We start from the raw sequence: 137,495 nt of genomic DNA on the forward strand, positions 1-137,495 counted from the left end.
CCAGTTAATGCTGGAAATACAGGGATATGGGAATATGCTAGCTTCGCAATGCTACATTTTCACTGAATTGTGCTGCTGCTGGCCTGTCATCCAACACTACCTAGCGGAACACCACCAATTTCCATTTATGTAGCGCCTTTAATGTAACAAACTGTCCCAAGGTACAGCACAAGAGCATTATAAAGCCAAATACGACACTGAACCAGCTAAGGAGATATTCAGGCAGATGGTGGTTATAGCAGTAGGTTTTAACTGGCATCTTAACGGAGGAAAAGGGATGGAGAGGTTTAAGGAGGGAATTCCAGAGTTTGGGGGGGGAGCCCAGGCAGTTGAAGACACGGCTGCCAATGGGGGGGGTGAAAATTGGGGATGCAGAATTAGATTGCAGAATTTCAGAAGACCCTGAAATAATAATGCTGCGCCCAAGTTGCAGAGGTGGGGGTGGGGGGGGTATGTTGCTGAGGCAGGTCACCAAGTTAAGCTGCCACTTTTTGCTCTGGAGCCAGGGCAGATCACTTTGGGGGTATTGAGCGCAGACAAAGCCCCTCTCAGGCATGTCCAGCTGCAACACCTGCTGTCCAAATACTGCAACTTGCACCGACAGCAGGGTGGCTGTTTCACAACAACTGCAACTGGCTCAACGCAAACCCAGATCAGGGCATCCAGTGGGGCATTAATACTGCTGGGCTGGGCAGGGCTGGGCTGGGCAGGGGAGGGGAGGGGAGGGGAGGGCAGGGGAGGGGAGGGGAGGGGAGGGCAGGGGAGGGGAGGGGAGGGGAGGGCAGGGGAGGGGAGGGGAGGGGAGGGGAGGGGTGGGGAGGGGAGGGGAGGGGAGGGGAGGGGTGGGGAGGGGAGGGGAGGGGTGGGGAGGGGAGGGGAGGGGTGGGGAGGGGAGGGGAGGGCAGGGGTGGGGAGGGGAGGGCAGGGCAGGGGTGGGGAGGGGAGGGGAGGGGAGGGGAGGGGTGGGGAGGGGAGGGGAGGGGTGGGGAGGGGTGGGGAGGGGAGGGGAGGGGAGGGCAGGGGTGGGGAGGGCAGGGCAGGGGTGGGGAGGGGAGGGGAGGGGTGGGGAGGGGAGGGCAGGGCAGGGCAGGGCAGGGGTGGGGAGGGCAGGGCAGGGGTGGGGAGGGCAGGGCAGGGGTGGGGAGGGCAGGGCAGGGGTGGGGAGGGGAGGGGAGGGGAGGGGAGGGGAGGGGAGGGGAGGGGAGGGGAGGGGAGGGGAGGGCAGGGGAGGGGAGGGGAGGGCAGGGGTGGGGAGGGCAGGGCAGGGGTGGGGAGGGGAGGGGAGGGGTGGGGAGGGGTGGGGAGGGGAGGGGAGGGGAGGGGTGGGGAGGGGAGGGCAGGGCAGGGCAGGGGAGGGCAGGGCAGGGCAGGGGAGGGCAGGGGAGGGGAGGGGAGGGGAGGGGAGGGCAGGGCAGGGGAGGGGAGGGCAGGGCAAGGGAGGGGAGGGCAGGGGAGGGCAGGGCTGGGCTGGGCTGGGCTAGGGAGGGGAGGGCAGGGCAGGGCAGGGGAGGGGAGGGGAGGGCAGGGCTGGGCTGGGCTGGGCAGGGGAGGGGAGGGGAGGGGAGGGGAGGGCAGGGGGAGGGCAGGGGAGGGCAGGGGAGGGCAGGGGAGGGCAGGGGAGGGCAGGGGAGGGCAGGGGAGGGGAGGGCTGGGCTGGGCAGGGGAGGGGAGGGCAGGGGAGGGCAGGGCAGGGGAGGGGAGGGCAGGGCAGGGCAGGGCAGGGGAGGGCAGGGGAGGGGAGGGCAGGGGAGGGGAGGGAGGGCAGGGCAGGGCAGGGCAGGGGAGGGGAGGGGAGGGCAGGGCAGGGCAGGGGAGGGCAGGGGAGGGCAGGGGAGGGCAGGGGAGGGCAGGGGAGGGCAGGGGAGGGCAGGGGAGGGCAGGGCAGGGGAGGGGAGGGCAGGGCAGGGGAGGGGAGGGCAGGGGAGGGGAGGGCAGGGGAGGGCAGGGCAGGGCAGGGCAGGGCAGGGCAGGGCAGGGGCAGGGCAGGGGCAGGGCAGGGCAGGGCAGGGCAGGGCAGGGAGGGCAGGGCAGGGGAGGGGAGGGCAGGGCAGGGCAGGGCAGGGGAGGGGAGGGCAGGGGAGGGGAGGGGAGGGGAGGGCAGGGCAGGGGAGGGCAGGGCAGGGGAGGGCAGGGGAGGGGAGGGCAGGGCAGGGCAGGGCAGGGGAGGGCAGGGGAGGGGAGGGCAGGGCAGGGGAGGGCAGGGGAGGGGAGGGCAGGGGAGGGGAGGGCAGGGCTGGGGAGGGGAGGGGAGGGGAGGGGAGGGCAGGGGAGGGGAGGGGAGGGCTGGGCTGGGGAGGGGAGGGGAGGGCAGGGGGACCTGGCTCTGATCTCTCTGGCTCCAGGTTTACACCAGGAGTGAAGGGGATGCTGCAGGAGGAGTCAGGCACAATTCCACCTTGTTACTGGGAGAGGGGCCAACAGGCTGGCGGGTGGGGGGTGTGTGCCTGTCACTGGCAGAGGGCAAGCACTAGGCCCCGAGGCCTGGGGCTGGAGTTAGGCCCGCGCCCCGAGCCTGCTACTCACCCCCTCCGCCTCGGCCAGGTTGAGCTGCGAGGAGGCCGAGGCCAGGCTCCGGGTCTCGGGCGACTCCGCCATCCTCCTCCCGCCGCCGCCGGATCCGGGCCGCCCGCTGCTGCACAGGCGCCGCCCCCGGCCCGGCGCAATCCCCGCCCAGAGCCGGCCCTCACCATGGCAACCGCACCGCCCCCCTCTCCCCCTCGGCCTGACGGGCAGCCGCCGCGGCCAATCAGCGGCCGCGCTGGCGGAGAGGGCGGGGCCGAGGGGCCTGGGGGGCGGGGCCTCCCCGGGGAGGTGATTGACAGCTTCACACACAGCAAAGCTGCAATGGGACTGTGCAGAGTGAGAGTTTTCCCCTGCCCAGTGGCACATCAGGCACACAGAGCACAGCTTTATTTAGATAAAAACAAAAAGTTACTGCGGATGCTGGAAATCCAAAACAAAAACAGAATTACCTGGAAAAACTCAGCAGGTCTGGCAGCATCGGTGGAGAAGAAAACAGTTGACGTTTCGAGTCCTCACGACCCTTGGGCAGAACTGAAGTATAGTATTTCACCCCTCTCCTAACTATACTTCAGTTCTGCCAAAGGGTCATGAGGACTCGAAACGTCAACTGTTTTCTTCTCCACCGATGCTGCCAGACCTGCTGAGTTTTTCCAGGTAATTCTGTTTTTGCACAGTTTTATTTCCCTGCAACAGGTCACCAGAGACTCCACCTTGAGGGCGCCACTCCGCACCACAGCAGGAGACCCTGCCACTCTCACCGCCTGCCATCAGGGTCGTGAGAAACTGCTCCCCCTCAAGGGAACACCAAGAACCAGAGGGCACCGATTCAAAATTATCGGCAAAAGGAGTAGATGTGATGTGAGGAAAGTTTCATTCTGCCCCGGTGGGGGGGTGGTTGGTTGGTTGGAGTCTGGAGCCAACTCCCTGAGAGGGTGGTGGAGGCAGGTTCAGCCCAGGTATTCAAAAGGGAATTGGATTGCCACCTGAAAAGAGAGAGAATGCGCAAGGTTACGGGGATAAGGCAGGGGAGTGGGACTAGGTGGAATGCTCTCTCAGAGAGCCAGTGCAGACTCGATCGGCCGAATAGCCTCCTTCTGCTCTGTAAAGATACTGCGATCAGGCAAACTGCAAGGATTTACAGGTTGATAATCAAGCCGTTTGGCCACATTATAAAGGCACCTTCCTCGTCCATCAAGTCCTGGGTTGGGACTCAAACCCAGAGCACCTGGCTCAGAGATAGGGACACTACCCACTGCACCACAAGAACTCCAGCAGGGCTGCCTAACACGTGTGCAAAGAGGAATAGATGCATGGACAGTGGTGATGGATTAACAAGGATTAGCATTAATATGTTACCTTTAAATTAGAATTGACATTTAACTTTCTTATTTAGATAACACATAATGAAGTTGACTAATAACATTGGAAACTTGCTCAAAATGAACTTATATGTAATAAAACCTCATTGCCCAGTAACGCTCAGTCAGCTCTCTCAGTGACCGCTGCAAACTCTGTGACAGACTTCAGTTGCCATATTTGCTGGACCAGATAATGCACCTACTTTGCTGGAAAAAGTTTACCAAAAATTGTCGTACGTCGTCTGATCTAATGATTACCCTGTCACATATCGTTAGCACGTGTTTCGGAATTACGCGCAGTGATGACGATACCAGTAGTTGGTCATGGGGTGATTTTGTAAAGTCTGATGGGATTTGGTGGGTACAAAAGAAGTAAAGCTTTTCTTGTACTGTCGGATTCAAACTGGGAGTGGTAAGGTGTGTGTAGTAATTATAGTTTTGGGAAATGTAAGATTGTAGCTTTAAGGTTAATCATGTGTTGTAAGATCACATGACCTGTGTAAATCAATGGTTGCAGCATTGTAGGGAACCTCTACGGGGGAGTTCTCCATTAGTTATGGAGTTTGATGCACACGTGTAATTGCTGCTGCCGTCTAGTAAATAAAGTTAAATGTTTCTACTAAGAAAAGTGATCTGAAGATCAGCTTTATAACAAACTGGTGATGAGGATAATTCAGATTCGATGCTGTACCTCACCCAGCAATTGTGAGTATCTAAGTTCATTAAAAATAAAAGAAGATGTACTCATCCAAAATGCTACTGTTTGACAGAATTGATCCCTTTGAGCCAGCCACAGATGATTGGTCTCAATATATTGAACATTTTGCACTCTTCTTTCAAGCCAATGAAATCAAGGGGGAGGAAAAGAGGAGAGCGATTCTCCTGAGTATTTGTGGGGAAAAAAACCTACAGTTCAATTTGAAGCTTGATGGTCCCCAGTGCCTCAGATTCAAAGACTTTCAGTGAATTAGTAGACCTTGTTAAAAGACATTTTCAACCCAAGCCCTCAGTCACAATGAGAGGTTCAGGTTCAAATCACGGAATAGAGTCCTGGGGGGAGACCATTGTTATCGACATGGGGAAATTAAAACAACTAACGGAATATTGTGATTTTGGTGAAACCCTGAATGACATGCTCAGAGTTCGTTTAGTATGTGGTGCGCAGGAAGACGGTATACAGCGAAGATTGCTGGCTGAAGTGAATCCTGATTTTAAGAAAGCGTTGGAAATAGTGCTGGTGATAGAAAGCTCTGTAAGGGATTCACAAGTGATTCAAGGTGCACGAAATGGTGCTGTTTGCCTAATCGGGTTGGAACAGTCAGCCAAAAGTGGCACAAAAAGTCAGGACTCCGCCGCGAAGCAGGAAACAGTCCCTGCTAACCGAAAATTTAGAGGAAGCAGCTTAGCAGCAAATTCGAAAACTAATTTCCATCGACGTGGAAACAATCATACTCCTAATGATTGGCAATTGAAAAAGTAGAATGTTATTTTTGTCACAGAAGTGGGCACATAATGAGAAAGTGCAAAGTGAAAGTTAAACTGACCTCCAAACAACAAACAATGTCCAAGGAAGTCTAACGTGTAGAAGAGCCAGAAACAGCCAAATCTGATATTTATTCCTTATTCAACATTAAAGTTGGGAAGACAAAGTCAATTATTGTTACAGTGCAAGTGAATGGTAAACCCTTAAAAATGGAAGTAGACATGTGTGCTTCTACCACTGTAGTAGGAGAACACGCTTTCAGATATTTAAATAAAGGTGATCAACAATTAAATTTGGAACAAACTTCTGCCAAGTTGAAAACATACACAGTCCAAGAAATCCAGATAAAAGATATCACCAGGGTAACTGTTCATTATAGACACCAATCAGCACATCTACCCATGATGGTGGTAGAAGGCAGAGGACCAAGCCTTCTAGGTCGAAATTGGTTGAGAGAAATTAACCTTGATCGGCCAGTGAGATTTCAGAAGGAAGCAGGAAGAGTTCCTGAGTTGGAAAAGGAACAAGGCAAGGTACTTCAGAAAGAGCCTGGAGATTCGAAGGACCGCAACTGGATGAAAAAGGAGTATGTAGCCATTCAGCAACCTGAAGAAATGAAGACTGTTTTAAACAATGACATGGAAAAACAGCAGAAGAAACTCAAGGAAACTCTGCTGAATGACAGAATTCAAGATGAAGTGAGTGAGCTTTGCAAAGAAAAGGAAAACCTGTTGAAAGATCTCCACACACGACAAGGATCCCTCAGGTCAAAGTTTGTGCCTCTGAACAATTACGAAGAGAAACAGGAAGATCATAACGTCACTCTGAACAAATTGAAGAACCAGTTGGCAAAGAAGATGCAGCAATGTTCAAGGTTCCAGGAGGAAGCCAACAGGTACAGGAAGAGACAGAGGAGCTGAAGAATCAGCTGAATGAAGCTAAGGAGACTTTAAAAACAAAAGTCGTAGAACTTTCCAAGATGTGAGTGGATAATGAAGTTCTGGGTAGCTCAACTACTGAACTAAGACAAGTTGAGATGCCATCTGAGAGAAGTCTGGTCGACAGTGAAGTCAAAAAGAAGACCGAGACTAAATTCTATGGTAGAAAGAAGAAGACATGTAGGAAGAGGATGCAGGGTTACTGATAAGGCACTGATTTTTTAAAAAATCATACTGTGTTGGATTCAGCTCAAAACTACCCAGCAACATGCTGCCAATGCTGAGAATACAATGGCACAACAACAAATAACCAGAATTACCATACACAAACACTGGTCAATCACAAGTCAATCCAGCGATACAAGTACCAGTTCGCACCATCTGCTTACCCAAGAGTTCTGAAAATGCCTCTATCTTTTTACCAAGGCACCGCCTTCGGACAAGACTGAGCCTGATACTTCCCAGTTTGGAGGGGGAGGTGGAGAAAAGTCAAGGGAACCAAAAAGCGACTCATGATTTGCATAGACATGAACAACAATTTGCTGTTGGTGAAGCAGTGTGTGTAAGGAATTTTGGTGAAGGACCGAAGTGGTTACCTGGTAAAGTGAGCTCTGTGACTGGACCATTGTCATACCATGTGGAAGTGGAGGGCCGGATCACCGTAGGAATGTGGGTCATTTAAGAAAAAGAGAAATACCCCAACAAAGTGATGTCCCACATGTGAACATTGATGTCCTCGGCTCAACCATCTTCAGTTGCTTCATCAATGACCTTCCTTCCGCCATAAGGTCAGAAGTGGGGATGTTCACTGATGATTGCACAATGTTCAGCACCATTCACAACTCCTCAGACACCAAAGCAGTCCATATCCAAATGCAGCAAGATGATATCCAGGCTTGGGCTGACAAGTGGCAAGTAACATTCACACCACAAAAGTGCCAGGCAATGACCATCTCCAACAAGAGAGAATCTAACCATCACTCCTTGATGTTCAATGGGCATTACCATCACTGAATCCCCCACCATCAACATCCTGGGAGTTACCATTGACCAGAAACTGAACTGGACTAGCCATATAAATACTGTGACTACAAGAGCAGGTCAAAGGCTAGGAATCTTGTGATGAGTAACTCACCTCCTGACTCCCCAAAGCCTGTCCACCATCTACAAGGCATAAGTCAGGAGTGTGATGGAATACTCTCCACTTGCCTGGATGAGTGCAGCCCCCACAACACTGAAGAAGCTGGACACCATCCAGGACAAAGTAGCCCACTAGATTGGCACCACATCCACAAACATTCACTCCCTCCACCACCGACGCACAGTAGCAGCAATGTGTACCATCTACAAGATGCACTGCAGCAACTCACCAAGGCTCCTTAGACAGCACCTTCTAAACCCACGACCACTACCATCTAGAAGGACAAGGGCAGCAGATGGTTGGGAACACAACCACCTGAAAATTCCCCTCCAAGCCACACACCATCTTGGCTTGGAAATGTACCACCGTTCCTTCACTGTTGCTGGGCCAAAATCCTGGTACTCCCTCCCTATAAGCACTGTGGGTGTACCTACACCACATGGACTGCAGCGGTTCAAGGAGGTAGCTCACCACCACCTTCTCAAGGGCAATTAGGGTAATAAATGCTGGCCCAGTCAGCGAAGCCCACATCCCATGAATGAATAAAAAATAATCATTACTGAACCTGTGGTTCCTGTTGAAGTTACTCAACCAAGGATAGACATGCCCGATGTCTCTGTCAGAGTCGAAGACACTGACCTGCCTGTGCCTAATGAGTTACCTGATGTTAATGCGGTTCCAGAGAATGTGCTTCCCACAAAAGAATCTGAAGTTATGGAGCTGCGTTGTTCTACATGGATAAGGAAACCACCTGAAAGACTGATGTTGCAATTTCACGACCTTTGTAAATATTGTAATGCCATGAGATAATTATCCTTGTAAATACAAAATATACAGAAACGTAAAAGGGGGAGGAATGTAGTAATTATAGTTTTGGGAAACATAGGACTGTAGCTTTAAGGTTAATCCTGTGTTGTAAGATCAAATGATCTGTGTAAACCAATGTATTAGCAGCATGGGGAACCTCTACAGGGGAATTTGTCTTCAGTTATGGAGTTTGATGCACACGTGTAGCTGCTGCTGCTGTCTTGTAAATAAAGTTAAAAGTCTCCACTAAGAAAAGTTGCCTGAACATTAATTATAACAATGTGCCAAAGAGCATAGAAATAGGGTAGCTGAAAGACATTTGTCCTCCTCCAAGTGAGAAAATAATACAGTGATGGAAGAAACAAGGGGAAGAACAAGTGAAAATCGAAAAGAGCAAACAGATTTTCCATTGGCATGCTGCAAAACAGCCATAGCTGGAAGAAGAGGTGAAAAATTGTATAATAGACCACAGGAAAATGGAATTTCTGTATCTACCAAACCGATTAATGATTAAGCAAGAAAAGTAACTGTTATGATCCAAGCTGAGGTTACTACTGGACAAAACAAAATAAAAACAGAATTACCTGGAAAAACTCAGCAAGTCTGGCAGCATCGGCGGAGAAGAAATCAGTCAACGTTTCGAGCCCTCATGGCCATGAGGGCTCGAAACGTTGACTGATTTCTTCTCCGCCGATGCTGCCAGACTTGCTGAGTTTTTCCAGGTAATTCTGTTTTTATTTTGTTTTGGATTTCCAGCATCCGCAGTAGCTTTTAGCTTTTTGTTTTTACTACTGGACAAGCCTGATCCCAGGGTGGAACCCAGTTTGATGGATCCTAACTTTTATTTGTTTGTGTAGATATGTGGAGAGTGGCTACTGAACAGAGTCACAGGAGTCAGCTGATGAACTTTTAACAAAAGAATAAAACATTTATTCAGCAAGAAAAGATGAACTATACTACAATACTCCTTCACCCACAATCATACCTTTACAGATGTATACAGATTTGTAAGGATAACAGAAGTCACAAAAGCTATCTTATACTCTAATGTTCACAGTAAGTACACAGTCCATGTAAACCTATGGCACCCTGTGGTCAGACACACTACACTCTGAAACCAAATGACAGATGCCACCTCAGCCAGATGCTATGGATCTCTCCTCAACTCCCTCCCAGACACTTGTCACACAGTGAACCAACCAGTCTCACTGAATTCCGTCCTTCACACGAGGGTTTCCAATCTCCACTCTCCAAGAACTCGCCTTGGAATCTTCTCCCAAACCAACGCTTTCTCTGAGATGCCTTCCACAAGGGCTCATTTCCAGGGTTTCGAACTCTCCTTCTGATGTTCCTCTTCCCTGGGTCACTACATGCATTCAAGCTTTTTTCCACGCACTCTCTCTCACCGACTCAGCCAAAACAGTACATCACTGCTTCACATGCCCATAGCAAAGAATTACAGTCCTTCAGTTGTCACTTTGAAGCTTCTTGCTTCTTGCAAGCTGTTCTCACTTTAAATCTGAAGCTTGGAGCCTTTCTCTCTGCCCCTCACTCTTAACTTCACTTAACAGGACCTTTTCCCAAGTTCCTGTCCTTCCTTTGACTACAAGGTCTCCTTTGGGCTTTCCCCGCTCCCACTCTCCTGGATTTTTTGGGTTTTCTTCACTTGGAACTTTTTTGGTTTTTTTTGGAAATCTGCAGTTCCCTCTCCCAGTGTCCAGTGTCTCTGGGGTCCTGGCTTCAACTGAACTTAAAACTGTGGTGTGTGTCTGTGGGAGGAAACTGCCTATCTGCCTCCCCAACAGCACTATTCTTTCTACTCTTGTGTGTTTACTTTTACGCTATAGGAGTCATAAACTTCTCATTAGAAATGCAAACAGCCTTTTAAAGTGAAACTAAAACTCCATTTGACCTTTCTTAACACACAGATACAGAAATACAAATCGAACTTACACTTCAAAGCTGAAACTCATTCCTAACACCCACAAATACAAAAAATAACTTACTTAAGCTATCTTTATTTCCTAACAGTAACAGCAGGAAGCAACATTACTGATTTTAGCAGCACAATATCACAGTGCTACAGGCTTATAAAAAGGCATAGGCTCAGCCTGTAAACGATAACCAAGGTAACACAGAAGGTGTCAGCTGAATATGAAACAAGGGTATTTGAATTTCACAGATTTGTAATTAATGCAAGGAAAAAAAACTGTGTTTTGCATTTGGCCAAATAGGCAATACAGATGAAGTTCCCCTAACTTTTTATATTCCATTGAACAAGGCTTTGGGCATTAAAGGCACTTGTGTGAATTGCAATAATTGTATGTTGAAGCAGAATGAGTCTGAAGCTAGCCTGTGCCTTAAACCAGGTTTATTTCCAACACAGTAAAGTCACAGACTCTCCCAGTTCCTCCGAGACACCCAGAGTGATCTGGTTTACATACTCTTGCACTGATTCCCTAATCCTTCCCCAATTAGGGACAGCTATACCCGAAGCATGTATTCCATAGCAGCACCATTTCAACATTAATAACTTGAACCATCCCAACAAAAATGCTAAAACAAAAGCAAGATGCTCTGAAATAAAAACCGAAAATGCTGAAAATAATCGAAGGGTCAGGCACCATCTACCAATTAAAAACTTTTGGGTCTGAGAGGACCCACTAGACTGTTTGTTTTGGTGTGTTGTTCTGATGCCGTGACTGCTCCTTAAGAGAAACATGGCGCCAAAGGTTGAAATTCCAGACAGAATTCTTGCTCATGTTCATCCTAAGGGATGTATCAACGAAGGGGTGAAATGGTGACTGGACAAAGTGTGCTCAAAGCACCCAGTTGACCTTCTACGGAAATCGACCGCCAATAGTGTGTGACCAGTCCTGGCACATATAATTGAGACCTCAAAAGCGATGGCAGAATCTAAGTCGTGTGGCCCCAGGCCGTCTTACAAGCCAATTGCGGCCTCTGGATATTCCGATGAACAAGCCATTTAAAGTATTCGTGCTCGAGGTGCGGGTCAAATGGATGGAAGCTGCAAAATAAGGCTTGACACCAGAAGGTCAAATGGAGTGACCCAGCATTTTGCAGGTGGGTGAGTGGGTGAGAAATGTTGTGGCAAGTAGTGAAACACAAAACAATTGGGAAGTAATTCAAGAAATGTGACATCTGCAATGCCCTGGAAGGAGACCATATACCACTTGAAGTGACAGTTTACATAACACCAGTGACCCTGAGTGTGAGGAGCAATACTTTGTAAGACGTCATGTTGTTTTTGTTCGTAACTTTAAATGGAAATATTAGATACCCAGATGCACTGAAATATTTCTTTCCCTCGATATTTATCTTTAAAATCCTGGGGCGTCTTATAGTTCAACCAATAGGGTTATTTCATTTTGGATGGATAGGATTCTGTACCAATGCTGCTGAAGGTGAGACAAATTCCCTGGTGACCCAGTTTGAATCAGCATCTTCAGGACAGATGGGCGATGTTAGAAAAATTAAAAACTGGGTGCTCCACTCCAGCTAGGTTGTGTGCTGTACCCGGCAGAACATTTATAAGGATTCAGTTGCAAAAATATTAAAGACCCCCCCTACATTTCGCCAGGTATTTCTGTGCGTGCCACATATTATAGACAGAATGCAATGCCATGGAGATTTGGCACAGGGGCAGAGGATGCACACAGCGTTTCACTGGCTGACCAGCCCAGCCACACATGCCAGAAAACCAAGGCAACCAGCACAGTTTACACTTCCGCCTGTGACTGCATCACTTATCCTGGGATCCCGGGACGGAGCTGGACTCGAACCCACCGCCGCCGCCGCCGCTGCTGCTGCTGCTGACACTGCGGCTCTTAAACCAACCGCTGGCAAACACCGGGAACCACTGCACCGCCACCTCCAGACAACCAGGTACTGGAAACAAACCCCGGGAAACAGCCGCCTCCAGGCGGTTCCAAAACAGTGTGTACTCACCCACTCACTCCTAACTCACCCACTAACTCACTCCTAACTCACTCACTCACTCACTCCTAACTCACTCACTCCTAACTCACTCATTCACTCACTCCTAACTCACTCACTCACTCCTAACTCACCCACTCACTCACTCCTAACTCACCCACTCACTCACTCACTCCTAACTCACTCACTCCCTCACTCACTCCTAACTCACCCACTCACTCCTAACTCACCCACTCACTCACTCCTAAATCACTCACTCACTCACTCCTCACTCACTCACTCCTAACTCACTCACTCACTCACTCACTCATAACTCACTCACTCACTCCTAACTCACCCACTCACTCACTCCTAACTCAGCCACTCACTCACTCACTCCTAACTCACTCACTCACTCACTCCTAACTCCTAACTCACTCACTCACTCCTCACTCACTCACTCCTAACTCACTCACTCACCCACTCCTAACTCACTCACTAACTCACTCACTCCTAACTCACTCACTCCTAACTCACTCACTCACTCACTCCTAACTCACTCACTCCTAACTCACTCACTCCTAACTCACTCACTCACTCACTTCTAACTCACTCACTCACCTGGTGTCCTTTACCTGGTCACAGCTCACAGCCCCCACACTAACACTGCTCACAGCCCCCACACTAACACAGCCCCCACACTAACACAGCTCCCACACTAACACTGCTCACAGCCCCCACACTAACACAGCCCCCACACTAACACTGCTCACAGCCCCCACACTAACACAGCCCCCACACTAACACAGCCCCCACACTAACACAGCCCCCACACTAACACTGCTCACAGCCCCCACACTAACACAGCCCCCACACTAACACAGCTCACAGCCCCCACACTAACACAGCCCCCACACTAACACAGCTCACATACTAACACAGCTCACAGCCCCCACACTAACACAGCTCACAGCCCCCACACTAACACAGCCCCCACACTAACACAGCTCACAGCCCCCACACTAACACAGCCCCCACACTAACACAGCTCACAGCCCCCACACTAACACAGCCCCCATACTAACACAGCTCACAGCCCCCACACTAACACAGCTCATAGCCCCCACACTAACACAGCCCCCACACTAACACAGCTCACAGCCCCCACACTAACACAGCCCCCACATTAACACAGCTCACAGCCCCCACACTAACACAGCCCCCACACTAACACAGCTCACAGCCCCCACACTAACACAGCTCACAGCCCCCACACTAACACAGCCCCCACACTAACACAGCTCACAGCCCCCACACTAACACAGCCCCCACACTAACACAGCTCACAGCCCCCACACTAACACAGCCCCCACACTAACACAGCTCACAGCCCCCACACTAACACAGCTCACAGCCCCCACACTAACACAGCCCCCACACTAACACAGCTCACAGCCCCCACACTAACACAGCCCCCACACTAACACAGCCCCCACACTAACACAGCTCACAGACCCCACACTATCACAGCCCCCACACTAACACAGCTCACAGCCCCCACACTAACACAGCTCGCAGCCCCCACACTAACACAGCCCCCACACTAACACAGCTCACAGCCCCCACACTAACACAGCCCCCACACTAACACAGCCCCCACACTAACACAGCTCACAGCCCCCACACTAACACAGCCCCCACACTAACACAGCTCACAGCCCCCACACTAACACAGCTCATAGCCCCCACACTAACACAGCCCATAGCCCCCACACTAACACAGCCCCCCACACTAACACAGCTCACAGCCCCCACACTAACACAGCCCCCACACTAACACAGCTCACAGCCCCCACACTAACACAGCCCCCACACTAACACAGCTCACAGCCCCCACACTAACACAGCTCACAGCCCCCACACTAACACAGCCCCCACACTAACACAGCTCACAGCCCCCACACTAACACAGCCCCCACACTAACACAGCTCACAGCCCCCACACTAACACCGCTCACAGCCCCCACACTAACACAGCCCCCACACTAACACAGCTCACAGCCCCCACACTAACACAGCCCCCACACTAACACATCCCCCACACTAACACAGCTCACAGCCCCCACACTAACACAGCCCCCACACTAACACAGCTCACAGCCCCCACACTAACACAGCCCCCACACTAACACAGCTCACAGCCCCCACACTAACACAGCTCACAGCCCCCACACTAACACCGCTCACAGTCCCCACACTAACACAGCCCCCACACTAACACAGCTCACAGCCCCCACACTAACACAGCCCCCACACTAACACAGCTCACACACTAACACAACCCCCACACTAACACAGCCCCCACACTAACACAGCCCCCACACGAACACAGCTCACAGCCCCCACACTAACACAGCCCCCACACTAACACAGCCCCCACACTAACACAGCCCCCACACTAACACAGCTCACAGCCCCCACAATAACACAGCTCCCACACTAACACAGCTCACACACTAACACAGCCCCCACACTAACACAGCTCACAGCCCCCACACTAACACAGTCCCCACACTAACACAGCCCCCACACTAACACAGCTCACAGCCCCCACACTAACACAGCCCCCACACTAACACAGCTCACAGCCCCCACACTAACACAGCTCACAGCCCCCACACTAACACAGCTCGCAGCCCCCACACTAACACAGCCCCCACACTAACACAGCTCACAGCCCCCACACTAACACAGCCCCCACACTAACACAGCCCCCACACTAACACAGCCCCCACACTAACACAGCTCACAGCCCCCACACTAACACAGCCCCCACACTAACACAGCTCACAGCCCCCACACTAACACAGCTCATAGCCCCCACACTAACACAGCCCCCACACTAACACAGTTCACAGCCCCCACACTAACACAGCCCCCACACTAACACAGCTCACAGCCCCCACACTAACACAGCCCCCACACTAACACAGCTCACAGCCCCCACACTAACACAGCTCACAGCCCCCACACTAACACAGCCCCCACACTAACACAGCTCACAGCCCCCACACTAACACAGCCCCCATACTAACACAGCTCACAGCCCCCACACTAACACCGCTCACAGCCCCCACACTAACACAGCCCCCACACTAACACAGCTCACAGCCCCCACACTAACACAGCCCCCACACTAACACATCCCCCACACTAACACAGCTCACAGCCCCCACACTAACACAGCCCCCACACTAACACAGCTCACAGCCCCCACACTAACACAGCCCCCACACTAACACAGCTCACAGCCCCCACACTAACACAGCTCACAGCCCCCACACTAACACCGCTCACAGTCCCCACACTAACACAGCCCCCACACTAACACAGCTCACAGCCCCCACACTAACACAGCCCCCACACTAACACAGCTCACACACTAACACAACCCCCACACTAACACAGCCCCCACACTAACACAGCCCCCACACGAACACAGCTCACAGCCCCCACACTAACACAGCCCCCACACTAACACAGCCCCCACACTAACACAGCTCACAGCCCCCACACTAACACAGCTCCCACACTAACACAGCTCACACACTAACACAGCCCCCACACTAACACAGCTCACAGCCCCCACACTAACACAGTCCCCACACTAACACAGCCCCCACACTAACACAGCTCACAGCCCCCACACTAACACAGCTCACAGCCCCCACACTAACACAGCCCCCACACTAACACAGCTCACAGCCCCCACACTAACACAGCCCCCACACTAACACAGCTCACAGCCCCCACACTAACACCGCTCACAGCCCCCACACTAACACAGCCCCCACACTAACACAGCTCACAGCCCCCACACTAACACAACCCCCACACTAACACAGCTCACACACTAACACAGCCCCCACACTAACACAGCCCCCACACTAACACAGCTCGCAGCCCCCACACTAACACAGCCCCCACACTAACACTGCTCACAGCCCCCACACTAACACAGCTCACAGCCCCCACACTAACACCGCTCACAGCCCCCACACTAACACAACCCCCACACTAACACAGCTCACACACTAACACAGCCCCCACACTAACACAGCCCCCACACTAACACAGCTCGCAGCCCCCACACTAACACAGCCCCCACACTAACACAGCTCGCAGCCCCCACACTAACACAGCCCCCACACTAACACAGCTCACACACTAACACAGCTCGCAGCCCCCACACTAACACAGCCCCCACACTAACACAGCTCACACACTAACACAACCCCCACACTAACACAGCCCCCACACTAACACAGCCCCCACACGAACACAGCTCACAGCCCCCACACTAAGACAGCCCCCACACTAACACAGCCCCCACACTAACACAGCTCACAGCCCCCACACTAACACAGCCCCCACACTAACACAGCTCACAGCCCCCACACTAACACAGCCCCCACACTAACACAGCTCACAGCCCCCACACTAACACAGCCCCCACACTAACACAGCTCACAGCCCCCACACTAACACAGCCCCCACACTAACACAGCTCACAGCCCCCACACTAACACAGCCCCCACACTAACACAGCTCGCAGCCCCCACACTAACACAGCTCGCAGCCCCCACACTAACACAGCCCCCACACTAACACAGCCCCCACACTAACACAGCTCACAGCCCCCACACTAACACAGCCCCCACACTAACACAGCCCCACACTAACACAGCCCCCACACTAACACAGCCCCCACACTAACACAGCCCCCACACTAACACAGCTCACAGCCCCCACACTAACACAGCCCCCACACTAACACAGCCCCCACACTAACACAGCTCGCAGCCCCCACACTAACACAGCCCCCACACTAACACAGCCCCACACTAACACAGCTCACACACTAACACAGCCCCCACACTAACACAGCTCACACACTAACACAGCTCACACACTAACACAGCTCGCAGCCCCCACACTAACACAGCCCCCGCACTAACACAGCGCCCACACTAACACAGCCCCCACACTAACACAGCTCACAGCCCCCACACTAACACAGCTCACACACTAACACAGCTCACACACTAACACAGCTCACAGCCCCCACACTAACACAGCCCCCACACTAACACAGCTCACAGCCCCCACACTAACACAGCCCCCACACTAACACAGCTCACAGCCGCCACACTAACACCGCTCGCAGCCCCCACACTAACACAGCTCGCAGCCCCCACACTAACACAGCCCCCACACTAACACAGCCCCCACACTAACACAGCTCACAGCCCCCACACTAACACAGCCCCCACACTAACACAGCCCCACACTAACACAGCCCCCACACTAACACAGCCCCCACACTAACACAGCTCACAGCCCCCACACTAACACAGCCCCCACACTAACACAGCTCACAGCCCCCACACTAACACAGCTCACACACTAACACAGCCCCCACACTAACACAGCCCCACACTAACACAGCCCCCACACTAACACAGCCCCCACACTAACACAGCTCACAGCCCCCACACTAACACAGCCCCCACACTAACACAGCTCACAGCCCCCACACTAACACAGCTCACACACTAACACAGCTCACACACTAACACAGTTCGCAACCCCCACACTAACACAGCCCCCACACTAACACAGCCCCCACACTAACACAGCTCACAGCCCCCACACTAACACAGCTCACACACTAACACAGCCCCCACACTAACACAGCTCACAGCCCCCACACTAACACAGCTCACACACTAACACAGCCCCCACACTAACACAGCCCCACACTAACACAGCCCCCACACTAACACAGCCCCCACACTAACACAGCTCACAGCCCCCACACTAACACAGCCCCCACACTAACACAGCTCACAGCCCCCACACTAACACAGCTCACACACTAACACAGCTCACACACTAACACAGTTCGCAACCCCCACACTAACACAGCCCCCACACTAACACAGCCCCCACACTAACACAGCTCACAGCCCCCACACTAACACAGCTCACACACTAACACAGCTCACACACTAACACAGCTCACAGCCCCCACACTAACACAGCCCCCACACTAACACAGCTCACAGCCCCCACACTAACACAGCTCACACACTAACACAGCTCAAACACTAACACAGCTCGCAGCCCCCACACTAACACAGCTCGCAGCCCCCACACTAACACAGCCCCCACACTAACACAGCCCCCACACTAACACAGCCCCCACACTAACACAGCTCACAGCCCCCACACTAACACAGCCCCCACACTAACACAGCTCACACACTAACACAGCTCACAGCCTCCACACTAACACAGCCCCCACACTAACACAGCTCACAGCCCCCACACTAACACAGCCCCCACACTAACACAGCCCCCACACTAGCACAGCCCCCACACTAACACAGCTCACAGCCCCCACACTAACACAGCCCCCACACTAACACAGCTCACAGCCCCCACACTAACACAGCTCACACACTAACACAGCCCCCACACTAACACAGCCCCACACTAACACAGCCCCCACACTAACACAGCCCCCACACTAACACAGCTCACAGCCCCCACACTAACACAGCCCCCACACTAACACAGCTCACAGCCCCCACACTAACACAGCTCACACACTAACACAGCTCACACACTAACACAGTTCGCAGCCCCCACACTAACACAGCCCCCACACTAACACAGCCCCCACACTAACACAGCTCACAGCCCCCACACTAACACAGCTCACACACTAACACAGCTCACACACTAACACAGCTCACAGCCCCCACACTAACACAGCCCCCACACTAACACAGCTCACAGCCCCCACACTAACACAGCTCACACACTAACACAGCTCAAACACTAACACAGCTCGCAGCCCCCACACTAACACAGCTCGCAGCCCCCACACTAACACAGCCCCCACACTAACACAGCCCCCACACTAACACAGCCCCCACACTAACACAGCTCACAGCCCCCACACTAACACAGCCCCCACACTAACACAGCTCACACACTAACACAACTCACAGCCCCCACACTAACACAGCCCCCACACTAACACAGCTCACAGCCCCCACACTAACACAGCTCCCACACTAACACAGCCCCCACACTAACACAGCCCCCACACTAACAGGGCCATGACTGTCTTTATTGTTTAGGGACCAATTGTTGGGATTATAAAGCCGGTCAGTTTGCAAATCCAATTTTATTTGGTTGGAATTTTTATCCCAGCTTATCATAGTTCCATGTGATAATGGAAAAGAGGTGGCAGAAGGGGTATTTCTGCAATAAGTATTATAATTTACTAATAACGTGAATTGAAACCGCTGTCTGTGTGTGTGTGTGTGTGTGTGTGTGTGTGTGTGCTAGTGACGGTGTTTCAGTTTACCAGCTCATGTCCTTAAGGGATGGGTTTGGTACCTAGTTTCACCAAAGGAAAACTCTAATGTAACATTAATGGGAGCATTCAAAGAATTTGAGATACTATTAACATGACTCCTCAGCAGTATCCTGGACCAATTTCTCACAACTCTGCTAAAATCCTGAGATCTCAGCTGCACTGCTGTGAAGGGGTTGTTAGCCCACATCAAGCATGCCCTGGGGGGGGGAGATGCGGGGTTAGGGGGGGTGGGGCCAGGTATCACTCCAGAGTGGTAGGTAAGCGGGGTCTCTCTGGGGTCAGATTGGCTCCAAAATGGCACAATTGAATGGAGAGTCTAAAATTGAGTCAGCCCTCCGTGGGAATCTTGGTAACTGAGCCAGACTGGTCTATAGGAAAAAGCAAAATACTGCGGATGCTGGAAATCTGAAACAAAGACAGAAAGTGCTGGAAAAACGCAGCAGGTCTGGCAGCACCTGTGGCGTGAGAAACAGGGTTAACGTTTCGAGTCGGAGTGACTCTTTGTCAGAACTGCAGGGCTGAGAACTGAGCAGCCAGGCTTGCTGATTGCTGAGTAGATCTGTCACTGTGTTAGGATCTTCTTCCCCATTATCACTGGCTCACCTTCGATTTCAGTTTCCTAAGCAGGACATTACTGGACAAGCAACAAGAAACTTACTCACGTCACATGCTTGTGACCTCGATGATTTTTGCTGGTTAAATTCCAACAGTAAATCCTACAGGAACTTTCAGAACTTAGAGCCCTGATTATCACTGAGACACCCCTGAGTTCTCACTGCGATTAAATAAGACGGGTATGTTCTTACAGAGATCAAGTATGTACCATTGTGATGATGGGGGTCCTCAGTGGATTCCCCTCCCATCCACCCCGCTTACTGCTTCATTCCAAGTGACCGTGTTGATGATGGTTGCTGGACTGCAGGAAATGGCAGATAGTGACCCTGGCCTCCAGTGGAAGGAGAATGCCATGTAGAGGCCTCCACTCCTGTCATTCTGGCCCCCCCACATACCTCCTGACGTAAGCTGAGGTTTATCGGGGTGCCAATGTGCCAAGCTTTGGATTTCTGTGCTTGCACAGGAACAGGGGAGCGAGCACACCCTGAGTGGGGCACAGCCAGAGTGGGTATTCGGAATTTGCTGCAAAGCGGGAATTGAACTGGTAAGTCTTTCTCTTTAATTTCTCTTTAATTTTTGTAAGTTCTGTAGTCTAGTTAAAAGGTTGGGAAGGTAGTTGACTCAGCTGACTGTGCGACAGTTAACTGTCGATTACCTGAAGCCTGATTAGGGCCTGAATAGGGGTTAATCACTATTTGAAGCTTAACTAGTGGTGAGTCAACTCATCTCTATTTAAGAAAGGGACTATCTAGAAGCACGCTATAGTGTGCTTGCACAGGAACATCGCTAGAGTGTTGAATGAATACTTCACATCCATCTTCACCCAAGAGAATGAGGATGAAGGTATGGAACTCGGGGGAAGAGACTGCGAGGTTCTTGAGCAAATTGATATAGGGAGTGACAAGGTATTGGAGGTGTTGGCAGGCTCAAAAGTGGACAAATCTCCAGGTCTGGATGATTTGTGTCCCAGACTGCTGAGTGAGGCAAGGGAGGAGATCGCAGGGGCTCTGACCCAATATTTTAATTCCTCTCTGGCCACGGGGGAGGTGCCAGAGAACTGGAGAACAGCGAATGTGGTTCTGCTATTTAAGAAGGGTTGTAGAGATGAGCCAGGGATCTATAGGCCAGTGAGTCTCACGTCAGTGGTAGAGAAACTATTGGAGATAATTCTGAAGGAGAGAATCTATCTCCACTTGGAGAGGCAAGGTTTGATCAGGGATAGTCAAAATGGCTTTGTCAGAAGGACGTCATGTCTAACAAATTTGATTGAATTTTTTGAGGAGGTGACCATGTGTGTAGATGAGGGTAGTGCAGTTGAGGTAGTTTATATGGATTTCAGCAAAGTCTTTGACAAGGTCAGATTTATAAAGAAGGCAAAGGCACATGGGACACAGGGTAATCTGATAAGGTGGATTCAAAATTGGCTTACTTGTAGGAGACAGAGGGTGATGACAGAAGGATGCTTTAGTGACTGGAAGCCAGTGTCCAGTGGCGTACCACAGGGATCTGTGCTGGGTCCCCTATTATTTGTCATTTATATAAACGACATAGATGAGCATGTGGGGGGTAGGATTAGTAAGTTTGTGGATGACAGAAAGATTGGCTGGGTGGTTAACAGGAAGATATAGACGGGATGGTCAAATGGGCAGATAAGTGGCAGATGGAATTTAACCCTGAAAAGTGTGAGGTGATACACTTTGGAAGGAGTAATTTGACAAGGAAGTATTCAATGAACGGCATGACACTAGGAAGTTCTGAGGAACAAAGGGACCTTGGCATGTGTGTCCATAGATCTCTGAAGGCAGAGGGGCATGTTAGTGGGTGGTGAAAAAGGCATATGGGACACTTGCCTTTATCAATCGAGGCATAGATTACAAAAGTAGGGAGGTCATGTTGGAGTTGTATAGAACCTTGGTGAGGCCACAGCTGGAGTACTGTGTGCAGTTCTAGTCGCCACATTATAGGAAGGATGTGATTGCACTGGAGGGGGTACAGAGGAGATTCACCAGGATGTTGCCTGGGATGAAACATTTAAGTTATGAAGAGAGGTTGGATAGACTCGGGTTGTTTTCATTGGAGCAGAGAAGACCGAGGGGCGACCTGATCGAGGTGTACAAGATTATGAGGGGCACGGACAGGGTGGATAGGGAGCAACTGTTCCCCTTAGTTGAAGGGTCAGTCACGAGGGGACATAAGTTCAAGATGAGGGGCAGGAGGTTTAGGGGAGATGTGAGGAAAAACATTTTTACCCAGAGGGTGGTGAGGGTCTGGAATGCGCTGCCTGGGAGGGTGGTGGAGGCAGGTTGCTTCACATCCTTTAAAAAGTACCTGGATGAGCACTTGGCACGTCATAACCTTCAAGGCTATGGGCCAAGTGCTGGTAAATAGGATTAGGCAGGTAGGTCAGGTGTTTCTCACGTGTCGGTGCAGACTCGATGGGCCGAAGGGCCTCTTCTGCACTGTGTGATTCTGTGAACTTTCAGAACTCAGAGCCCTGATTGTCACTGAGACACCCCTGAGTTCTCACTGCGATTAAATAAGACGGGTATGTTCTTACAGAGATAAAGTATGTACCATTGTGATGATGGGGGTCCTCAGTGGATTCCCCTCCCATCCACCCCACTTACTGCTGCATTCCAAGTGACCGTGTTGATGATGGTTGCTGGACTGCAGGAAATGGCAGATAGTGACCCTGGCCTCCAGTGGAAGGAGAATGCCATGTAGAGGCCTCCACCCCCGACATTCTGGCCCCCACATACCTCCTGATGTAAGCTGAGGTTTATCGGGGTGCCAATGTGCCAAGCTTTGGATTTCTGCCACTGGCAGCCTCTTAAGGCACTGCCACAGCACTCCCAAATCTTTGTATCAGGTAATGATCAACTCTCTCTCGTCAACTAGCCTCCAGTGTTAACAGAAAATGAAATATTTACACTGTTCCTCTCTCCCTATGGCAACTGGTAGTGCTGGGACAAGTCAAGGGCATATTACCCTCGAAAAAAATCAGAACCTTTATATTAAAATTAGTGCTTTCTGATTCATTCAATGAATTTTTATTTAATTTCACAATTGATATAAATTTAATGTTAAAGAAATTATAAAAAAAAGGTAAGATTTTGATTCATCCATTTTTCAAAATACTGACCAGCCCACAATTTCTCCAAAAACTATCTCAACAGTCACCTTCCCTTTCACAGAGACCCTTGTTATGTTTCCCCCCTTTATAGAACTAATCTACTACGCTCATCATCAGCTTAACTCTCAGACGCAATTCGTGTGGCACTACCACTGTGCTAAATAGGATCGATTTCGAACAGATCTAGCAACTCAAGATTAGGCATCCATGAGGCGCTGTGGGCCATCAGCAGCAGCAGAATTGTACTCGAACACAATCTGTAACCTCATGTCCGGCATATCCCCCACTCTACCATTACCATCAAGCCAGGGGATCAACCCTGGTTCAATGAAGAGTGTAGGAGGGCATGCCAGGAGCAGCACCAGGCATACCTAAACATGAGGTGTCAACTCAGGTGTCTCACTCCAATACGCTCCCGACAGGGTTTCCCGCATCATCGCTGTGTGTTGTGTCCTTCACAATCTGGCAATGCAAAGAGGTGACCCTCTGTCAGAGGGTGACCTGGAGGAGGATGAGAGCTCATCGGAGGATGAAGATTTGGAGGCCCAGGTACCTCAGGAGGCTGTTGAGGGTCAGTATGAGCGCGATCACCCCATGGAGGAAGGAAGGCGTGGGAGATGTACCCATGATACGTTAATCACTGACAGGTTCCAGGAAGAGTAAAGTTAAGTGAGGGAATATGGTCACATCTCTCCTCGCCCTCAATGCCATTTACTTTCACCTCAGGGGATGTCCACCCACTTGCAGCAAGAACGAGTCCCACATTCACACTTGCGCACTCTGACCTCATGAATCATCAGGCCATGAACTTTGCTTTGGTCCATGGGGCCCTGTGAGTGAGCTCACTCTGGGAACTGAGAGTCCACTTAGGAACAAGAGCGATGGGGGAGAAGACTTGAAGCCTTCACCGCCATCTAATGATGTAAACACTGCTGTGACTGAGAGGTGGACATGCCTGGGGATCTCCTCCTCCCGTGTGTGTCTTTTCTTCTGTCACTACCACTGAGGAGACACAGATGCTGCTAGATTATCAATGCTGATGAGCTGCCCTCACTCAATGGTGTTCCTGAAGGAAGAAGGATTAGAAACACTTAAATCACACATTTCCAATAAAGATTTAAACACATCTCCCTGACATCACACAAGGGGAGCAGACACTAGTTCAACTGAGGTTGACATCACAGGAATGTGAATCTCACAGTGGGACACTATCACCGAGTGGGAGGAAGGCTAAACCTCGAAATAAGAGGATTCCAAAGTACAAAATCACAACGCCTTCAGTTGACAGGAACATTCACATAACCATCGAATATATTCACAAAAGTGCAACTTACATGTCCGATACACCTGTGACCCAAAAGAGACATCAGTTTGTCTTAACTTTCCTAACTCTAGCGCCTGGTGCAGCCCCGACACCCACAGCAGAGGTGGGGGCAGCTGCTGACTGCAGGGTCCTGATGTCTGTGGTGACCTTGGTGGACGTCCTCTGGTGGCCCGAGGCCTGGAGGGCTCCGGCCTGATAAGGGTCACCTGCTCAGGGGCTGAAGTGCCCTCGGTGGCCTGAGAAGCTGGAGTGGATGGGGTCACAGGCAGAGGGCGCTGTGAGCAGCTGCTCACCCTCAGAGTGTCCTGAGGGGAGACCCCCGGGGGGGTCCGGCTGATGCTCATCCTCCCTGTGGGTGCCCGAGGGCCCCACCCTGACTCCTCCAGGAGGTGGTGCCCCCGGAGGGTGGTCAAGGTGCCTCGTCCCCCTGTCGCCTATATCCTGATGGTGCCACCAGGGTGTGTGGCCATGGAGCTCAGGACCGAGCACAAATCCAGCAAGGCCTGCTGGACCAAGGTCTCCATGGTGATCACCAACCTTCCCATGGTGACCTCGAGACACTCGCATGTCGGAGCCACGACATCAGACAGGACGCGGACGGACTCCTCCATCGTTCACTCTGGTCTGCTGAGTGACTGTCGAATCTCTGCCTGATGTTCCACCGCCTGTCGTTGTATCTCCAGCTGCTTCCCGAGGCTCAGACTCGGACCGAGTGGGTAGCTGGTCTCCAGCAGCCCTCCGAGTGCCGGAGACCTGGGCTGTCCCTGCCTCCGACTGTTGCTGGGACGTGTCAGTGAGGCGTTCCCCAGAAAGTGGGCCCGAGCCTAATCTACAGCTGTGCCTCACCGACGTGTGTGTCTCTGAGGGTGTGTGTGAGCACCGGGATGGTTCTCCCAGAGCTTCCTCCTCGGGTAAAGTCTGGGGGCTCGAGCTGGTGGTGCTGGACTGGCTTAGGGGCCTTGATGTGCTGGTGCCTAGAAAATAGAAAAGAGAGTTTCAGTCACTGAGCGTGAGCTGGATCAGACTGCCCATGACTCACTGTCAATGTCAGGATTTGATGAAGTGATGGAGCTGTGATCCATACTGGGTTGGGTGGGAGAGGCCGATCTCCCCTTCCCCACAGGAGCGATCCCTGTCCTCCCCCAGCCAGCTCGATTGCAGCCTCCTCAAGCTCAGCGAGGGTGATGATGTCGGCCGTCCCTCCCCCAGTCTGCACACACTCGTGCCTGTTGTGTGCCAGCTTGGCCTGTATGAAGGAGAAAGGCAGGTGATGAGACAGGATGGAGCAGAGGTTGGGTGAGATGTGTGTCCCCTGTGTGTGGTGAGCCCTCCCCAGAGGAGCCAGAGGGTGGAGTGTGAGCAACATGATGGATGGGATGGTGGTGATGTGAAAGTCTCGGTGAGAGAATGAGTGTTGATATGTGTCTCCCCGGTAATGGTTGTGTGAGATCCCTGAAGAGAGGAGCCGTTTGAGTCCGTGATGCCATGATGAGGGTTTGATATTGGAGGGAGTTGAAGGATGACTTACCCTGGCGGAGCAGGTGAGATCATTCACTCTCTTCCTGCACTGGGTGGCATTTCGGGTGTGGGTGCCGGTCACGCTGACCTGCTCTGCGATGCCACCCCAGGCTGAAGAGGTGAGGCTGCTGTGCTTCCTGCAGCCATCCCTGGGATAGATCACACGTCTTGGTGCCCGCACCCTTCTGATCGAGGTCTGAAGGGCCTGGTGGGTGAAGCGGGGTTCTGCCTTCTTCAGGCCCCTGGCCTTCCACTTCTGGCTGCCACAGGTGGGCTGGAGAGAGAGTGACTTTAAGTGTTAGATTGGCCTTTAAATATGGCGCCCGGACCCTCGAATCCACCAGCTGACGGCGGGCGGACAAATCAGCTCCCGACCTGCCAGGTGTATCGGACCGATGGGCGTCTTTGCATAATTAATGACCCTCCAAGCGCAGAATCAGGCCCGAGTTCCCGCCATTCCAGACAATGGGGTGGGCCCACCAGCGCACTTAGTCTCATGAAGGGAAAATTCCACCCATTGAGTGGGCAAGAACATGGCAGATGGAATATAATTGGAAAAATGTGAACTTATCCATTTTGGTAGGAGGAACAGATGTGCAAAGTATTTTTTAAACAGTAAGAGATTAGAAAGTGTAGATGTACAAAGGGATCTGGGTGTCCTCATCAATAAGTCACTGAAAGCTAACAAGGCTGGTGCAGCAGGCGATTAGGAAGCTAATGGTATGTTAGCCTTTATCACAAGAGGATTGAGTACAAGAGTAGCAAAGTCTTGCTTCGATTGTATAGAAACTTGGTTAGACCGCACCTGGAATACTGTGTGCAGTTTTGGTCCCCTTATCTTAGGGAAGGATATTATTGCCTTAGAGGGAGGCTCACCAGACTTGTTCCCAAGGTGGTAGGACTATCTTATGAAGAGAGATTGGGCAAACTTGGCCTATATTCTCTAGAGTTTCGAAGAATGAGAGGTCATCTCATTGAAATCTACAAAATACTTAAAGGAATAGACAGGGTATACACAGGTAAGATGTTTCCCCTGGTTGGGGAATCTAGAACCAGGGGACACAATTTCAAAATAAGGGGGAAACCTCTTAGGACTGAGATGAGGAGAAATTTCTTCAATCAGAGGGTTGTGAACCTTTGGGATTCTCCACCCCAGAGGCTGTGGAAGCTCAGTTATTGAGTATGTTTAAAGCAGAGATTGACAGATCTCTAAATACCAGTGATATTAAAGGATGTGGGGTTAGTGCGGGGAAGAAGGATTTGAAGTGGATGATCAGCCATGATTGTATTGAATGGTGGAACAGGCTCGATGGGCTGAATGGCCTACTCCTGTTTCTATGTTCCTATGTTCAAACTCAGCATCAATGTGTTGCTTCCATTTTGTACACTGGTCATCCTTAATACCATACATTGCTAACTGAGTGCCAACTCATGTGCGGTAATGGGAAATGTTATTGATTCCAGCTCATAAACGACTTGCTTCATTCAGGTCAAAATCATTTCGATCAGCATCCTTCAGAGTAAATTTTCAGAGTTCCCATTTCCAACAAAATTAATAAGCGGAAAGGGAATCAACTGGCTGTTGAAAGATCTCGTTGAGCCAGAACTTGATTATGGGTGAAGAATCCCCAGCAATTTACCCTCGATAGCAGGCACAGTGACGATTTTCATCCCAACTGTGTGAACCGGAATCAACCCTGGTACCAGAGAGAAAATGACACAGGCCTAACTCATTGTGCCACCTTGTCCTCCAACTACCAAATTTTAAGGTAGCTCATCTATAAACATCAGAATTCCTCCTAGTTGCCCAAATTAAATTGGAGATATTTGTCATACTGGAGTAGATGGACAAAGCTAGACTTTAGCATCTCAGCTCAGCGAGCAGTGAGGCCAGATATGATATAAGGACAAAAGGTGCTGGAAATACTCAGCAGGTCAGCAGCATCTGCGGAGAGAAACAGAGTTAATGTTTCAGGTCCTTGACCTTTCAACAGAACCATTAGCCAGACATGAAACTGCTCCGGTTCAAGATGAGTATAAAGAGGCCATGGAGATAGATTGAATCTGGCTAATGTGATTTTCACTTTGTTTTCTAATCAGGAGAGGGGAACATGGCCGGGAAGAAGAAGGAAATAATACTACAGGTAGGCCTCAAAAAGGGAAAAAACAGATCGAAAGGTTCCGTTTTATTTATTACGCATTTTTATCAACAGCTTCATAGATTGTAAAACTGTTCCCAGTTACGTTTATGACGCGTTTCCATCCAAAGAATGATGGATTTTTCAAGCAATGTGAGTTCGGTACATCCCTTCCAGTTGGATGTGAAGATGGTAATGCAAGGCTGGGGTTGGGAGGGGAGTCATTTTAACCCTCGATGAAAGACGTGTTGGGGGGAAGGTGTGAAGGTAAGAATCATTCAATTCTCTAACCCAACCTTAACCCACTGTGTTTAGGTGCAAGTAACCTGGGAGAGACGCAGGTGTGGTGGGCAGAGGTCCAGGCTCAGGCAATATGGGTTCAAACCCCAGCACAGCTGGTGGTGGAATTTAAATTCAGTAACATCTGGAATATAAAGCTGGTCTCGGTATGATGAACATGACAGATATTGTTGGCTGTTGAAAATCCCATGTGGTTCACGAATCCCCTGTGGGGAAGGAAATCTGCCATCCTTACCTGGTCTGAAGGTTGACTGTTATAGCTGCCCCTCTGAAATGGCTGAGCAAGCCACTCAGTTCAAGGGCAATTAGAAATGGGCAACAAATGCTGGCCTTGCCAGCGACGCCCACATCCCATGAAATAATATTTAAAAGAGATTTCACTAGCACATGACAATGCTTCACTTTTCAAATGGCTTCAATAGGGATTTGAATCTAACGCTTCGAGCATGGGTTTCCTGGAGTTCGGGGAACTTGCCAGTGAAATGGAGGCAAGATTAAGCGCTACCCCATGAGGGTGTTTAAAATTGAGATCACTGGATCTCAATAAAAGCTCCTCAGTTCCCTCTGGTAAATGTTTTGTCGAGTTCTTGTGTCAGCATAGACACTTTTGAGAAGTTTGGAGGCTTTCAAATGGACAACATCAGGATGGGGCCTGCCATGGATGTTTTCGATAGGCCTCCTTGTCCTATGTCCTATTGGCCAATCACCATCCCGGCAACAATGCCGTACTGTGATGGTTTCTGCAGGGGCACAAGAGAGATGTGCAGAAAGCACACCCTGAGAACATGGATATGGAGAAGAGCTGAGAGAGGAGCAGCAAAGCGGTGAGGGTCACAGGAGAGGCTGCACGGACAAAGGCTCACCTTCCTTAACGTATCGGAGGATCATTACTTCCATAGGCTCAGGTTAACATGCGGGTGGTCACAGATATCTGCAGCCTCCATCAAGATGAGCTCCTCCCTGCAGAACCCAGTGGCCACACTTTACCCTTTGCCTCAGTTTCTTTGCCTCTGGCTGCTTCCAGTGGACCACCAGAGACACCGCGAGAGCCTCACCGTAAGCTGCTGGCAAATGGACCCTGCAGGTGGAGGGTGGATTGTTTCCCGGGGCGATGATTAACGTGACCTTCCCCTGTGACGGCAATGGCCAGAATGAGCAGGAACTCTCTGTCTGGCTTCTCACAGGTCCGAGGTACCATCAATTACACATAATGGCAATCCAAGGATCACCTCCCCAGCTCCCCCCCAACCCATCAGGAGCTTTCATCAGCCATGGGGGGTTTTATTCCGTCAGTGTAGAACTGCTGGGCAACCACAAAAAGATGTTCATGTAAGTGCCCTGGCAGCTGTTATATCCTTTAGCCCAACCTTGCTGAGATTTTAATGACCAGGAAAATATCTTAAGGGCTGGTTGTTTGGACATAAGGGACTGCAAACTTGGCTCATGACACTTGTGATGAAGCTGCCAATGAGGCCAATGGGCACGCCAGTCAGAGTCACATGACCACCGCAGTGTTTTACCTGCTCCCGGCAATGACAGGTTCTCACTCTGCATCATCCCAAATCCACTGCATTCATTATCCATTCCTGGAAATGCACCATTTCCATGGCGGGTAGGCTCTCATTCACCATCACCTCGCCGCTTCATCACGCCAGATGCCATATTTTAAGTGCAGCCACGCGCATCTCCCAGTGCATCCAGCCCACAACTGCTGCATGGAAGACATGGCCCCAATAGGCAGCAACTCCTGCAATCTGGCTTGGGAGGCGGTGGCAGTGATGGTCAGTGCCAACACCCTGCAGAGGAGGACAGCCACCCAGTGCCACAAAAGGATGAATGATCTCCTCCATTCCCCAGGGTAAGTCACTCTTCTCATCGCTCTCAACTCACACCCTCACAAACCCATCACACACCCACAGGGCCCTCACTCACTGACAGTTTAAGGGACATCAGTATTCACTCTCTCACACTCACTGTCACTGTCCTCATCCTGTCCATGGGACCACTCACCAGCCACACAGGTCAGGCATGCTTATCATCGGGCCCAGCAGGCATCCTAATGCACTCTCTCCATCTCTATCCATGCAGGACAAACTGGCACACAACAACATGAGAGGTCACAGGCTGGTGGAGGAATGCCTGAAATCAAGGTCCTCACAGATTGTAAAACAGAGCCATCCAGCTGGCCGGCGATGACCGGGACCGGTCCTGTGCTGACGGTGAGGTCGGCGCTGCTCTACCAAGTGAGGATCCAGCAGTGCAACATCCATCAGACAACCAGGCTGTGAGTGATGTGTCCTGTTTCACAGGCCACTGCCCTGCACTAATTATCTCCCCTTGCTTTCACAGGCACATCTGGGAAACATCCGACAGAGTCCATGACCCAGGGCCTCCAGTCAGGCCCCAAAGAAACCTCTGAAGAGGAATCTGGAGGCACCCTCCCTGAAGTCCCATCACAGCGTCACCCACACCCTCCACCAGCGCAGAGACACACACCTCGGTGGGACCCAGCTTTAGAGTAGCCTCGGGATCACAGTCTGGTGAGCACATCGCACTGTCTGACCCACAGCAGGCGGTGACAGGGACTTCCCAGGTCCCCGGCACTCGGAGGAGCTGCTGGAGGCCAGAACGTTGCTGAGTCTGAGTCAGATGAGGAGCCTCTGGACTCGGTCATGTCACAGTTGCTGGAGCTGTAAAGACAAGCTCGGGAAAATCAGGAAGGGATGTCCGCTGCACTCCTCAGATTGCAAGGCACGATGGAGGAGTCCGTCCATCTTCAGGCTGAGGTGATAGCGCCGGCATTGCCAACGCACCGAGGTCAACACTGGCAGGATGGCGGCCGCCATGGAGACCTTGGTCCAGGATGTCGCTCCTGCCCTGCTGCACGGGCTCAACTCCATCACTGACACCATAGTTGGCCTCCAACAGTCTGTACGCGAGAGGGGTGCGGAGCAGCTCGATCTCACTCCAGCTATCCCTCACGCTCATGGAGTCAGCCAGGGTCCCTCGGGCACCCATAGGGAGGAGGGTCAGCAGGTGCACACCCCGGGCCCATCTACCCAGGTGACTCCGGGAGTGTCCGGCCCATCCGAATCCCCTCTTCCTGTGACCCCAGCAGCTCCAGCTCCACAGGCCGAGGAGGATGTCACTGCCACACAGCAGGACCCCGAAAGCAGGCCGGGGTCCTCCAGGTCTCGGCCCTCCAGAGGACGCCCGCCAGTGTCATCACAGACAGGGTGTCACAGTCAGCAGGCTGCCTCCACCTCCACTGTGGATGTCCGGGGAGCACCAAGGCAGGGTCAGGAAAGTTAAGATGATGTAACTCTTTTAAGCCAATGACAATTAACAAAATCAGGGACAAATTGAAAAGCAGCCCATTAAAGGGAAACTGCAAAAACAAGGACAAAATTTAAAGGAAACTTGCAAACATTAAATCAAAATATGAGTAGAGGCGTTGATAAAACACCCCAGTCCCCGCAGTGCCCACCGGGCACGGAGGCCTCGACGGTGCCGACAGACACCGTGTGCTCCCTCTCCAGGGACACAGGGTCATCTTCAGCCCCCACCGAACCAAACTTCCAACACCCACCTCTGACGTTATTTCAAAAAGACCTTGCCTCCTGGCCTCTGTCTCTCTCACTCTCTCTCTCTCTCTCTCTCTGTCTCTCTCTCTCTCTCTCACTCTTCTCTCTCTCTCTCTCCTCCGAAGCCCCAGGCCCCAGGCCCCTGCAGCCCCGGCAAAAACCAGTGGTAAGGTCAGGCCTGCTTGTAGTGTTCCCTGGGTAGCAGCAAAACAGGCAAATGATGCCCCGAGGTGCCTGAGGCAAAAAGCAGGAAGCAGCAAAATCTCAGCAACAACTCCTGGCTCCTTTCAGCTACAACAGCACCCAGCACACAACTACCACAGCAGCAGCAGCAGCGAGCTGTACCTGTGTCAGTCAGGAAGATGGAGTTCACACAGCCTGGCCACGGGTGTTAATCACTTGTACATAATGTTCACTATTGTCAATAAACTCTCAAAAATGTCTCCCTGCCTATGGCTCCTTGTTCTGATGAGCAGTGTTTGTGTCACTCAGATGTGAAACCTTTCTACACAAGATAAAGGCAGGTGTCTCAGTCCAGGGCCTCTTCCCTGTGTCTGTGCAGCCTTCAGACCACAGTGATGGTCCGGCCTCACACTCCCTGGACACATTACTGATACCTGCACCTCGATGGTGCTGGTCATTGCTGCCAGAATGTAGTGGGCAGGTGTCACAGAGTTCCCTCATTCTCTCTCTGTGCTCTCAGCACCTTTAAGGTGGGGCTGGCCCCCATCACACCAGCATCTGTAACCAGTGATGCTGTGCACCAGCTACTGAAGGGCTGAGGTGCTGAAGGCGGACAAGGGATCAGATGCGTCTAAAGTTTCATGGCTGTGTCTCTATCTGACCCTGATCACAGAGCACAAGTGAGCTGCCCTCGGCCAGACAGGAGTCAGACATTCTCAGAGGCTGTGTGAAGATCTATGGAGCGTCCTCACTGCATGTTGTCATCATCCTCCTGTGATCGAGTGACTATTAGAGCCTCCCCTGCGTCTCCATGACAGGAGCATTCTCACAGAGGGTATTCGCGCTGCCATAAGCCAGACTGGAGTCAAACATTCACAGATGCAATGTGAGGATCTATGGTGAATCCTCAATGTATGTTGTCATCATTCTCCACAAATCTAACAGCTATGAGGGACTCCCGAGCATGCCTGCCTCAATTGGCCAGTGTGAGGGCCTCATCCCCGTCATCGTTACCTCATCTTCAGCATCCCAATGGTCTGCTCCACCAAGTTGCGAGTTGCTGCATGAACCTCATTATAGCGTCGCTCTGCTGCAGCCTGAGGCCACTACACGGGTATCATCAGCCTCGGCCTCTGTGGGTGGCCGTTGTACCCGAGGAGCCAACCCTGCAGCCTCTGTGGACCCTGGAAGACTCCAGGGAGTTTTGACTGACTGAGGATCTAGGCATCGTGCACACTCCCTGGAAACCGTGCGCACACCTGCAGGATGTGTATACCAGCTACACATTCAGTGAGTGGAACCCCTTGTGGTTGATGCAGTTGCCCGCTTGTTGCCACTGAGACCTGGGCGCCACATGAGTGCAGTAGATGGCACCCTGTACCTGTGGGAAACCCGAGATCTGGGTAGATCCAATGGCTCTTGCATCCTGGCTGTCTTGGTCCTGGGCGAAATGCACAAAGTTGTGTTGCCCTCGTGAAGATGGCATCCGTGACCTCATGGATACATTTGTGGGTGGTGGATTGTGAGATCCCACAGAGGTCACCTGTGGAGCCCTGGAAGGAGCGACTGGTGTAGAAATCGAGCGCAGGGGTCACTTTCACAGCCAGTGGCAGTGGATGCCCTCCATGTCCCTGTGGCTCCAAATCCTGCAGCAGCTGGGGCAGATGTGACTGACCAGTTCCCTGGACGTGCTCAGTCTTCAGCAACACTGGATCTCCGTCATCTGCAGGAATGAAAGACGGTGTCTGTAGACCCTGGGTCTAGCTCAGCGCTGACCAGTGACAGCTCATTGTGGCTCTTCAGCAGCATGTGCTGAACCTTCTTCCAGAGGGTGCTGCTCCTCCCTCTGCACAGCCAGGAGAATCGGTCACTCTCTCCACCGTCATCTCCACTCTCTGTAAGCCATGAGGCATACAGCTAATTCACCAGGCTCCATGATCACCCCTCCTGCAGGGTGAAAGAGAGAGACACGTGGGTTAGTTTGGATGCACTAAGAACCTCTCTTGGTTAAGTCTGAAGGTCCCTTAACACATCCCTTACCACTTGGATGGTCAGAATTTAGTGTGTTCTAAGGCTGCCCAAAACCCCACCCACCTCTGCCCCACTCCACCTGACCGATTGGCAGCAGCTTTGCCCACTGGACTGCAGGCTGTGCTCTCAGCTCAGGCACAGGCATTCTCCTAACCCACACTGCAAGGTTGCACTGTTACCATGGGAGAGACAGGTCCAAACTGGGATGGTGACGTTGCAAAGGGGCTGTGAGCACCACCACCAGTGACTGCCCCATGGGGAGCTTCAGCAAGGAGATTGTAAAACATGATCAGTCGGCCAACTGTTCTACAGTCCACTAAAATGCTCATTAGTTTGCAGTCTGGGCCCGAGGGGTGAAAAGCTCTGGAGCGTTTGGTGACACTTTGATGCCTCTGTGTTGCTCGAGTGAGCAGATAAGCTAGAGGCCCGACTCCAAACATATCAATGTGGCTGCACCTGAACTGTCTCAGCTGCAGAGGAATGGTCACTTTATACAGGTTTCCCTGATGTGTGGCTGCTTCCCTCACCCACCCCCCCACCAACCCCCCCACATGTGCTTGTGCACCACCTTCAACCACAGGGCATCCTTTGTCCCCACCCCCAAATTCACCTCAGCCGCAGGGCAGCCCTTGCACCCACCCCACAACGTGCCTGAACCTTGAAGTCTAACAGGCGACCTGGGCGAGCGCTGTGTAATGTTGCTGTGGGATCACCTCCGCGTTCCCCTCAAAGCGCAGCTCGCCAAATGCACACCGCAATACGCTGTCGTGAGACACGTTGGCGTGATGTGGGGGGGCTGGTGGTGGAGGTGGGGGGGGGATGATGATTCCGGTGGGCTGGCCTGATAATGATAAGCTGATGTATGACAATGAGGGTCCCAGCGTCCAATGGCGGGAAACACGGACCAGCATCGAGGGGCTGAGCGGACGATCGCAAACTGGTTTCATGTCGCCATGAAACTGATTTTTGGCCCCCTCGCCATATTGTCTGCTCACACCGACGGGCACTCCCGACGCCGGCGTGCAGGGAAAATCCGGCCCATTGTCTCAGTCGGACCCATCGACTCTGCCAACAAGATCGACTTCTCAAATGCAAATGGTGCAGAGAGTCCCAGGCAGAGGGTCAACCATCTGACTTGTCTTTGTTCAGCAGAAAGGTCCAGTTCAAAAATAAGAAATAGTCGTGAGGATAAAGTTTTTAAATACATACAGGGTTGGGCTTGTGTTCCGTGATGCAGAACCCAACGTGTACTTCCTCAAGCTTGTTTACTGTGGGTTCACTTCCGATGAGACTGCCTGTGCTGACCACTGCTGAGCCCACAATGCTGGCACTCCTTCAGCACGTTTACATGCACTAACAGCAAGTGAGAATGTTTCCCGAGCATTGTCTCTGCATCAAGCACGTTGAAAAAGGACCCAGGTGAAACCCATTGCTATATTGTGAATTGGTTAATCATTAAAATTGTGATGGGATCACTGGAAGTGTGCCCACTGTCCTGTCACCCAGGCATCGTGGATTTACAGAAAGCACCTTAAGACTCTGTTTGGAGTTAGTGCCACTCGGGGTAAATTGCATTTACCATCAGCAGCCAAGTAAGTGAACAGGTTTAAGATTTATTCCAACCTGTGAACACATAGGGCTGAATTTCCACCCCCCACATTGTGGGGGAAGTTGATGAGCGGGCGCGTGTGGACGCGCTTCCGATCGGCGCCCCCGATTGGGACCGTGCCACCATTTTACATAGGGAGGGCCAATTAAGGCCCGCCCAGCGTGATGTCCGGCGGGAAGCGCCATGCGCTCCCTGTGCGGGCGATTCCCCAAAAGCGAGAGTGCGCTCTTTCACGCATGCGCACGACAGAGCGCACATCTCCCTGCGGCTAAGTGCAGCCTCAGGGAGATCGGCTCTACTGTATAAAATATTAAAAATAGAAAAAAAATTTCCCTCATGTGTCCCCCTCATGTGACAATGTCACACGAGATGGGACATGTTCATAATTTCCAAAACAACTTTATTAAAATTTTTAAAACCCTACATGAAACATCAACCCGCCGCTGGATGAGGTTTCATGTTTTCTCTATTCCCCACCGGGGCTCCTGGCCAGGGCTCCTGGCCGACCTTAAGGTTGGACGGGCAGGTCCTTTAATTGTATAAATGATCCTGTTAATGGCCTCAATTGGCCACTGACAGGTCGGCGGGCGCGCAGCTGATTTCGCTGTCCGCCCGCCTTCCTGAAAATTTAAATGGGGCGGGATGACATCGGGAGTTCCGCCCGACATCATCCCCGTGATTTTACACATCGGCGAGCGGGCCCCGGCCCCTGCTCCCCGACGGGGAAATTCAGCCCATAAAGCGGTTTGATTTCTCTTAGGTTTAGTGCACTGGTTAACAGGTTCATGTGAGTTTCCGTCTACAATTTGAGCACTGCTGTTAACCCAGCTTAGTTTAGATGGGTTAAAACAGACCGCACTAAAATAGCACAAACAGAAATTTATGGGAACGTGTTTACTGGGGCACAAGTGAACCCAAACCCACTGAACAGGCTGACCCACCATCAGTAAATATTCCTTTTAAAACGTCAAACTGCTGGTGATTCATGTTCGCATGTCAGACATATTTTCTGCGTATTTTGTTTTTTATATGTCCTTGTTTAGACAGAGAGTGCTAATGACGTCAGGAAGGGCAGAATGAATGAGTTACTGTGTTCTGTGAACGTGTGGGAGATGAATGAACCTGGAATGTGAAGATGCTGAGGCAGCTCTGCCCAATGACTGTATCCCCGCTGATGCTAACCCTGCTCCCGCACACTGCCAGGATAGACATTATCCCAGAAGCGGCACCCTAACAATCACTTAACGTTCGTAGCAAAATACTAAACATAAAACCAGTCAGGGATATTTACAATCAGTGGAAAGATTGTAATTGGTGTGGAGGAACTGTGGAGCATGGCAGAACAAGGAAAACTTTGTAAAATAAAAGAGCAGTTATAAAGATAAACAAAATACTTAAAACGGTGGTAAAAGCAAAATACTGCGGATGCTGGAAATCTGAAACAAATGCTGGAAAAACTCAGCAGGTCTGACAGCGTCTTGTGGAGAGAGAAACAGAGTTAACGTTTCGAGTCCGTATGACTCTTCTTCAGAGCTGAAGAGAAAAGCTCTGAAGAAGAGTCATTTGGACTCGAAACGTTAACTCTGTTTCAGTCTCCGCAGGTGCTGCTGAGTTTTTCCAACACCTTCTGTTTTTGTTACTTAAACCGGTGGGTCTTTCTGGGAGGGAGATTTTGGTGATTAAGAAAGAGTGGGACCAGAGAAGGAAAAAGACCATATCCGACACCTCCAAGTCCTTCACGTTTAATGGTGTATTCTAAAGAACAGTGACTATTATATCGGCAACTGAGGCAGATATTTTACACACAGCAAGATCCCACAGACAGCAGTCATCGTAAATACACCTGCGTATCATTATAAGGTTATGTGTTAGGCCTAGGCTGAATGAGGCGTGACATTCCGGAAACTGAGAGGAGAGCTGTTTTGTTCTGGAGTTTGCTGTGGATGAGCCTCAGACAGAGGGTCAACCATCTGACTTCTCTTTGCTCAGCAGGCCAAGTTCGGTTTAAAAATAAGAAACAGTAATAAGGATCGAGTTTAGAGAATGAGCGGTGAGCCTTTTTTTTTTGGGGAGAATGTTGGTTATGGGATAGTTGAATTTGATTGTCGATATCCACCTGGAATAGGACCGTAATTTCATCTCTCATTCGAGGCAATGAATGAGTTAGCTGATGGTGCTGGGGATTCACCAATGTCATTGTAGACCATGTCCTGAAATACTGGAGTAGGATTTAAACCCCCAACCTTCAAGCTGAAAGATGTTGAAGCCAACACCAGCTGTCACAGGTAATAGTTCCTGCTCCGATTTCCTCCTCAAGTTGTTTTATGTATTTTTCCCCTAACTAGGGAGGTGTATCCTATTAATGGGGAAATTAATTTTGGAATGAATTATCCTGACTTTTGACCTGTACAATAACCCCAAGCACACTCAACAGTTGCTGTTGTGTTTTCTGTGCAGACTGCCATTCTGACCCAGGAGCAATGGGATGTGACGTTGGCCGTCACTGGACTGACTGGTAAGAAACTCATCAAAACTAAACGCAGCCAATTCCACCTCGAGGCAGAAAACAATTTCAAGCGAAAGGGCAGGAATGAAATCCCGCGGTGCAATATTAATAATGAGCACATTATATCAGTTGAATGACATTCCTGTGCCCACTATTTTAACAGAAGTATTTGGAATAGACAGGTTAACACCTTTATTGAAATAGAAAGGATGCGGCTCTGAATATATTATCGTATTTAATTCTAATTCTGCACCATAAGATTCTAACCTGCATCTGACAAGGGTTAAGCCCATCATAAATTACCAGAAAGGTGGCGTTCATCAGCCTGGCTTTCCATCTGCCTAGGGCAACAGTAATTCGACCACGTGCACTTGTGTTGTGTCCTAACGCACAAAAAATCTGCAGACGTGCCGGAGGTGGGGTAAAACTGGACACCGGGCGACAGGCAAAGGTTAGAAGGGAAGGAGCTGGGTTTGAAAGTGTGTCTCCAAGCCGGAGGGGAAAGTGGAAAAGTGGAGGAATTTAAAAAGGGAGTTCCAGAGCTTGAGGCGAAGGCAGCTGCAGGTCCAGCTGCTGTAAAAGGGGCAGGAGAGAGCCCATTGTGGAGTCTCACTTAGATCCCAAACCGTACTCTGGACAAACAGAAATGAGTGACTCAATGCCAAGCAATGTATGAAAACAACAATCTTTATTAGACAAATATTAAACAATTATTAATGATTAAAAGATAATGAAAGAAAGATAACTATTAAAAAGGAAGAAAGAAAAACATTTATTAAAATAAAGGATAAAGGCAATTTTACAGAAATACATACTACACATACTATATTACAAATACACACTATACATACTATATTACAAATACACACTATACATACTATATTACAAATACACACTACACATACTATATTACAAATACACACTATACATACTATATTACAAATACACACTACACATACTATATTACAAATACACACTATACATACTATATTACAAATACACACTACACATACTATATTACAAATACACACTATACATACTATATTACAAATACACACTATACATACTATATTACAAATACACACTACACATACTATATTATAAATACACACTATATATACTATATTACAAATACACACTACACATACTATATTACAAATACACACTACACATACTATATTACAAATACACACTATACATACTATATTACAAATACACACTACACATACTATATTACAAATACACACTACACATACTATATTACAAATACACACTATACATACTATATTACAAATACACACTATACATACTATATTACAAATACACACTATACATACTATATTACAAATACACACTATATATACTATATTACAAATACACACTATACATACTATATTACAAATACACACTATACATACTATATTACAAATACACACTATATATACTATATTACAAATACACACTATATACTATATTACAAATACACACTATACATACTATATTACAAATACACACTATACATACTATATTACAAATACACACTATATATACTATATTACAAATACACACTATACATACTATATTACAAATACACACTATACATACTATATTACAAATACACACTATATATACTATATTACAAATGGTGACCGCACACTGGTCTGTTCAAGACATTTTTCCAAAATGGGGAAATTCCCCATGGGTCTTACATCACTGAGTCTCCGAATAACTTTGCACAGGTGGGTACTCCGGTCAGTCACTCTGTCGATGGTTCTTCCTCTCATGGTTGACTAATCCACTTCAGCTGGACCCCGCATGTTAGACGCTGTGCTCCTTTAAGTCCAGTTCCTGGCTCCATTCTGGCCTTTCGAGTCTTCTATGCAGACTTCCTCAAAATAAGGGTCTGGAGAACAGGAGTCCTTATCAATCCTCCTCACAGGCACTGCAAGGCTTTGCAGACTTTGCAATATTCAAGTTGTTTATGCATCTTTTGATGGTGCCTCCCACCTGCCAGCAATCAGGTTGTAGGTCCATCAATCAAACTCCGTCTCCTGACTCCACACCACTTTTGGCCACCCTACATGCAAGGCTATTCATTGCCCTGGCCTATAGTTTAAGGACCATTGAATGCAGTAAGAAAAAGGACTTCTGATTAAGAAAATACAGCTTTATTTCAGTAAGTCTAGCTGGAAAAGGGAAAACAAAGGTGTAAATGAAATATCAGCTGTGAACGGCCAGAATGAAAAACAAGGTCTTGTTAAAACACGTCTACAGTTAATAACGACTGATTCCTATTGATTAATTGTTTGACTTAATCAAAGTCTACAGAGTAACTTTAAATATTCAATGCAGGCTTAATACAGGTTCTCTTAATATCAAGAACAAAGCAGAAATAAAATGCAAAAATTACTGGCTGCAGGCCTCAGGCCTAAACTGCCAATGGCAGGATGGAGTCTGGAGTGGGGGAGGAGGGGGTGGGATTACTGAAGGAGATTACAGAAATAGAGGGAGGTGAAGCTATGGAAGGATTTAAACTGAAGGATGGCACTGTAAATTTGAGGTGTTAGTAGATTGGAAGTTAATGAAGGTCATTGAAGCCAAAGGCAATGGTTTAGAAGGGCTTGGTGCAGGGCAGATATAAGCAGCAAAATTTTGGATGAACTATCGTGGACAGAAAGGATGGCTTGGGAAGTCAACCAGGAGAACATGTGAATGATTAAATCTGGAGGTGAGGTGAGCGTGGATGAGGATTTTCAGCGGTAGGTGGGATGGAAAGAAGGCAATGTTGTGGAGGTGGAAATAAGTGTTTGTGATGGTGAATCTATGGAGTCATCAGCACAGCTAGAATAGGGTGTTAAGGGTGCAAACAGTCTAATTCAGCCAGAAACAATGGTTGGGGAAGGGGATTGAACGCGGCATTGAAAGGAACAAAGATTGTGGCGGGCGGGCCAAAGACAATGGCTTCAATCTTCCCGAATATTTAGCTGGAGGGAATGTTAGGTCACCCGAGATTGGATGCCAGAGAAACATTCTAACAGCACAGAGACTGAGGGCTGTTTCTTTGCTGATGCCATCTTTACACAGAAACATGGATATGGGGCATTATTTCTGTGTACATACGCCCAGAAACTCCCATAAAGAGAGTGTAAGAGCAAAGAGCCGCTAGATTCAAGCAGGGTTAGACATAAGAGCTTGATGTGCAGATAATTACATTGCGCCTAAATTTTCGTGACCTTTTACACCCACCTATCGATCCATTCACCCAAGCACACTGGAGCTCATTATAATGGTTCTGTCCCTGGGGTGAAGAGTTGTGCCCTTGAATTTCCTGCAATTATCTTGGTTCAAAAAGAGGTGTAAAATTAAGCCAAGAGTTTTTCTGGTGTTTTACTGTAATTTTTGTTAAGTGGCTCTTAAAGAAGCTGACCTTCACTGTGACCTGCTCGATATTATCTGTTACTTGAATAATTTTTTTTATACGGCTTCATTGTAAATCTCATTAAAATTGAAAAGCTTCCACAATTGCACATTCTTAAGCACATTCTACTCAACGTGCGGAATGAGAGCTAGCCTGTAACTATAAGTTCCATACTTGAAGAAGGAATATATGGTGCGAGTTCAGCACTTTCCATGCGTCTCCGTTGTTTATGCTCTTTAACACTTGCTTACATCAAATTTTACATTCCAACGTACGCAAATGAGATTGGCAGGAAATTTAAGAGGAAATTGATATTGCTAAAATGGGCGTATGAGTGGGAGTACTTCCCGGTTTAACTTTGCAATCAGGCCCCCTCCACAGGACATTCCACTCCATGTTTTGTAACTGGCGCTATTTTTGTACGAATGCTGGCTTTGCTTGTACCAGATTCCCCTGGGCACTGTTTTTAATATAGGCATTAGCCCGTTTGTTTTAGATAGCGTAACACCTGCATTTAAAGGCTTACAGACCAAGTTAGTACAAACAGGGTAATTATCCCCCACACAAGAACAGTGCCAGCAATTACTGAAAGGAACAGTTCATTCCCAACATAAACAGTGGCCGCTGGTGATTTAGTGGTGCTCTCCATTGCCACATTGGAGTGGGTCACTACATAGGATTGATATTAGAGCAGCATCTGAAAAGCCTGGCTGATACAAATGAAAGCAGCGGTGATGTACGATGGGCAGCTGATCTGATACCACTTGCCTTCAGAGGCCAGTGCAATGCAAGTTCAAAGCTAAAAACAACACTTACATTTCCCTTCTGAAACTCTGCCGGCCATCTTTCTTTAAAGCCTCCAAAGTAAAGCCAGTTTAAGTTGATATTGGCAACAGATACACGTCACTCATTTTGTTCAAAGTTTCCCTTGCTGTAATGAGAGAGCAAGTCATGGCATTTTGTGGAATCTCCTCACTTCAATAAATAACAAAGAATTTCTACCAGTACCGGCGAGCACCAATATAGAAAGCCTCAGGTCACAGTGGCTGCTGCACCGATACTGCAAAGCGAACACAGCTCCTGCCCCCACAGCCCACCTTCGAAATAGCCCCAAACTCTCATTTATAAGCTACAACCTCACCAAATGAGGTGAGTAAATTAACGTGCCTGGAAATGAGAAGTTACAGAAAAATGAAGAAATGCGACAATAGACAGGAATCAAATGGCGGGAGGCCTGGGATCCCCTCCATGGTCCCGGAATTCCGGTTTGATGATAACGTGCGCCCTGGAGGTCACAATGGCCACCGGGCAAGGCCCTGGGTGATGGCACCTGTGGAACTGTCCCCAGCTTCAAGAGCGGAGAGGAACCAGGCTAGGTGACCGTAGGCTAGCGATCAGGATACCAGAGCAATAGTCCAGAGGCTCATGAGCTACAATTCCACCACCGACTGGCAACTTGTGATTTGGCACCAGAAACTGATCAGGAAAGCTATTTGATTATTGTGAGAAAAAAAAACTAATTGATTCACTGATGTCCCTCAGTGAACCTCCAACCACAACTTGTATTTACGCAGCATCCTTAATGTCGTGAAGCATCCTGAGGCCCTTCACAGGAGTGTAGAGCTGACCTGGAGCCACGGAGGGAGATATGAGGTTAGACGAGCAAAATCTTGGTCAGAGAGGCAGGTTTTAAGGAACATCTTAGAACCATAGAAAAGTTACAGCACAGAAGGAGGCCATTCGGCCCATCTTGTCCATGCCAGCCCGAGGACACCCAGGTGCTCTTTCTAATCCCACCTTCCTGCACCCGGCCCATAGCCCTGCAGCTTACAGCACTTAAGGTGCAGATCCAGGTACTTTTTAAAAGAGTTTAGAGTTTCTGCCTCTACCACCAACTTGGGCAGCGAATTCCAGACACCAACTACCCTCTGCATAAAAAAGTTCTTCCTCATGTCCCCCCTAAACCTTCTGCCACTTATCTTGAATCTATGTCCCCTGGTTCTAGAATTCTCCACCAAGGGAAACAATTTTATCCTGTCCACTCTATCTATTCCCCTCATAATTTTGTACACCTCAATCAAGTCACCTCTCAGCCTTCTTTGTTCTAAGGAAAATAACCCCAACCTATCCAATCTCTCCTCGTAGCTACATTTTTCTAACCCTGGCAACATTCTTGTAAACCTCCTCCGCACTCTCTCCAGAGCTATTACGTCCTTCCTGTAATATGGTGACCAGAACTGCACACAATACTCCAGTTGTGGCCTCACCAGTGTTTTATACAATTCCAACATTCTATCCTTACTTTTATATTCTATACCTCTGCCAATGAAGGAGAGTATTCCATAAGCCTTCTTAAAGGAGGATGGAGAGGTGGCGAGGTTTAGGGAGAGAATTCCAGAGCTTGGGACCTAGGCCGCTGAAGGCACGGCCGCCAACAGTGGAGCGATTAACATCAAGGGTGCGCAGAATTCCAGAATTAGAGGAGCGCAGAGATCTCAGGAGGTTATAGGGCTGGAGGAGGTTACAGAAATAGAGAGGGCGGGGGGAGGGGGGCATTTGAAAGCAAGATTCGGAATTTTAAATTGAAATGCTGCTCAGCTGGGAGGCTATGTAGGTCGGTGAGCGCAGGGTGTGATGGGCGAATGGAATTGGTGCATAGTAAGGTATGAGCAGCAGGGTTTTGGATGAGTCTACAGAGGGTAGAATATAAAAGACCAGCCAGGAGGGCATTGGATTAGAGGAACACACAGGCGTGGATGAGGATGTCAGTGGGAAATGAGATGAAACAGGGGTGGCTCTGGGCTGCCCTACATATGACCCCTGTTTAACACTATATGGTTGGCTCTTAATGGCTGGGGATGTCCAATAAGTGTTGTCTTTCCCATATCTCAGTAATAAAAGGAAAATATTGAGAAGACAATGAAAGGATAACTGACTCCCCCCAACACCTGGTGATGGACCCCAATTATCAATGGAGAAACTCAGAACGGCACCGATTGCGTTGATAATATCACACCCCTGTGCGATCTCTCTCGAATGCGATTGGACCCCATTCCAGAGAGTTTGCGCTCACATGCGGTTCCGTTATCTCTTTGGCAGTGGTGGACGTGTACCAGGCCTGGTGTGGTCCCTGCAAGGCAGTCATCAGCTTGTTTCGGAAGATTAAAAACGAGCTGGCGGACGATCGCTTGCATTTTGCGGTGGTAAGGCATTCCTTTTCTTGCACGGAGTTTTGGAGCGGCGGTTGTCACCATTCTGGTCATAATTCCTCAGTGAAATAAGCCCCCTTCTCCATGAAGGAACCACGGGCAAAGGCTTTGTCTGAGAGAGAGCTGCACAGGGACGTCAGTGCTGCCACTCCGCATGAATACTTTGCAACTCAAAGTTACGCTGCGGCTGAAGCAACTCTTCCACTCCCACCCTGACCATGGTGGAGCCAGTTTAAGTGTTGGCGATTATGGTGGTCCTCTTCCTGCCAACTGTGATTGGATGTGTTGCTGGAGGTATGATCACATGACTTGCTCCCACACTGCCGCCATTGGTCGGCCAACACGTCCATCCATGTGACGCACGGCCTTCCTCTGCCAATCGGAAAGCAAAAAGACTCATTACCCAATTAGATGATGCTTGACTGTCAGCCCAACAGCCTTTTATTTCCATTTTCAATATTTTGATATCTGGTAGAGAGAAATGGTGAAACGTCCCGGTGATTTTTCTCCAGGGTAGCACACAGCAGCGTCCTGGAGGCTGACCTTCAGCCCCTGGGGACTCCAGGCCAACCCTGGAGGGTTGGCACCCCCACCAGCCTGGCAAATTATAGAAAGCTGATAGCCAACTGCCCACTGGCTCCAGCTGTGGGACACGGGTCAGTCGCATGAAAAAGGAACGTGATTATATGAGGAAGCTGAAGGAATGTGCTTTCTGGAGCATTTATCATGTTGCTGCTTTGACACAATTCTTTCCCCCAGGCTGAAGCGGACCTTGTTGAACCACTGCAGAAATACAGAGGAAGATGTGAACCCACCTTCCTCTTCTACGGAGTGAGTTAATATTGAAGCAAAAAAAACCCCACATGCTTTACTTGTTTATATTATAGTCCTGCCTCTTCCCCCAGCCCCACTTGATCTCCCCCTCTCACTCTTGTTCAGTGATGGGTTCCATATTTGCTGACACCCCTTCTGATATCTTGCCCAATCGCGCCATGAGTATCAATGGGCGAAGTGACCCCCCCGGTGGGCCGTGGGTGGGGGGAACGGAACAGCCCTCATAAAATCTGAGCCCGAAACCAGACTCTCCAAGAGTTTGAAATCTCTGTGTGGATGCTGGTTAATGGGTTCCCCTCCGATTCGAGCAGGCAGCCTGCCCACACACTGGGCAATGGCCCCACCATTTGGCTGGCGGCATGTGGTAATACGAAGGGATGCCCTCACAGGGGTAAATCAAAGGGGCGGGCAGCCTGTTTGCTTTCAGTCCCGCTTGTCGGTAAGATGCTCCAGCGGCAGATTCGCATTAGGGAGACAACCTGACCCAGCTTCCCGCAATTTTACTGGCCCCACCACCCCCCCCACCCCCGCCGCCTCACCTTGCCTCCTGGACGCCGGTAAAATTCAGCACCTTAACCCCCTTTGGTCTCTCTCCACAGTTGCTGCCTGACCTGCTGAGTATTTCCTGTTCTTATTTCAGATTTCCAGCACCCACAGTGTTTTTGATCTTGTATTAATATTTCCCCGGGTCATGACTCCACGCTACAATTGACAGATTGCCTCACTTCATTACTTTTGGACGTCCACTCGAAATGTCAACGGCCACTAAATATTTTGACTATTGATCAACCGTGAAGATTATTTTGTGGTTTAACCCTTTCATTAAAAAAATAATGTCCTCGTCGCCGGTTTGAACGTCACTCTGTCTTTGTTTGCAGGGGGGCCAGTTGGTTGCTGTTGTGAGGGGAGCAAATGCCCCACTGCTCCAGAAGAGCATCCTTGAACAGTTGGGAGCTGAAAAGAGGGTCCTCGAGGAGGGAGCTGAGCGCAAAGTGGTGAGATCATTACTGGGGAAGGAGATAAGAATATATTGCTGGAAATAGAGACCCCCTTGCTGAAGCTTTTCACCTTGCACCCTTCTGGACAAATGCAAGAATTCAAAATTTCAAACTATCACAACAATTTATACTACAGGAGACTCTGGCAACACCTCAGCCCGTCAAGAGTCGAGTTGCCAACCAATCAGAGCCCTTCTCTCCTCTACATGACAGTCCATCTCATCACCATGAAATTCTTAATTCAGCTCCTGTTTTCTCTTTAACTCCCTCGTGTGCCCACGAATGGGCACAGAATCCACTTCTGGAGTGATACCGATTAATGTGGGCCAATGGGTTACCTCCCAGCAGTGAAGGTTTACGAGCGTTTAACAAGTCAGCCAGTTAAGGCCGTAGACCGGGATTTCCCGGCCCCATCGTGGCAGCACACGCCACAAGGAGGTCCAGCGGTCCGGCCAAAACTCCGCTGGCTTTCAGAGGGGCGGGCGGTGGGCGGTGGGCAGTGGACGGGGCCAGAGAATCCCACCCAGCATTTATTTTTTTGGTTTTTAGGTCAAAGATGAAGGCTTGGCAGAAGAGGAGGAGGAGGAGGTGATGGTGTTGGAAGACAATGAAGAGGAGATTGTGGGTAAGCAATGAAATCTTGAATGAAAACACCACAACAAGGTGACCCTGATTTCGGAAGCAGTTAGCGTCTGGAAATTTACAATGATGGATTGAAATCAAGGCCCCGAGGTCATTCTTTCATTCAGACGGGGATAAAACTCCCTCTTTCAGTTCGTCATAACGCGCTTCACCTTCAACAAATGACTTAATTACTCCCAACCATTGCAAGTCTGAAAGCGGCAGCTCAAGGTGTTTGAGAGCAGCCCACAGGCGAACGTCTGGTTTTCTATACTCTCTTATTTCTGTCTTTCCACTGTCTACTTCTGCAGTGGAAGAGCTAAGCTGGAGGGAGGGGGAGATGACAGGTTAGTGCACCGCTTGCTGCAGCACTCAGCACACACACAACTGAAAGTCCCAGCTTCAGTCCATGGCCTGTGCTGACGTATTTGATGTTAAACCAGGGCCGGTCCTGGGATTGATGCAATTGGTCACAATCCCCCTGAGCTAGAGAGCGAAAAGATCATCTTAGTTTTCGGGTCCGCCTCTGGAAAGTACGCAGGTGATGAAGTCGGGTGATGATGGCATCAGCTCAATTTTGATATGCCTGCCAGTCTGCTGATACTCCCTGGGTATCCACAGGGTGAGGTGCCAGCCAGCCGGCTGATACTCCCTGGGTATCCACAGGGTGAGGCACCAACCAGCCGGCTGATACTCCCTGGGTATCCACAGGGTGAGGCACCAACCAGCCGGCTGATACTCCCTGGGTATCCACAGGGTGAGGTGCCAGCCAGTCTGCTGATACTCCCTGGGTATCCACAGGGTGAGGTGCCAGCCGGTCTGCTGATACTCCCTGGGTATCCACAGGGTGAGGTGCCAGCCGGTCTGCTGATACTCCCTGGGTATCCACAGGGTGAGGTGCCAGCCAGCCGGCTGATACTCCCTGGGTATCCACAGGGTGAGGTGCCAGCCAGCCGGCTGATACTCCCTGGGTATCCACAGGGTGAGGTGCCAGCCAGCTGGCTGATACTCCCTGGGTATCCACAGGGTGAGGTGCCAGCCAGTCTGCTGATACTCCCTGGGTATCCACAGGGTGAGGTGCCAACCAGTCTGCTGATACTCCCTGGGTATCCACAGGGTGAGGTGCTGGGCCCACTGTTGATATTGGGTGGAACTGGTAACATTTCAATAACACCTTTTACAACCTCAGGACATCCCTAGGCGCTTGCAGCCAATCAGGCACTTCTGAGGAGTTATCATGTAGGAATCCCGGCAGCCAATTTATCCACAGGAAGCTCCTGCAAACAGCAACACGATGATGACCAGATAATCGTTCTTTGTGATGTTGGCTGAGGGATAAATATCGGGAGTACACTGGGGAAACGCTCCTGTTCTTCTTTGAAATAGTGCCATGGGATCTTGGACATCCACCCGAAAGGGTCTCGGTTGAACATTTCTCATGTCCGGCACCACCTTCAGCACTGTGCTGGGAATGTCAGCCGCCATTCTGTGCTCGCGTCTATGCAGTGGGACTTGAACCAAAGCCTCTCCAACTCAGAAACACGAGTGCTTCCCACTCAAGCACAGCCAGCACCCACAGAGAGCAAGGAACGGAAGGAAGGAGAACTGCCAAAAATGTAAACCGCTTTAGTTCATGGTGGTTGTACAGGTCCAGAATAAGAGAGCCAGTGATGCTTGGAATCTGTACTCTGTCAAACTAAAAGTTCCTGGCCAACTGAGTTCTGTGGTCTTTACATTGGATAGAAAAGCCCTTGAACTTTACTCCAAAAAGTGACTTGCAAAAAAGTGGTGATGAGGGGAAATTTCTTCACGGAGTTTTGTAGACCTTTGGAATTCTCTAGCCCGGAAGGTCTTTGGATACTCAGCCAAAGAGGATATTCAAGACTGAGATCAACTGATCTTTGAAACTCCTGCAGAATTTGGGGATAGGGCAGGAAGTGGAATTCGGCTCAAAGAACCACCATGATTGTCATGGACGGTAGAGCAGGCTCAAGGGGCTGAATACCCTCGATCTTATTTTCTTATTAGTTGCATTTGTGAATTACCTCATCTGTTTTACTTTAATACAGTTACTGCCCACAAGTCTTACACAGTAGCAATCATCAAACCTGATGCTGTGGCTCATGGGAAAGCAGATGAAATAATAATGAAGGTGAGAAGCAGAACTTGGAACTGTTCGCGATGAAAAGGTTTTGTTTCAACCTATTGAGAATTAGTATTTATGGAATGACATTTTAGCTTTGAATTTTAATTTCAGTTTGATTGTGGGTCCGGGCATCCCTGAATATAAAACTGCTAGCGATGCACAGGTTTAAAGTAAGCCTTGGTTACTAATGACAAGCATTTTCAATTTTGGCGAGCAGAAATTGAGTGCTTCAATTTTTCCTTTGGTATGAAGCGATACATTTTGGTAGGAAGAATGAGGGGAGGTAATTTAAAATGGAGGGTACAGTTCCAAAGGGAGCGCAGGAACAGAGAGAGCTGGGGTGCCAATCACTGAAAGTGGCAGCGCAAGTTGAGAAAGTGGTTCATAAAGCAGACAGGATCCTGGGTTTTGTCAAACCGGGCATCAAGTACAAAAGCAAGGAAGTTATGATAAGTCTGTACAAAACACCGGTTCGGTCTCAGCTAGAGTATTGCATCCAATCCTGAGTGCCACACTTTAGGAAGTTAGTGAAGGCATTGGAGAGGGTGCGGAAAAGATTCACAAGGATGTTTCCAGGGATGAGAGACTTCAGTTAAGAGGATATATTGAAGATGTTGGGGTCATTCTCCTGATAGAGGGAAGGCTGAGCGGAGATTTGATAGAGGTATTCAAAACTGTGAGGGGTCTGGACAGAGTAGATAGAAAGAAATTGTTGCCATTGGTGGAAGGGTCAAAAACCAGATTTAAGATGAATAGAACCAAAAAAGACACGAGCATAAATTTCGTTACACAGCGGGTGGTTAGAATGTGGAATGCACTGTCTGAGAGTGTGGAAGAGGCAGATTCAGTTATGGCTTTAAAAAGTGAACTGAATAATTATCTGAAGAGAAAATGTTTGCAGGGCTATGGGGGAAAGGTGGGAATGTGGGGCTGGCTGAGATGCTCCTGCAGAGAGTAGGCACGAACTCAGTGGGCCAAATGGCCTCCTTCTGTGCTACAACCGTTCTGTGGTTCTGTGTGTTGTGATTTTGCCAAGCTCTTCACACTCTTACTCTCAGCATTTAAACCCGCAGGTTCTATCTGACTGTAGTCTGTAGTTGCCAGCTCAAAATTAAGCCAAATGAGTGGGAGAAGCCTTGTCCAATGGATCAGTCAGTAAATGTAACCAGCCTGAGCTAAGTTAGCTAGCACCTCCTGAAGCATTGGGAAGGAAACTAAGCACACGTGTTCCTCTGTGTTACACAATGACACCCCCCCAACCCTGACCATTCCCCGCCCACTTCACTGGAACATGTACATGTGTGACTGTTGGGAGAACATGGTATAATTATGAAGATAAAAGCAAAATACTGCAGATGCTGGAAATCTGAAATAAAAACAGAAAATGCTGGAAAAACTCAGCAGGTCTGTCAGCCTCTGTGGAGAGAGAAACAGAGCTAATGTTTCAAGTCCGTATGACTCTTCTTCAGAGCTCCGAAGAAGAGTCATACGGACTCGAAACGTTAACTCTGTTTCTCTCTCCACAGAGGCTGACAGACCTGCTGAGTTTTTCCAGCATTTTCTGTTTCTATTATGGCATAACCACTGTTATTGCCACTCACTGTCTAGACTCGGACATGAGGCTGACCTTGTGAGTAAGATGCTACTGTCTGCACCATCTCCAAAGATTAATGTAGAACCCTGCAGGGATATATCCAGGTCTAGGTGCAAGTGAGGTGATCACTCTTACCTGGTGTGACCCTGTTCTTACTTGCCAAACATTTGGTATTAAAGCACCTTACAACCCGCTTAACAACCAATTTAAGAGAAGTGAAGATGCAATACAAAAGAAAATAACATTACACGGGGAATATTCACAAGATCGGGCTCCCGTGACTGGTATGGTTTTTCATCCTGGACTGTTTAATGTTGGAAATGCCAGAGGACAAAATGCACCAAGGTCTGTGTTGGGTTGTTAGTGAGAAAGAAGTTGGAGGTGCAAAGTTCCTGCTAAAGTTTACCAGTGTTTCCTCAGATTCAGGAAGCAGGCTTCGAAATCTTAACTCACCAGGAACGGACGTTAACAGAGGAAGAGGCTCGCGATTTCTACCAACACAAAGTGGAAGAGGTGAGTGGGAAAGCCTTTCAGATGGAGGTGTAAAGAACGTCTCAGCTGTGGAAACAACATTCCCGCTTTATACAGGCTTCCCATTTCCTGTTAACTTCAGAAACGTTGAGGGAAATATGACCCCTAGACCTAAGGCTGCACTGTGATGGATGCAATGGACCTCCTACGTACAATACCACCTGGGAGAGGCGTTGAGTAAGGGGCAGCCCTTACCCTGTATTGAAGTAGAGAAATTGGATAGTGCACCACACTCGTGCATCCCCCTCTGACTGAGTATAGAATGGTAGCGACAGAGGTGAGAACGAGTGGCATCGGCCAAGAGAGGCCGGCCAAGAAAATAGTTACCGATCTGTCACCTTAGCTGGTGGGTAGCCTATAGAATCTTGGAGGAGGAAGAAAGTAGGAAATACCAAACCATCAAAGATTACACAATAAAAGCATTGTCATTCTAATAAGGTGCATTGATTTTCCGACACTGTTTGTTTGTTCTTGACTTTACAGTCTCATTTTGAGGAGCTAATTCACTTCATGTCCAGTGGGCCTTGTCATGTTCTGATTCTGTCCAGACCCGAGGGGACAGAGGATGTCATCCCGCTGTGGAGAGAGCTTATTGGTCCAACTGACGTAGAAGTTGCAAAACAGGAGAAACCTGAAAGGTAATGAAGGGCACGGTGAGCGCTGGAGTCTCAGCAATGCGGCAACTTGAACAAATCTGCCCAAAAATTCCAGCACTCCGTATAAATAATAGTATATTCCTGCCTGCTTCCTAATGCAGCTTCTGACAGTGGATTGGGACCAAATGAGAATTCACCTTCAACTTAAATAAAATAAAAATTGTTGAAAATAAAACGCAGAAGTATTTATGGCAAGTGTTATGAATGTTAATTTTAACTGTTTAACTGCTTTGAAAAGTAACCTTGACATGATCGCAGGCTTTGAGTCGAGGCTTTCTAACTCTCTGTGGATTTTGTTCCAAAGTCTCCGGGCTCTGTATGGGACTGAACATGTATACAATGCGGTCCATGGCAGTGATGACAAGGACCAGGCCAGCAGAGAGCTAGCCTTCTTCTTCCCCCACTTTGGAGCTTCCTCTGAGGCCCAGCATCAGGTTCAGCAGGATGAGCGGGTGCAGAGAACCCTGGCTCTAATCAGGCCAGATATCTTAAAGGAGAAAAAAGGTGAGGACCATTTCCTGAGCACTGAACCAGAAATGGCTTTGGGTTTGCCAGTTGACTCTCAGACTCATACTAATGAAACCTGAACCCAATACAATTAGCGAGGGGATTGGACTGGAGCTTCACGGACAAGAATAAATTCAGACCGTTAATGACATACAAATTTTCTGCTTCCAAGACAGTGTGACTGTGTATACCATCATCGCCAGTGAAAGCACTGAGGTTCAGTATGCGACTGTATTTGCTATAATATTTACTACAGGGCTGTATTCGCTATAATATTTACTCTATGACTGTATTCACTATAATATTTACTACACGACTGATTTACTGCACGATTATATTCACTATAGTATTTACTACATGAATGTATTCGCTATAATATTTACTACATGACTGTATTCACTATAGTATTTACTAGACAGTTGTATTCACTATAATATTTACTCCATGAATGTATTCGCTATAGTATTTACTGCACGATTATATTCGCTATAGTATTTACTGCACGATTATATTCACTATAGTATTTACTGCACGATTATATTCACTATAGTATTTACTACATGACTGTATTTGCTGTAGTATTTACTGCACGATTATATTCACTATAGTATTTACTACATGACTGTATTCGCTGTAATATTTACTAGACAGTTGTATTCACTATAATATTTACTCCATGAATGTATTCACTATAGTATTTACTGCACGATTATATTCGCTATAATATTTACTACATGACTGTATTCGCTATAATATTTACTGCACGATTATATTCACTATAGTATTTACTACATGACTGTATTCGCTATAGTATTTACTGCACGATTATATTCACTGTAGTATTTACTGCACGATTATATTTGCTGTAGTATTTACTGCACGATTATATTCGCTATAGTATTTACTACACAATTATATTCGCTATAGTATTTACTGCACGATTATATTCACTATAGTAGTTACTACATGACTGTGTTCGCTGTAGTATTTACTGCACGATTATATTCACTATAGTATTTACTGCACGATTATATTCGCTGTAGTATTTACTGCACGATTATATTCGCTGTAGTATTTACTACATGACTGTATTCGCTGTAGTATTTACTGCACAATTATATTCGCTGTAGTATTTACTGCACGATTATATTCGCTGTAGTATTTACTGCACGATTATATTCGCTGTAGTATTTACTGCACGATTATATTCGCTGTAGTATTTACTGCACGATTATATTCGCTATAGTATTTACTGCACGATTATATTCGCTGTAGTATTTACTGCACGATTATATTTGCTGTAGTATTTACTGCATGATTATATTCACTATAGTATTTACTACACGATTATATTCGCTATAGTATTTACTACATGACTGTATTCGCTGTAGTATTTACTGCACGATTATATTCGCTATAGTATTTACTGCACGATTATATTCACTATAGTATTTACTGCATGATTATATTCGCTATAGTATTTACTACACGATTATATTCGCTATAGTATTTACTGCACGATTATATTCGCTATAGTATTTACTACATGACTGTATTCGCTGTAGTATTTACTGCACGATTATATTCGCTATAGTATTTACTGCACGATTATATTCACTATAGTATTTACTACATGACTGTATTCGCTGTAGTATTTACTGCACGATTATATTCGCTGTAGTATTTACTGCACGATTATATTCGCTATAGTATTTACTACATGACTGTATTCGCTGTAGTATTTACTACACGATTATATTCACTATAGTATTTACTGCACGATTATATTCACTATAGTATTTACTGCACGATTATATTCGCTGTAGTATTTACTGCACGATTATATTCACTATAGTATTTACTGCACGATTATATTCGCTGTAGTATTTACTGCACGATTATATTCACTATAGTATTTACTACATGACTGTATTCGCTGTAGTATTTACTGCACGATTATATTCACTATAGTATTTACTGCATGATTATATTCGCTGTAGTATTTACTGCACGATTATATTCACTATAGTATTTACTACATGACTGTATTCACTATAGTATTTACTGCACGATTATATTCGCTGTAGTATTTACTGCACGATTATATTCACTATAGTATTTACTGCACGATTATATTCACTATAGTATTTACTGCACGATTATATTCGCTATAGTATTTACTGCACGATTATATTCACTATAGTATTTACTACATGACTGTATTCGCTGTAGTATTTACTGCACGATTATATTTGCTGTAGTATTTACTGCACGATTATATTCACTATAGTATTTACTACACAAAAGCCTGACATGATAAAAATATGAATCTTAGGATGTTTGTGATCCCACAGCACCGACATTGATCTGTCTGATACTAATTCTTTATCCCTGACATGCAGATGATATCCTGAAGAAAATTGCAGAAGCTGGCTTTATGATTGCCCTGCAGAAGGAGGTTGTGCTGACGGAGAAACAGGTTAATGAGTTCTACAGGGAGAACACACAGGAAGACTATTTCCCAGCTCTCCTTCAGAACATGACCAGGTACCAGCCCCTCGTCAGTATCCTGCAGCCTTTGGGTAGATTTAAAGGACGTAATATATTGAAGAATTGCCAAACTGTCTCACAGGGAGGCCATACACTGGTGTACACAATTGGTACAGAAGCTAATCTGACTAGACCTTTGACTGATGGTCAGAGGACTCTTTACCACCACATCACTTGTCAGAAAATATTTAAATGTTTATTTTCTAATTGGTAGCCAATAAACTAGCTATAACAAATGCCACAGGCTATCAACGTTGTTACGTTATAAACGCTTCACCATCTCCACAGCATTGTCAAACACCGTCCTGATCTCACTCCTTTCTATCAAACCCCTTTATCCATCTGCCAAAATCGCAAAGCTCAACCTTACCCGCTGCTGGGGTTTTTAACTCTCTCGGACCAACTGTCTAGGAAGCCGCCTGAAATGTCGTCTTCATTTTACAACTTCCCTGGTCTCCTTTGAAAACCTTGATTTGGACTGTGCCTTTTGCCAACTCCCCAACTGGGGGACATGTTCTTACATTAAAGGCTTTATACAAATGCAGGTTGTTGTAATAATGCCAGCTGATGTGTTTAACTCACGATATATCCCACTGGATGGCTTCATAGTCAGGAATGTTATGAAATATTGTTTCGTTACTGATACAGCTCAGGTATCCCTGGTTACAGTGTGTGATAGCTTATAGACAATTTAAAAATGTTCAATCCGACCTGTTTTAATATTATGAGGAGCATTGAATGTGTGGGCACCGTTCGTCTATTCCTAAACCAGGAGGTTGTGTGGCCCCATGGTAGAGTTCCCTACCTCTGGACCAGAAGTTCTGGGTTCAAATCCCCACCAGTAGGCCACAGAAGGAGCATTCATGATGTGGTTTTCAATGGGTTAATAATCAGCCACTTCCCCAAAGGGGAAGGAAAAAGTGTGTGTGTGTGTGTGTGTGGAGATACGCTGAAAAAAATCTATTCCTAATGTCACTGGAGCAGATTGTCATTGTATGATATAAGAGTGTTTTCTGTACAGTGTGTCTGCTCCCAGGCTGCTTTTAATCACTTCAACATGCTAACAAATCGGAGCTGAACTTACTGGGGTGAAATGTAGAGATTGTGGATTAATTCAATAAAGTTGCCTTCTTGAATTGATGACTTTTAGCAACATAAATATTTGTTGTTGGCACAGATCTTTGTTGGAAGAATTACTTAGAAATGTCAGTATCCCCCAGCCACTGGGCAGAATGCTGGATCCTCAGCTACAACCCTTTATCAAGAGAGAGTGTCAGTGAGCACTACCAGTCCGCACCAGCCCCACTCCGGCCCGGCTCTTTTCTGAAAATGTGGTCTTTACAAAGAAGCTTCAGCACAACTCGTGTGAGAAGCTGTCAGACCATTTGAAGAATTCTGTAAGGCCGCAAGCCTTTATGACACCAAGGTAGCCAATCTGAAGCCTCGCCTGGAGGCTAGGTAGTCTCCTTTGGGGAGACAGGGTCTTTTTTTGTCCTTGGCTCCTTTGGCTCTAGTGGGAGCTGAAGGGAGCAGCTGCACTGAACAAATGTGTCAGGGCTTGATCCTGCTGAAGCTCCAACAACCCATGACCAGCCCTGGATGTGATTCTGTCCGTAGGGTCTGAGGCTGAGATGAGTGGCGTCTCCCCTGAGCAGAGCTGATGCCCCCCCAACCCTTTCAGCACCTGAGATGTCTTCTTTTGATTGGAGAAAATGTTTCCTCAAAGCTCTGATGCAGACACCCCCAGAACAAATGGCCGGTGGTCTCCCATCTTGTTGAGCCCTTGATTGGAACTCCATTCATCAAAATCAATTATTAATATTGTTAAGAAACCTATTGGTTTTTTGTTCAGTAACCTTTAGGTGGGGCACACCAGTTAATCTGTATTCTGTTGCAGTGGGCCTGTGTTGGCCTTGGCTCTTGCGAGCACAGATGCTGTTGAACGCTGGAGGAAGTTGCTGGGACCAAAGGATGTGCATCGGGCAAAGGAGGAATCCCCTGGAAGGTTTGTCCCTTCAGTTAACTGTGCGATTTTCTTTGTAATCTCTGGGAGTGGTTATATTTTTAGAGTTAGGTAAGAATGTTTAATGCCGTCTACACAACATTGTACTATTCCGATTCAGTTGCCTGATCGTTCCTCCAATAATCAATGGGAAGATGCATCTGGTCCAGAAGGAGTCAAGGTTTGATTTATCACCTACACTGAGTTTGTTTAATCCCAGCCAAAGCAACAGTAACAAAGGTGCTTAAATTAGTTGCTGTGCTTTTAGGCCAGGCCACAGGAAGGAACCAAACCTTCCAGATTTGATGGTCCTGATTACTGACTCATGTCCCTTGCTCACAAGTGCAGGTGTAGGGATGCTGGGTGAGGACAAACTAACCAACCAACAATAATGTTAAAGCAGCCCGCTGGCAGGTCACAGTCTCAGCTCACGTGTGACAAGGTGTGGGGAGCTTGTTTGTACTCACGGGCCTGCACCCCCAACGCAACTTACTGCCTTCGGGAGGAGAAACCCAGCTGGAGGGCAGTATAAACAGTGTATCCCTTAAGGAAACATCGGCAGAAGCTCTTTGTTGTGTGGTGGATCAAAGAAATGCAGGGCCCTGTGCAGAGTGCGTGGTCTGTTATTGTAATTTGGAAATGCATCAGTATCCAGTAATCAGCTGAAACCTTTCGTCAACTTCTTTGCAAAGTAAAATGCGAAACACTGAAATGGTGCAAAGAATCTGGCATCTCGGTCCATTTGATAAATTGAGTGAAAATGTCAAGTGTGAGCTCCCAGCAGATTTGCTCACTGCGTGGTGGGGAAGCTAATAGGGTGCGATGCCAGCAGTGGCAACTCTGACTTTGGCAGCAATGCTCTGATGTAAATGAGGTGACACTGCTTTCTCTGAACGTTTGGAGCCTTGTGAAAGAGACAGACAACCTGCCAGTTCTGGAGGCAATGCCAACTGTGGAAGTAATAAGCACTGGTGCAAAAACCCAGGGTCTTTCCTGGCTGTGCAACTCAACTTACACACAGAGGGCAGTAATACTGCTCTTTGTGCTTATTTAATTTGTTACAACCCTCCTCAGCTGTCAAATTTTACTGTGCACCCTGGGCTATATTGAACCTAGGAGTAGTAGATAGGACAGTGTAGATGAAGCTTCACCCTGCATCTTATTGTTATATCAGAATTATTGTTATGACCGATGCAGGTGGTAAAGTGGAGTTATTTAAAAATCCCAGTGGGAAACTTTAAACAACTGTCATAACCTATAATTTTAAGTGTTATGTTTGAGATGCAACTCTAAATTCAAGAATCAGACCACCAGTTCTCAAGGTTTTACATTAAACTAACTGAAACATTTTATTAATTTACACAGGTTAAAATATATATACACACACGGCTTCAAATTACTACCTTAACAAATCCCCAAACTAATCTTCACTAAAGCAACAGCAACCCGTAGACTTAACCAAACACCAGGCAAAGCATTTTCACCTGACAAATTCAAAATGAGGTTCTTCTCACTTTGGTTCCTGTGGAGCCAGTTGGAGGCTTACAGCTGCCTTTTGATCTCACGTTGCCTCTGCTCTGCACACCCGAAAACTGCTGAAGTTATACCTACCACCGCCATTGAATGTAAATTCTCATTGTATCACCAACCTCTGAACTAAACATCTCAAACAATAAAACCCCTTTCATTGTACCAATTTGATTAGTAATATAAACATATGGCTTGGTAGCTGCTAGAAAGGCATCAAGTTTTCACCCCACTTCTTGAATGCTCTATTCAAAAAATGCAATTGCACGCCATCTCTCTTACATATCAAAACTAGTACATATCAAAGCACCCAGACTAGCTGGTTTTAATCCCATTAAGACACACCCACAGACTCAACCTCTATTTTAAAAGAAAATTATTTTCCACTAGTGCTATATACATTAATAGCTTCATGACACTATGAATTCTTGATGCAACTTTGCTGAAGGAGATTAAACTCTGTAACTGTGGTGTGATCAGTTGTAAATCTTTAATCTTTTTTTCTGATAGAAGACTTTCCGAAAATATTTCTGAATTTCCTAGTGGGAAGGATTATGTGGTTCTACTTTAATGTGCTTGTTTCATTCCTTCTGTAGCCTGCGCGCACAGTTTGCAGTGGAAACTATTCCAATTAACCAGTTGCATGGTAGCGGAACACCACAGGAAGCAGAAAAGGAGCTGAAATTCTTCTTCTCGATGGAGCACACACTGGCTGCCATCAAACCCGATGTTCTAGAGGAACACCGAGGTAAATTGAGGGAAATATGGGCTTTGATGATCTAATACAACATAAGGGCTGCTGCTCTGTTGGGATCTGAGGAATCATCGTTAATCATGAAATCAAAGAGCAATGAGTTCCATTGATACAGCTCCTTCAAGGCAATAAATATCCTAAAGCATCTCACAGAGGCAGAATGTCAAGTAGGAAAAGAAAATCGCCCAAGAATCGGTCAGGGAGGTAGATTTTGAGAAGGATTTTTGAAGGCCGGGGGAGAGATGTAACAAGTTGGGGAGATCTGGGGTCACCGTTCCAATGTGTAGAACCCAGATGGATGAAGGTTGTATCTCATTGGTGGACAGAGGGAGGTATATGAAGAAGGGCAGAGGGTCTGGACTAACACAGAAAGCTGGAGGAGATTGCAAGGGTAGGATGCGTCCAGGCCATGGAGAGAATCGTAAACAAGGATAACATTTTTAGTTGAATGCATTAGAGATTGTCACTGCTGAACTGACCGGTACATGAGAGTTTTGACTCAAATCTGTTTCCCTCTATTTTAACCGAATTACCCAGAAACAGGTGAAAAACATTTTTGAGGTATTGCATTTGGGAGATTGGCTGAGCTTGTTAATGAAGGCTTTAAAAAGTAGTACACAGACTAACTTTTATCCAACAGGGGACAAAAAGCAACATTATTGTTTCCTCACTTTTAACAACCTGGTTTCAGTTTCACCCAAACATTGACTGCTGCATTTCTCTCCCTCGCACCAGCTCTTCTTGTAACCTTATAGATTAATTTAGAACCAGTTTTTACTGAACCGCTAAATATTTTGTGTGCATTTGCTTTGGACTTTGGCAGCCGAGATTATAAAGAAGATTGAAGAAGCAGGCTTCGTTATATCACAGACTGATGAGAAAACATTAAGCAGGGAGATGGCGGAAGAGTTCTACAAGGAACACAAGAGCAAACCATTCTTTGACCAGTTGGTTGACTATATGTCTGAGTAAGTTTTAATGCTCTGTGTACCTCAATATTTCTGATTTTTATCTAGATTTAATAGAGGTATTCAAAATTATGAGCGGTTTGAGAGGTTGAATAAAGAGAAGCTGTTTCCAGCGGCAGGAGAGTCGGTAACCAGGGGGACACAGATTCAAGGAAATTGGCAAAAGAACCAGAGTGGGAGATGAGGGGAGTTTTGTTGACGGTGAGTTGTTGTGATCTGGAACGTGCTGCCTGAATGGGCAGCCGAAGTGGATTCAATAGTAGCTTGCAAAAGGGAACTGGACAAACGCTCAAAAAGATAAAGCAATTGCAAGTTGTCAGGGACAGAGTGGAGATGTGAGATGGATTGGAAAGCTGTGTCATAGCACTGACACAGGCACGGTGTGCGTACAGTGCACTGACACAGGCACGGTGTGCGTGCAGTGCACTGACACAGGCACGGTGTGCGTGCAGTGCGCTGACACAGGCACGGTGTGCGTGCAGTGCGCTGACACAGGCACGGTGTGCGTGCAGTGCGCTGACACAGGCATGGTGTGCGTGCAGTGCGCTGACACAGGCACGGTGTGCGGAGTGGGCTCCTCCTGTGCTGTATGATTCAATGACTCTACCCTCATCGCTCATGTCTCAGGTCAACAAGTTGGTTGCTGCAGCCAACTCTGCGTCAGTCATGTTGCCCAGGCTCCAAAAGCCAACCCATGAATAGAATCCCGCGGGCACATTGCAAATTTAGAATTATATGTGGTACTAAGAAAATCATCTTAGCTTTTGGCTTATCCTTGAAGTCAACAGACAAGTCATCCATAGGAAACTAATATGGAGCCAAGCTATCAATGTGGTTAGAAACATAAAGTAATAGCTGGCTACGGAGAAAAGGATAGGGAAAATGAAACTATGATTCAACTGAACATTATTTTCTGCTTGTTTCTGTTGGTTTTCTTTTTAACCAAATAAACAATGTTCTCTGACACTATACAATTATATAAATAGCAGACAGGAACGAGGCCACTCAGTCCCTGTGGCTGAGTTGATCTGAGGTCCAGTTACATGTCCTTTCCCCGCATCCGTTTATAGTCACGCAACTCGGAGAGAGGGGCAAGAAACATAGCTATTAGAAAGATTTTTTTTTAACTCAAAGGATGATAAACATTCAGAATAACCTGCCAATCAATGTCAGTAGAGACAAAGGTATTGGATGTTCAGAATGCAATTAGTTGTGGGTACGAGAGGGATGAGCTTTAATGGGCCAGTGACTTCCTCTTGTCTGGACTATCCTTCCATTCGTAACTACTTTTTAAAAATGTGGTTCTTGAGATATGGATGATGCAAACATGGCAGCATTTACTGAGACTATTAAGAACCAAGAATGTAACAACGAACATTAGTGGACCTACTTTTTACGACAGTTTAGGAATATTCATGGTAATTGCCACTAGTCCTAGCCCACAGATTACTTGATTTCACATTCTGGCATGATGGGATTTGAAATCACTGTCCTGTTATGGCACAGCTGATGGTAAATGCTGAGTTGTTCAAATCCTAAAGGGAAACTTGAAACAACTGCCACCAATTGTTTAGCCACTTGTATAAACTTTGAGATGTATGTCTTGAATTCAGTAGTAATAAGACCCCCCCAAGTCTTATAGGGTTTAACAAAACTGGATTAAACATTTATTAACAAGAAAAATGATTTTTAAGCACACACATGTGTCTATAAATTACTACCACAATAACTTCTAAACCCCCCTAATTAATTTAACTCCCAGTTACACCTTCATTGAGGCAACAGTAAGACACAGATTTTAAAAGGCCCAGTATCAGGAGAAGGTAAAGGGGAGATTGTCCGGAGTTCCCGCTCCTGTTTAGGTGAGCGGATGCTGAGGCTTGGTTCTGCACTTAGCAGTCAAACAGCAAAGGATCCCTGCACCTCACTAGTGAGGCCTGGTGCACCAATGACATCGGGACTCAGGCCTCACTGACATCAAGCCAGGGAGTTGGAAAGAGCAACAGGCAGCTTGCGAGCTGGTCACGGTTGAAGATTGGGCCAATGGCGACCCTCAGGTAATGGAGGAAGCTTGGGGCGGGGGGAAAGGGGCGAGCGGGAGGTTGTCAGGAGGTGACTGGGAAGGATGGGAGTGAGACTGGAAAGTGAGGGTATCTGGGTTGGGAGGCAGTGGTGGGGGAGGGGGTAATGGCAGTGATTGGTGGGCGGGTAAAGGGGACAGACGGTGAGCGTGTAATGTGAGATCGTGAGGGTCCTTCCACATTCTGATTGAAGGACCTGGCATTGGAAAAGGGGTGGCCGCGGAGAGCCTCACCCTTTCTTTCGACCCACATATGCCACCCACGCCCCCAGCCAGTGACGCCCTCCCCAAGGCCCCCCTCATTCACCTGTGGCCTGGGGCCCCTCAGTGATCCTGGTCCCCTGGTGGGCGCATTGCCGACAGCCACCACCCCCCCACCCTTGCCTGTTGGCACTGATGACAAAGAACAGCTGCCAGCTTCTGATTGGCCAACAACTCTTAAGGGGGCAGGATTTCCGCCTCCGGGGTCTTAGTTCATATGGAAGGCCCATTGCTGGCCACTTTAGTGCCTGACTGGCCCTTGTGATGGTGGGCCTTCCCCAGGAGAGCTGACGTGGGTCTCTCGCTGGCTGTCCAGCAAGTTCCCAGTCGCCTGGAACCCCCTGGTCTCCCAGTTGCCTCAGGCATGCAGTGTGGGGCCTCCAGCTGGTATTAGACCCCTTATTTCCACATGCAATTGCCTATTTCACTGCACTGCGATCCCTTAACCTTTAACAAGACGGCAGGTGGTGGATTTCTGTGTCCTCTTGGGGCAAGTACTTCCTGGCTGCCATATTGGAGGTTGTGCAGTGGAAAGTCAACTGTGGGTGGAATTTTATGCCCCCCCGATCCCCCCAAACAGCAGGGGTAGGGCAGTAAAATGCGACGGGCCGTTCTAAACTCCATTGACTTCGAGCGAGACCAGAAAATCCTGCCACAGGAGGAGCTGCAAAATCCTGCCCGGTGTGTGCAAGATTCAAGGTCACTCCCTGCTTCTGTTCACTTTGGGTGAGTAGCCACATGCCCTTTCTGACGGAGAGCTGATTAAAGCTACTTTAATGCCGACAATGATTCCTGTCCTTTCTCCATCTCCTGCAGAGGTCCCTCGTTAATGATGATCCTGAGTAAGGAAAATGCCGTGCAAGATTGGAGAGATCTAATGGGCCCCACAGACCCTGAGGAAGCCAAACAAACAGCACCAGACTCTCTCAGGGCCAAATTTGCCAAGAACATCCTGCAGAACGCCTTGCATGGTTCCTCTGACCAGATCCAAGCTACGGAAAAGATCCAGTTTGTGTTTGGGGACATAAACATTGGAGCAGATGGGATTGTCCAAGGTACCAATCTGTCTGGGAATGGAATGAGATGTGGTTCAGTGTCTTGGGGATCTGGTTAATCCCCTGCACCTGAATTTGTGATACCTCACTGCATTTCTGTGAAATGAATGCAAGTTTCAGAGTCATCCGATAGAAGTTGCTCCACTTCTTACTTCAAGCCTCCAACCTATCTTTTCATCCCAGGCTTCCTTATTTTCCTCTGTTTGAGATTCTGGGCAGCAAGCCTCTGAATTTCCATCTTTCCTGACAGCCAAATACTTTACTCTGTACACTCCTGCTCAGTCACACTTAAATCGAAACCCATCACACAACTCCATTCTTTCCTAGAGTCTCAAAGCCGTGATTTTCAGACATTAAAAACCCAAGCTTGACAACCCCAAGTGGCTGATTTTACCTTGACTTCTCTTTAACTTTGGTGCTGTCCTGCCTTTTATGTCTTTGCCCATCAACATCACTTTCCAATGTAAATAAATGACCTGCATTTGCTGATGACACAAAGAGAGGTAGGAAAGTAAATTGTGAAGAGGACATAAGGAGGCTACAAAGTGACATCGATAGGTTAAGTGAGTGGGCAAAGATCTGGCAAATGGAGTGTAATGTGGACAGGTGTGAAATTGTCCATTTTAGCAGGAAGAATGAAAAAGAAGCTTATTATCTAAATGGTGAGAGATTGCAGAGCTCTGGGATGCAGAGGGATCTAGGTGTCCTAGTGAATGAATCACAAGAGGTTAGTATGCAGGTACTGCAGGTTAATAGGAAAGCTAATTGGATGTTATTGTTTATTGTGAGAAGAATTGAATACAAAAATAGGGAGGTTATGCTTCAGTTATACAGAGCACTGGTGAGACCACATCTGGAGTATTGTGAACTGTACTGGTCACCTTATTTAAGGAAGGATGTAAATGCATTGGAAGCAGTTCAGAGAAGGTTTACTAGACTTATACCAGGAATGGGTGGGGTGTCTAATGAGGAAAGGTTGGACAGACTAGGCTTGTATCCGCTGGAGTTTAGAAGAGTAAGAGGCAACTTGATTGAAACATATAAGATCCTGAGGGGTCTTGACAGGGTGGATATGGAGAGGATGTTTCCTCTTGTGGGAGAATCTAGAACTGGGGGTCACTGTTTAAAAATAAGGGGTCGCCCATTTAAAACAGGGATGAGGAATTTCACTCAGAGGGTTGTGAGTCTTTGGAACTCTCTTCCTGAAAAGGTGCTGGAAGCAGAGTCTTTGAATATTTTTAAGGCAGAGGTGGATAGATTCTTGGTAAGCGAGGGGGTGATAGGTTATTGGGGGTAGGCGGGATGCAGAATTGAGGTAACTATCAGATCAGCCATGATCTTATTAAATGGCGGAGCAGGCTCGAGGGGCTGAATGGCCTACTCCTGCTTCTTGCTTGTATAAAGTACCTGAGAATTCATGATCCTACTATCCTGACACTTCCAGACTTTCTTTACAATTGCTTCCTCCTCAGGAGCATAGGGAGCTGTTTAGATTCATGTACTTTGCTTTAATGGATGTGCTAGCATTGGAACACCTGCAAAAGAATTGGAACAGGACAGATTCCAAAGCCTGAGATTCATTTCTAATGCAGTTAACCTTTATTGTGGATTGTGTGCCCATCGAGATGATTGATTGTCAGTGTTTTTTTGCATTGGGAGCACACGTGTCAGTATCAATCACCCCTACATCTGTGACTGGATACAGGGCCAAGCTCCGTCTCGTCTGTCCTGGCGATCTCTAAGCTCCAGCTTCTGCACCATCATTGCACCAAAGTGACATTTATCTGTCTCATGAGACATTTATCCCATCGTTCCTTCCAGCAAGGTTAACATTTGGTTCCAATCTTGGGAAGGTCGAGGCAGTTTTGTGCTGTGAGCTCATATCCGTGAGGACTTGAACTGAACCTGAACTCGTTTCACACAGAATCCTGACCGATCAGATTTAAATCCTAGACTGAGAGAGAGGTGATGCAATCAGGTGTGTTATGAATGACTTTTCCCCCCACCACACAGACCAGAGGGCCGGCAGGGACAGAACGGGCTGAATGGCCTGCTTCGTGCAGTAACCATTCTCAGAGCTTATTGCTGCTGTCGTTTATCTGCCATGCTGTAGGTATTGAACCAGACCTGGAGAAAGTGATGGGCCCAGAATCCAGAGATGAGTCTGAAGGTAAGACATCGATAAGTTGACACTGAGACTAAATCATTCGGATAGGAAGACGTAGCCAATAGGATGATGTTTCTGCACAGGCCTACAGGCCTGAGTTGAATGGTTTTACTTTTTAATGTTCGCAATAAAGGAACGCTATCTCTAATGTAAAACACCCTGACAGCGAACCTGCTGATGACCTGTGACGTCAGGGTGGATGCAATGGAGCCCCTGCCTGTGCCCCCTCCCCCATCACTAGGGTAGAGGGTGAGCCGTGCACCCCATTTCCCTCACTGACAGGAAACCCGACCCCCCCGTTTAGTCAGCGGTGGGAATGGGCTGATGTGGGGAACCCGCCGGCCCGCCGGTTAATTAGGCTCACTAACCAGCCCCTTACCCGTCGTTATCGCCGAGCCCACCAGGATTCAGTGATAGCCCAAAGCTTCTAACCAACCCTCATGGGGTTCCTGTGCCTCCTGAAGTCTGCCCAATCCCCGCATCCTCCCCCCCTTCGCTGTCAAACCCCTTTCCTGTGACCCCGCCCCACTCCCCCTCACCACCCCTCCCATCCCCCCCTCGCTCACCTTTGGCCTGGGCCCCCGGTTGATCCTGGGCCCCTGGTGGGTGCATTACCGGCATCTGCCCCCTGCCCCTGGTGGCGCTGACGGGCAGTAGAGGACTGCCGGCTTCTGATTGGCTGGCTGCTCTCGGTGGGCGGGGCTCCTGCTGCCGAGGTCCTGAACCCTGGGGCAGGCCAATGTTGGCCACTTAAGGGCCTGCAGGCCTTTAATTTGGTCAGGCCTCCCCCCGTTTGGAGTGAGGTGGGTCTCCTGCTGTTCTCCCAGGGCCGGGGAAGCTAAATCCAGCTTATCAGCTGGTGGGCCAGGGGTCTCAGTGGATGAGCGAGATTATCCTGAGGAACTTCGATTCCCATCCTGTAAAAGTCAGGAAAGGTATGACAGGGACCACAATGTTTCTTCACCACCCCATCTACTGGGAGATTTCTGTTATCCCCCATCCTTGTTCATCATTCAGAAGGTCCCGTTGGTAAGGATTGAAGTTAGACACTGGGTAGGCCGATGGATCCAACGCTTTGACATAGAAGTGGATGTGGGAAATGCCAGTTCCTGTTCATTCCCTGTGTGCTAAAGAGTCAGGAAGGGTAGGATTGGGGGCGGAGTGGTGGGTGGTTGGGGGCAGTGGGAGGTTAGTTGGTGGGGAATCAGGGAGTGGGGAGGGTAGTTGGGGGGGGGTGGTGGGTGGAGTGGGGGAGGGGGAGGGGAGCAGGGAGGGGAGTGGGGAGGGGAGGGTAGCAGGGAGGGGAGGGGGGTGAGTGGAGGGGAGGTGATTGGTGGGGAGGGGAGGGGAGTGGGGGGAGGGGTGGGGGGGAGGGGAGGGGTGGGTGGGGGGGGAGGGGAGGGGTGGGGGGGGAGGGGTGGGGGGAGGGGTGGGGGAGGGGAGGGGAGTGGGGGGAGGGGAGTGGGGGGAGGGGAGCAGGGAGGGGAGGGGGGAGGTGGGAAGGGGAGTGGGGAGGGGAGGGTAGCAGGGAGGGGAGGGGGGTGAATGGAGGGGAGGGGAGTGGGGAGGGGTGGGGGGAGGGGAGGGGGGAGGGGAGGGGGAGGAGTGGGGGAGGGGAGGGGAGCAGGAGGGGGAGGGGAGCGGGTAGGGGGTGTGGGGAGGGAGGAGGGAGGGGGGAGGGGGGAGGTGGAGGGGAGTGGGGGGGAGGGGAGTGCAGAGGGGAGTGGGGGGGGAGAGGAAGGGAGCGGGGAGGTGAATGGGGGGAGGGGAGGAGGGAGGGGAAGGGAGTGGGGGGAAGGGGAGTGCAGAGGGGAGTCGGGGGGGAGGGGGGAGTGGGGGGAGGGGGAGGGGAGTGGGGGGGAGGGGAGTAGGGAGGGGGAGGGGAAGGAAGCGGGGAGGTGAATGGGGGGAGGGGAGGAGGGAGGGGAGGGGAGTGGGGGGAAGGGGAGTGCAGAGGGGAGTGGGGGGAGGGGAGCGGGTGGGGGGGGGAGGGGAGCGGGTGGGGGTGGGGGAGGGGAGGGGAGCGGGGAGGTGAATGGGGGGGGGAGGGGACGGGAGCGGGGAGGTGAATGGGGGGAGGGGAGGAGGGAGGGGAGGGGAGTGGGGGGAAGGGGAGTAGGGAGGGGGAGGGGAAGGGAGCGGGGAGGTGAATGGGGGGAGGGGAGGGGAGTGGGCGGAAGGGGAGTGCAGAGGGGAGTGGGGGGGGAGGGGGGAGTGGGGGGAGGGGGAGGGGAGTGGGGGGGATGGGAGTAGGGAGGGGGAGGGGAAGGGAGCGGGGAGGTGAATGGGGGGAGGGGAGGAGGGAGGGAAGGAGTGCAGAGGGGAGTGGGGGGGAGGGGAGTGAGTGGGGGAGGGGAGCGGGGAGGGCGGGGGAGGGGGAGGCCGATGTGTCCTGTGCTCCCTGAGAAACTAAGGCTGACTTCTCCATGAGGTATTTAAACAATTGCAAAGTTTTAAACCAAAAATACCACGGTGACTTTTCCATGAGGTTGAATTTTACCCGGGGTGTATCTGGGAATTGTAAGGCTGCATTGTTTATAATTTGTGTCGGGGGGTGGGGGGGCGTTAACCCTGGTGGGATTCCTGTTTTAAAGTGGCGAGTGCTGGGGGAAGTGGCCTGGGGCTGATCTCCATGTTCACCATGAGCCCACAGCAGCCAGAGGGAGTGTGTGGAGCTACTGTCTGTCCCCAAGTGATGAAGCAGCAGGAAACTGAGCCCAGTCCCAATCCAGCTCCTCCAGCAAGGGTCAGCTCCAGATAAACGCTGCCATTTCGGGGAGAAGCTGAATTTGTCGGAGTTGTCATGTCTCCTGTGAGAACTTTGCAAGAGTTGGATATCTGAGTATAATGTTTGACCTTTCTGACTCCTGTTCATTGATAGACACAGAGCCAGAGGCTGGAAGTGTGGAGATAACAGAAAGTGCTGCAGCCAATGCTGAGGGTAGGCACAGCTGTTTCCATCTTTACACTCTTTAAAATTGCAGCCCCACCATTTCAGTTCATCCCCTTCATCCCGTCACCAGGCGGCACTTTTTCTGGCTAGCTTAGAGGATATTGATGGGGTAAATAGAACACATTCCTGCTGTTCAATGTACCTGATTGCTGAGTGCTGGGGTGAGATACCAGAATCACACATCTTCTGGAGGATATGGAAATCTCAGATAATCACTTCCTCATTTCCATGTTTAACTGAGCAAACACAGTCACCTGACGACCAGCTAAATCATTGTGAGCTGAGCGCCTCACCAATACTTCAACCACAAATTCCTCCCTTCCAAACTACCTCTCTCTCACACACACACACTCACTCACTCACTCAGACACACACACTCTCTCTCACACACACACACACACACACACTCACACTCACACACAGTCACACACACACACGCACTCACTCACACAGACACACACACTCACACACACACACAGACACACTCTCACACACATACACAGATACTCACACACAGATACACTGACACACACACACAGTCACACACACACACATACACTCACAGACACAGACACACACACGCACTCAGACACACACACAGACACACTCACACACACACACACACAGACACACTCACACACACACACACACACACACCCAGTCACACACACACACACACTCACTCACACACACACACCCAGTCACACACGCACACACACGCTCACACTTTGTCCTATGGAATTAAATGGTAAAATAAGAACAACCTGCATTTATATAGCACCTTTAATGCAGCGAAACGTCCCAAGGTGCTTCAAGGGTTATCACACAAAATATGCCATTGAGCCACATCAGAGGATATTAGGTCAGATGACCAACAGGTTGGTCAGAGAGTAGGTTTTAAGAAGCACCTTAAAGGAGGGGAGAGAGATGGAGGGGTGGAGAGGCTTGAGGAGGGAATTCCAAAGCTTAGGGCCCAGGCAGCTGAAGGCACGTCCACCAATGGTGGAACAATGGAACTCGGGGATGCCAGAATTAGAGGGACTGAAATTTCAGAGACCTCGGAGGGTTGTGGGACTGGAGGAGGTTACAGAGTTAGGGAGAGGTGAGACCATGGGATTTGAAACCAAGGGTGAGAATTTCAAAATTGAGGCACCCAATATAAGTTAGCGAGCACAGGGGTGATGGGTGAACAGGACTCGGTGTGAGTTGGGACACGGGCCAGCAGAGTTTTGGAGGGTAGAATGTAGGAGATCAGCCAGATGTGCCTTAGAAAAGCATCAAAGGCATGGATGAGGGTTCCAGCAGCAGATGAGCTGAGACATGGGGTGGAGCCTGATGATGTGAGGGAGGTGGCAATAAGCAGGCTGAGTGATGCCTGGATTATAACACAGGTACTTTCTCTACCTTACTCTCTTTCTTCCAGCCCCTGTAGACTCACTCACTGACAGTTCACGGAGCACTGTTAATGAGAGTTCGCAGAAGAGTCTATCACATGAGTCGACAGAGAAGGAGAAGGTGGACGGTGATGGTAATGGCTCCAGGGGAGATTCTCTGTAGTGGGGAAAGAGAACTATGACTGGCGCTGTGCCCACATTACACACAGAAAGCACTGTGTTCTACACCACAACTGATTCCCCCTTCCATTGGAGCTGTGATCCATTCCACATAGCGAGCGTAGACCAATCTCAACCCTAGATTCTTGCTGGGGACCATATCCATGAGCAGCTATTTGCCACTCACAATCTGGAGTCCAGACATTAAATATTGGGAGATTATTGAACCAACAAGTACATCACAGATGAATTTGATTACATCCTCTTCAGCAGCCCACACATCCACACTTTTCCAGTTTGGTTCATTCTATAGTCATCGGAAGCTGAAACCCTGGCTGATTTTGAGCAGGAAACACTGGAGTACTCCCCCAGCGCTACCCTGAGTCTTTACATTCACCCATAAGCATGGCTGTGCCCGCCTGTCAGAACTCCCCGAATGACTCTTTAGAAAAGGTTAACCTGTTCAAAGTCAAGCAGGTAAACATTGTGCTAACGATGTGACTGTAAAAACTAGTGTCGGAGCTGGAGACCATCGTGGCAAGTCACCCGTAGAATACAAACATGCAGGCATTCTTGTGTCTTTCATAAATACATCTTCAGTATCAATATCCTGAGACTTAGAACAAAATGCCTTTTATTAAACTCGACATGATGATTTTCAAAATTTATTCATTGTGGGCTTCGCTGGCTAGGTCAGCATTTATTGCCCATCCCTAATTGCCCCTTGAGAAGGTGGTGGTGAGCTGCCTTCTGGAACCGCTGCAGTCCATGTGGTGTAGGTACACCCACAGTGCTGTTAGGGAGGGAGTTCCAGGATTTTGACCCAGCGACAGTGAAGGAACGGCCGATATATTTGCAAGTCAGGATGGTGAGTGACTTTGGGGGGTGGGGGTGGGGGGGGACTTGCAGGTGGTGGAAGGATATACTTAGTTCACTTTCATAAATGAGATTCTGATTGAAATTTTTTAAAACTAAAAATGACTGTACTTAACTCACCCCCTGGGCATTTCAAAGCATTTCGCAAGCAGTGGATTTACATTCGACATGCCATCACTGAGGTCATGACGCAAATGTAACAACTGGAATAGGCAGTGAGAACTGGAGTTTAGTGGAAAATTAATCAGAAAATAGGCAGTACCTGTTCAATGTCGCATAAAGTCAGGGATTAGAAGCAATTCAAAATAGAATCTCATTAAGTTTAATATTTTATCTTTTTGTTTTGTCACCATATAGATTCCTCACTGCCCTGTGAAACTGTGGAGGCAGCAGAGAAGGCTACAGCAGACAGCGAGAGTAAGTAAAGACTCTACAGTTCTTTCAGTTACCTCTGTGAACATGTCTGCGTGGATCAGTTAGTCTCTCAGGGCGACTGGGACCCAATGGGAAAATTACAGTAAAAGTCTAACCCTGGGGAACAAGGTCAGAAAATGCCTCTGAGGCTTTAACTCTAAAAAATACCCGGGGCTCATGTTGTGTGGGGGACTGAGTGACTGAGATCAGCGAATGGCCCAGCCAGACCTGAGGCCCCCTCTATACTGAGCCAGCCATGATGTTACAATGAGTCTCCAAGATCCAGGTTACAACAAACAAATCAGCCTGGGCTTCCTGTGCCTGACCACTCTAGTGGAAAGTTGGACTTGGTTGAGGATAAGACCATTGTGGACTCTAACGTTCTCTGCCCTCTTATGCCGAGAAATCCTGCCTGACACTCATAATGGGTCAATTATCCTAATAACATTTACTCTGGGCCTGTTGGTCATCTCTCACTCACTGGTCAATCTCACATGGGAAGAACGACCTTTGGGGTAAGGACATTGTAAGGAACATATCTTTTTATTTTCTGTTGGACTGTGAATTAGAAGTACAATGGCTGTAGTTGAAAGACCTGTCCACTAGAACAGGATGAGAGATATATACAATGTTGCAGTCCTGGAACAGAGTGTGCCATGAAAGACAGGATGGTGCTGGAAAGGAGTCCTGGACCAAGGGAGCTGCCTGACAATAGCATTTTAATTGGCTCATGACCAGGTGGCCAGGTTTTGTGTGAGTGCAGCAGAATAGCTCCTGACTTGAAAGGAACAAGACCTAAAGCCTCTTTCTCCTGTGTGTGGAAGATTCCAGTAATTCTACAATAATAGCTAGCTGGATTTTTCTCCTCATATCTCTATAACCTGCTCTCTCTCTGAAAACCCCTGTCAAGAGGCAAAGGGGAAAAAAATCACTAAGAGACACTGGTCAACAACAGTTTGTTCAATAAACAGTTATTTGCTTAGTAAGGTTACAAACCTGGTGCTCGTATTATGTTAACCTAAATTAAACAGTTAGGTAGAATTGGGGCAATCTGGTGGTTTAATCAAACTTTTCACATTTGTCATGGCTCGGGGAACAGTGGGGCTTGATATTACAGTGCACTGTACCCAGTGAGCCGTGACAAGATTAACTGAGCGATGGAATGGTTGTGGAATCAGACTCTAACATATGCCGAGTGAGTAAGGGAGGAAATTTGAAACCTATTTAATATGTTCTTATCAGACTTCGGGGAAAATCTTTCCAGTAATTTGTGTAGTCAGTGCTAAACTCAATAGGTACGTTATCTGGGAAATGCGAAATCAAATGGTAAAATATTCTGTTATATGTACATGTCCTTATATACACTCTGCTGATATCCTTCACTGGCTTATGAATGATAGCATGGCGGCTGGTTAATCATCTCGATTTGTGCAGGAGGTTGTTACCATGTGGCTGTAGCTGCCTGAGATGCTGGCTGCTTCAATACTGGTGTGCTCTGACTCACTCTCACTAGTATCTCTGCAATCAAACAGCTTGTCCACCCTTAAAGGGGAGATGGTGGTCTTGTGATAATGTCACTATCCAGAGGTCCAGGCTAATGTCCAGGGACACGGATTCAAATTTCAACTCAACTAATTAGTATAAATTGGGAATTGCAAGCCAGCCTCAGTAACGGTGACCATGAAACTATCATCGGTTATCATAAAAACCCATCTGGCTCACTAAAGATCTGCCGTCCTTACCTGGCCTGGCCTACATGTGACTCCAGGCCCACAGCAATGTGGTTGACTCTTAACTGGCCTCTGAAATGGCCGAGCAAGACACTCAGTTGTATCAAACCACTACAGAAAAGTTGAGGTTAAAGCAGATGGGACTGCAGCAGCTCAAGAAGGAGAGTCACCAACACCTTCTCAAGAACAGTTAGAGATTGGCAACAAATGCTGGCTTTGCCAGCGATGTCTGTGTCCTATGAAAGAGTGAGAAAAAGACTGTACTAGTGGCACCTGGGTAATAGTATTGCATGATTCTGTATAATTCAGACCATCAAACCCCTATAGACTGTCCCACTATGGGCTCAAACCAAATTCAGGCTGAGTTGTATAATGAAGGGAAATACGGGGCTAACACATTAAAGCTTCCATTCAAACACACACACAGACATACAGTCACACACACACACACTCAAACACAGACAGATACATACACATGCACACACACTCAAACACAGACACATACATACACATGCACGCACACACACAGTCTCACACACACACATACATACACACACACTCAAACACAGACACATACATACACATGTATGCACACAGTCACACACAGACATACAGTCACACACACACACTCAAACACAGACACATACATACACATGCACGCACACACACAGTCTCACACACACACATACATACACACACACTCAAACACAGACACATACATACACATGTATGCACAGTCACACACAGACATACAGTCACACACACACACTCAAACACAGACACATACATACACATGCATGCACACACAGTCTCACACACGCACATACAAATACACACACTCAAACACAGACACATACATACACATGCATGCACACACACAGTCTCACACACGCACATACATACACACTCAAACACAGACACATACATACACATGCACGCACACACACAGTCTCACACACGCACATACATACACACACTCAAACACAGACACATACATACACATGCACGCACACACACACACAGTCTCACACACGCACATACACATACACACACTCAAACACAGACACATACATACACATGCACGCACACACACAGTCTCACACACGTACATACATACACACACACTCAAACACAGACACGTACATACACATGCACGCACACACAGTCTCACACACGCACATACATACACACACTCAAACACAGACACATACATACACATGCACGCACACACACAGTCTCACACACGCCCATACATACACACACACTCAAACACAGACACATACATACACATGCACGCACACACAGTCTCACACATGCACATACATACACACACTCAAACACAGACACATACATACACATGCACGCACACAGTCACACACACACATACATACACCCACACTCAAACACAGACAGACACATACGTACACATGCGCGCACACACACAGTCTCACACACGCACATATATACACACACACTCAAACACAGACACATACATACACATGCACGCACACACACAGTCTCACACACACATACATAAACACACACTCAAACACAGACAGACACATACACATGCGCGCGCACACACAGTCACACACACACACACATGTGCACACAGTCTCACACACACACACACACTCAGACACACACACACATTTCCTTGAAATTTAAATACTAATACTGTCTTTACCTTCCTCTCTTTCTTCCAGCTCCTGTAGACTCACGCACTGACCGTTCACAGAACACTGTGAACGAGAGTTCGCAGAAGAGTCTATTACATGAATCGACAGAGAAGGAGAAAGTGGACGGCGACAGTAATGGTTCCAGGAGAGATTCTCTGTAGTGGGAAGAGAACTATGACTGGCGCTGTGCCCACAGGTCCCAATACAGACAGAAAGTACTGAGCACTGCAACTGAAACATCACTCTCTTCAAATCGCTCTCAGAGACACTAATGTTGACAGGCTCTGCCTATGCGGGACTGAATAATAACAGAGTTCACCGGCTGGTGTGCCTGCCATCATCTCGAATCCTTTCAATGCACCTTTCTTTGTCTTTCCTCTTTCACTCTGACTCCCCGATCTTAGAGGGTGAAGGAGGAGAAGCCATTGACATCCCTTCCTCCCAATGACCATTCAGTGTGACTGTACGGCTGCACCTGGAGTTCTATTCATTAATGGAGAAATGTCACAGACAATACCACCGCCTGTTTACACCTGACACCAGTTATAGGGCATAAAAACCATAAAATAAAGAAAAGGTATAAATGCAAAAAGTTGTGACATTTCAAATTGTGTTTGAAAGATGAATGAGATTATTTTGGTGTGAGAGTGAGAACGAGGTGTGGCACTAGTGAGACATTCCTGTTTTAAAGTCTAACTTTACCATGTAATTTTGGTCCTAATCACTGATTGCCAGAACTCGAACTTGCCCGGAGATCCTTACCTGCGGGTTTAACACTCAAGTGCTGATTAGGTGCAATTTTTGTGGAGCATTAATTATATGTGGGGTTCCTCACACCCACTCCCACTGAAGGTGTGGAGTGCACTGCCTGGCACACAGTGGACCAAGGGAGGGAGTGGACAGGTCCTGGTGGAGGAGGTTCACAGGGGGAGGGTTGTCCAGTACCCCAAGCTCATGTCCTGCTCCCCCTCTTCCTGCAGAACAAGGGTGACCCCGAGCAAGATATGGTGGTGGCCAAGCGCTCCCTTTCTCCTGATGTTTCCTTGAACATATTGGATGTGTGTCCCAAAGTTACCTGTACAGAAATTTTACCCCAATATTTGAAATGATTGGTCTAGAAATCACTGCCTGCACTGTTACCCCCTGCTGCACCCAGCCCCCTGCAGGGTAATCCACCCGCTTCTGGATGTATTAGAACCTGGAACACCGAGAATTTCCTTGGAGCTGCTTTTGCTGCTGTCGTTTGACTGGGAGGGTTTCTGTGACTTTTATCCATGTGTACGTGGATTCCAACACATAAAACCATAAGACGTAGGAGCAGAAGTAGGCCATTCGGCCCATTGAGTCTATTCCGCTATTCAATGAGATCATGGCTGATCTGATAATCCTCAACTCCACTTTCCTGCCTTTTCCCCATAACCCTTGATTCCCTAACTGATTAAAAATCTGTCTATCTCAGCCTTGAATATATTTAATGACCCAGCCTCTACAGCCCTCTGCGGTAAAGAATTCCACAGATTGACTACCCTCTGAGAGAAGAAATTCCTCCTCATCTCTGTCTTGAATGGGCAACCCCTTACTCTGAGATTATGCCCTCTGGTCCTAGACTCTCCCACAAGGGGAAACAGCCTCTCAGCATCTACCCTGTCAAGCCCCCTAAGAAACTTATATGTTTCAATCAGGTCGCCTCTCATTCTTCTAAACTCCAATGAGTACAGGCCCAACCTACTCAACCTCTCCTCATAAGAAAATCCCTCCATCCCCAGGATCAACCTAGTGAACCTTCTCTGGACTGCCTCCAATGCCAGTATATCTCTCCTTAGATAAGGGGACCTAAACTGTTCACAGTATTCTAGGTGTGGTCTAACTAGTGCCTTGTATAGTTTTAGCAAGACTTCCCTATTTTTATACTCCATTCCCTTTGAAATAAAGGCCAACATTCCATTTGCCTTCCCTATTACCTGCTGAACTTGTATGTTAGCTTTTTGGGATTCATACACGAGGACCCCCAAATCCCTCTGTGCTGCAGCTTTCTGCAGTCTTTCTCCATTTAAATAATATTCAGCTCCTCTATTCTTCCTGCCAAAGTGCATAACCTCACATTTTCCCACATTATATTCCATCTGCCAAGTTTTTTCCCACTCAGTTAACCTGTCTAAATCTCCCTGTAGACTCTTTGTGTCATCCTCACCACTTGCCTTCCCACCTAGTTTTGTGTCATCTACAAACTTGGTGACATTACATTCATTTCCCTCATCCAAGTCATCAATGTATGTTGTAAATAATTGTGACCTGAGCACTGATCCCTGTGGCACTCCACTAATTAAAGGTTGCCATCCTGAAAATGCCCCCCTTATCCCAACTCTGTCTTCTATTAGTTAGTCAATCCTATATCCATGCTAATATACTACCCCCAACACCATATGTGCGGTACCTTAGCGAACGCCTTTTGAAAATCCAAATATATTACATCTACTGGTTCTCCTTTATCTACCCTGCTTAATACCTCCTCAAAGAACTCTAATAAAGTTGTCAGGCATGATTTACCCTTCATGAAGCCATGCTGACTCTGCTTGATGAGATTATGTATTTCTAAATGCTCTGCCCTTTATAATAGACTCTAACATTTTCCCGATGATAGATGTTAAGCTAACTGGCCTATAGTTACCTGTTTTTTGTCTCCCTTTTTGAATAAGGTTGTTACGTTGGTTATTCTCCAATCCTCTGGGTCTTTTCTAGAATCTAAGGATTCTTGGAAGATTACTACCAGTGCATCCACTATCTCTGTAGCTACTTCCTTTAATATCCCAGGATGCAACCCATCAGGTCCAGGGGCTTATTGGCCTTTAGGCCCATTGGTTTCCTTAGTACTTTTTCTCTAGTGATAGTTATTGTATTTATTTCCTCCCCTGCTTTTGTCCCCATATCTTGGTTGAGGTTATGGCAACACTGCACAAAAACCCCCAAGGAAATTTCCAGGCAAACTGTGAGAGAAAGAGCGTTGCTTACTCAAACTCTCCCTCATTTAGGATCCATTTCCCATTCATTCTTCATCCCACCTGTTCTTTTCCCCCAGTTCTTTTTCCCCGAAGGCGTTCGGTGAGAATAAGTTTCAGTTTGAGTTTGGGATCATGGGGCATAAAAGGGAGGAAGATGCTGTGAGGAATAGAGGCAAAAGTTCATTCCCTGCATTTAATGGTTGAACGATTGGCCTCGGACATTTCAGAATTTGAATTCTTTGACCCTGAGGAACTCAGTGTTCCAGGTAAGAGCTACCGCACACAGTCCGATCCCAACAGGATAACAGCCATAAGGGTCAGCGCCTGGAGTCAGGTGTATGACGGGGGGAGCAATAATCCAACAAAACATCAAGAAATCAAAGGAGCATCAAACATCAAGAAATCAAAGGAGTGAGACAGGAAACCGGCCAAAAGAATAAATGTTTTCACCATTTCAAGATTTGCACCGTGGGGCTGAATTTTCTGTTTGGTAGTGGGGGCCCGATCGCTGCCCACAATCAGATCCGTGCCGCCATTTTAAACGGGCGGGCTAATTAAGGCTCGCCCAGCGTAATGCCTGACGCCCGAGGATAATGGGAGTGGGTGGGCGGTGGCGAGAGTGCACTGTCTGCCGGGTCAAATGACAACCTGTTTATCAGAAACACTGGCAGCCTTTGCAAGGCTGCTCACAATGGCAAGTGGGAGGGCTCACCAGAGTTTAGCAGGACAGGCCAGGCCGGAGGATAGAGCAAAGGGACAGGCCAGGCCAGAGGGTAGGGTAGGGGGACAGGTCAGGCCAGAGGGTAGGGTAGGGGGACAGGCCAGGCCAGAGGGTAGGGCAGTGGGACAGGCCGGGCCGGAGGGTAGGCCAGCAGGACAGGCCGGGCCGGAGTGTAGAGCAGCGGGACAGGCCAGGCCGGAGGGTAGGGCAGTGGGACAGGCCGGGCCGGAGGGTAGGGCAGTGGGACAGGCCAGGCCGGAGGGTAGGGCAGTGGGACAGGCCAGGCCGGAGTGTAGGGCAGTGGGACAGGCCAGGCCGGAGTGTAGGGCAGTGGGACAGGCCAGGCTGGAGTGTAGGGCAGTGGGACAGGCCGGGCCGGAGGGTAGGGCAGCGGAACAGGCCGGGCCGGAGGGTAGGGCAGTGGGACAGGCCAGGCCGGAGGGTAGGGCAGTGGGACAGGCCAGGCCGGAGTGTAGGGCAGTGGGACAGGCCAGGCCGGAGGGTAGAGCGTGGGTGCCACTGTGCCCCTCGTTTTTCGGATGATTGCTTTGCTGCCCTCCTCGAGGAGGTGGCAGTATGGTGGGAGGTGCTGGTTCCCCAGGAAGGGAGGAGGAGGCTGCCCCACATGATGAAACGTGCCTGGGAGGAGGTGGTGGAGATGGTGAACTCCGGCGATGGGGTGCGGCGCACCTGGATCCAGTGTCGCAAGCGCTTCAATGACCTGTGGTGCTCTGGCAGGGTGAGGACCATGTTGGCATTGGGCACTTAACCCAGTAGGTCAGCTTACCCCCTGCTGCCTCCCCCACCCCCGCTGGACTGAGTGCAGTGACTGCATTGAATCATTGACAATATGTGTCCTTCCCTGGGTGGGCCAGCAGATATTGCCCATGCCAATTTCACCCTGAGAGGGTGGTGGAGAGATGGGTTCAGCTCCCACAGCATGTAGTACACTGAGACCCACATGACTGTTTTGGGGGCAACCTGGAGGAGTTGCTCCTGGGCACAGAGCCGGAACTCCAGGACATGTCAAAGTCAGGGTGATGAGATGCTGGGAGGGGAACTTCAAGGTGGCATTGGCACTGATCGACCTGCTGCCCTCTGCTGTCTACATGCTTGCCCCTCCTTGCTATGGAAGGTTAGACCGTGTGGTGCCAAATGTGATGTAGGCAGCATGTGTCCAAGCGGGGGTGGAGGAGTGGGCATCAGGCTCAGCATCTTTGTGTGAGTGTTGGGCAGCAGCGAGGTGAGGAGGCACTGGAGCCCTGATATTTCCCACTCTGGTTGGGGTGGGCTGTCCAGGTACATCCGGGTACAATTAGCACTAATCAATGCTCTTCTCTCCTTCTCAGGAGATGAATGTACATAATGCCCCCAAGCGGGTGAGGACTGGCGGAGGGCTGGCACAGTTCGCGATTCTCAGCCAATTCGAGCAGGAGGCCCTAGATGGAGAGGCGCCATGTGCCCAGGTCCACCGGTGTCGGTGAGGCTGGGGTGCCACGGGCAGGTATGTTTGCCCAGCAGTGAGGTCACCATTGTTCTCCCAACAGCCATGGCAGTGCTGAATGTTCAGTGATTGAAGTTTGCAACATGGCTTGACCATTGCTTATGAAAGGATGAGCACATAATGACCCGGGGGACAGGGATGCACATTGACATTGTCTCCACGTTAACTGATCCAATGTCCTTGTTCTTCCTTTCAGCATCAGTGGAGCAGGGCCGGGAGGAGGAGCAGCAGAGGCCCCCTCTCACACCTGAGGGCCCTGAAGTCTCACCAGCCTCACACCATCTCAGCCAGGCAGGCGCCAGCGCAGATACTAGCACCTCGGTGGGAGTTAGAACATCGGCTAGTGTCCTGGGGCACAGCGGTGAGGGCACTTCACAGTCACTGGAGGAGCTGGCAGAGACAGAGAGTGCCCAGGGCGCCAGCAGTCGGAGGACTGCAGGGGACGAGGCACATGCTCAGTCGGTGCCTGATGATGTGCCTCTGGAGTTGTCCGCGACGCAGCAGCTGCAGGAAATGCGGCCGAGTGTGTGGGAGCATCTGGGGGAGATACATGAGGCTATGTTTGGCTTGGTGTCCGTGGTGGAGGAGTCTATGCAGATGATCGCTGAAGCAATGAGCCACATGTCCGAGCACCATGCACCCTCCATGGAGAGAGTGGTGACTCTCGTGGAGAGGCTCCTCCAGGAGACCCGTCAGGGCTTCCTGGGGATGCGCTCTGACCAGCAACACTCACATCGGCATTGACCGGTCAGTGCCAGTGTGAGAGATGGTCTGGGCACCAAGTTTCCCAGCTCGGTGCCCATCCATCCACGGTGAGCAGGGAGGTCCAAAGTGACCTCACTTCAGCGCAGCAGCTGCCTGGCATCTCTGTGGGCTCCTCTCAGGGTGCTCCAGATGAGGGCAGCAGCTCCTCTGTCCCTCTGCCAGTAACCACCACATCCAGTGAGGCTGCGGCGACTGGGGAGATACCAGCTGTGGAACTGGCAGCTCCCTCCCAGGCGGGGCCAGCACAGTCTCCACGGGCCAGAGGACGCCCGCCAAGGTCATCGAGGCCAACAGGACAGCAGGGTCAGCAGCTGTCCCCAATGTCGGGGCCTGTGAGGGGGGAGCAGCTAGACATAGCGCCCGGAAATGTGAACTTAAATCAGCTTAGACACAACACGGGTTTATCTCTGGGGCTTTTGTGTTGGCCTGAGAAGCGGTCCTTATGATTTTATTTGATTTGTAACACTTTTGTCTTTTTTTTGGAATAAGTTGGTTTGCTTGACATTAAATTCAGATATGTGACCATGGCTGAGGGTGCCTCTTTTCTTCTGCATGTGGATGGTTTCCAAAACTGTGATGAGTGCTTTGTTGGACATTCAGCTTTATTAACAAGGGCCTTAGTTACTGTTCCTAACCTGGCAGATTTTGCATTAAGGTGCCGAGTATAGACCCTACAGCCCAGGCTTGTCCTGGGGGTCCATCTGTGTTGTTCTAGCTGAAGGTTCATTGGATTAAAGCCTCCCGGGTGTCCTTGCCTCCCTGGAGTATGCCCGGGTCAGTGTCTACCCCCTCAGCATTTCCCTGTGTGTGCTCATCCTCGGACTCACCGCTGGACTCATCGTGTGCAGCTGCAGACACTGCGTCAACATCTTCATCATCCACAGTGTCCCCCCCTTTCCGGAGCAAGATTGTGGAGAGTGCAGCATGTGACCCCTATCACCGAGACACGGTCTGGGGGGTATTGGAGTGCGTCCCCTGAGCGGTCCAGGCATCGGAAGCGCATCTTGAGAAGACCGATGGTTCTCTCCACCACAGCCCTTGTGGAGACGTGGCTTCTATTGTACTGCTGCTCAGCTTCTGTTCTTGGATGGTGGAGAGGCGTCATGAGCCACCTTCTGAGGGGATAGCCCTTGTCACCCAGCAGCCATCCATCCAGCCGGGCTGGAGCACTGAAGAGCCCCGGCACCTGGGAGTGTCTGAGGATGTAGGCGTCGTGGGAGCTGCCTGGGTACCTTGCACAGACTTGTAGAATCAGCATCCTGTGATCACTCACTATCTGCACGTTCATGCAGTGGAAGCCCTTCCTGTTGATGAAGGCACCGGGCTCACCCGCTGGCGCCTTGATGGCCACATGTGTACAGTCTATAGCACCCTGGACACGGGGGAAGCCAGCAATGGCCGCAAAGCCTCTGGCTCGCTGTGTCTGTCTTGCCTGGTCCCAACGGAAGTGGATGAAGGTCAATGTCCGTCTGAACAGAGCGTCTGTAACCTGCTGGACACAAGTGTGGACAGCTGATTGGGAGACACCGCAAAGATCACCCACTGAGCCCTGGAAGGAGCCAGAGGCATAGAGGTGGAGGGCAACTGTGACCTTCAGAGCCGCTGGCATGGGGTGTCCACCCACACAGTTAGGGGAGATCTCAGGGCCGATCATCTGACAGATATAGTTGACTGTCTCCCTTGACAGACAGAGCCTCCTTCGGCACTGCACCTCAGACATATTGAGGTAGCTGCTTTGCCGTCTGTAAACCCTGGCAGCAGGATAGTGGCATCTTCTGTGGCCCCTTCTGCCCTGGACAACTTATTAGCCCTGCGCCCCTTGTGCCTGCGCCTGGCCTCCCAAAGGTGGCTCCCCTGGAGGCTAAATGTGCACTCCTGGCCTCCTCCCCCTTCTAGCCCTCCCTCCCTCCTCAGAGAAGCTGCCACCAGTGGACATATCAACTCCCATTCCCAGGCTAAGGGAAGGCTTCCTGAAACCTGCAGGCCTGGAGAAGATTCCTCACTGCAGAGTGCTGACCTGAGGGTTCAGAGTCCAGAAAAAGCAGCTGGGATGCGTTTTGAAGTATTGCAGCTCACACAGGCAAGTTTCAAAAACTTTCACCAATCAATATTTGACAGAGCACACTCGCGACCCCACTGAGCCCTCTTATCCCGCCCCTGGATGAGGTTAATACAAATGTGTCCTACCTGCCTGCCCGTGGTGCCCATGCGCCGACCCAAAGATCGCACGGGCACCAAGAAATCGGCGTCAATTAGTGAGTCAAGAGCCTTAAGAGGCCCGTTAATTAATGGCGGGCGCGCGTCAGACATCATCGCGCGCCCCACCCAGCGAAATTTCACGATGGCGCGCGGTGATGTCGGGACACTCGCCCCATGTCACCGTGCGCCATTTTACATGGGGACGCGCAGGGCCGGCCTCTCGCACGCCAACGGGAAAATTCAGCCCATAAATTGTGTCTGAGGGTTGATTGCACAGGTGATATATTCTTGTGTTAAAGCAACAACATTTCTACAAATTAAACATCACGGCATTCCAAAAACGGCTTAATTTTGTTTGCCGTGTTCAATCCTGTCGGACACTCTACTCGAGACATGAGAGACCGATTACAATAAATTGTTAACGCACAACCTCAACTGTTAACCATCTGGAACATTTCTCCATAGACCTTTTTTCAGTTTTGAAAAAAAGAAACAGTTTTTCTCAAATGATCTACAAAGGGCCTGACACTGCCGAATAAAATGGTGAGGAAAAATCTCTTCCGTGGGCAGGATACTGCCTGCCTGCAATCCATACCGCCATATTTATAATGCCACATCAGGGCAGTGCCATCCAACACAAAGTGACAGCCCCCACATATTGAACTCTGGTCCTGGGCAAGAACTGCCCCACCTAACCTCACCACAAGTGCATTTACCTCACAACTTGGAGCTGAAATTCCTTAAGGGGCGTGAATTGTCCAACAAGTTTAGAGGTTGTGAGCCCAATTTCTTCAAGAGTATCACTTTCATCACAATATCTGTAACCTTATCAACGTTGAATCCATGACCTCCCTAAAGGGATACTGATTGGGCACAGTTTTGCCCGAGATAGTTTTAGAGAAAATATTCTCATCGCAAAAAATTAGAACTGAAGGCAGTAAACACTGAGTGAAATACAAAATATATTTTCTACAGGAAAGGTCATTTGTTCATTTGTTTTCAAGAGGACAAAGTAATGCTATGGCTGGAGCGACGACACTGTTTAAAGTGTATGATAATCTCAGAGAGTAATGTGCATTGGCAGGATAGTACAACAGAGTCACTCTCAAAGATCATTTGAGCAGCAGTCAGCTGCCCGGTGATGTAGCAGGGCTGTCCCGACAGAGAATGTGAATGAATATGCCCAGCAAACAAGCTCACGTTTGAAATCTGAATGCAGAGCGGAATGAACATCAGCTAGAAATGACAGCAGGGAATATTCTCTTTACACTTTTAATGTGATCCACAGAATACAAGACAACAACACACACCAAAGGACAGAACATTTACAAACTACAGAATCTCCCAGTTACAGTAAAATGTACAGTCAGGAACCCCAGGTCTCCCCCCGCCCTGACATATGAACAAGTAAAGTACAATTGATAACATCTTCTTCAATCAGAATGAGGTTTTCTTGTGTTCACACCAAGCTCGGTCTTTCAGAAGTTTCATTCATGGTTAGTGTCGGGCTCTTGAATCATCATTGTCTTCCTGGAATGAACAGAATCAACAGACGGTCATTTTCAGATGGACTGAGTTCAATCTGAGGTCAATGTTTAATTGTTGTTGATGGTCAAGAGGCAACTCTCAGACACACAGTCCCAGTTTATACTCACGTATGAAGACACATCAAGTGATCTTTCTGCTGATTTGCTTTTCATCTGTTTCAAAATATTCAGATTTATCTGTTTGTCACAGGGAACCAATGAGATATTTTATAATGAATATTGAGCATTGAAATTATCTTTAAACCCATTAATAATTAAAACCATAAATGAGGAAATGTGAACCCCTTAAATGTCTCAGGTCCAGACATACATTTAATTAAATGAGAACATGGAGCTAACCCAGACTCTGGTGTGATGCAGCTGAATCCGGGTTTAAACAGTTTATTGTAGTTGATAAACATCTGACACCAAATCTCAGATTATACTCACATTCCGAGACTCCTCAAGTGAAGATTCTATTGACCTGCTTTCCGCCTGGAATAAAACATTAACATTTCTACATTCAGAACAGGGGATTAATGAGACATTTTATAAATAATTTAAAAAACCTTACAGTCCAAAGATATAAACATTAAATAATAGATGAGGAATTATGAACTTGGGATATTTCTGAGTTGGGATTCAGTGACTCAGTGTTGGAGGGGGGAAATCCTCACCAAACATCTCCTGTTCTCCACCACAGTGATAATCACTGCAGCCCTGGAACAGTGGGGCTGTGGGCTGGATGGAGAAACTCATGGAGACTGAGATTCTCCATTAATCGGTTTCTGTTGAGTTGAGTGTGTGAGAGAAACCAGTAATTATTATCTATAAGATGAGGAGAATGTTAATGATGCTGCACTCATGACCCATCTCTTGTATCTCTCCTGTTATCATGGTTGTTGTTAGGAGAGAGAGTTCTCTCTATCTCTAGAATATTCCAAAATCCAGAAAGTAATAAACATCCACCTGACTTCAATCCAACAATCCGCTAACTATACTTGAAGAATCCTACAGCAATTGAGCATCAGAATCTCCTCTTCCAATGTCTCAATGTGGAGATTTAATTAAATAAATTCCTCAGATTCTGGGGTTGATGCAGCTGAATCCGGGTTTAAACAGTTTATTGTAGTTGATAAACATCTGACACCAAATCTCAGATTATACTCACATTCCGAGACTCCTCAAGTGATGATTCTATTGACTTGCTTCCCGCCTGGAATAAAATATTAACATTTCTACGTTCAGAACAGGGGATTAATGAGACATTTTATAAATAATTTAATAAACCCTACAGTCCAAAGATATAAACACTAAATAATAGATGAGGAATTATGAATTTGGGATATTTCTGAGTCGGGATTCAGTGACTCAGTGTTGGAGTGGGGAAATCCTCACCAAACATCTCCTGTTCACCACCACAGTGATAATCACTGCAGCCCTGGGACAGTGGGGCTGTGGGCTCGATGGAGAAACTCATGGAGACTGAGATTCTCCATCCGTTGGGATTTATTGTGCTGAATCTACAGTTCCCCTCGTTCCCCAAGGAAGAGCCAATAATCCATCCTCAGCCTCAGGATCCCCCTCCCCCGGTATCTCAGATTAAAATAAATTCCCGTCTCTCACTCCACCCTGACATAGTTACATCCTGGATTTTAAATGTTCTTGTTGATATTTCTGATCAACATGATAATAATCTGTCAGAAATCCCAGTTTATACTCACATCTGGCGTTTCCTCGATTGACCTCTCTTTTGATTTGGTTTCGACCTGTAATAAAATATGAATATTTTTATGGTTAGCACAGTGACCAATGAGACATCTTATAAATAATCTGAATGTTAGAAATCCTATTGTGTGGATGTGGGGAATTGTGATGTTACCTCAATCCTGTTTTTACTCGACTCTGATGAGTCACTGTTGCTGTCGACTGTCTTCAAACCTCGACACTGCACATCAACGTCTAAAACCTCATCAGCAAAATATTCCACCCGGCTTCGGCACCAACCTTTCTCCTGTCAAAATAAAGCACAATTCTTTTCAATTATTGAATAGTTACATCAGACATAGGAGCTGATGTGGGTCATTCAGCCCCCTCCAACCTGCTCCAACATTCAATATGATCATGGCTGGTCATCTACCTCAATTCACCTTCTCACCCTATCCCGTATCCCTTAACTCCCTCAGCACCCAAAAATCTACCGACATCTGTCTTGAATATACACAGCTCTCTGGGGTAGAGAATTCCAAAGATTCACCACACTTTGAGTGAAGATGTTTCTCCTTAACTCTGTACTATAGAAGACCCCTTATCCTGAGACCGTGGTCCTGTGTTCTAGATTCTCCTACTAGGGAAACATTTTTCAGCATTTACCCTGTCAAATACGCCCCTTTTAGAATTCGAACTGTCAATTCGATCGCCTCTCATTCTCCTGGGAATATAGGTCTAGTCAACTCCATCTCTCTCCATCGGACAACATTCTCATTCCCAGTCTTGTGATCCTTCCTTACAAACTCTGTTGGGCAAGTTCATCCTTCCTGAGGTTAAGTGACCAAAACTGCACACGGTATTCCAGGAGTGTCCTCACAGTGCCCTGTTTAATTGTATTAAGTTACTTTACTCTTATAATCTAATCCCTTTTTAACAACTTTATCACTAGCAGCTCAGCACTGACACAGGGAGTTTCTATGATATAACCCTGTACACATGGGGGTTTGATGCGACAGTATAACTCCGGACTCACCGCAGTCTTTTTGGAACGGAAGCGACAGCTGGGATCATCAAATTCCAGTCCGGAATTCTTGGAGCAGACAGTTTCTTTCACAGAGAATGTTAAATCCACCTTGTAGGACAATTTTCCTGTGTGATTAATCTAATGAGAGGAAAACAGGTCATTAGTGACTGACTGTATCTAGTGTTCTTACTCAGGGCTGATTCCCCCATCAGTGTGAGTGGAATGGAATATTCTGCTCCTGTTTAATAATCCCTGTCTAACTGCACTCAGGAATATTCTGGTAGACTTTAGACAGTGAAACACACTGAGACCAGGACACACTTACATCCTTCACTCTTCTCCTGGTTATCCCACACAGATTGGTGGTCTCGGTGATTCTGTTCAGTTTTATAACTGACGCTCTCAGAGCATCCTTCGGGCTCGGTATTCCTGGAGAGAGAAAAGGAAAGTTGTACAAAACTCTGCTGCATCCTTCAGTGAATTCTTTTTCCAAAGGGGTAAGATCTCAGTGAGTGAATCTCACTGCCAATAAGTGGCTGCTTTATCAGGTGTCCCTCTCCCTCCAGTACCTACCTGAGCAGTGGAGGATCTGTACTGCAGCTATGGTGAGGAGGAAGGATTTCATTCTGCCTCTGGTGGGAGTAGCCGGCTGCTTTCTCAGAGTGAAGGAGCTGTTTCTCTCTCTTGCTCTGCCTTATCCTCGCAGAGTTCAGTCTTTATATCCTGCAGCTCCACCACATTCAAACACTGACTCATATTTGCTGTGTTTGGTGATCCTGGGCAGGGGAAGCTGCTGCCAAGTGGGTTTTAATATGGGCAAAGCTTCCTCCAAATGCCATCATCGTGTTTAGATTTGGTGAGATCAGAGATTATTGCTCAGAATATGAAATGATGGACTGATAGAGGGGAGGAAATGATCAGCTGTAATTTGAACAGAGTCACACTCAGTCCACTGGGAATAACTCCGGAACTATTCCCTAATGGGAATGGTGACATTATTTACACCATTTCCTGCATCAAATATTATCTCCAGAAACTCTGCTTTTGCCCTTGACGTGTTGCTGTGCCAGTGGGTTTAATGTAAAGCAGGATCTGATTGTTGGGCTAGCAATCTTCCTCGGTCTTTTCCAGATCCATTTTCCATCTGCTCCCTTTCCTTTCCTCTCCTGTGCTCATTCCCTGTTGGGCATTGTCTCCATGGTGACCAGCAGCTGACCTGTGATCCTGCTGTGCCTGTTGCCCATGTCTGAGTGTAGACAGTGACCGTGGATCAGCCATTTCACTGCCGACCAGCGACATGGGAACAAACACACACGGATTTAAAACATACACACACAACATGGGATCAGCAGATCGGGAATCCTGGCTGTTCCCAATCCCAGCACAGCCCAGGAATGAAGACACTAATTCTTACTCTTCACATGTCTTTGGAGCCGAGATCAGTTGACTGAGCAGAGACCAATCATTGAATCTGGTCACTCTGGGCCTGTGTCCCTCAGCACCACATCAGACAGAGTCTGTCCCCACTCGGCCATCGATCCAGATGAAATTCAACCCTCAGTGATGTTTACACCAACATGATTTGTTGCCCATTTGATATTCCACAGCAGTTGTAGATACCCCCAGTGAGGAGCGTATCCCATTGTGTTTACTGTGGGTAACACTGGCATTGAGCTGATTCACCCTGTCTCGTGTGGGTTCCCTCTCTCTTTGAGGTGTCAGAGACCCTGAGACACACGGGCATGAACACACCCAAAACCGAATCACAACCCCTCCATGTGTGTTGTTCATCTTCTCTTGTGATCTGACAGGGTCTGTTTCCTCATTCCATAGAGTCATAGAGGTCTACAGCACAGGAAAAGGCCCTTCGGCCCATCGAGTCTGTGCCCATCAAACAAGTACCTAACTATTCTAATCCCATTTTCCAGCACTAGGCCCATAGCCTTGTATGCCATGGCATCGCAAGTGCACATCCAAATACTTCTTAAATGTTATGAGGGTTTCTGCCTCTACCACCCTTTCAGGCAGTGAGTTCCAGATTCCCACCACCCTCTGGGTAAAAAAATTCTTCCTCACATCCCCTCTAAACCTCCTGCCCCTTACCTTAAATCTATGCCCCCTGGTTATTGATCCCTCCACCAAGGAGAAAAGTTCCTTCCTGTCTACCCTATCTATGCCCCTCATAATTTTATACACCTCAATCATGTATCCCCCTCAATCTCCTCTGCTGCAGGGAAAATAACCCCAGTCTATCCAATCTCTCCCCATAACTAAAACTCTCCAGCCCAGGCAACATCCTGGTAAATCTCCTCTGCACTCTCTCTAGTGCAATCACATTCTTCCTATAATGCGGATTCCAGTACTGCACGCAATACTCTAGCTGTGGCCTAACCAGCGTTTTATACAGTTCTAGCATAACCTCCCTGCTCTTATATTCTATGCCTCGGCTAATAAAGGCAAGTATCCCATATGCCTTCTTAACCACCTTATCTACCTGTCCCGCTACCTTAAGGGACTGGTGGACATACACTCCAAGGTCCCTCTGATCCTTGGTACTTCCCAGGGTTCTACCATTCATTGTGTTTTCCCGTGCCTTGTTTGTCCTGCCCAAGTGCATCACCTCACACTTATCCGGATTAAATTCCATTTGCCACTGATCCGCCCATCTGACCAGCCCGTCTATATCCTCCTGTAATCTAAGGCTATGCTCCTCACTATTTACCACCCCACCAATTTTCATGCCATCTGCGAACTTACTGATCAACCCTCCTACATTCAAGTCTAAATCATTTATATATAGCACAAACAGCAAGGGACCCAACACCAATCCCTGTGGAACCCCACTGGACACAGGCATCCAGTCACAAAAACACCCCTCGACCATCACCCTCTGCTTCCTGCCACTCAGCCAATTCTGGATCCAATTTGCCAAATTGCATTGGATCCCAAGGGCTCTTACTTTCGTTATCAGTCTCCCATGTGGTACCTTATCAAAAGCCTTGCTGAAGTCCAAGTCGACTACATCAAATGCATTGCCCTCATCTACACACCTGGACTCCTCAGTCTGCGGCAGCCCCAGTTGGGCTTCTGGGGTTCGTTGACCTGCGATCTGTCTTCGCCTGCCTGTGGCTGACTCTTAGGGTAAGTCATCTATTTAAGTGTTTAGGAGATTAGTTGTTGTGGTCCAGGACCGCTCTGGCCAGGATGTACTCGAGGTCGGTAGCCCCTGGAGTTTAGGATATACTTGGGGTCGGTAGCCTCTGGAGTTTAGGATATACTCGGGGTCGGTAGCCTCTGGAGTTTAGGATATACTCGGGGTCGGTAGCCTCTGGAGTTTAGGATAAACTCGGGGTCGGTAGCCCCTGGAGTTGGTACTGAGTGTGTGTGTGTGCGTGATTGCGGCTCGGGGTCCGGGACCACTTGAGCGTGTGAGTGGGCTGATTGGTGAAAGTACATTGCGGGTCAGGGACCCGCCAAGGACTGGCCTTTCTTAGTTACTAGGTAGAGAATGGGTAATATAGCATCATAGAAACCCCAGGTTCCCCCTCCAAAGGGAACCCCAAATGTTTATATGTATGTCCATTATGGACCCGAACGGTCTGCTACAGAATTTTCTGTAACGTAAAAAATGAATTGATCTAAGTTACAAGAGCTGTTTGTGCTGAAGAGAGAGAGAGAGAGAGAGAGAGGGAGGGTACCCCTCGGGGGTTAATGAGCAATTGATCAGCAGCAGCAGAGAAAATGTGAGCTAACCTCAGTTTGAAGGTCCCTATAGGTGGAGCCTTCAAGATCCCTTTATTCCCCCACTGCTACTTGAAGCTTCGTTTAGAGTTAAGTTCAATATTATAGGAATATCGATACATACCTTTATCTATGTGTTAGTTTGTGTGCAATGAAGCATTTGTATGTGAGCTTTAATGTGTTTTCTTCCCTGAATTGTCTTGTGTGTGTGTGGTTGAGCACTTTAGAGTCGAAAGCCCCAAACTATATTAAAGGAAAAGTTTATTCAAACATTCCAAAGTTTTGAGTATAAGGTTTGAGTTGAGATTTCTGGCAAAAATTGCAATTTGAAGGTAGTGTAAAGATAAAACAGGTCTTGCCTTTGTTTGAGATGAACCAACCCTTGTACCACCCCCCCTTGCAGACCAGTAGGAAATAACCCTCATCATCAGTTTCCAAACTGATTTGGATTAATACATACGAGTTCGTATTCTAAAATTCTGAGAAAAAGAAATTACTTGAAATTCAGAAGGATTCTAGGAAAACCAAAAGACATAAACACACGGTCTAGATGGTTCCAATGGATAAAAAGGGGTTTCTTTTGAAGAGATGAATTAAATATTCAAGGAAACCTGCATCCCAACAGCACTGGAATTTGAATTTGGGACAATCTTGAGATGGAAAGTTCAGTGTAATTTAGCAGGTTACTTTTGAATCACTAGGATGCTATCTATAATAAAGAATGTGTCGATAAGCCTACGGGCATTATAACTTGGAATCAAATCAACACACATAAGAAAGAGGTTGTTTTAATTTTGATAGTGTAAATTACAGTTCTTACAAAGTTTAAAATTTGAGGTTTGGTTCCTGATAATTTCTCAAAAGGGAATTTTTATTTTAAAAGGTTTGACAACAATTGGCACTAATTGAAATTGCTACAAGCTTTGTAAAGCCTGTTCCCAAAATATGAAGCTAAGCTCAAGACCTTGACAAAGTTTGGCAGAAATCCAATTTTTGGCTGAGTTAATGAATCTACGATAATTCTAAAAGCAACGGGTCAGACACAATTTAGTGGGTTACTTTTGAGACAATAAAATGTTTGTGAAGAAGATAAGGAAGCAAAACATGTCAATACCTGATTTCTGTTTTTAAAACTGTTATGAGAATATTTTATTTATTTTAAAGTCTCTCCAGGAAACCTGAACAAGATAAGACGGTAGCTGTTGCATGTGTAAAATGGTATGAGGCAAGTAGGAGAATGAGTTCGGGAAAGAGGACACAATATACAAACTTTTTAAGGGAAGTGAGTTTGATAATCTGGCCATCAACTGAGACATTGGAAACGCACAGGGGGAGATAAGCAAAGATCTAGAGACAGAGATCCTCATTGACAATAGAGAAACTGAACTCAAGAGAATCTTAGGATGATCATGGTCAGGAGGAAAAAAAACTTAGAGGTAAAACTATGTGGAATCTGTAGTTCAGGAATTGAAATGTAAGGAGAAATAATACTTAACACCAATTTACCACAAGATGGATACAGGTAAGGGGAAAGCTGGAAAAAGGCTAAATAGATGTATTACTGATTATATTCATGTGCCTGCGAGCTACACAAAGTAAGACCACAGGATTAACACGATGATGACAGACAGAGTTAAGCGGCTCACAGAGAGAACCGTCACTGGGAGTGAAGATATTGAACCATTGAAAGACAGGATAAGAAGGTGCATTGTAGAGTTGTGTTTGCAGTTTAAGGAATTGAGGTCCGAAGTGGGACAGCAGCAGAAGACAGTAGACGGTAAGGAGTGGAGGGGGCCTATCCAGGTGGATTCAGATCAGGGAACTCATTTCACAGGAAGAGTCATCAAAGACATTGAAATATAAACAGAAATTCCACATTCCCGACCAGCCACAGAGCTCGGGGATGGTGGAAAGGATGAACTGAACTTAAAAAAAAACATCAATCACAAAAGCAATTCAAGAGACAGGGAACAGCCCAATATTCTAATGCGCCTTAGGGGCTACCCCAAGCAGGACCGCCAGGTTCACCCCATTTGAAATAATGACAAGGAGAGCAATGCAGTTACCCGAGGGAATCATAGTAGGAATGGGAGATGTAGGACCACTAAAAGAAAGGAAGTCAGAGACTGACAGGTGATTAAGGACATGGAAACAGGAAAATCCAAAGAGCAACAATGGACCAAGTGGAGAAAAAGGTGATGGTCAAGGTGAGCCTGGAGTGAACAGGTATGGACCATACGAGGTAATTATGACAGGTGATACATGCGCACTTGTAGATATGAGAATGGGAAGTAAATGGAAGCATTACACACAGTTAAAGATACATGACAATTGACCAAGCGGTAACCCGGAGAATGGGAGCCGATGTTAATGTCTCCACAGATCTACGGCCCTGGTCGTGGGTGTATCAGTACCGGCAACAAGGTCAGGGATCATCACTCCTCATCCCGCACCATAGGACAGCACGGACAGTGCCGAATGTGACACGCAATGGGGAATGATAAATGTAACAGGAGGAGAACAAGTGCTTTTGAATTGTAGTAAGGGTTTGCTTCATATCAGGCGTGGGAGGTCCACCCAAAAGAGCCACTACCCAGCCACCTCCCACCTCTACTTTCACAGTCCGAGTAGAGATAATTGAAACCCCTCAAACCACGCTGACTGACCCGGCTTGTCCGACTATGCATCCAGGACCGACGAATGGTTTGGTACTGGCTAATCAGAAGTTTTGTATGATAATGCACACCATGAGCTGGTGGCCGTAGTCTTGAACATATCTGGAACTGTCCTGACCCAGTGGTGCCCAACCCATACCCAAGCACTCTATACGGCTCTGACGTGCCAATTGATGACTGAAGCAGTTCAGTTCAATGGCGAGATGCGATCAGGCTTGGGAGGGAACCGCGTTAAGTGCAGCCTGATAAATGTTGCCGCTACGATATTCAATATAGGAACATCAGTGGTTAATTCAGAACCTGGCAACTGTTGACCAGAAGGTCTGTACCCTGAGCTTTAAGCTTAAGGAGATTCTAGAGTGGGGACAGGGGATCCAGGATACCCAATTAGATACGGACCAGGACCTGACACGGTTAATCCAAAGCCTGGCTACAGTGCTCGAAAGTCATGCGGGGACTATCAATAAATTAACTGAAATAGGGAAAGATATTTCAGACGAAGTGAGCAGAAATGATGTCTGCAGCACCAATGGATCTTGGGCACTGGAATAAGCCCGAAGAAAGTTAAGACAGATTAATGAAGGGGTGGTCCCTTTATGGGTAACTAATGAGCATTTATTGAATCTCTCATTACACAAGAATCATGACTTGACCAGTTTCCAGCTCAGGGTTTTAACACGTGTATATAGAATGAATGTTGAATGTATAGTGAATAGTAATGTGCTAATAGGCATTGTATTAGTAATACCTGTCATACCTATGCCAACACCCGGCAGGACATTATATCGAGTAGAAAATATTGGGGCAAAGGGTGATGAACAGAATGGCACAGCAGATGTGGTTGCACCTGGGTTTTTCACCACGGCAGCTAAAATAGCTTCACAATGTCAGCTTTGCCAACCACATAACCCAGGCAAGACGCCCACAGTGACTGCTGGTACGAGACCCCAGCCGTGGGGCCCGTTTGTACACCTACAAATGGACTTTATACAAATGTCTAAATGTATGGGATATAATTATGTTTTAGTTCTAGTCTGTTTGTTCTCGCGATGGGTGGAGGTGTGTCCCACCCGAAGGAATGATGCTGTTATTGTTAAATTGTTGTTGCGTGAATACATACCCTGGTTTGGGATAGCGGAGATTTTATCGAGTGATAATGGGCCTCATTTTACCTCCAAAGTGATAAAGCAACTGCTGAAGGCCTCACAATGCAACCACCACCTTTCCTGCCCATACCACCCCCAGTCAACTGGGGCAGTGGAAAGACAAAAAGCTCAGAAAAAGCCCACCATTGATGGGAGGGACATTTCCAAGTCCTGTTCCCCACCCATACGGCCGTGAATGTTGAAGGACGACCTTTGTGGATCCACGCATCGCACGTCAAGCAGGACGAAAGTGCTTGAGCAGGAAGCTTGACTGATCCATCAGAATGTGGACTCTGATCTGGATCCTTGTGGGGCACGGACTCCCAATCCCAACGAATGCAGGCTGTCGCCTCGCAAGGCAATCCAACTAAATGTTGGATTTGGACTCATTTTCCCATCCTGTGACTGGTGGGGGTGGCTCCCTAACATCGGTTGGTGGTTTGGTGGCCTTTTTAAAACCCTCCTCAAATACCTTGTCATGGGTCTTGCCCCACTCATTGTTCTGTACGTTGTTATCCAGCTCGTCCTCTGTTGCATCCACTCTGTCTATGGACTACAGAACCTCCAGAGTCCTGGTGGCAAGCCAGCTATCTATTCCCTCCCTCTCCTCAGGAATCAGGACCCCACTGAGGATGAAGCCCGGTGACTAGGAGATATAGAACTTGGCCATGGGCAGTGGATTGTCCTTTTAGGACAAAAGGGGGGAAGTGTGGTGGCCTAGGCAACTGCAGGGAGCTGATTTGGTGCTGGAAGGGTTAATGAGAAGTGAATTGTATGCCTAGGCCTAAGAGAAAAATACTACAACCTTGAGAAACAATACCATCTTGTCTGACCACAGTTGTAGGATGAGCCCTGAGACATTCCATTTTGTTCTTTCTCAGGCTGAATGTAGTCAGGGTTGTGATAAGCAGCTGCGGAACCAAACATCTGTTGTGAGGAAATGGGAATTTACTGGAACATGGATTAGTCAGTTAACTTATGCAAATAAGCGGATAGGTTTGTTGCAAAACTTACTGATTGGCTGTAAAAATGCTTTGAACAAGCCTGCGTGTATTCTGCTACGAGACTGTACAGTAGCTCTCATTGTGCATGTCTCCCTTGTGCACAAGTAATAAAAGGGGTTTCTATGTACAATATGACGCCTCGGTGTGATTAATCTCCGACAGTTTCTTGGAGGTCCCACCGAGATGACTAACCCCTAGGGTTGGGTTACAGAGCACCAGCGTTAGGACCTCATGGTTCAAGGACTCCTCAGTCCGCGGCAGCCCCATTTGGGCTTCTGGGGTTCGTTGACCTGCGATCTGTCTTCGCCTGCCAGTGGCTGACTCTTAGGGTAAGTCATCTATTTAAGTGTTTAGGAGATTAGTTGTTGTGGTCCAGGACCGCTCTGGCCAGAATGTACTCGAGGTCGGTAGCCTCTGGAGTTTAGAATATTCTCGGGGTTGTTGGCTCTGGAGTTTAGGATATACTTGGGGTCTGTAGCCTCTGGAGTTTAGGATATACTTGGGGTCTGTAGCCTCTGGAGTTTAGGATATACTCGGGGTCGGTAGCCTCTGGAGTTTAGGATATACTTGGGGTCTGTAGCCTCTGGAGTTTAGGATATACTCGGGGTCGGTAGCCTCTGGAGTTTAGGATATACTTGGGGTCTGTAGCCTCTGGAGTTTAGGATATACTCGGGGTCGGTAGCCTCTGGAGTTTAGGATATACTTGGGCTCGGTAGCCTCTGGAGTTTAGGATGTACTCGGGGTCGGTAGCCTCTGGAGTTTAGGATATACTCGGGCTCGGTAGTCTCTAGAGTTTAGGATATACTCGGGCTCGGTAGCCTCTGGAGTTTAGGATATACTCGGGCTCTGTAGCCTCTGGAGTTTAGGATATACTCGGGGTCAGTAGCCTCTGGAGTTTAGGATATATTTGGGCTCGGTAGCCTCTGTATTTTAGAATATACTCGGGGTTGGTAGCCCCTGGAGTTGGTACTGAGTGTGTGTGTGTGTGATTGTGGATCTGGGGCTGGGACCCCTTGAGCGTGTGAGTGGACTGATTGGTGAAAGTAGATTGCAGGTCAGGGACCTGCCAAGGACTGGCCTTTCTTAGTTACTAGGTAGAGAATGGGTAATATAGCATCATATAGACTCCAGTTTCCCCCTCCAAAGGGAACCCCAAATGTTTATATGTATGTCCATTATGGACCCGAAAGGTCTGGTACAGAATTTTCTGTAACTTAAAAAATGAATTGATCTAAGTTACAAGAGCTGTTTGTGCTGAAGAGAGAGAGAGAGAGAGAGAGGGAGGGTACCCCTAGGAGGTTAATGAGCAATTGATCAGCAGCAGCAGAGAAAATGTGAGCTAACCTCAGTTTGAAGGTCCCTATAGGTGGAGCCTTCAAGATCCCTTTATTCCCCCACTGCTACTCGAAGCTTCGTTTAGAGTTAAGTTCAATATTATAGGAGTATCGATACATACCTTTATATAAGTGTTTGTTTGTATGCAATGAAGTATTTGTATGTGAGCTTTAATGTGTTTTCATCCCTGAATTGTCTTGTGTGTGTGTGGTTGAGCACTTTAGAGTCGAAAGTCCCATATTAGATTAAAGGAAAAGTTTATTCAAACATTCCAATGTTTTGAGTATAAGGTTTGAGTTGAGATTTCTGGCAAAAATCGCAATTTGAAGGTAATGTAAAGATAAAACAGGGCTTGCCTTTGTTTGAGATGAACCAACCCTTGTACTATCCCCTTGCAGACCAGTAGAGAATAACCCTCATCATCAGTTTCCAAACTGATTTGGGATTAATACATACGAGTTCGTATTCTAAAATTCTGAGAAAAAGAAATTACTTGAAATTCAGAAGGATTCTAGGAAAACCAAAAGACATAAACACACAGTCTAGATGGTTCCAATGGATAAAAAGGGGTTTCTTTTGAAGAGATGAATTTAATATTCCAGGAAATCTGCATCCCAACGGCACTGGAATTTGAATTTGGGACAATCTTGAGATGGAAAGTGCAGTGTAATTTAATAGGTTACTTTTGAATCACTAGGATGCTTTCTAAAATAAAGAATGTGTCGATAAACATACGGGAATTATAACTTGGAATCAAATCAACACACATAAGAAAGAGGTAGTTTTCATTTTGATCGTGTAAATTACAGTTCTTACAAAGTTTAAAATTTGAGGTTTGGTTCCTGATAAAGTTCTCAAAAGGGAATTTTTATTTTAACAGGTTTGACAACAATTGGCACTAATTGAAATGCTGCGAGGTTTTGTATTTGTAAAGCCTGTTCCCAAAATATGGAGCTAAGCTTAAGACCTTGACAAAGTTTGGCAGAAATCCAATTTTTGGCTGAGTTAATGAATCTACGATAATTCTAAAAGCAACGGGTCAGACACAATTTAGTGGGTTACTTTTGAGACAATAAAATGTTTGTGAAGAAGATAAGGAAGCAAAACATGTCAATACCTGATTTCTGTTTTTAAAACTGTTATAAGAATATTTTATTTATTTTAAAGTCTCTCCAGGAAACCTGAACAAGATAAGACGGTAGCTGTTGCATGTGTAAAATGGTATGAGGCAAGTAGGAGAATGAGTTCGGGAAAGTGGACACAATATACAAACTTTTTAAGGGAAGTGAGTTTGATAATCTGGCCATCAACTGAGACATTGGAAAAGCACAGGGGGAGATAAGCAAAGATCTAAAGACAGAGATTCTCGTTGACAATAGAGAAACTGAATTCAAGAGAATCTTAGGATGATCATGGTCAGAAGGAAAAAAAACTTAGAGGTAAAACTATGTGGAATCTGTAGTTCAGGAATTGAAATGTAAGGAGAAATAATACTTAACACCAATTTACCACAAGATGGATACAGGTAAGGGGAAAGCTGGAAAAAGGCTAAATAGATGTATTACTGATTGTATTAATGTGCCTGCGAACTACAAAAAGTAAGGCCACAGGATTAACACGATGATGACAGACAGAGTTAAGAAGCTCCCAGAGAGAACAATCACTGGGAGTGAAGATACTGAGCCATTGACAGACAGGATAAGAAGGTGCATTGAAGAGTTATGTTTGCAGTTGAAGGAATTGAGGTCCGAAGTGGGACAGCAGCAGGAGACAGTAGACGGGAAGGAGTGGAGGGGGCCTATCCAGGTGGACTCAGATCAGGGAACTCATTTCACAGGAAGAGTCATCAAAGACATTGAAATATAAACAGAAATGCCACATTCCCAACCAGCCACAGAGCTCGGGGATGGTGGAAAGGATGAACTGAACTTAAAAAAAAACATCAATCACAAAAGCAATTCAAGAGACAGGGAACAGCCCAATATTCTAATGTGCCTTAGGGGCTACCCCAACCAGGACTGCCTGGGTTCACCCCGTTTGAAATAATGACAAGGAGAGCACTGCAGTTACCCGAGGGAATCATAGTCGGAGTCGGAGATGTAGGACCACTAAAAGGAAGGAAGTCAGAGACCGACAGGTGATTAAGGAGATAGAAACAGGCAAATCCAAAGAGCAACAATGGACCAAGTGGAGAATAAGGTGATGGTTAAGGTGAGCTCGGAGTGAACAGACATGGACCATACGAGGTAATTATGACAGGTGATACATGTGCACTTGTAGATATGAGAATGGAAAGTAAATGGAGGCATTACACACAGTTAAAGATACATGACAATTGACCAAGCGGTAACCCGGAGAATGGGAGCCGATGTTAATGTCTCCACAGATCTACGGTCCTGGTCGTGGGCGTATAAGTACTGGCAACAAGGTCGGGGATCATCACTGCTCATCCTGCACCGCAGGACAGCAGGGACAGTGCCGAATGCGACACGCAATGGGGAATCATAAATGTAACAGGAGGAGAACAAGTGCTTTTGAATTGTAGTAAGGGTTTGCTTCAGATCGGGCGTGGGAGGTCCGCCACTATCCAGCCACCTCCCACCTCTACTTTCACAGTCCGAGTAGAGATAATTGAATCCCCTCAAACCATACCGACTGACCCACCTTGTCCGACTATACATCCAGGACCAGCGAATGGTTTGGTACTGGTTAATCAGAAGTTTTGTATGATAATGTACACCATGAGCTGGTACCCCTAGTCTTGAACATATCTGGAATTGTCCTGACCCAGTGGTGCTCAACCCATACCCAAGCGCTCTATACCGCTCTGACATGCCAATTGATGACTGAAGCAGTTCAGTTCAATGGCGAGATGCGATCAGGCTTGGGAGGGAACCGCGTTAAGCGCAGCCTGATAAATGTTGCCGCTACGATATTCAATATAGGGACATCAGTGGTTAATTCAGAACCTGGCAACTGTTGACCAGAAGGTCTGTACCCTGAGCTTTAAGCTTAAGGAGATTCTAGAGCGGGGACAGGGGATCCAGGATACCCAATTAGATACGGACCAGGACCTGACACGGTTAATCCAAAGCCTGGCTACTGTGCTCGAAAGTCATGCGGGGACTGTCAATAAATTAATTGAAATAGGGAAAGATATTTCAGACGAAGTGAGCAGAAATGATGTTTGCAGCACCAATGGATCTTGGGCACTGGAACAAGCCCGAAGAAATTTAAGACAGATTAATGAAGGGGTAGTCCCTTTATGGGTAACTAATGAGCATCTATTGAATCTCTCATTACATAAGAATCATGAATTGACCTGTTTCCAGCTCAGAGGTTTGACACGTGTATATAGAATGAAGGTTGAATGTATAGTGAATTGTAATATGCTAATAGGCATTGTATTAGTAATACATGTCATACCTATGTCAACACCCGGCAGGACATTATATCGAGTAGAAAATATTGGGGCAAAGGGGGGATGAACAGAATGGCACAGCAGATGTGGTTGCACCTGGGTTTTTCACCATGGCAGCTAAAATAGCTTCACAATGTCAGCTTTGCCAACCACATAACCCAGGCAAGACGTCTACAGTGACTGCTGGTACGGGACCCCAGCCATGGGACCCGTTTGTACACCTACAAATGGACTTTATACAAATGTCTAAATGTATGGGATATAATTATGTTTTAGTTCTAGTCAGTTTGTTCTCGCGATGGGTGGAGGTGTGTCCCACCCGACAGAATGATGCTGTTGTTGTTGTAAAATTGTTGTTGCGTGAATACATCCCCAGGTTTGGGATAGCGGAGATTTTATCGAGTGATAATGGGCCTCATTTTACCGCTAAAATGATAAAGCAACTGCTGAAGGCCTTACAACGCAACCAACACCCTTCCTGCCCATACCACCCCCAGTCTACTAGGGCAGTGGAAAGACAAAAAGCTCAGAAAAAGCCCACCATTGATGGGAGGGACCTTTCCAAGTGCTATTCACCACCCATACGGCCGTGAATGCTGAAGGACGACCTTTGTGGATCCACACATCGCACGTCAAGCAGGACGAAAGTGCTTGAGCAGGAAGCTTGACTGTGCCATCAGAATGTGGACTCTGATCTGGATCCTTGTGGGGCACGGACTCCCAATACTGCGGTTCAACCAATGCAGGCTGTCGCCTCGCAAGGCAATCGAACTAATTGTTGGATTTGGACTCATTTTCCCATCCTTTGACTGGTGGGGGTGGCTCCCTAACATCGGCGGGTGGTTTGGGGCCTTTTTAAAACCCTCCTCAAATACCTTGTCATGGGTCTTGCCCCACTCATTGTTCTGTACGTTGTTATCCAGCTTGTCCTCTGTTGCATCCGCTCTGTCTGTGGACTACAGAACCTCCAGAGTCCTGGTGGCAAGCCAGCTATCTGTACCCTCCCTCTCCTCAGGAATCAGGACCCCACTGAGGATGAAGCTCGGTGACTAGGATACATAGCACTTGGCTAAGGGCAGTGGATTGTCCTTTTAGGACAAAAGGGGGAAAGTGTGGTGGCCTAGGCAACTGCAGGGAGCTGATTTGGTCCTGGAAGGGTTAATAAGAAGTGAATTGTATGCCTAGGCCTAAGAGAAAAATGCTACAACCTTGAGAAACAATACCATCTTGTCTGACCACAGTTGTAGGATGAGCCCTGAGACATTCCATTTTGTTCTTTCTCAGGCCGAATGTAGTCAGGGTTGTGATAAGCAACTGCGGAACCAAACATCCGCTGTGAGGGAAATGGAAATTTACTGGAACATGGATTGGTCAGTTAACTTATGCAAATAAGCGGATAGGTTTGTTGCAAAACTTACTGATTGGCTATAAAATGCTTTGAACAAGTCTGCGTGTATTCTGCTACGAGACTGTACAGTAGCTCTCATTGTGCATGTCTCCCTTGTGCACAAGTAATAAAAGGGGTTTCTACGTACGAAATGATGCCTTGGTGTGATTAATCTCCGACACCCTCATCCTCCCACACTTCACCGTGTCAGCTAACTGCCTGAGCAGTGTTTGAAAAGAAACCATTGAGAGAAATCGGAGTGAGTAGCAGCTTCCTCTACATCCCTGATAACAGAGGCCTCTCATCTGCAAGTGTAGCTTCTCCATCCAGAGAGTTGTTTTGGACGGGGGCCTTATTGACACTTGTGGAGAAGTCTGTGGTCATGCCTTCCTTCCTGCTCGGTCACTGGGGGCTGTACGTAGGCCTCAGGCTCTGTGGGGGAGGGGAAAGGACCAGACTGAATGACATCAAAAGGCCGGGGGATGGTCAACATTAGTTTAGGGGAATAAACGGTGAGCTGGTTCCCGCAGGAAAATATTTATTACACCCCCATCACCAACACAGAACATCATGTGAGTGTAAATAATGTGAAGGAGAAGAGGATTGTGAGGGGGAGAAGGGGCAGTTTGGGAGTTTTACCCCCTCTGGGACTTTATAATATTAAATGTGTCCTCCAACTGCTGCAGGTCAATCTTTTTTTTGAAAAGTAGACATTATTCATAAATTACATGGAAGAACATTACAAAACATTTCAAAATCACCATCAGGAGCCTGGATGGGCCCAGACCTGCTAGAAGTGTACGAGAGTATGCTCCTGTCCGGCAGCATGTCAGAATCCATGAGGAAAGGCATCATCACCCTCATCTACAAGCACAAGGGGGGAAGGGAGGAAATTAGAAATTGGCGACCCATTTCACTGTTGAATGTGGACTATAAGATTCTGTCCAAGGTCATCACCAATCGGGTCAAATCCGCTCTGGAATTGGTGATCCACCCTGACCAGACCTCCACTGTGCCCGGGCAGGAAGATCTCTGACAGCCTGGCGCTGCTCAGGGATACGATTGCCTATGTGCAGGACAGGGGTGTGGACACCTGCCTCATCAGCCTGGATCAGGAGAAGGCCTTTGACAGAATATCGCACACCTACATGGTGGATGTGCTCTCCAAAATTGGGTTTGGGGAGGGAATTCGAAATTGGATCCAACTGCTCTACACTAACATCAGTAGCGCAGTCTCAATCAATGGGTGGGAATCAGATTGCTTTCCTATTAAATCTGGAGTCAGGCAGGGCTTTCCTCTCTCGCCTGTTCTTTTCGTGTGTTGCATAGAACCCTTTGCCGAATCCATCAGGAAGGATCCGGGCATAAGAGGAGTGACGATCCCAGGCAGTGGAGGCACTCAGGTCAAAGCCTCCCTGTACATGGACGATGTCGCCGTCTTCTGCTCGGATCCGCTGTCGGTGCGCAGACTGATCCACATCTGCGACCAGTTCGGACTGGCCTCGGGAGCCAAGGTAAATCGTGGGAAGAGCGAGGTCATGTTCTTTGGGAACTGGGCTGACTGATCCTTTGTCCCCTTCACTGTCAGGGCTGATGGCCTGAAGGTGCTGGGGATATGGTTCGGAGGGACCAGGGCATGCGTTAGAAACTGGAAGGAGCGAGTGTCTATGGTGAAAAGGAAACTGGGCATGTGGGAGCGACGCTCCCTCTCCATTGCGGGTAAGAACCTGGTCACCAGGTGTGAGGCACTCTCGCTGTTGCTGTACGTGGCGCAGGTCTGGCCCATTCCACACTCCTGCGCGATGGCGATCACCCGAGCCATCTTCCGCTTTATCTGGAGGTCGAAAATGGATCGTGTCCGCAGGGACGCGATGTACAAGCCTCTAGATAAAGGGGGAAAAAACGTGTCCAACATCGCCCTCATGCTGATGGCCACCTTTGTGTGTGGCTGCATCAAGCGGTGCGTAGACCCTCAGTACGCAAACACCAAGTGTCACTACGTGCTGAGGTTCTACCTCTCCCCGGTGTTGTGAAGGATGGGTCTGGCCACGCTGCCGCGGAACGCTCCAAGTAGTTGGACCGTGCCGTACCACCTGTCCCTCATGGGAAAATTTATGCAGAGAAACACCTTTGACCACAAGTCCATCAGGCAGTGGTCGGCACGTAAAGTCTTCGAGGCCCTGAGGGAAAAGGAGAGGGTGGATCCTGTGGGATGGTTCCCCGAGCATACTGTCAAAGTCATTTGGCAGAATGCCTCATCGCCTTAACTTTCCAACAAGCACCAAGACGTAGCTTGGCTGGTGGTGAGAAAGGCCCTCACCATCAGATCCTTCCTGCACGCCAGGAGTCTCACCCCCTCGGCACGTTGCCCTCGAGGTGGCTGTGGTGGGGAAGAGACCGTTGTTCACCTCCTTGTGGATTGTGCCTTTGCAAAGAAGGTCTGGAGAGAGATGCAGTGGTTTCTGTCGAGGTTCGTCCCGAGCAGTTCTGTGACACAGGACTCTGTGCTCTACGGGCTGTTCCCAGGGACACACACCGAGACAAACATCAACTGCAGCTGGAGGATCATCAACTCGGTGAAGGACGCTCTTTGGTCTGCCCGAAACTTGTTGGTCTTCCAGCGCAAAGAGTTGTCCCCGACCGAGTGTTGCAGACTGGCACATTCCAAAGTCCAGGACTACGTGCTGAGGGACGCACTAAAGCTTGGGGCAGCTGCTGCAAAGGCGCAATGGGGAAGGGTCTCTGTCTAAGACCTTTCTGCCACAGGGCACCGAGGGACTGGGAACTGTTTAAATCCCCTCGGGCTGTACAGCTCAACATGAATGTCTGCAAATGATTGTAATATTCATTGTTTGTACTGATGCACCTGGTGATCCAGGTTGTAAAAGTTGAACATGATTGTACCTTTGTAAAGGTGATTTTGAAATGATTTGGAATGTGGTTGAAGATATTTTATGAATAAAGTATATTTTTTGCAAAAAAAAAGTAGTTTCTGATCTTATCAGTTTAATATCTGATCTGTCCCCTATTTGGGGGCCAAATATTAAATTGATTTTTGGTCCAGGGAGATGGAATAGAGGCTTGCCCATTCTACTCCAAGCATCAACCTGATATTGCCGTGTCTTCAGGAATGGTGCACTATTCCCCTCCACAGGGGGAAAGGGAAATTGAAAAAAAGACAAATTAAATCAGAGCTTTCTTTTCCGTTCCATCATTGATTTTGCTGATCTGAGCTTTTGCTGTGAGGGTGGACAGATTCCAGGCTGAGTGATGCCCCCTTTTGGAATTTGTTACAACTGCAGGCTTGATGCTGGTGTGTCCTTGCGCTGTTTGTCAGGTCGGAGTCCGGTGTCTGGACGATGATCCCTGTTGGATTTTGGGATTTTGCGGGCGCTGCTTCATGGATATCATGTCCAGGAGGAAATGGCCTGATGCTCAGTGCTGTTTGTCCAGCCTCCAGCCCACATTCGGCCACGCGCAGCAAGACAGACGGTGAAGTCGGAGGCCGAAGAAGACGGTTTGGGTAGACGGCAGTTTATGGGTTATCGCTTCTCAGCCTTTTGGCTAAGATCAAGTGTAGTTTCTGTTCTTATCGCTCCTCTTATGCCCAGATCCTAAACAGCATCTGCTTCATTTTACAACAGACTCTTCATCTACATCATCTTGATTCCTAACTCATTCATCAGTAGATAGGCGTGCAACTGTGTTCACTGAGCAAAGCAGCCCAATAGAAGGGACATAACAGAGATGGTCATTACCAGGCATTTGCGTGGCATGAAAGATACTGGCCACTTGTCAGCCCAAGTCTGGATATTGTCCAGGTCTTGCTGCATTTGGACATGGACTGCTTCAGTATCTGAGGAGTCGCGAATGGTGCTGAACATTGTGCAATCCTCAGTGAAAGAGCCAGAGGTATAGAAGTTGAGGCCACTGTGATCTTCAGCGCCACTGGCATGGGGTGTCCACCCACACTGTTGGAGCTGACCTCAGGACCGATCCTCTGATGGGTGGAGGTCACTGTCTCCCTTGAGAGTCGGAGCCTCCTTCGGCATTGCACCTCGAACATATTGAGGTAGCTGCATCGCCACCTGTAAACCCTGGCAGCAGGATAGTGGCGGCTTCTGTGTTCCCTTCCGCCTTGGACTTCCTGCTGTCCCTGGGCCCCTTGTGCCTGCGCCTCTCCTCCCACAGGTCCCTCCCCTGGAGGCTGCATTGGGACACCCGGCCTCCTCTCCCTTCTGCCCCTCTCTTCCTCCTCAGAGGAGGTACCCACAGCGGAGACCACAATCCCCATTCCCAGGGTAAGGGAAGGCTGTCTGATACCTGGAGGGGTCCACACGGTCTGAACCCTCTGGGGGCCGTGGAGACAGCAACGAGTCCTGAAATGAAGCCTGGAAAAGCGAGGAATGAAATCCCGAACAGAGATGAAGCTGCCAAGTTCCAATAAGCAGCCAGCAGCAAACTATCTCCCAAACTCCTGACTCCTCACACTGGCAATGCTGCTGACAAGGTTTATTCTGCCCTTGTGCGGTTTCATTAAAAGTGATCTGCCCGCCTGCCCGTGCGGTGAATGTGAAATCGTGTGGGTGATGGAAAATCACAAACCATTGTCTTTTTAATGACATTAAGCGGCCTCTTAATTGTGGGCGGGCACGGCTCTGATACCCGTGTGCCCGCTGACTTCACGATTGCGAGTGTGCAGGATGACATCAGGACACCCGCCTGGCACCATCTGGCGCTATTGCAGGTCGATTCGGGTCGGGCACGGGCCCGCCCACCCACACGAGGTAAACTCCTGCCCTGTTATTGATGATTTACAGGCTGGTTCGAGAGCTGTGTCTGTCTGAACACCCATCCCACCAGTGACATGAGAAACAACATTCGGAGAACATCAGGGAATATTCTCTTTACACTTTTAATGTGATCCACAGAATACAAGACAACAACACACACCAAAGGACAGAACATTTACAAACTACAGAATCTCCCAGTTACAGTAAAATATACAGTCAGGAACCCCAGGCCACTCCCGCCCTGATATATGATCAAGTAAAGTACAAGTGATAACATCTTCTTGAATCAGAATGAGGTTTTCTTGTGTTCACACCAAGCTCGGTCTTTCAGAAGTTTCATTCATGGTTAGTGTCGGGCTCTTGAATCATCATTGTCTTCCTGGAATGAACAGAATCAACAGACGGTCATTTTCAGATGGACTGAGTTCAATCTGAGGTCAATGTTTAATTGTTGTTGATGGTCAAGAGGCAACTCTCGGACACACAGTCCCAGTTTATACTCACGTATGAAGACACATCAAGCGATCTTTCTGCTGACTTGCTTTTCACCTGTATTAAAATACTCAGATTTATTTTTTTGTCACGGAATCAATGAGACAATTTATAACGAATATTGAGCATTGAAATTATCTTTAACCCATTGATAATTAAAACCATAAATGAGGAAATGTGAATCCTTTAAATGTCTCAGCTCCAGACATACATTTAATTAAATGAGAACATGGTGCTGACCCAGACTCTGGTGTGATGCAGCTGAATCCGGGTTTTAACAGTTTATTGTAGTTGATAAACATCTGACACCAAATCTCAGATTATACTCACATTCCGAGACTCCTCAAGTGAAGATTCTATTGACTTGCTTCCCACCTGGAATAAAATATTAACATTTCTACATTCAGAAAAGGGGATTAATGAGACATTTTATAAATAATTTAAAAACCTTACAGTCCAAAGATATAAACATTAAATAATAGATGAGGAATCATGAATTTGGGATAATTCTGAGTTGGGATTCAGTGACTCAGTGTTGGAGTGGGGAAATCCTCACCAAACATCTCCTGTTCTCCACCACAGTGATAATCACTGCAGCCCTGGGACAGTGGGGCTATGGGCTCGATGGAGAAACTCATGGAGACTGAGATTCTCCATCCATTGGGATTTATTGTGCTGAATCTGCAGTTCCCCTCATTCCATAAGGAAGTGCCAATAATTCATCCTCAGCCTCAGGATCCCCCTCCCCCAGTATCTCAGATTAAAATAAATTTCTGTCTCTCACTCCACCCTGACACAGTTACATCCTGGATTTTAAATGTTCTTGTTGATATTTCTGATCAACATGATAATAATCTGTCAGAAATCCCAGTTTATACTCACATCTGGTGATTCCTCGATTGACCTCTCTTTCGATTTGGTTTCGACCTGGAATAAAATATGAATATTTCTATGGTTAGCACAGTGACCAATGAGACATCTTATAAATAACCTGAATGTTAGAAATCCCATTGTGTGGATGTGGGGAATTGTGATGTTACCTCAATCCTGTTTTTACTCGACTCTGATGAGTCACTGTTGCTGTCGACTGTCTTCAAACCTCGACACTGCACATCAACGTCTAAAACCTCATCAGCAAAATATTCCACCCGGCTTCTGCACCAACCTTTCTCCTGCCAAAATAAAGCACAATTCTTTTCAATTATCGAATAGCTACATCAGAAATAGGAGCTGATGTGGGTCATTCAGCCCCCTCCAACCTGCTCCAACATTCAATACGATCATGGCTGATCTTCGACCTCAATTCACCTTCTCACCCTATCCCGTATCCCTTAACTCCCTCAGCGCCCAAAAATCTACCGACCTCTGTCTTGAATATACACAGCTCTCTGGGGTAGAGAATTCCAAAGATTCACCACACTTTGAGTGAAGAAGTTTCTCCTTAACTGTGTACTATAGAAGACCCCTTATCCTGAGACTGTTGTCCTGTGTTCTAGATTCTTCTACTAGGGAAACATTTTTCAGCATTTACCCTGTCAAATACGTCCCTTTTAGAATTCGAACTGTCAATTCGATCGCCTCTCATTCTCCTGGGAATATAGGTCTCGTCTACTCCATCTCTCTCCCTCGGACAACATTCTCATTCCCAGTCTTGTGATCCTTTGTTACAGACTCTGTTGGGCAAGTACATCCTTCCTGAGGTTAGGTGACCAAAACTGCACACGGTATTCCAGGAGTGTCCTCACAGTGCCCTGTTTAATTGTATTAAGTTTCTTTACTCTTATAATCTAATCCCTTTTTAACAAATTTATCACTAGCAGCTCAGCACTGACACAGGGAGTTTCTATGGTATAACCCCGTACACATGGGGGTTTGATGTGACAGTATAACTCCGGACTCACCGCAGTCTTTTTGGAACGGAAGCGACAGCTGGGATCATCAAATTCCAGTCCGGAATTCTTGGAGCAGACAGTTTCTTTCACAGAGAATGTTAAATCCACCTTGTAGGACAATTTTCCTGTGTGATTAATCTAATGAGAGGAAAACAGGTCATTAGTGACTGACTGTATCTAGTGTTCTTACTCAGGGCTGATTCCCCCATCAGTGTGAGTGGAATGGAATATTCTGCTCCTGTTTAATAATCCCTGTCTAACTGCACTCAGGAATATTCTGGTAGACTTTAGACAGTGAAACACACTGAGACCAGGACACACTTACATCCTTCACTCTTCTCCTGGTTATCCCACACAGATTGGTGGTCTCGGTGATTCTGTTCAGTTTTATAACTGACGCTCTCAGAGCATCCTTCGGGCTCGGTATTCCTGGAGAGAGAAAAGGAAAGTTGTCCAAAACTCTGCCGCATCCTTCAGTGAATTCTTTTTCCACAGGGGTAAGATCTCAGTGAGTGAATCTCACTGCCAATAAGTGGCTGCTTTATGAGGTGTCCCTCTCCCTCCAGTACCTACCTGAGCAGTGGAGGATCTGTACTGCAGCTATGGTGAGGAGGAAGGATTTCATTCTGCCTCTTGTGGGAGTAGCCGGCTGCTTTCTCAGAGTGAAGGAGCTGTTTCTCTCTCTTGCTCTGCCTTTTCCTCGCAGAGTTCACTCTTTATATCCTGCAGCTCCACCACATTCAAACACTGACTCATATTTGCTGTGTTTGGTGATCCTGGGCAGGGGAAGCTGCTGCCAAGTGGGCTTTAAAATGGGCAAAGCTTCCTCCAAATGTCATCATCGTGTTTAGATTTGGTGAGATCAGAGATTATTGCTCAGAATATGAAATGATGGACTGATAGAGGAGAGGGAATGGTCATCTGTAATTTGAACAGAGTCACACTCAGTCCACTGGGAATAACTCCGGAATTATTCCCTAATGGGAATGGTGGCATTATTTACACCATTTCCTGCATCAAATATTATCTCCAGAAACTCTGCTTTTGCCCTTGACGTGTTGCTGTGCCAGTGGGTTTAATGTAAAGCAGGACCTGATTGTTGGGCTAACAATCTTCCTCGGTCTTTTCCAGATCCATTTCCATCTGCTCCCTTTCCTTTCCTCTCCTGTGCTCATTCCCTGTTGGGCTTTGTCTCCATGGTGACCAGCAGCTGACCTGTGACCCTGCTGTGCCTGTTGTCCATGTCTGAGTGTAGACAGTGACCGTGGATCAGCCATTTCACTGCCGACCAGCGACATGGGAACAAACACACACGGATTTAAATCATACACACACAACATGGGATCAGCAGATCGGGAATCCTGGTTGTTCCCAATCCCAGCACAGCCCAGGAATGAAGATACCAATTCTCACTCTTCACATGTCTTTGGAGCCGAGATCAGTTGACTGAGCAGAGACCAATCATTGAATCTGGTCACTCTGGGCCTGTGTCCCTCAGCACCACATCAGACAGAGTCTGTCCCCACTCGGCCATCGATCCAGATTAAATTCAACCCTCAGTGATGTTTACACCAACATGATTTGTTACCCATTTGATATTCCACAGCAGTTGTAGATACCCCCAGTGAGGAGCGTATCCCATTGTGTTTACTGTGGGTAACACTGGCATTGAGCTGATTCACCCTGTCTTGTGTGGGTTCCCTCCCTCTTTGTGGTGTCAGAGACCCAGAGACACACGGGCATGAACACCCCCAAAACCGAATCACAACCCCTCCATGTGTGTTGTTCATCTTCTCTTGTGATCTGACAGAGTCTGTTTCCTAATTCCATAGAGTCATAGAGGTCTACAGCTCAGAAAAAGGCCCTTCGGCCCATCGAGTCTGCGCCCATCAAACAAGTACCTAACTATTCTAATCCCATTTTCCAGCACTAGGCCCATAGCCTTGTGTGCCATGGCATCGCAAGTGCACATCCAAATACTTCTTAAATGTTATGAGGGTTTCTGCCTCTACCACCCTTTCAGGCAGTGTGTTCCAGATTCCCACCACCCTCTGGGTGAAATCATTCTTCCTCACATCCCCTCTAAACCTCCTGTCCCTTACCTTAAATCTATGCCCCCTGGTTATTGATCCCTTCACCAAGGGGAAAAGTTCCTTCCTGTCTACCCTATCTATGCCCCTCATAATTTTATACACCTCAATCATGTACCCCCTCAATCTCCTCTGCTCCAGGGAAAATAACCCCAGTCTATCCAATCTCTCCTCATCACTAAAACTCCCCAGCCCAGGCAACATCCTGGTAAATCTCCTCTGCACTCTCTCTAGTGCAATCACATCCTTCCTATAATGCAGATTCCAGAAATGCACGCAATACTCTACCTGTGGCCTAACCAGCATTTTATACAGTTCCAGCATAACCTCCCTGCTCTTATATTCAATGCCTCTGCTAATAAAGTTAAGTATCCCATATACCTTCTCAACCACCTGATCGACCTGTCCCGCTACCTTAAGGGACCGGTGGACATGCACAACAAGGCCCCTCTGATCCTCAGTACTTCCCATTCATAGTGTATTCCCGTGCCTTGTTTGTCCTGCCCAAGTGCATCACCTCACACTTATCCGTATTACATTCCATTTGCCACTGATCAGCCCATCTTACCAGCCCATCTATATCCTCCTGTAATCTAAGTTTATCCTCCTCGCTGTTTACCACCCCACCAATGTTCGTGTCACCCGCAAACTTAATGATCAACCCCCCTACATTCAAGTCTAAACTGTTTAGATATATCACAAACAGCAAGGGACCCAACACTGATCCCTGTGGAACCCCACTGGACACAGGCATCCAGTCACAAAAACACCCCGCGACCATCACCCTCTGCTTCCAGCCACTCAGCCAATTCTGGATCCAATTTGCCAAATTGCATTGGATCCCATGGGCTCTTCGTTATCAATCTCCCATATGGGACCTTATCAAAAGCCTTGCTGAAGTCCAAGTCGACTACATCAAATACATTGCCCTCATCTACACACCTGGTCACCTCTTCGAAAATTCAATCAAATTGGTCAGACATGACCTCCCCTTAATAAAACCGTGCTGACTGTCCCTGACTAATCCCTGCCTCTCCAAGTGTAGGTTAATTCTGTCCCTCAGAATTGCTTCCAATAGTTTCCCCTCCACTGAGGTTAGACTGATTGGCCTGTCAGTCTGTATGCCTGTAACAATTCCCTCTTATATTCCAGGATTACAATGGTCCGGGTACAGATTAAAGTTTCTGGACAAGCTCAGGAACAATGATATCCAAGCTGTGATTGGTTAGCCGAGTATTGTAAATACCCAGCATGCCTTCAGTCTGATTCAAATCCTTGGGATGATTTATTCGGGAATGCTGCGTCAGTACAAGTTGTTGTTGTTGTTCAAAGCAAAATACTGCAGATGCTGGAAATCTGAAACAAAAACAAAAATACCTGGAAAAACTCAGCAGGTCTGACAGCATCTGCGGAGAGGAACACAGTTAACGTTTCGAGTCCGTATGACTCTTCAACAGAACTAAGGAAAAATAGAAAAGAGGTGAAATATAAGCTGGTTGAGGGGGGGTGGGACAGGTAGAGCTGGATAGAGGGCCAGTGATAGGTGGAGATAACCAAAAGATGTCACAGACAAAAGGACAAAGAGGTGTCGAAGGTGGTGATATTATCTAAGGAATGTGCTAATTAAGGGTAGAAAGCAGGACAAGCAAGGTACAGATAGCCCTGGTGGGGGTGGGGTGAAGGGATCGAAATAGGCTAAATGGTAGAGATAAAACAATGGATGGAAATACATTTAAAAATAATGGAAATAGGTGGGAAAAGAAAAATATATTTTAAAAAATATATTTTAAAAATTATAAATTATTGGAAAAAAGGAGATCGGAAAGGGGGTGGGGATGGAGGAGAGAGTTCATGATCTAAAATTGTTGAACTCAATATTCAGTCCGGAAGGCTGTAAAGTGCCTAGTCGGAAGATGAGGTGCTGTTCCTCCAGTTTGCGTTGAGCTTCACTGGAACAATGCAGCAGGCCAAGGATGGACATGTGGGCATGAGAGCAGGGTGGAGTGTTGAAATGGCAAGCGACAGGGAGGTCTGGGTAATGCTTGCGGACAGACCGAAGGTGTTCTGCAAAGCGGTCACCCAGTCTGCGTTTGGTCTCTCCAATGTAGAGGAGACCGCATTGGGAGCAGCGAATGCAGTAGACTAAATTGAGGGAAGTGCAAGTGAAATGCTTCTTCACTTGAAAGGAGTGTTTGGGCCCTTGGACGGTGAGGAGAGGGGAAGTAAAGGGGCAGGTGTTGCACCTTCTGTGGTTGCATGGGAAGGTGCTGTGGGAGGGGGTTGAGGTGTAGGGGGTGATAGAGTGAACCAGGATGCACGGGAGATGTGGTTGGCAGGGCCCTCAACCGGGTCCAGCCCATCTCCCGCGCCTCTGCCCTCACATCTTCCTCTCCATCTCAGAGCCATGATAGGTTCCCCCTTGTCCTCACTTATCACCCCACCAGCCTCCGCATTCAAAGGATCATCCTCCGCCATTTCCGCCAACTCCAGCATGATGCCACCACCAAACACATCTTCCCTTCACCCTCCCTGGCGGCATTCCGCTGGGATCGTTCCCTCTGGGACACCCTGGTCCACTCCTCCATCACCCCCTACCCCTCAACCCCTTCCCACGGCACCTTCCCATGCAACCGCAGAAGGTGCAACACCTGCCCCTTTACTTCCCCTCTCCTCACCGTCCAAGGGCCCAAACACTCCTTTCAAGTGAAGCAGCATTTCACTTGCACTTCCCTCAACTTAGTCTACTGCATTCGCTGCTCCCAATGCAGTTTCCTCTACATTGGAGAGACCAAACACAGACTGGGTGACCGCTTTGCAGAACACCTTCGGTCTGTCCGCAAGCATTACCCAGACCTCCCTGTCGCTTGCCATTTCAACACTCCACCCTGCTCTCATGCCCACATGTCCATCCTTGGCTTGCTGCATTGTTCCAGTGAAGCTCAATGCAAACTGGAGGAACAGCACCTCATCTTCCGACTAGGTACTTTACAGCCTTCCGGACTGAATATTGAGTTCAACAATTTTAGATCATGAACTCTCTCCTCCATCCTCACCCCCTTTCCGATCCCCCTTTTTCTAATTATTTATATTTTTTAAATATATTTTTCTTTTCCCACCTATTTCCATTATTTTTAAATGTATTTCCATCCATTGTTTTATCTCTACCTTTTAGCCTATTTTGATTCCTTCCCCCCACCCCACCCCCACTAGGGATATCTGTACCTTGTTTGTCCTGCTTTCTACCCTTAATTAGCACATTCCTTAGATAATATCACCACCTTCAACACCTCTTTGTCCTGTTGTCTATGACATCTTTGGCAGTCTCTTTTTTGCCTCCACCTATCACTGGCCCTCTATCCAGCTCTACCTGTCCCACCCCCCCTCAACCAGCTTATATTTCACCTCATTCCTATTTCTCTTTAGTCCTGTTGAAGAGTCATACGGACTCGAAACGTTAACTGTGTTCCTCTCCGTAGATGTTGTCAGGCCTGCTGAGTTTTTCCAGGTATTTTTGTTGTTGTTGTTGTTGTTGTTGTTGTTGTTGTTGTTGGGAGGAGACCACATTGGGACCGGTCATTATGCTGCTGACCCTGAGCCAGTTCAGGCAGCGCTGTGGTAAATCCCTGATATACACAGGTTATGCTGTTGTATATTAAATCACTGACCGTGCTCGGAGGACTGAGCCCACGTCTGTCACTCACATCAGTCCAGTTACAGCCGCACACACCAGTTTGACAATGGTTTTCTTTCTAATGTCCTGGACATGGTCTCCCCTCATCCTCCCACACTTCACCATGTCAGCTAACTGCCTGAGCAGTGTTTGAAAAGAAACCATTGAGAGAAATCGGAGCGAGTAGCAGCTTCCTCTACATCCCTGATAACAGAGGCCTCTCATCTGCAAGTGTAGCTTCTCCATCCAGAGAGTTGTTTTGGACGGGGGCCTTATTGACACTTGTGGAGAAGTCTGTGGTCATGCCTTCCTTCCTGCTCGGTCACTGGGGGCTGTGCGTAGGCCTCAGGTTCTATGGGGGAGGGGAAAGGACAAGAGTGAAGGACATCAAAAGGCCGGGGGATGATCAACATTAGTTTAGGGGAATAAACAGTGAGCTGGTTCCTGCAGGAAAATATTTATTACACCCCCATCACCAACACAGAACATTATGTGGCTGTAAATAATGTGAAGGAGAAGAGGATTGTGAGGGGGAGAAGGGGCAGTTTGGGAGTTTTATCCCCTCTGGGACTTTATAATATGAAATGTGTCCTCCAACTGCTGCAGGTCCCTCATTGTAATGGAGCAGGACTGTGGGAGTGAGGGGACATGAATGGAATTGGAAAGCTCCTGTGCTGAACATTCACAACATCTTCACGGTGAAAGTGCCTGTGTTTTGTGAGGGTGAAAGGTGTTGGTGCTGAGACACAAGCCCATCGCCAGGGGGAGATTGGAATGGAATCCATTCACGCCATTGAATCATTCCCACACTCTTCATGCTCTGTTCTTGCTGATATCACTGGTTTGGATCAGACTGTGTGTGTTTGGTAACTGGATCGTGTAACCATTCACCATTTATTGTAAGGGAATTTTGAAAAGAATCATGATCTATTCATAATAAATCCCATTTTCATGTAACTGTGTCCACACAAATTCACACAATGTGATCAGTTTATGTCAAACCCATTGCCTTTTGGAAATAAGGAGTTAAATCAGGATTGATAAACTGTTCTCTCTCTCTCTCTAGGGTCTGTTAGATTGAGGTTCCTGTGTCTGTTTTATTTTGAAATCCTGAAAATTGTCAGGAATGTTTCATTTAAAATACACAGAGAGGAAAACAGGAAGAGTTTGGATGGGAAATGTCTGTTTCGGGTTGTGGGGGTTTATTTGAGCTGTGAAATTGGAACAGGGGTTTCTGAGAGTGACTCTGGGAGCAGCTTTTGCTGTGTCACTGATCTTACCAGGGACAGGATTCCAATATCAAAAACTGGGATTTTCCTGATCAGGCTGTTCCTCCACATGGAGGCAGCTCTGAGCCAGTGTCTTCATCAGTGAGGATTGTAGGAGCGACTGTGTATGATTATATGAGTGTGAGTGTGTATAAGTGTATGTGTGTTTGTGAGCATTCATGTGTGTGTGAGTGTGTGCATCTGTGTGTGCACTTGTCAGTGTGCATGTTCATGTGTGTGTGAGTGTGAGTGTTCATGTGAGTGTGAGCATGCGAGTGTGCATGTTCTTGCACGAGTGTGTGTGTGTTTCTCAGTGTGTGTGTGTGCCTGTGTGTGTGTGTGTGTGTGTGTTTGTGTGTTTCTCAGTGTGTGTGTCTGTGTGTGTGTATGTGTGCGTTTCTCAGTGTGTGTGTTTGTGTGTGTGTTTGTGTGTTTCTCAGTGTGTGTGTCTGTGTGTGTGTATGTGTGCGTTTCTCAGTGTGTCTGTGTGTGTGTATGTGTGCGTTTCTCAGTGTATCTGTGTGTCTGTGTGTGTGTGTTTCTCAGTGTGTGTGTGTGTTTCTCAGAGTGTGTGTGTGTTTGTGTGTGTGTGTTTCTCAGTGCGTGTGTGTTTTTTTCTGTGTGTTTGTGTGTGTGTATTTTTCTCTGTGTGTGTGTGTTTCTCAGTGTGTGTTCTCAGTGTGTGTGTGTGTGTGTTTTTCTCAGTGTGTGTGTTCTCAGTGTGTGTGTGTGTTTCTCAGAGTGTGTGTGTGTTTGTGTGTGTGTGTTTCTCAGTGTGTGTGTGTGTGTCTGTGTGTTTGTGTGTCTTTGTGTGCTTCTCAGTGTGCATGTGTATTTCTGTGTGTGTGTCTCCGTGTGTTTGTGTTCCTGTGTATGTCCCCACCAGCCCTGATAAGAACTTCCTGATGCCTGTCCTAAATGAAGCTGTTGAGTTTTAAAATGTTATTGGGTGGATTTTCTAGGCAGCTTTTCTTGGTGGACACATTGAACTTTATTTACAAGGCAGCAGCAGCAGTTACATGTGTGCATCAAACTCCATAGCTAAAGAACTCTTGCCTCAAATGTTCCCCACGCTGTTAACTCATTGGTTTACACAGGTCATGTGATCTTACAACACAGGATTATTCTTAATGTTACAGTCCTACATTTATCATAATTACTATGAATACTACATTCCTCCCCCTTTAACTTTTCTGTACATTTTGTATTCACAAGGATATTTATCTTATGACATTACAATATTTACACAGGTCATGAAATTAAAGGTTCAGTCTTTCAGGTGGTTTCCTGATCCGTGTGGAATGTCGCAGCTCCACGACTTCCGATTCTTTATCAGGAACCACATTCTCTGGAACTGCATTAACATCAGGTACCTCATTAGGCACAGGCAGTTCAGTGTCGTCCACTCCGACAGAGACATCGGGCATGTCTGTCCTTGGTTGAGTAACTTCAACAGGAACCACAGGTTCAGTAATGGTTACAGGCGGAACATCATTTTGTTGGGGTATCTCCCTTCTTCTTAAATGATCCACTTGCTTATGGGTGATCTGGCCTTCCACTTCCACATGGTACAACAATGGTCCGGTCACAGAGCTTACTTTACCAGGTAACCACTTTGGTCCTCCACCGAAATTCCTTACATATACTGCTTCTCCAACAGTAAATTGTCGCTCACAACTATGCAAATCATGAGTCACTTTTTGGTTCCCTTGACTTTTCTCCACCTTCCCCTCCAAATTGGGAAGTATCAGGCTTAGTCTTGTTTGAAGACAGTGCCTCATCAGTAATTCTGCATCCTCTCCCTACGTGTCTATATATAGACACATATAGACACATCCTGCTATTAGTCTATTTTACAATAAATTCCAATAACATGATGAGAATGATTATATCTCCCTGACACTGTGGCTCCAGAGCAATGTGGCCATATTATGAGAGAAATTGCAGGAAAGCCAATAAGTGATTGGTTGGTAAATATTTTGCTCATTTATCTTTAAAACTCGAGTAATTTATTAGTAATTATAAGGCTTTATTAGCCGTAGTAAGGTTTACTAGCAGTAGTGAAGGTTGTTGGGAGTAGCAGTGTTTGTTAATCATAAATTAATTTAGAATAAATTAGTTAATAATAAAGATGGCAGGGCAGGTGATGTGTTGTGACTGCAGAATGTGGGTTTTCATGGACACCAGGGTGATCCTGGGCAAACACGTCTGCAGTAAGTGTCTGAGGCTTGAGGATCTTCGGCTCAGAGTTATTGGCTGGAGGCTGAGCTGCAGACATTGTGATGTATCAGGGAGGGGGAAAGTTACCTGGACATTTTATACCAGGGGGCAGTCACATCCTTAGGTTAGGGTCTTCTGATTTGGTCAGTGGTCAAGGGAGGGGAGGGTGTGACTGCTAAGTGAGGCAGGTATGGGGACCAGAAGGTAGCAGTGGAGGAGCCTCAGCTTTTGCAGTTGTCTGACAGCTCCAAGGCTCTTGTGCCCTGTATGGACAAAAGTGGGGGCTGCAGGGTAGATGAGCAAGCTGACCATGGCCCCGTGGTACAGGAAGCCATTCAAGCAAGGAGAGTTAGTAGGAGTGAAGTGGAAGTTGAGGACAGTATAGTCAGGGGGATAGACACAATTCTCTGCAGCTGAGAGTGGGAATCTAGATGACTCTGTTTCCTGGCTGGTGCCAGGGTTTGGGGCATTTGCTGTGGGCTGGAGAGGAATTTGCAGTGGGTGAGGGTGAATCCAGTGGTTGTGGTCCACATAGGTACGAACGACATATATAGGACGAGGAAAGAGGTTCTGTTGAGGAAGTATGAGCAGCTAGGGGCTAAATTACAAAGCAGAACCTCAAATGTGATAATCTCTGGATTACTCCCTCAGCCCCAGCAAACTGGCGTAGGATAAAGCAGATTAGGGTGTTAAATGAGCGCCTCAAAGATTGGTGTGGGAGAAATGGGTTTTGATTCATGGGACACTGGCACCAGTACTGGGGAAAGCGGGAGCTGTACCACTGAGACAGTCTTCACCTGAACTGTGCTGGGATCAGTGTTCTGGTGAGTCGCATGACCAAGGTGGTAGGGAGGGCTTTAAACTAAATAATGGGGGTGAGGGATCAAGTTTGGGAAGATGTGATAAATTAAATAGAGAAGGCAAGGCAAGAAAGCCAGGTAGGAATAAGGAAAATGATGATCAGAGTATGGCAGGAAGGGACAGTGTGTATAAACCTAAGAGTGCACCAGCAGATAAGGCTAGAGGTTACAAAAATAGTAAAAAGACAGAACTAAAGGCTCTGTATCTGAACGCACGTCACATTTGTAACAAAACCAATGAATTGTCAGCACAAATAGAAATAAATATGTACAATCTGATAGACATTACAGAGACGTGGCTGCAAGATGATAAAGACTGGGACCGGAATATTCAAGGGTAGATGACATTTAGGAAGGACTGGAAGCTAGGAAAAGGCGGAGGGGTAGTCCTGTTAATTAAGGATGATGTGGGTACAATGGAGAGAGATGACCTTAGTTCTGGATGTCAAGATATAGAATCAGATTGTGTGGAGATGAGAAATCGTAAAGGTAAGAAGTCACTTGTGGGAGTGATTACAGACTCCCTAACAGTACCCACACTGTAGGATGGGGCATACAAGAAGAAATAATGGGGGCTTGTGAGGAATGTACGGTGATAATCATGCGTGGATTTTAATCTACAAAGGGATTGGAAAAATCAGATTGGCAAAGGGAACCTTGGATGATGAGTTCATAGAGTGTTTTTGGGGGTTTCTTAGAGCAGCACATTCTAGGGTTAACCAGAGAGCAGGCTATACGAGACCTGGTAATGTGCAATGAGATAGGATTAATTAATGGCTTCATCGTGAAGGCGCCCCTGGGTAATAGTGATCATAACCTGATTGAATTTTACCTTCAGTTTGAGGAAAACAGGAGTGGATCTAAAACTAGTGTTTTTAATTTAAATAAGGGCAATTGTGAGGCATGAAGACAGAGCTGCCTAAAGTGAACTAAAGGGAAATTAGGTGAAGGGATAGGTCAGTAGAGATGCAGTGGCAGACATTTAAGCTGATATTTCAGAATACTCAGAAAAGATACATTCCAGTGAGAAAGAAAGACTCTCAGGGAAGGATAGACCATCCATGGTTAACTAAAGGAGTTAAAGATAGTATCAAATTGATAGAATAAGTTTATGTTACCACAAAGATGAGAAAGTCAGGAGATTGGACAGAATATAAAGGACAGCAAAGAATGACTAAAAGGTTAATAAGGAGGGAGACATTAGTGTACGAGAGAAAGCGGACTAGAAATAGAAAAACAGATAGTAAGAGTTTCTACAGGTATTTAAAGGCAAAGAGTAAGTAAAGTGAGAGTTGGTCCTTTCAGAGAGTGAGAATAAGAACATAAGAAATAGGAGCAGGAGTAGGCCATTCGGCCCCTCAAGCCTGCCCTGCATTCAATAAGATCATTGTTGATCTGCCCCAGGCCTCAACTCCTCTTTCCTGTCAGCTCCTCATAGCCCTCAACTCCCCGATATCTCACCAATCTATCTACCTCCTCGTTCAACACTTTCAGTGATCTGGCCTCCACAACTCTCTGAGGTAGAGAATTCCAGACATTCACTACCCTCTGAGAGAAGAAATTCCTTCGCATCTCAGTTTTAAATGAGTGTCCCCTTATTCTGTAACTATGCCCCTCAGTTTGAGATTCTCCCACTAGTGGAAACATCTTCTCAACATCTACCCTGTCAAGCCCCCTCAGAATCTTCTACTTTTCGATAAAATCACCCCTCATTCTTCTAAACTCCAATGAATAAAGGCCTAACCTGCTTAACCATTATTGATAAGTCAACCCCTTCATCCCAGGAATCAGCCCAGTGAATCTCTTTTGAACTGCCTCCAATACCGGTATATCCTTTCTTAAATATGGGGACCAAAACTGTACACAGTACTCCAGGTGCGGCCTCACCAACACCCTGTACAGTTGTAACAAGACTTCCCTATTTTTAAACACCAAACCCCTAGCAATACAGGCCAAAAATATCATTTGCCTTCTTAATTACTTGCTGCACCTACATGCTAACTTTTTGTGTTTCATGTACAAGAACACCCAGATCCCTCTGTGCTGCACTTTTTTGGAGTCTCTCTCCATTTAAATAATAGTCTGCCTGTTGAGTTTTCCTACCAAAGTGCATGACCTCACGCTTTCCTACATTAAACTCCATCTGTCAAGGTTTTTCCCATTCACTCAACTTATCTATATCCCCTTGCAGATTCCTTATGTCTTCATCACAACATGCCCTCCCACCTACTTTTATAACGCCAGCAAATTTAGATACATTACACTCTGCCCCCTCCTCCAAGTCAATAATTGAGGCCCTAGGACTGATCCTTGTGGATCACTCTACTAGTCACATCTTTCCAACCTGAAAAAGACCCATTAATCCCGACTCTCTGTCTTCTGTGTGTTAACCAATCCTCAGCCCATGCTAATACATTACCCCCAATAGCTTGTGCAATAACCTTTTATGTGGCACCTTATCGAATATCTTCTGGAAATCCAAATACACTACATCTACCAGTTCCCCTTTATCAGCTCTGCTTGTTATATAGTCAAAGAACTCTAGCAAATTTGTCAAACATGATTTCCCTTTCACAAAACCATGTTGATTCTGTTTGATTGCGTTAAGCTTTTCTAAATGTCCTGCTATTTCTTCCTTAATAATGGACTCTAGCGTTTTCCCAATGACAGATGTTAGCCTGACTGGCCTATAGGTTCCTGCTTTTTGTCTCCCTCCCTTCTTGAACAGGGATGTCACATTAGCGGTTTCCCAATCTGCTGGGACCCTCCCGGAATCCAGTGAGTTCTGGAATATTTCGACCAATGCCTCCACTATCTCTGCAGCCACTTCCTTCAAAGCCCTTGGATGCAGGTTATCAGGTCCTGGTGACTTGTCTGTCTTTAGTCCCATTAGTTTGTCAAATACTAATTTGACTAATTAAATCCCTTGTGACAGAGACTGATACAAGATCTTTCCTCCCATTAGCTCCTTGCTTATCTGATATCTTTGGGGTGTTTATAGTGTCCTCCACCATGAAGACCGGTGCAAAATATTGGTTTAAATTATCTGCCATTTCCCTGCTCCCCATTATCACTTCTCCAGTCACATCCTTCAAGGGTCTCACGCACAATTTAGCTACTCTCTTTCTTTTTATATACCTGTAGAAGCTCTTGTTGTTTGTTTTTATATTTCCTGTCAATTTACTTTCATAATGAATTTTCTCCCTCTTTATTAGTTTTCTAGTCATCGGCTACTGGCTCCTAAAAAAATTCCAATCTTCTGGCCTAACACTAGTTTCCACCACTTTGTATGCCTTAGTTTTTGATTGGATACTCTCCTTGACCACCTTTGTTAACCACGGGTGGTTCCATCCTTCTCATCGAGTCCTTCTTTTTGACTGGGATAAATTTTTGCTGAGCGTTATGAAATATCTGCTTAAATGTCCGCCACTGCTCATCCACTGACCTTCCCCTTAGTCTATTTTCCCAGCCCGCCTTAGACAACTCTTTCTTCATACATGGGGAATTGATAATGGAAAATAAGGAAATGGCGGACGCATTGAACAGATATTTTGCGTCTGACTTCACTGTAGACGATACAAATAACATCCCAGAAGTAATTGTGAATCAGAAGGTGAAAGGGAGGGAGGAACTTAAAACTATTACAATTCCCAGGGAAAGGGGGCTGAGAAAATTATTAGAATTAAAAGTTGACAAGTCCCCAGGTCCTGATGGACTTCACCCTAGAGCTTTCTTCAAAAGGAGTGGCTGCTGAGGCAATAGATGCACTGGTTTTAATTTTCCAAAATTCCCTACATTCTGAAAAGGTCCCATCAAATAGCAAATGTGAGTCCTCTATTGCAGAAAGGAAGGAGACAGAAAAAGCAGGAAGCTATAGGCCAGATAGCTTCACATCTGTCGTAGGGAAATTGCTGGAATCTATTCTAAGGAGGTTATAGAGGGGCACTTAGAAAATCACAATGCAATCTGCAGAGTCAACATGGCTTTGTGAAAGAGAAATCATGTTTGACTAACCTATTGGAGTTTGTTGAGGAAATAACAAGCAACCTGGATAAAGGGGAACCTGTGGATGTGGTGTACTTAGATTTCCAGAAGGCATTTGACAAGTTGTCACATCGAAGGTTAAGATGCAAAATAAGAATTCACGAGAGGGTAACATATTAGCATGGATAACGGATTGGTTGGCTAACAGGAAGCAGAGAGGAGGGATAAACGGGACTTTTTCAGGTTGGTGAGATGTGACAAGTGGAGTGACACAGGGGCCAGTTCTGGGGCCTCAACGATTTATATAAATGACTTGGGTGAAGGAACCAAATGTTTCCTAAATTTGCTGGTGACACAAAGATAGGTAGGAAAGTAAGTCATGAAGAGGACATAAGGAGTCTCAGAGGGATGTAGATAGGTTAAGTGACTGGGCAAAAATCTGGCAGATGGAGTATAATGTGGGAAAATGTGAACTTGGTTCACATATGAGATCCTGAGGGGACTTGACAGGGTGCATGTTGAAAGGATGTTTCCCCTTGTGGGAGCGACGAGAACTATGGGACACTGTTTGAAATTAAGGGGTCTCCCATTTAAGATAGAGATGAGAAGACATTTTTCCCCTCAGAGGATTATGAATCTTTGGAACTCTATTCTCCGTGGAGTGGTGGAGGCGGGGTAAGTGAATATTTTTAAGGCTGAGGCAGATAGACTCTTGGCTAACAGTTGGTCATGGGGGGTAGGTGAAATGTGGAGTTGAGGCCACAATCACCTCGTCGCTCCATCACGCTGGGAGCCATATTTAAAGTCCAGCCATGGACACACATCTCCATCAGGCGCATATCCTCTGGAACTCGTGTCCTCATCCTGTCCATGTCTCCGCTCACCACACAAACATTCCACACAGAGCCATGTGTCCTGCTCACACTCTTTCCATCTGTTTCCATGCAGGAGAAGCTGGCTCACATCAGCAGGGAGAGGTCCCAGACCAGGGGGTGGAATAGCCCACATTAGGCCCCTCACTCACTTTGAGGAGTGTGTCATCGCACTGACTGGTGAGGATGTGGACCCTGCCTGTGGTGATGGTGAGGTTGGTGGTGAACACCCTCGTGAGGATCCTGCACCACATCATCCCTCTCTCAACACAACTGTGAGTGTCTCTCTCTCCTGCTTTTGACTCTGCTGCCAGGCACTCATTATCTCTACTTTGGTTCACAGGGAGCTCTGCCAAGTGACCGACACCCTCAGCCAGACAGTCCCTCAGCTCCATCCAGGTCCTCACCTCCAGCCAAGAGGACACCTCCTCCATTGAAGAGCTGGAAATAAGCAGCCTGGAAGACCCATCACAGCGCTTACCCACACCCTCCACCAGCGCAGAGACACAGACCTCGGTGGGACCGAGATCTAGAGCAGGCTCGGGTTCACAATCTGGTGGTCACCACATGGACACGTGTCCACAGCAGGAGGAGGCAGGTTCAGCCGAGCTCCCCGGCACTCGGAGGGCTGCTGGGGAAGAGGCATCTGTGAGGCCCGAGTCAGATGATGAGTCTCTGGATTCGGCCTCCCAACTCATCCTGGAGAGTCAGCAGAAGGTGGGGGAACAGCACACAGAGCTGTTGGGAGCCCTCAGCAGAGTGGTACGCGGGTCGGAGGAGTGAGTCCGCCTGCTCTCTGATGAAGTGGGGCCCACATGTGCCCGTATGGAGGTCTCCATGGGGAGGGTGGTGGACGCCATGGAGACCCTGGTCCAGCAGAACGTGGAGATGTGTGCAGACCCGCACTCCATCGCGGGAGACATGGGTGAGTTCCTGCAGTGACCACGCGAGAGGGAAACGGGGCACCTCGACCTCCCTCCAGGTGCTCCCTCCCCTCAAGGGGTCAGGCCGGGGCCCTCGGGCACCCAAAGGGAGGAGGAGCGGCAGCTGGACACCACTGGGTCATCCACTCAGGAATCCCAGAGACTGTCCTCTCCCTCCGAGTCCCCTTTGCCTGTGACCCCCTCAACCTCACCCTCTGTCACCACAGAGGGAGGAGCTGGTCCATGAGTGACTCTGGAGGGAGAAGTGTGTGTGTGTCAGGGCCTTTCGGAGCCTCGTGTAAGCCTCTCCCACACACACGGACCCTTCACGTTTCACACTCACCTCACTGCCCTGAGCATTTTCAATGCTGCCGGCTGGGGGTCACTTTCAGTGTCTGTCTGAGCTGCATCTCCCCCCACCCACTGACCACCCTCCCATCAGCACCTGGTCCCGTCCAACACGACTCTCTGCTCACTTTCTATTTGGACACCATGGTCTGGATTCGCTATTTCTTCAGCTCCCCCGTCTTTTCCCCTCCCCCCAGTCACCCATTTCCTGTCCCCCAATCACTGTCGACCCCCCGGCATCACCTTCCACCCCCCCACCCGCTCCGTGACCTACCAGCCACAACCCTTTTCCCTCGGGAATGTCCAGGTGAACGTGTACATTCCCTTCCTTCCCGAAAATCCCCCCCCCCAATCCACACTCACCTCCCCTGACCTCCTCCCTCCCACCCCCAGGGTCCGTGTCTGCCTCCGAGTCCCCACCAACCACCCTCACCCTCCCTCCCTCCCGCCTCACTCTGCCCTCGGTCATACTCACCCTCCCCTCCTACCACACCCACCCTCAGTTCACTCCCCAGGGTGCAGTCATGCACCAGGACATCCCCCCTCCGGACCCCTTTCCCTTCACAACCCCTTCCCCCCTTAGAACTCCTTCACCACACCCCCACCACTGGTCTCCCCCCACCCTGGCTTCTCCCCCTCGGACTCCACCACACCTAGTCCTGGCCCCTTACAGGCTCCTTCCGACACCTTTACTTCTTCCTCCAACCTTACTTCCTCCCCTCTCCTCATTCCTTCTTCACCCTGGACTCCCTCCCCTCTCCAAACTCCTTCCTCCCTCCCGTACTCCTTTCCCTCTCCGCCCTCCTTCCTTTACACTTTCCAACCCCCTCACGTCTAACTCCGCAGTTGCTGTCTTCTCTCCTGTTACTCCCTCCTCCCCCTGTACTCCCTCCCCTCTCCCAGCCTCACCCCCGACACTTTCATCCCCCCCACCAACCTCACCCCTACACCTTCATTCCCTCCTCCTAACCTCATCCCCGACATCTCTTCCTTTCCCAGTCAATCCTAGACCTTCCTCTCCCAGACCCTGGTACATCTCCCTCCCCCAAGCACAGCTGGACCTTTCTCTCCCACCCCCTCGACCATCACCTGTTGTGAGCAGATCCTCAATGGTGACTTTCCAGTTTCCGTGAGCTGCTTTGTGGTGGAGCCGTGTCCATGAGAATCCATCCAGCCATGGACGTTCCTCCAGGTTCCCGTATCTGTGGGTCTCCAGCATCTTCTACTCCTCGGGTGTCCGCGATGTGAGCAAGGCCCTGGCGGTAAGGTCCGACCTCTGTACAACACACTTATCGAGACGTGTTCTACACCGGCGTGTTTTCCCGCTGATGTGGGCGGACTATCCAATGAGGGGGGGGGATGATTCCAGAGGGCTGGCCCTATAATGAAACGCTGATGTATTACAATGAGGTTCCCGATGTCCGATAGCAGGAAAAGCGGCCACCATTGGGGGACCGAGCGGACGATCGCAAACTGGTTTCACGCCATTGCGAAACTGATTTCTGTCCTTCTCGCCATATTGTCCACTCACACCCACCGAGCACACCCAACGCCAGCAGGCACGGACGATTCTGCCCAAGGTAAATAGAATATTTTAAAGCCCAATTCATGGCTAAAAACCACAATCTTGTGGTGCACCCCACTTGTCAGCCCAAGCCTGGATATTGTCCAGGTCTTGCTGCATTTGGACATGGACTGCTTCAGTATCTGAGGAGTCGCGAATGGTGTTGAACATTGTGCAATCATCAGTGAACATCCCCACTTCTGACCTTATGATGGAAGGAAGGTCATTGATGAAGCAGCTGAAGATGGTTGGGCCTGAGGCACTAATTGGCACATTAATTATTCATTCAACTCGCTGCCCAAAATTTGGGTTCATTATTAACAGCGTAACAATGTGGTCTTTGCGAATGGAATGTCAACCAATCATTGCGGCTCACAGTTTAAATGTGGAGTCTCACTCCTGCAGGTTGCCGATTCTTCTCTAGATTTTCCAACTGTCAAATTTAAAACGCTAATTCTTTTCGTGAATTTTCTCCCCTTTCTATTCTTTTCTTCCTTAAGCTCATCCTCCTTTCTCTCTCTTTATTTCTCCTTGGCTCCCATTCACCTGATGTCCTTCTCTGCCATCGCTCTGTCTTTTTCCGTTTTAAAGTCTCCTTGGTTAAGGGGATAGGCCTTTGGTGCCATTGTCTGTCACGTTCCCTGAAAGCCCAGTGCTCTCGCCAGATGGTTTCTCAGCCCCACGCGCCCAGTCACTGAAGCAGCAAATTCTATTTGAGCTGATGGGACAGGATCAATTTGAACTCGTGGCACATATCACAGGGGCGCCTCCCTCACAGGGAGACCTGGCCCAATCTGGTGCGGGAATTCCAGGGTGACCGTGGAGTGAGTGACCCTAGTGTCAACCCATACGCTTCACCCTAACTGGCTGCTTCACAGCAGCCCTGACTGAGAGGGTGGAACCCGTAACCTCCTTACCTCCGTCTTCACTCGAATCATCGGCGCGAGTGAGTTTGCCGAATTCGCATCCTCCTCTGTGCAGTTCACCTCATGCCAATGCGGTCAGTGTTAAACCCCTGGTCTACACCGATTCAGGATCAATAATGTCCCACTGTCAGTGATTGGAAAATCCCAACTGCTTTGGGTATTTCAGTAACAACGAGTACAGAGACATTCGACCATCAGTTTGTGCAGTTTTAACAGCAGGGATAAGACTCTAGATCGAACCCTTGCTGACTCTGGGCATGTCTGAAAAAAAAAACCCACTGACAGCAATCGCCGGAAATGCCAACGTTTCTCTTTAGCTGCAACTCACTCCTGGCAACAGAGGCCCCCTTTGGCCCCGCATGTGTATTTTGGGCTGTGGGGCGGGGGGGGGGATTATTGACAGTTGTGAAGGAGCCAGTGGTCGGAGCTTCCTGCTTTCCTGGCTACCTCGACTGTAAGGAGGCCCGAGGCTTTAGTGTGGGAGGGAGGGGGAAGAGGGAGGATGAGGGGGAGGTGAATCGTTGGGAGAAGCTAAACATTCAACCGATCAACAAGAAGCAGAAGTTCTGAAGGTGACCAAATTCAGCCAAAAAACTATTTTCATGACAACTTCAAGTGTTCAGATCTGAATGTCATGCGACTGCAGCCAGTCATTGAATAGAATAATAGGAGAATTGAGCAAACCTCTCCCCGTTTCAGGATATTTAAATCAATCTGATATGTGGTGCCGGGTTGTCTGTATTTTGCTGCAGTTTATTTAACTTGGAGGGAAATATCCACTCCCCCACCCTCTTGTCAGCGCTGCTGCTTGTGCTGAACCTTCAAAGTGAAGATTCATGAGTTGTTTGGATGTCCTGTTTGGATAAAGGTTATTCTGGGCTGGTGGTCAGGCTGTGGGCAGATGGTGGCTTCGCTTGCCCATTGGTCGGAACCGGGGAGGAGAGGGGTCCAGCATGAGATCCGGTCGTCTTGTGTGAGGTGATTGTTTCATACGCAGCTGAGGTGGTGCCTCTCGATATCACCTCCAGGGAGCGCAGCCTGTCGCAGGTGGTTATTTGGAACTGGTTTATTCACACTGTACACGAGGTGGGCCCCTGCGGAGGGTGGTGGGTGGAACAAGCTCCGTTGCGGACATGACCCTCACCCGAGAACCCCTTCATTTCTGCCGGAGAGCCTGCCCGCGTGTTGAAGGTCAGGTGTTCCGGACAGTCCGGGACCCCCGCCGGACAGAGGTCGAGTCCTTCCACGGGAAACCTCACAGGGCCCGGGGCTCCCCCCACCCCCAAAAGCCTTTTGGGTTCGGGTTTCCCTTTCGGGCGGGAGGCGGGCGGGATGGGGCACGTTTGGAGCCCGGCCAAAAGCCAGTTCCCCGCTGACCCGAAGTTAGGTTTGGATTCTCCACTCCCCCCTCTCAGGGCGGGTGGGTCGGCCTGCTGGGCTGAGCTGGGCCCGGTCGTGTATTCACATTGAAGACCATGGGCGCTCATGGAGGCCGAGGCTTTACTGGGGCTGAGGCAAAACGGAGGCAAGGGAAAGGGGCTGGGAGGCAAAGTCTTGACTGGTAGTCAGGGGATGGCGGGTCGCTGAACCCCCGGGGTGGGGTGGGGACCACAGAGACAGATAAGTCGGGGTGGGTGGGGAGTAGGGTGGACAGACACATGATGGCGGGGGAGGGGGTGGGGTTGAGGGGGGGTGGGTGGGGGGTGAAGTTAGTCAAACCAGAAATCATACACTGTCCTGGGCAATTGCGCACCAATTTAGAGGGCTGTGCTTGACAAGCCTGGGCCCAGTACAGGGAGGGGAAGGGTCTGTCCATCCTGAGCCAGTTGTGGCCAGCATGGTGACCAGGGCATGGTCAGTCCCTCACACACACCGGTCCCAGGGGCTGTTGGATTGGTATTAGGCCTCAGGCGTCCCTGTCACAGTCAGGGGAAGGTGTCTTCAGTCTGTAGATGGCGGGGGGGCTGGGGTGTGTAATACAGTCAGGGGGGGGCACTCTGTCACACGGCGGGGGCCAGTCTTGGTACCTCACTGTGCATCGGGCCTGAAGAGGGGGAGGGGGCTGGGTCGACGAGGGGCATTTGGGACATCAGCGTTAAACGGTTCGGAGTGGGGGGAGGAGAGGGGCATCTACAACCATCACAATGGGATCCAGAATTAGAGGGGGGAGGGAAGAGGGTGAATGACGGGTGGGGGAGGGGAAACCGGCACATTATGTCTTCCAGGAGGATGTGGGGGGGAGTTCAGTGGTGCCAGGGGTGGGTGGTTGGCTGGTCTCATAGTAACACCTGAGCACCACCACATTGCGAGGTTCTCCAAAGGGGCAATACATAAATAAGCTCTGGAGTGATTCACCAGGGGTGGGGTCTAAGGGCTTGAGGGAGGAGTTGAACCCTGTGCTTTTGAGCCAAGTGAAGGGGCACACTACTGAACAAACGCTTTGCTAACTGGAGATCACTGCGCAGCTGGGACATGTTAGGAAGCCTCAAATGCCAATTGAAAGGTGTGGGCACTTTAACTCATGGGGCACGTTCTTCCGAGAATCCATCCTGTCCTGGGGCTGCATTTCCATTGTGTTCCGATGACCATTTGCCCCCCTCTCGTAGGAAAGTGTAACCCTCCGAATGATCCAACTGGAAAGGGACAACAGCCAAACTGCATATGCCTCATGCCCCAAAGGCCTCTATACCCGGAGCTGACAGGCCCAAGCTTCACACATCCCCCTCCCTCCGCCAGGCCCCGATTACAGCCACTGCTTTAGTGCAAGTTTAGGCTGCGGCCTAATCCAAGGGCATCAGCCTGTCAGAGCCCTGGCTAACACCGCTAGTGCCCGGCTGTACCCATCCAGGTCCAAACCCCTTTCTGGAAACACTGTCATGCCTGGGGCCTTTGTGTGGGTGGGGTGTGTGGGTGGGGTGTGTGGGGTGGGGTGTGTGGGTGGGGTGTGTGGGGTGGGGTGTGTGGGTGGGGTGTGTGGGGTGGGGTGTGTGGGTGGGGTGTGTGGGTGTGGTGTGTGGGGTGGGGTGTGTGGGTGGGGGCTGAGTGCAGTGGAGGGGGGACGGTTTCCACTGATGCTCAAGGCTGCGAGGGGTGATCCAGGGATGGAATGCCTGGAGTGAGGCCTATCCAAGGGCTTCACAGTGACTCCCAGGCTTGGAACCGGAAGGTGATCGTTGTAGGGGTCTGTCCAGTCATATATCTGTTCAATGTTTCCATAGAGACCAGCAGCAATGGCGTATGGAAGCAGCAGGCAACCATTGCCTGTTTCCTGGCAACCAGGCAGCTGAGGAGGAGGAGAAGGGCCTGTTTCTGTCAGGCAGGACAGGGGGAAGAGCCTCACCATGAGGAACATGGACCAGCGAGGTCCCAGAAAGACCCAGGCACTGAGGCTGACAGACTCATCCCGTGGAGGCATTGGGCACAACTAAGGGTGTAACTGAAGTTGCCCCTCATACCCACTGATGAGCGAGAGACAGGTCCGCGGACGCCTTCACTTGTCAAGGCCTGTGGTGGGTCATATCTACCACATCCTTCAGGAGGAGTTGCCTCTGCTGGGACTTGGGGGACATCCATTGCCAGTGGCTCTAAAGGTGATCACTGCACTCAACACCTTTGTGAGTGGCTCATTCCCAGGGCTGCACTGGGGACCTCTGTGGAATATCCCAAGCATCTGCTCATAACTGCGTCTGAGAGGTCACTGGCATCCTATCCAGTAAGGCACAGGGTTAAATCCAGCTCTCTCTGGATGGACACAGCCAGGCTGCCAGAGGAGTGGGGTTTACATCGATCTCTGGCTCCTCGCAGGGGTAGAGGGCCATCGACAGCACCCATGTGGCATTAAGAGCCACTACACTTCATCAATAGAAAAGGCTTCCACTCTCTCAGTGTGCAGCTGTTCTGTAACCAGCAGAGGCAGGCTTTGCAGGTCAGTGCCAGATACCCTGGGAGCTCCCACAGTCTTAAACCCTGAGTCACTGACAGGCAGCACAGATCCTCGAGGACCCTCAGTACACCCAGGATTGGCTCCTCGGAGATAAGGACTATCCCCCAAAAAGATGTGGCTAATGAGGCCTGTTAGGCGGACACAAAGTGGAGCAGTAAGACACGGCTCATTCTGTGACGCACTCTCTGGTTGATCAGCCCATTGGCATGTTGAAGGTGCGTTTCCGATGTCTGGGCCAGTTGAGTGTTGCTCTCCAGCGCTCTCCCCACAGGGTCTCCTGCATCATTGTGGTTCGCTGTGCTCTACACAACCTGGCCAGACGGAGAGATGGAGGATCTGCACGTCTCCTCCAATGAGGGGGACGTGGAGGGGGTTCAGCTTGATGAGGGCTAGGAAGCTGGGGCTCCAGAGCAAGAGGAGGTAGCTCAGGCCAGGCATGGCCGACGTGCCCGTGAATGCTCATAGCCACCAGGGTCCAGGATGGACTAGCTCAGGCGCCCTCCATGCTGCCTCGATATTAACACCTTCGTTGCTATCCTCAGCATCTCAGTGAAGGACATCACTCTCAGAATGAGTAGTAACAACCTTGTGAGACTGTGGCCTCATCCCTGGGATGCTCAGCAGCCTCTGTAGCATGTGGCTGCTCTGTTATGGGATCACGGTTCCCCCCACGTGCACGGTGGACAGAGTGGACATGGCTTAGTTTCTTCAGGCATTTCACTGCCTAGGGCAGCCTTCAAGGGGCAGGAGAAGCACTGCCAACCTTAGTGCGCTGCTGGCAGTATTCCTGGGGTATTGCTAGGTGCCTCAAGGAGGACAGTCAGCACCCTTTGGTTCTCACTTTGATACCTGAGCTCTAATCTGAATCCGATATGTGGCATCTCTCCACAGACCATCCCTCATGCCAGGTCAGTGCCCATGTCCCGTCTTCATACTGAGGTGCCCAGCACGAGATCGTTCTTTAGGGCCCAGTGACCTGTCAGTCTCAGTGATGGAAGTGGGTCAGTCACTTTGGTGTGCACTGTGAGGGCTTCCGCAGCCGCATTGCCTGATCATTGACAATCACTCATGGGCATGTCTTCACCTGCAGTTTCCTGTTTCAGCCATGCCTTTGTATCTGTGGGCCTGAGAATACAGACACTGCATCGAGACATTTATTAGTTAATGCTCTGATAATAAAGAGCACACATCAGGTGTAGTGGAGCTTAGCTCCGATCCCATTTGAGGCCCTCCACATTTTCATTCCAGGAGTCTCAGATGTTAACACGGAGACCAGGCACACGGGTGGCACCCTTGCGATCAGGTCACCATGAACGATTGCCCATCGGAGAGCTGCCCCAGGGGTTTGGGCCAGCCACACCCTCAGGCCCAGGGCGGCATCTGCCCATGTAATAGTCCGGCATCTGGGGCCTTGACCCACACCCTCGATCTCACATAGTCGTTGCCTCTAGCGGACATTTCAGGATTCACTCAACGTTAGCTGGGTCCATAGCTCTTATTTTTCAGGGGGACAAGTGGGGACCACTATAGGGCTGATGTCCAGCTGTAAACATGGACGTGACATATCACTGCAGGAGCATGTAAGATCCCCGAACATTGTAGATATGTAACCCACGCTCAAGCCTGGCAGCCATTACATGGAGTCCATTGAAAGATGCACCGAGTGAGATTGACTCCAATGCAGCTTCACATAAAAACCTATATGGACCAGACAGACCACTCCTCAGCGCAGAAGCATCAGGTGAATGAACCAGGCTGAATATCTATCCTCATGAGGCCACGTGATATGATCCTCTGGCGCAAGTCTCAGATACACATTGACCAACCGCCATTTAGCTGGAGCCAGTGGCCTTGCTGCTGACTGCTACGCCCTGTTGTCCGTGATGACCTTGACAGGCGTCCACTGCAGGGCCAAGGCCTGGTCTGGGTGCTCCTGCTGTGGGCCAGCTGTGCCCTCCTCGGCCTGTGGAGCTGGAATTGAGGGGGTCAGAGGAAGAGGGCCTGTGTGGAAGGCCCTGGGGGCCGGGGGTTTCTGCTCCCGTTTTGGAGGGGCCAGCCCCAGGAGGATTTAACAGCCCGGCCGAACGTCCACTGACCCCTGGCTGATCTGTAACCAGCAGAGGCAGGTTGTACAGGTCAGTGCCAGATACCCTGGGACCCCCCACAACACTTACACCCTGAGTCGCTCACAGGAGCCACAGGTCTCCGAGGACCCTCAGTACATCCAGGATTGGCTCCTCGGAGAAAAGGACTATCCCCCAAAAAGATGTGGCTAATGAGGCCTGTTACAAAGTGTTTCAGAGGAGCCGTACGACATGGCTCATTCTGTGACGCACTCTCCGGTTGATCAGCCCATTGGCATGTTGAAGGTGCGTTTCCAGTGTATGGGCCAGCTGAGTGTTGCTCTCCCCACAGGGTCTCCTGCATCACTGTGGTTCGCTGTGCTCTACACAACCTGGAGCCACCAGACGGGGGATGACTTGCCAGATTGACTTGATTTTTGGTGGGACCGGATGATCCCGGCGGCAGTTGGGGCCGGAAGATCCCACCCCGGGGTACCCGGTTGACGTCCCTCTTCCCTGTGGGTGCCCGAGGGCCCCTCCCTCACTCCTTGAGGACCAGGGACTCCTGGAGGGAGATTGAGGTGCCCCATCCCTCTTCTCACCTGGCCACTGCTAGAATGTTCTCATGGTTGAAGTGATGATGTGCTGGTCCTTATGCACAGCCGGCAGAACCTGCTGGGCCAAGGTCTCCATGGTGACCTCGGTGCACTGGCATCAGCCTGAACACGGACAGACTCCTCCACCCTCCGATCTAACCTGCAGACAGCCTCTGATGACCCTGCCCCACTGAATCACACACAATCACACAGTGCAGAAGAGGCCCTTCGGCCCATCGAGTCTGCACCGACATGTGAGAAACACCTGACCTACCTACCTAATCCCATTTACCAGCTCTTGGCCCATAGCCTTGAATGTTATGATGTGCCAAGTGCTCATCCAGGTATTTTTAAAGGATGTGAGGCAACCTGCCTCCTCCACCCTCCCAGGCAGCGCATTCCAGACCGTCACCACCCTCTGGGTAAAAAAGTTTTTCCTCACATTCCCCCCTAAACCTCCTGCCCCTCACCTTGAACTTATGTCCCCTTGTGACTGACCCTTCAACTAAGGGGAACAGCTGCTCCCTATCCACCCTGTCCGTGCCCCTCATAATCTTGTACACCTCGATCAGGTCGCCCCTCAGTCTTCTCTGCACCAACAAAAACAACCCAAGTCTATCCAACCTCCCTTCATAATTTAAATGTTTCACCCCAGGCAACATCCTGGTGAAACTCCTCTGCACCCCCTCCAGTGCAATCACATCCTTCCTATAATGTGGTGACCAGAACTGCACACAGTACTCCAGCTGTGGTCTCACCAAGGTTCTATACAACTCCAACATGATCTCCCTACTTTTGTAATCTATGCCTCGATTGATAAAGGCAAGTGTCCCATATACCCTTTTTCACCACCCCACTAACATGCCCCTCTGCCTTCAGAGATCTATGGACACACACGCCAAGGTCCCTTTGTTCCTCAGAACTTCCTAGTACCATGCCGTTCATTGAATATTTCCTTGTCAAATTACTCCTTCCAAAGTGTTTCACCTCTCACTTTTCAGGGTTAAATTCCATCTGACACTTATCTGCCCATCTGACCATCCCGTCTATATCTTCCTGTAACCCAAGACACTCAACCTCACAGTCTTCAAAGTGGGGGGGGTGAGTGGCCTGAGCTCCGGCATTCCCACCCCCTTAACCTGGGATCTCTCCCTGTTGTTCAGGGTGATCTTGCCCTGCATAGAGACAGACGGACAGACTGTGAGCAGGACAGATGTCAAAGCAGATGATAAGGATGCCTGCCTTGTGTGTGTGTGTGTGTGTGTGTGTGCTGAGTGGACCTGGGTAAGGGCTGAAGATGTGGCTTGTGCAGATGTGAGAGGAGATGAAGATGTCAAAGTGTGCGTGAGGGAGTCAGTGGTGATGCCCCTTGTGTGGGTAGTGCGTGAGATCCCTGTGGACTGTAGCCCAGGCAATGCCTGATGGCCTTGGGAGAGTGGGAGCTGAGATTGGGAAGGTTGACTTACCCTGGCGGAGCGGACGAGATCATTCACCCTCTTCCTGCACTGGGTAGCAGTCCCCTCCTGCAGAGCACTGGCACTGGCCGCACTGGCGACCCATTCCCAGGCCTTGGTTGTGAGGTTAGCAGGCCTCAGGCTCACATCACGGGGGTAAAGGACCTCCCGCTGGTCCCCGGCTGCCTGGGGTCCAGGGCCCTCCAGTGCCTGGTCGCTGAACTTGGACCCGCAGCATTTTCCCCTTCTGGCGGTGGGGGGTCATCATTCACCGCGACAGGGCCTGGGCTGGGCAGAGTGAATGTGTGCGTGGGCGCCGTTTAAATATGGCACCAGGAGACAAGGGCCGATGGGGTAATGCTGGGGTGGGCGACTCCCAGCCCGTCCCACCACGAGGTCCGACCTGGGCACATTTACGCATACATAATGAGGCCAAAAGCTGGTGATCCAGTGAGGCAGCCCACCTCGCTGGCCAATAGGAGCCATGCCAAACCTCTCACCCGCCCTCTTGCCAGCCCTCTCGCCCAACCTCTCGCCAGCCCTCTCACCCGCCCTCTTGCCAGCCCTCTCGCCCGCCCTCTCACCAGCCCTCTCGCCCGCCCTTTCGCCAGCCCTCTCTCCAGCCCTCTCACCAGCCCTCTCGCCCACCCTCTCGCCCGCCCTCTCGCCCGTCCTTTCGCCAGCCCTCTCGCCAGCCCTCTCACCAGCCCTCTCGCCC

At 48.4% G+C, this 137,495-nt stretch overlaps 4 protein-coding genes and 2 pseudogenes across 5 annotated transcripts in view; 3 read left to right on the forward strand and 3 right to left on the reverse strand.

Moving 5' to 3' along the window:
- Positions 1 to 2,693, reverse strand: part of vps8 (VPS8 subunit of CORVET complex) — a 570,202-nt gene extending 567,509 nt beyond the window's left edge. For both annotated transcript variants that reach the window (XM_078551411.1, XM_078551410.1), the window contains exon 1: positions 2,524 to 2,693. In XM_078551411.1, the coding sequence (XP_078407537.1) occupies positions 2,524 to 2,595 (72 nt within the window). In that variant the 5' untranslated portion in view covers positions 2,596 to 2,693. The remainder of the gene's footprint in view (positions 1 to 2,523) is intronic.
- Positions 2,694 to 23,855: 21,162 nt separating this feature from the next.
- LOC144686946 (thioredoxin domain-containing protein 6-like) lies at positions 23,856 to 76,224 on the forward strand. Its single transcript, XM_078552790.1, has 19 exons — positions 23,856 to 23,958; positions 38,497 to 38,589; positions 45,098 to 45,201; positions 45,967 to 46,038; positions 46,920 to 47,036; positions 47,589 to 47,664; positions 49,730 to 49,812; positions 51,821 to 51,913; positions 52,415 to 52,569; positions 52,892 to 53,091; positions 55,497 to 55,641; positions 57,542 to 57,649; positions 59,770 to 59,921; positions 60,751 to 60,895; positions 64,053 to 64,291; positions 66,405 to 66,461; positions 69,340 to 69,399; positions 70,835 to 70,939; positions 75,691 to 76,224. Exons 1-19 carry the CDS (start codon positions 23,856 to 23,858, stop codon positions 75,822 to 75,824), a joined length of 2,241 nt encoding a protein of 746 aa, XP_078408916.1. The 3' UTR covers positions 75,825 to 76,224.
- Positions 76,225 to 85,348: 9,124 nt separating this feature from the next.
- LOC144686947 (secreted phosphoprotein 24-like) lies at positions 85,349 to 88,736 on the reverse strand. Its single transcript, XM_078552792.1, has 9 exons — positions 88,685 to 88,736; positions 88,437 to 88,540; positions 88,121 to 88,249; positions 87,260 to 87,391; positions 87,102 to 87,146; positions 86,549 to 86,593; positions 85,828 to 85,872; positions 85,507 to 85,551; positions 85,349 to 85,381 (listed from the first exon to the last, which is right to left on the reverse strand). Exons 1-9 carry the CDS (start codon positions 88,734 to 88,736, stop codon positions 85,349 to 85,351), a joined length of 630 nt encoding a protein of 209 aa, XP_078408918.1.
- A 17,048-nt stretch (positions 88,737 to 105,784) lies between these two features.
- Positions 105,785 to 105,963, forward strand: LOC144686993 (U2 spliceosomal RNA; annotated as a pseudogene).
- A 400-nt stretch (positions 105,964 to 106,363) lies between these two features.
- Positions 106,364 to 106,470, forward strand: LOC144686994 (U2 spliceosomal RNA; annotated as a pseudogene).
- Positions 106,471 to 108,419: 1,949 nt separating this feature from the next.
- LOC144686948 (secreted phosphoprotein 24-like) lies at positions 108,420 to 110,739 on the reverse strand. The gene is made up of 6 exons (XM_078552793.1): positions 110,570 to 110,739; positions 110,322 to 110,425; positions 110,006 to 110,134; positions 109,145 to 109,276; positions 108,987 to 109,031; positions 108,420 to 108,479 (listed from the first exon to the last, which is right to left on the reverse strand). Exons 1-6 carry the CDS (start codon positions 110,619 to 110,621, stop codon positions 108,420 to 108,422), a joined length of 522 nt encoding a protein of 173 aa, XP_078408919.1. The 5' UTR covers positions 110,622 to 110,739.
- Positions 110,740 to 137,495: the final 26,756 nt, after the last annotated feature.

The sequence above is a fragment of the Cetorhinus maximus genome, chromosome 11 (assembly GCF_964194155.1).
Source record: "Cetorhinus maximus chromosome 11, sCetMax3.hap1.1, whole genome shotgun sequence".
In the NCBI taxonomy this organism is placed as follows: Eukaryota; Metazoa; Chordata; class Chondrichthyes; order Lamniformes; family Cetorhinidae; genus Cetorhinus; species Cetorhinus maximus.

What these genes read in the sequence shown, in the direction of transcription:
- LOC144686948 (XM_078552793.1), bottom strand. Translation starts at nt 110,621, where the DNA reads ATGAAATCCTTCCTCCTCACCATAGCTGCAGTACAGATCCTCCACTGC. An exon ending in CGAGTAAAAACAGGATTGAG is followed by an intron (nt 109,032 to 109,144) that starts GTAACATCACAA and finishes ATTTTATTCCAG; the next exon opens with GTCGAAACCAAATCGAAAGA. An exon ending in CAATCGAGGAATCACCAGAT is followed by an intron (nt 108,480 to 108,986) that starts GTGAGTATAAAC and finishes ATTTTATTCCAG; the next exon opens with GTGGGAAGCAAGTCAATAGA.
- LOC144686947 (XM_078552792.1), bottom strand. Translation starts at nt 88,736, where the DNA reads ATGAAATCCTTCCTCCTCACCATAGCTGCAGTACAGATCCTCCACTGC. An exon ending in CCAGGAGAAGAGTGAAGGAT is followed by an intron (nt 88,250 to 88,436) that starts GTAAGTGTGTCC and finishes TCCTCTCATTAG; the next exon opens with ATTAATCACACAGGAAAATT. An exon ending in CACTTGAGGAGTCTCGGAAT is followed by an intron (nt 85,873 to 86,548) that starts GTGAGTATAATC and finishes GTTTTATTCCAG; the next exon opens with GCGGAAAGCAGGTCAATAGA.
- LOC144686946 (XM_078552790.1), top strand. Translation starts at nt 23,856, where the DNA reads ATGCAAAGAGGTGACCCTCTGTCAGAGGGTGACCTGGAGGAGGATGAG. An exon ending in ACCTCAGGAGGCTGTTGAGG is followed by an intron (nt 23,959 to 38,496) that starts GTCAGTATGAGC and finishes AATAACCCCAAG; the next exon opens with CACACTCAACAGTTGCTGTT. An exon ending in GGCCGTCACTGGACTGACTG is followed by an intron (nt 38,590 to 45,097) that starts GTAAGAAACTCA and finishes TCTCTTTGGCAG; the next exon opens with TGGTGGACGTGTACCAGGCC.